General features: G+C 44.4%; 1 pseudogene; it reads right to left on the bottom strand.

Moving 5' to 3' along the window:
* Positions 1 to 33,832: 33,832 nt before the first annotated feature.
* Positions 33,833 to 130,819, bottom strand: LOC147690281 (claudin-7-like; annotated as a pseudogene).
* Between the last annotated feature and the right edge of the window lie 13,360 nt (positions 130,820 to 144,179).

Raw genomic sequence — 144,179 nt, 5'->3', positions numbered from 1 at the left:
CACGTTTTTCGCTGTCTTATTGAGCTGCAGGTGGATGGCTGCCAAATGGCGTGCCTGCTTCTGGTGGACAGCAAGCATCCAGCATTCTATGGCCAGCCCAGGATCTCGGACATGTTCCCCCCTGCCAGCGCGTGTTGCGATGTTGCGCTGCTGCCTCATCAGTCCGCTGGACTGAGATCGCACAGTGGCTGTGCGCCGTTCTGCCTCCTGGGTTGTGGTGGTGTGGTCTGTACCACTGCCATGGGTGTCACATGGGGTGGTTGCTGTGCTCCTGTGGCTGCAGGGGTGGCCCTGTCCACATGGGGAGGTGGTGGTACTGCTGCTGGTGGTTGTGATGGCCCGGGTCGTGATGCAGGATGGCCCTCTCCCTCGGTGTCCTCAGGGTTCTCCTCTATGTGGCGGGCCTCTCTGTCTGTGCTGGGTTGTTCTGACGCACCTGTGATGTAAATTGGTGCATGATTAATGATATGTATCTTGCACATGGGATGTTGCTACATGCATGCAGGCTTGCATTCCCTGACTGGCTTTAGGGATATCTTTCACTTGACAGGTCTGGCTGTGTGTGGCTATCTGGGAATTATTGTCACACTACAGGTCCCACAATGCAATAGGGCATTTCAGGTGTGCATGGCCTGCATTACTGGGGTTATCAAATGGCTAGCTCTGGAGTCATGGGCATTGTTAGGGGACGGGGTTACTGTTGCATGGCACTTACCTTGGGATTGTTGGGTGGGTCTGGAGGAGTCCAGCCGGGTGACCCCCACGCAGGCTGCAGGATTGAGGGTGTCCTCCACCAGGTCTTCGAGTGGAGTGTTGGGTGCAACTGTGGGGTCTCCTCCTCCGGTGGCATGTTGCTCCCCCAGCCTCTCAGCGATGCGTTCTTTGGCACGACCTCTGAGGTCGTACCACCTCTTTTTGAGCTCATCAATGGAGCGCTGGGTCACTCCAACTGAGTTCACCTTTGTGCGGATGTGCAGCCAAATGCGCCTCTTGTCGGCCTCAGGCACCCTCCGGGACTCCTTGCCAAACAGCCTGTCATGGTCGTTCAATACTCCCTCGATGAGGTACTCCAATTCCTGTTCAGAGAATTTTATTTTTCTCTTCCTGCCTGGTGCACTGCTCCCTGCTGCTTCCTGGGACATTTTAATTTGTTGTTTGTGTCCTGATGTGGTGCTGCAGGATGTGTGTTATGGAGCTCTGGGCTGTGCTTCTTCCACTCTCAGGCTCTGTGTTGTAAATGAGGGAGGGAACTGCCTACTTCCTGGTTGTGATGTCATCATTGTGCTCGAAATGCGACTTCCCGTTTTTGCGATCTCACAATTAGCGAGATCGCAATTTGCGATTTCGGTAATTGCGAGTTCACAATTTTAACATGGAAAATGGGTAATTCTGCGATTTGTATGCGATTTCGCGAAAATCGCTATCGGCAATTGCGGCCGATTGTGATTCGCTTTTTTAGTCGCTTTTCTTGATGCATCCCATTCTGCGAATTCTAAACTGTGATTCAGTATTTTTCGCAATTTAGAATTCGCAGAATATGGGCTTGATGCATCTGGGGGATAGTCTGGTACGAAAGAAATGCCACCCTGGAAGCCCTTCTTCTTTTTTGCACTCCCTGATAAAGTATTTAAAATGTGGAATTGTTTTGCATGGCAAGGACATTGGACCGTTCTTTAGTTTTCCATTCACAGTAAGTATTGTCAAATGTGTGCAGCAGCACACTTAAAGACCTTCATGTTAAACAATTTCAAAGCAATGCAGTTTCCTGTCATACTGTGCAGTAGCATACCAAAAGCATGTAAATTCTCAGCAGTTCCCCACTTTTTAATTTATCTATGCTTGATTACATAGGGCCTGGTTAATATAGGCGGCCCATCGTCCATCGGTGTAGCGGAGGGCTTTCTTCCGTCACCTTGACAGGACTTCAGAGGAGCCTGCGTTACAGGAGCTGAAGGTACTGAAACTGATTAGAAACTGCCATGTTTTAGGCGGGCGTTCACTATCCGTTTTGTTTCCAACAACACACGTTTGTTTTTGGAAAACAAACTATAAATGATCCTAATACCCTTCGAATTTCCTCACACGGAGTCGTGGTAAATTTTGAATGTTTTCTGTTTGTGACTCTAATTTCATACATTTAAAAAAGATGTTGGGTGTCAAAAGTTATTTATTCATAAACAAAAAGGTAATACACAGGAGTCACTATGCTACTTACCAATATGTGCAAATGTTTTATTTATTTACTTATTTGAGTTTTATATAGCGGTGGCTAGACCCGGAGGTATCAGAGCGATTTACATACGGTTTCACAAAAATTACAAAATTACATTAGTTAAGAGTTACATCCGTTACTAGAAAAAACATTGCAGGAGCGAAGAAGAGGGGGTAAATGAAGCTTAGGAGGTTGAGGGGGTGGGGTAAAGGGGTAGAAGGGAGATAGGATGGAGAGACGAAGGAGCGTCTGTCCAAGGACCGGCTGGGTTGGCAGACGGCCGAGGGTGAAGTCCACAGCCCATCTCCTCTATAGCTATCAGGTAGCTCCACCGGGCATCAGCCAGATAGCAGGTTCTCAACGGAAGAACTATAAAAGAGCATGGAGGGCGTGATAGATGGAACGTAGTGGAGAAAAAAGCGAGGAGTAAAGGGGTAAGGAGGAGAGTACGACGGAGAGACAAAGTAAGGTCTGCCCAAAGTCTGGCTGGGTAGGTGCCAGCGGCGGGGGTAGTCCATAGCCCATCTCCTCCATAACTATCAGGTAGTTCCACCGGGCTTCATTCAAAAAGCTAGGTCTTCACGGTCGGAGGTAAGTTCAAAGATTCTGTATCCTGATGGGTAGGCCGGATGGATTTGTGGTCTGGTCAATGTCTGGTTTATTCTCAAGATTAGTGGCACGAGATAGCAGGGACCACTGTGGCAGCCATCTTGGGCTCAGGCAAGGGTTAACATCGGCTGGTCTGCATTTTAATCTTTCACTGGTGGGGAGTGTTTGTTGTGCCATGGGGCAGCCATTTTGGGGTCAGGCGCGTCGATTTCCAGTGTTGCCCTCTGTCTCTAATTGTTAATGGCTATCTCCTCTGTGCTGCGTTACAGGCCTGGGATGTTGTGAGGACTTCCTGGTTTGCCCTATTTTTGGGGCCCACCGAAATTGTGGGCCGATCAAGCAAACATTCATATTTGCATCAGTTACGCGTTGCCTCCTCAGTGCTCTGCTGTGCCTCATGCGGTTTTCTTAGCAATGACAGCTTGCAATAGACTCTGCTGGTTCCCGGTGACTCGCCTCTGGCTCACCAGATTAATACCTATGAAACAGAATGCAGAGATTGAGGGGAGATGGGTGAAGACTGAAGCCATTTTAGTAAGTTTCAGCATCTGATAAAATATGAACATACGGGATTTGAAACATTTGGAATTATTGAGGCAGAAGTTAAACCGTGCCCATGCCATAATTGTAATACTTTCAAAACATTCGAAAAGGGACCATATCTTGAATGGTCACAGACTCCCATTCTCAAGGATTACTGCCAATTATATTAAAGTTGGCAATGAGGCAGTCCTGTCCTTTAAAACACTCCTAGGCACATGGAACCCTTTGTCTCTTTAATGATGGAGCTGAGTAGGATCCCTTATGGTGACTGTTACTCCAGTTATTCTATACCTGCTGCCTTTCTCCTATTGACATTCTCCAAAGCTGGGGGTAATATTGTCACACACATTTAAAGCACTGAAATGTATGCATTGGGACAATCTCTCAAAAACAGCAAAAAAACGAGTGGAAAACTAGATCAAACAAGACAAACAGACTAGATGGTTTATTTAGAGTTTGACGAATGCAGGACATCAGTCAAAAATAGCATATGTCCAACTGTCACATTTAGAGTATATATTTGGGTTTATGTTCAAAATATGGTGGGCAAGACATCCGCCAATTTGTGGTAGATGTCACACGTGAACCAGACTCTAATTAACCCCGTTAGATTGTGAAAAAGATAGGAAATGTTAACTACGCAATTTTAGCTGTTTTGCAAAAGCTCAGTGATTGCATGGCATCTGGTGAGAATTACATGTTAGGAGTTAATAACAACGCCTACCAGTTCAAGAAGGATTTAAATAGGTGCTGATCTATTGAGAGTCCAGCTCAATAAAATAAAAGATGTCGATACCAGGGCTACTGGAAGGATTATTTCAATCAGATCAGCCTAGTGATGGTTTAAAATCTTTCCAACGATAGCTGAAATAATTACTTATTTGAAATCATAATGCAAGTAATTCTCAAAATGCAAATAGATATGAGTTAGCATAGGGTCCAATCTCTATTCTAGCTAAATATCCAATACCAGATACTGTCTATCATAAGGCAAAGTAATGAAAAATTATTCTTGGTACAGAGTTAAGGAGCAAACTTTCATAGGGACTGCTCCATTTTGAAGGCAAGGAAAGTCTGTAAAATCTCTAATAACATGAACAATAATGACCAATATGGAGTCTGCATTCAAAGAGAGCAGGGAAAAGCCTTCAAAAATCTCTTAAGTATTGCATTAAAAAGTAGAACGATGTGGAGACTACTCTCTAAGTCAAAGAAAAAACTCTGGCAGACATCCCAAAAACAAAACTTTAAAATAATATTTCAAGCACAAGAATTGTACTGCAGGCATGGTGTGAAACAAATGATACATTCCAATATCCAATAGCAAAACAGAAAACATGTCACGTGGAAAATTACTTTTTCTCAAATACTAATGAATAATTATGTCACGCAAGAGGAAAAAAAGGCACATTTATAATTTCATACACAACCTCTGTTAGCAGGAGGAAGTGGCCTTGTAAAGATACATTAGAGTTCTGCTTTTCTTCCAGGAGTATCAGGAAAAGAAAGAGAATACATTTCAAAGATACAACAAAAACAAGACCATAAAACGACTAGAATTATGGGTATTTTACAAAATGCTGAAGGACACATTTTCACCTCAAGCTGCAGGAAGAGAAATGAGAAACCATGTTAGTTTTTAAATGTAAAACAAACGCAAGTGTATTTGAGGTAAAATCATGTTAACATTAAAAGTTTTGTTATGGCAAATATAGGTCAACTACGTTATTTATGGGCATATTCATGTTCACTAATCACACTCTATTTGTTAATTCTCAATTCACTTTCACACTTCCCACCAATACAATGTTCAATACTTTCAGGGGGGGATATATGAGCCATAACGAGAAGTGTGCAAAAGGGCAATTTATTAAGTTTAACTGGAACGACCCCTGGGAACCCCTGCACCTGCAGCAACCGCCTGCCTCCTGTCCCTGTGGTTCCACAGTCTAGAACCCAGTGTAGATGACTGCAAGGATGCTGGTGAGGTTGCTATGTTGTCAAGATGCAACATATACAAATTATTCATTGATGTAGTTAGTGCCAAGGGTCTGGGGCCTAGATGTAGGTAATTTTATTTTACCACTTCTTAAATACTGAATTTTACCGATTCGGTATTTAAGAAGTGGTAAAATAGAGGGGGGTGTAGGTATTACAGAATCGGTAAATACCGAATCGTTGAGATTCAGTATTTACCGATTCTGTAAATACCGATTCGGTAATGCCCATTGATTCCTATGGGCATTGAAGCCCATAGGAATCAATGGGCATTACCGAATCGGTATTTACCGATTCGGTAAATACCGATTCCAGCAAGGGTGCAGGGGGTGTCACTTTGACACCCTGTAGCACCCCAAATACAGGCATGTGTGCCATATGGCACACAGACATGCCCTAAGGGCATGTCTGTCTGTCACATGGCATAGGTGTGCATGAACACATGTGCATGCACACCTGGATTCGGTATTTTACCACCCAATTGGATTGGGTGGTAAAATACCGATTCTGAAAGGCCTTTGGGACTCAGAAGAGTCCCACCTACATCTAGAAGTTACCGAATCGGTAAAAACACCAATTCGGTATTTTACCGAATCGGTAAATTTACCGATTCGGTAAATTTACAGATTCGGTAAAATTGGCCCCCTACATCCCAAAAACCAATTTACCGGTCGGTAACGGCCGAAATTGGCTGTTACCGGCCGGTAAATGGCCACCTACATCTGGCCCCTAGTGCCCTATGGGTCCAGACTGGAATGGGCAGATAGATATTAAAATCAGTCTCCCAATGCAACCAGTTCACTCAGTCCCCTAGTTTCCTGCGAGATGTGTGACTAGGGTTGTAACTGCTAATCAGGACTCACCTCAGCTCTCATGATAGAGGTCACTCGTAACACGATCATCCATATCCCACACCAGCTATCTCTTCCTGGTGTACACACACCCAGGTGCAGAGTAGAGGAAAAATAACATGCAGGACAAAATATTTAATAGTTAATAACTAATATATTGACAATCATTCAAGCAAATTATTCATGCATTACATCCCTTGCATAGCATCTACTCCTTAGCCTAATATTACGTGATCACGAGGTAATATTAAGCTGCATTACCAGGATTTGTGGGTCCGATTCTCAAATCAAGTCCTAAATCAATACCTTTGGATCCACCACCTTACAAGGGTGATTAAAGTAGATTTACGACTTTGCACACTTCACAAAACTTTCTAAAGCAGCATCAGTCATAGTGTTCTAAGTGTAATTCTTGGAAAGTCTTATGACCTCTTTTTTTTTGTTTTTTGCGCTGGGATTTCTCAGATGTAGAATTGCCTAGTTCTTGATGGGTGTACTATGTAATAATTTCCAAAGGGTCAGAGAGGAGTTTGTGATTGGTCAAAACTCATATGTTTGTGGATTTTCAAAAAATCATAACAAACTAGGCCTGGAAACACTCATTCCCAACCACTGTCAACCTCTAATCTGGGTTTGACTTCTACCACATAATATTGTGCGATCATGGGTTAACATTATATGGAAGTAACAGCCTGATTCATGAAAGACCCGTTTTGCAAGTCTCTAATAGCGATTCATAAGGAATCGCTATTACAGGCTCGCAAAATGGGATTCATGTAGGAATATCCCAAAAAAATGCAATTCCTAATTATTCCTTATTTGCGATTAGCAAATTGCTAATCACAAATAAGGAATAACTCCCCATTCATTCCTATGGGCCAAAAGGCCCATAGGAATGAATGGGGAGTATTCCTTATTTGCGATTAGCAATTAGCTAATCGCAAATACTATAGCGATTTAAAGGGTGCCAGGGGTGTCCAGAGGACACCCTGTAGCACCCCTTAAATGCTAATTTAAACAGGTGTTGCGCACACACATGTCCAAAGGACATGTGTGTGTGCAACATGCAACTCAGAAAAATGCTTTTAAAAGCATTTTTCTGAGTTTTCGCTATTTACCACGAGGTTTGACCTTGCGGTAAATAGCGGGCCGAAATTGCGAACTCGCAAATTTTAAATGGATGATGAATTGCATTTAAGGAATCTCAAATAGAGATTCCTTAAATGTAAATCATCGCAAAATAGCGAAATCGCTATTACCGATTTTTGCATTTGGGATGATGAATCCCAAATGCAAAAATAGCGCTCGCAAAGGGCCAGATTCTCAGAATCTGGCCCTTTGCGAGCCGATTTCGGCTTGATGAATCAGGCTGTAAAAGTATTCATGTTGCCATGTCACCTTCTGTAACTTTCTTGTATTCGTGAATCCAGCTATTTATGCTCATAAATCAGATTTACAAACATTAAATGCTTTGTGAATCAGGCCCATATGTAGAGTATTATTTTTAAAGAAACAAACTGGTACAAATGTTTACATTAGTGTAACAAAGTAGCAGAAATTCACTCCGACCGAAAGCGGCACCACACACATGGCATTTCTACAGGAGATGCACCTGACATCAGTGGAGTTCCACAAGCTACTGTTGCAATGGAGGGGCCAGGTTTACATACGACAACGTCGGATTATGCGATAGGGTTGCTGGTATGGATAGCACTCAGTGTCCCAGTTGTGGTGGTCACACATAAGGCAGATACTGAGGGATGCTATGCGGTTGTGGAGGGATACTTAGATGGCATGCCCCTCACATCACTAGATATATATATGCCCCAGAAGCTGGCCACTCTCCATTTTTTACTGACTTATCTAGTTGACCCGCACACCGCTGTTATATGGGGCGGAGACTTCAATTGCGTAGGAGACATTGTCAAGAATAATATTGGGATGTGTAAATCGCGAACAATTACTCCTAAGGGTGTCAAGGAGCTAGGGGCCGTCAGGAAATATTTTTCATTTTTTTTCCTCATACAGCAATATTTTGGAATTGGAGGTGTCGGGGGTCATCTTTCCCTTTTGAACTATCCTTCTGGGAATTTCGAGGTTTCTCTTGAGTGGACCCAACATGTGCATGGCGAGTTTCTGGGTTTCTTCTACACCTTAACCCCCTTATGTCTGCTTCCATTGTAGTCGGATCTGGGTTGAGATAGTCACTTTGTCTACTAACTCAAGTTTCCACTTGAGATCTTATTGCATTGCTTAATCAATGGACCAAGCCATATTTGTTGAAGTGTAATTTTCCCAGATATCCCAATATGCGTTTCTTTTACTCCTTTGTCTACTCGAGTCATGTTTGTGTCCTCTTTTTATAGAGGCTACCCACTCGTTGTGCGTTGGAGGTACGCCTTTTACCCACTTTATGCCTATCTCCCTCCATGCTGTTAAATATCAGCATAAACAATATTCTCACTTGATCCTTTCTCAATTTTGGGGTTTCACCCTTATCGTAACTCACCCAGAAGATAACCAGATCTTTACTCATCTCTATCTGTCGGCCCAGTATCTTAGAAAGAGTCTCATCCTTTTCTTTCCAGAAGACCTCCAGTTGAGGGTACTGCAGGAACATGTGAAGGTCGTCTGCAGCCTTTTCTCCACATTTGGGGCAACTTTTCTCCCCTGGGCCTTTGATCTTTGACAGCTCTTTGGCGTCCAATAAGCTCTGTGGATAGTGAATAAGTGGTTTCTTCTTAATGGTGCAGATCTCAAAATTTTCCAACATGTAGCTACAGATGCTTGCCAATTATGCTGGATCTCTTCTTCAGTCAGTACTCCTCGCCAGGTCTCATCTGGAGTTTTGTCATCTTCCTCCCCTTCTTGAATTAGGGCCCAGTACCATTGTGCTATCACTTTTTTGTAGGTTTTATTTCCCTGCATCATTTCTTCAATTTTTCCCGGTCCTTATTGACTATCCTTTAGATTTTTCACACAGCTGGCTAGTTGGTAGTACTTAAATAGTGAGATTGAGCCTTCTGTTCTTTCGCTCAGCTCTTCCCACTCTATGACGGCATTCCAGATTTTTAGTTCCCCCCATTTTGTGATATTACTTTCCCTCAGGGGGTTTGCTAGTTTGTCTTTTAAACACTCAACGGTTCCAGAGGAATCCCAAATCGGTGCGTATGTGCTATAGTATGGAATTTTGAAAAACAAATCTCGTTTTACACCAAAGCATGGCTGCTGCCTTCAGCGTTTTCATTTTTATTTTCTTGAAGTATTTTGGGTGTCCGAACTTATACATATAGTGACTCCCTTCCTTGCTAACTTGCACCTGGAGGTGTTCTGGTAGTAGTTAAACATCTCCTAGCATTGACCTGATGTATTTAAACTGAAAGGCTCTACAGTATTGCAATATATCCGGGCTAGCAATACCCTCTTTTGCTTTGTTTTTCCTTATCTTTCTCCAGGCTATCCTGACTTCCTTCATGTCCCGGCTGTCGGCAAGATTATGTGAGCTATTGCCCAGAGTCACATGCTGCTGCGCTAACCTGCCGCCAGCGCTGGGGATCGAACTGTAAGCCTCATGCTTCAGAGTTAGCCACCCTGGCGGCTACGCCACACCTCTTCCCATCACTATCGGGGGCTGGGTGTCCCCAGGTAACCCAGCACCTGCGGAACTGGTTAGCCAGTCACAGACTGCCTGATGTATGGCTCCTCCAACTCCCAGAGGATAGCAGGTTCTCATTTTATATGCCGGTCCAACAATATCACACCAGACTAGATGTCTTTCTATTCGGGATGGCGCTCACCTACTCGATCCATCATACAGAGTATTTGGGGTGCACATTATCCAACCATTGTCCACTATTACTGACACTGCAATGGGGAAGGGCCTGCCTCTGAATCCATATGTGGAGACTCCAGACAGAGGAGCTCCAAGACGTCCCCTTTCGTGGCACGCTGGCAAAGCACATTGCTCAATATTTTCTTGCAAATGTGGATTACACCACCCTCAAGGTGGTGGAGTGGGGCGCACATAACTTGGTAATGAAGGGTCTGCGCATTATCATGATGTGAGAGGCCTGGCAGACACTGCAGAGGGAACTCATGGCACGGGATGCTGAGTTAAGGCAGCTGGAGAACGCACTGCCAATGCAAACTGAGGGAGTGGACCGACTTGGTCAGCTCTGGAAAGAACACTGGGATCTTGAGAGGTGAATGAGGAAACTTGACTACAAACAATACCTTGCCCCCCTTCCTCGGGAAGGGAACAGGACCCGCTGTCTTCTGGTATGGCTGGTCCACAAGGACCAGACACTTTCAATGATAGGTGCACTGAAGCTAGATGGGGTGGACATCATTAATACACAGGCAGCCATCAATGATGCTTTCTTGGATTATTATGGAGCACTATATGCTGATGGAGAGAGGCTGTTCCGGGAGAGGCTGGGTAAGTTTCCACGGGGTTGCCCACCCCTGCTTGAACCGGTTTCAGAGAGTCAAGTTTTATGCCCCTCTCTAGGTGGAGGAGATCTGCCTAGCGATAACTCTGATAGCTCGTAATAAGCCCCTGGGCGCGGATGGCCTTCCTATTGAATACTATGCTTCTTTCAGTGCTTCACTCTACTCGAGGCTACTTGAGGCGTACAATGAGGCGTGGGCGAGAGGTCAACAACCAGATTCACTCTGCAGGGCCCTGATAGCAGTGCTCCCTAAGCCGGTCATGGCCCATTGGATGTCCAATCATTTTTGGCCCCCTTTCGCTACTGAACCTAGACTGTACAATTTTGAGAAAGTTCCTAGTAAATAGGTTGTTACCAGTGGTGGGTACTATTGTATGCCCGGATTAAAAGAGTTAATGCCCGGCCGCAACACCTTTCCTAACATCCAGTGCCTCCTCAGGTTGATGGAAGACCCCTTGTCAAATGCTGGGCCCCTGGTGGAAGTCTCACTTGACATTGAAATTGCCTTTGATGCCCTGAGTTGGGAGTTTCTCTTTGATACCTTGAAGGGGATGTGCTTAGGCCTGTGTTTTCTTTGATATCGTCATGCCCTATATGGAAATACAGTGGCTCAAGTCAAACCAGGACATCTGATCCTGGAGAGTTTTGGTATCCAACAGGGCACTCAGCAGCGTTGTCCCCTGTCTTCTTTGATTTTCATCCAAGCCATGAAGCCACTGGCCTGTAAATTGCAGCTCCGGGCTCACCAGTGGGGAATCGCAACACACAATGCCTAACATGTTGTCGTCCTATATATCGACTATGCCCTTGTCTATTTGCACAACATCCGGCCCCACTCCTGGGCTTAATGGCTTTGCTGTATTATTTTGGAGCAATATTGGGCCTTAGAATCATTGGCCCAAATCCTGCATATTCCCCCTACCAGGGATTCCAGGACAGAAGAACCCCCCTTGCGACTCATGTGGCTATTCAACACTTTCAAATATCTGGGGATGCAGATTTACCACACTGACAGTAATCTCATTGAGGGAAACGTGGAAATAGCGCTGAACTTGCTCTGGGGCTCCCCAAAGTTCTGGATATCCCTATCGCTTTTACCTGTGAGCAGGTTAGCTATCTATAGGATGCTCATACTCCCACGAATTATGTACCTTTTCACAGCTCCACTGTACACCACTACACTGTACGCCAATCCACTCTATACTATTCCACTGTAAGCAACTGCACTGTACGGCACTCCACTCTATGCTATTCCACTCTATGCCACTCCATTGTATGCCACTCCTGTGTAAGTCACTGTAATATAAGGTATTCCACTCGATGCCACTTCACTGCACACCACTGAACTCTTCTCCACTCCACTCTACTCTACTCTACTCTACTCAATTCCACTCTATGCAGCTCCAATCTACGCCATTCAACTCTATCCCACTCCATTCTAACCCACTGCACTGTATGCTAGACCTCTCTACGCAACTCGACTGTACGTTATTCCACTGTACTTAACTACACTCTTGCCACTGCTCTCTATACTATTCCATTCAGTGCTACTCCATTCTACTACATTCTACGCCACTCCAATCTACACTACTCTATTAAACACTATTCCATTGTATTTCACTACAAAGTACCTCACTCTACTGTATGCCACTCCAGTCTACGCTTCTCCACTATACGCTTTTACACTTTACCACTCTACACTCTATGACACTCCTCTCTACACCAACCTAATGTATGCTATTCTACTGTACTTCACTCTATTCTGCGTCCACAACACTCCACTGCACTCTATTCCACTCTATACCACTCCACTGTACCGCACTCCACTGTACAACATTCCACTACATGCCACTCCATTCTACACCACTCCACTGTATGTTATCCAACTTTATGCCACTCCACTGTACCACATTTCACTCTACTCCCCTCTACGATACTATACTCTACAACAGTAGACTTTACAACACTCTCCTCCACTCTACTGTACCATTCTCTTAATGAGACTCCACTCAACCACAGTAAACCCCATGAATTCAAAAGAAATGTTAAGAAAAAAGCACAGATTAAACCTTTGATATAATTGGGAAAACGTAGTTTATACTTTTTATACAAACCAAACTTACAATACACAAACATTAGAAATTCTTGTTGTAGTTATACCTTAAATTTGTGGAATGTTCTGCAATCAGCGCACCACAGAGCTTGCAGAGTGCAGAAAACTCCACGGAGCGTAGTGCAAAAGGGTTTTTCCCTCACTCGCGCTGGCCAAAGATAAGTTGGTGAGCTGATGCTCAGGTAGAATTTCTACTCGAGCAGCAGGTTGATCAGCGCAAACGGCAGTTCGCACTGCACTCCCCCACTTGCCGAACTCCGCTGAGTTTTTTTTCCCTCGCTCGCGCTGGCCAATGATAAGTTGGTGAGTGAGAGCTGACGCTAAGGTAGAATTTCTACTTGAGCAACAGGTTGATCAGTGTGAACGGCAGTTCGCACTGCACTCCCCTACTTGCCGAACTCTGCAGAGTTTTTTTGTCACTTTGCGAAATTCCGCTTACTCTGCCCAGGCCTATTGAAAACTAGCACTTAGCATGCACTTGCAGTGACTTTAATCTTTAAAAAGCAGCTTTGTTATTGTTGTGTTTCTCATTAGCAACTCGGTATGTAAACAATATTTACAGAAAAGAGATTGCTAGCAGAGTCTGAAGTCAACAGCCTCTAGCATAAGGAAAGGTAAACAACATGTTTTAATGTAATATTAAAAAACGCTTCATTTGGCAAAATGTGTAAAACGTGTAAAATGTATTTGGCATTCAAAATAGAGTGTAGCAAAGAAGGAAGGCAGTCGATATATGAGCAGCATCTTCTATTTTTTTAAATCTAAGACTATACATGTGTCAAAATCTGTTCCAGCTACCACCTAAAATGTGGGAAACGTACTTTTAAAAGGTTTGCGAAGAGCAACATCGTTTACAACCTTTGAGTATCCAATTCAAAAGTTAAACAGAAGGTCTATATTGGGTCAGCGTGCATGTATACAGACACACAACCTGAGAAAACATGGGGCCAGATGTATAAAACTATTTTGCATTCACAAACAGTGCAAAGCACAAAATTCTTCCCTTTGCAAATGCTTAAAGGCCTTTCATTATGTATGGAAAGCTGTGTATTTGCAATTTAGGTAACCACAATTTTTTGCAATTACTGAAACTGTGAATGCAAATAGGGATTCGCAATTTGCAAATCCTTAATGCACATGTAAGAAGCCTTTCCTAAATGCGAACTGTGCATTTAAGAAACACTAATTACCATAAACTTCAAGTTGATGGTAACCATGTGCAAATTTTGAAGAATGCACAAAAATGAATTTTTCAAAGTGCCATGTTGCACACACATGCACCTAGGCCATGTGTATGCTATACAAGAGCACAATTTAAAATTTGGGGTTGCTTCGGGGGCCTTAGGCCCCCAGGCACCCTTGGCTTTGCCCTTTCTAATTTGCGATTACCAATTAAAAAAATCGCAAATTAGCTAATAAAAGACCAAGCGCTCCTATGGGCCTTTTGGCCCACAGGAATGAATGGAGTCATATTTACTAATAGCGATTTGCTTTTTACCGAATCGCTATTAGGTAATATAAAAGAATTGCAAAATCTTTGGCGATTGCTACATACATAGCATTTTGCAATTCCCAAATAAACAGCCTGATTCATGAAAACCGGAATCTGCGATTTTCAAATTGCGATTAACTGCGAATCGCAATTTATAAATCGCAGATCGGTATTCATGAATTTTTGCGAGAAAAAAATGCGATTCACACGCGGCCGCAAAAAGTGTTTGCGATTATCGAAAATCGCAGAATAATCGCTATTTTCGGCAACATCCGTGTAGGATTTGCGATATCGCAAATAGCGAAATCGCTAATTGCGAGATCGCAAAATCGCGAGATCGGGAAAACGGGAAGTCGCATTTCGAGCACAGTGATGACATCACAACCAGGAAGCAGCCAGTTCCCACCCCCATTCACCACAGTGAGGCAGACCTCGAGGCAGCAACTGAGTCAGCTCCAGCAAGGACACCTGCAAACTTGGAATACCACACAGCAATGGCAGAGGAGGCAGTACCTGGGCCCAGCAACACCGGGCGCAAGAGAAAACTAAAGTTCTCCGAACAGGAGTTGGAGCACCTCATCGAAGGGGTGGTGGAGAACCACTCTAAACTGTTTGGGAGAGAGTCAAGGAGGGTGCCTGAGCAGGAGAAGCGGAGAATCTCGGTCGGGATAGCGGCCACAGTGAACTCTGTGGGCGTGGCAGACAGGTCACTTGAAGAACTAACGAAGAGGTGGTACGACCTCCGAGGTCGTGCCAAGGAGAAGGTTGCGGAGAGGCTGGGAGAGTCCCTGGCCACTGGAGGGGGAGGACCTACAGTCCCTCCAAACACCCCCATGGAGAACCGCGTCGAGGACACGTTGGAGCCCGAGGCGTGCATTGGAGTCACCAGATTGGACTCATCCCGCCCCACCCAAGAGAGCCAAGGTAAGTGGCATGCGACTGCGACCCTGTCCCCTATGAATGGCCATGACCCTATAGCCTCCCATAATGTTCCAAAGTCGGTGCACATTAGGTAATGCCCTAAAGCATTGTGGGACATGTAGTGTGGCCACAATGTACAAGTACCCCAATGCAGCCAGACAGGTTCCAAAGTACGCAATGCCACAGCCAGTCAGGGAATGTCATCCAGCATGCATGTAGCAACTGCACGTGTGACAGATACATGCAACTAATGAACGTCCACTTCCCCTCACAGGTGGCGCAGACAGCAGCAACAGTGACAGGCTGCTCATCGATGAGCAACCACTGGATGACGAGGAGGTGCCGTTACCAACACAGCCTGCACCAACAGGCGCAGCACCTACCCCTGCAGCCAGGCCCACAACATCTGTGCCTCCACCATCTGGCGCAGCATCAACCCCTGCAGCCAGGCCCACAACATCTGTGCCTCCACCGTCTGGCGCAGCATCTACCCCTGCCGCCAGGCGCACAACATCTGTGCCTCCACCGTCTGGCGCAGCATCTACCCCTGCAGCCAGGCCCACAACATCGGTGCCTCCACCGTCTGGCGCACCATCTACGCCTAGCTCAACTCCACCAGCAGCTGGAGCATCCACAACTCGTCCAGTGACAGCGTTGACACAGCGGCCACCCACTGTGGCCAGCCAGCAGAGAAGGCTTGGCAGGGCTCGCCTGCAGAACAATGCACCCAGCGCCAGGAGGGGGATGGAAGTGCGCTTGCTGAGCATGAGTATAGAGCGTAGAATGCTACGCATTCACCAGCTGCAGGCACGCTGGCAAGGGGCCATACAGATGCAGCTGTATAATATTGGCCGCAATGTGGCAGGTGTGGGGGAGAGGATGGACCGCATGATGGCAGCCATGGAGGCCAACACAGCTGCTCTGATATCCCAGCGCAACACCCCCCGCTGCCGCCACCGGCAGCTACTGATGCGGCTGTCCGCTTACACTCGATCGAACTATGTGATCGGGAATGCCACGTTGCAGCTATCGCGACGGTCCCTGGTGCAGCAGCAGCAGCTAATTCAATGCTGCGAGGATGTGGCCATAGTATTAGAGCACCTCACCACTGCCGTTATGGCACTTCATCCCGCTCTACCTGGCAATGTCGGGGGGGACGATGCCAGCGAGGGCACCTCAAGTGTGAGCAGCCAGTCTGCCTCACAGGTAGGGGTGTTGAGACGTAGCACCAGGCCCACTGCAGGGTCACGTGCGGTGGCAGAGGAGGAGCCGGAGAGGCGCTTGGGTGCTTTGCGCCGGAGGCGCACCTGACTAACATGTACTTTTACAGGCACAGGCTGACACTATAAGCCTGCCCTGTGTTTTGGACGCAGCAGTATGGGGCAATACTGATTGCATAGGAAGGATGGCAACTTGCACTATTATTGTGAATCAAACAATAATATTTATTATAGCATCACACATTGGCGTTCTGTCATTATTTCAATTTGCATGCAATTGTGATTTGTTGGGTGAGGGGAGAGGGTGCACTAGAAACTGTTCATTGTGATGTGATTGCGGCGTCTGTGGCCTTCAGCTGGGTTCTCCCCGCGTGCATGGCACACATGTGCAGGTGGCCGGTCGTCCCCTTCCGATTCACTGCCAGAGATGTCTACAGGTATCTGGTGCTTGGTAGCGATGTTGTGTAGTATTGCACACACAGCCACAATGCGGCAGCACATATCAGGACTGTAGTACATGGCCCCACCTGTCTTGTGAAGTATGCGGAATCTGCTCTTCAGTAGCCCAAAAGTCCTCTCAATGCAATTCCTTGTGCGTATGTGTGATACGTTGTAACGCTGTTGCTGTGGTGTAGCAGGGTTGAGGTATGGGGTGAGGAGGTATTCACGCAGGGCGTAGCCACTGTCACCTGAATGAGAGGAGCAGAGGGTGAGTGCCTGTGCAGCGCAGCTACTTCATCGCAGTGTGACATTGTGGGCAAAGTGTACTTACCAAGTAGGTGTCCTTCCCCGAAGTCTCCCCTGGCCAGTCGTGTGTGGAGGCCGCTGTGCCGGAATATGAATGAGTCATGTGTACTCCCCGGGTACTGTGCCACTATGTCCGTGATGTATGTCTTAGCATTGCAGACCATCTGGATGTTGAGGGAGTGGTAGGACTTGCGATTGCGGTACATGTACTCCGTTGCAGCTGGTGGGCAGATGTGGATGTGGGTACAGTCAATGCATCCTATCACGTGTGGAGAATGGGCGACATTGTAGAATTGAAGCTTGGTCTCATCCAAATTCTGTTGGCTTGTTGGAAATTTGATGTGGTGGTGTAGCTGGGTCAGCATTGCGTCAAGGAAACTCCCTAGGCAGCGGGACATGGTGGGCTGGGATATCCCCCCAGCAGCCGCAACTATCCCCTGGAAGCTCCCGGAGGCCAGGAGGTGCAGGCTACACAATACCTGGACATGTGTTGGCACGGCATTAGTCCGCCTTGTTGGGTGCTGCATCAGGGGTCAAGGTCCTGAATTAGCTTGATGATCATTGCCCCATTCAGGCGGTACTTTGCGTATATTTGCTCTCTGGTTTGGCCCAGCAGGGTGACCCGCTGGCGGAATATCCTGGCCTGGATTCTGCGTCTACTCCGTGCTGCTCGCTGTAGCCTTCGCCGCCTGACCACCATGTACATTCCTGGCATTGTGACACTCCTTCTGCTGATGCAGCTTCTCCTTAAGTGTGTTTGGTCAGGCCAGCACCAGTTGCTGATTGGCCAACGGTTTTTCAAATGTTTTTTTACTATGGGTTTGATGGTTACCACCTGCTTTGGGTTGTCCTTAAATTGCGCCTCGCAAACTGTGATTTTGGGGTTTTTCGCTAATTGCGATTTATCATGAATCCCGATTGCGAGGATATTGCGATTTCGCTATTTTTTTCGCAGAATCCGTGATTTCTCGCTATTTCCGATTCGCAAATGGTCTACTGCCGGGATTCTTTTAGCGATTTTGCAATTCTGTGTTAGCGAATTTGCTATTTTCGTGCTGAATACCGATTAGGGAAATTGCGCCCGAGATAGCATTTTCGCAGCTATTGTGAGCGCAATTTAGCTTCATGAATCAGGCTGAAAGATTCAGTAAAAATCGCTATTTGAGAATCGCAAAATGCTCTTTTGATACATCTGGTTTCTTAATCTTTGGAGTTTGCCATACCCAGAAGTCTGAAGGAATTCACGCCCAGATTTACTAAAATATCCATGCAACGCAGAGCAACAACTAAAGTTACTGCGCTCCGTTATGTGAAGAGGAGTGAGCAGAACAGCGCCAAATCCACTAGGAAGTAGTATTGTTCTGCTCTCTCCTTGCACCGGTGCACTTTGGCTGTTATGCCCCAACGCAAACACCCTGTCTTGTGGTAAGGATAGTTCTTTTACAGAAAGGGGTCTCTTCTAGTACAATATGTTTACATTAAGAAGTTTAACACTTTGTGTGCTGTGAAATGCACCACACAAACAGGGAAACATAAGGAAAAAATAAAACATTTTTCTTCGCTACTCCTGTCTTAAGGAGTCGCAGGATTTTGGAGCAAATCCCTGTCTACAATTCTTTGCAGAAAGGAATTTGTGTCAAAACACATGGGTGGGAACATGAGAACACGCATGCACTGCCCCGAGTATCCAACACGTGTCCAACGCACATTGCAATCCAACGCACATCGTAATTTGTGTTGGATTGTAAATACCACCACTACACTGTGCATCTGGATAGGTATTAAAAAAGTAATACAAACCCGAAGCAAAGTGTTTGAAAATCTGGGCCTCAATGTTTGAGGACGTAAGATTCCCTTTGACAATCCATCACTCAATAGACCAATTATACGAAATGAATGCATATTGTGGAGCTGTTATTTGGACAAAAGTATAGAGATGAGATGAACTGGAATTACTTTAAACTGTACGAGGGTACTACAATGATGCTGTCACTATTATTTTATTTTGATAACTTTATGGTGCTAGCCCATACCATTCTAGAGGCAACAAGATGGGTCATGCCACAGCTGGGCTTGCAGGGTGTAACTGCACGCACGTTAATCGCCTTCAAGAAATCTTTAGTTGACAGAGTAATGCTTAAATCCTTCTGTTGACACAATACAAAAAGGAAGTTTTGGGTTGCTTTGAAATCTAAACGAATGTAATTTCAGCAGCTAGAAAGATAAAACAAGAAAGACTGAGTTTTATATAACTGAAAGTTATTTAGCTTTAGCTGTCAAATAACTTGAAGATAGCCTCCTATAATTAAAGGTGAAGTGATTATTTAGTGGGTCTATGGTTTACAGCACTTCATCAGGTGGCTCATATAAAAGAATTCCATACATGTATGCGCACATCAGATCTGATTTGTTTTACAAAGCAATCGTTCAAAATGCAGTTTGTGAATAAGCTCTGTGGTCTTTTGATATTATGTGGAATAAAAAGTGGGGCAATCACAATGACGTAACTGGAAAATGAGTGCAATTACAGCTGTAATTCCTAAATGTCCCTTACCTCTGCTCCCTAAGAAACAGAATAAGATTCCAATTAAAAGTGGTGCTCAAATCACTGGTGCAAAGTTAATACTAATTACCATTTGTACACTGTGCAGTAATTAAGGGGGTGCATACATTTCACTTGTTTCTAAAAGGGAAACGCTGGCATTGGGAACTGGGCAAAAATGTCACACTTCTGAAGTGCAAAAGTCGCCATTCTATTTCAAGACCTAAGTTATATAGACTTTAGTGTGCATTCCCTACTTTAAAAATTGACAATAGTATGAGGTAATAGTAATGAGGCAGTAAATGTCAAAAAAGGTCTCAGGGACGCTGTGCTGACGGTGCCAACTCCAGTCGGCTTGCTACAGTTGTCGTCAAGGGCTCTGATTCCCCGGCTGCCACCAGGCCGCGCCAGGACGCACCCACGGACCCTTCACCTGCCAATCCTGCAGGTTCTCCTGCACCCGGACCCGCACCGCACCCGCCAAGCCGAGCACCAACAACAACCACCTGAAGTGCATCCTGCTCAACATCCGCTCCGTCCACAGAAACGCTGTGCAACTATGGAACCTGCTCGACACCACATCGCCGGACGTCGCCTTCCTCACAGAAACCTGGATGAATACCTCCTCGGCGCCCGACATCGCCATAGCCATCCCGGATGGATACAAGATCACCCGAAGGGACCGCGTCAACCAGACAGGAGGAGGCATCGACATCGTCCACAAGAACACCATCCGCATCACGACCAGCTCCGACGACACCCTCACAGCCGCCGAACACCTTCACTTCCAGATACACACCGACCCCAAGACCACACTCAGAGGCACCCTCATCTACAGACCCCCAGGACCCTGCACACAATTCAGCGAAGACATCGCAGACTTCATCAGCCCACACGCCCTTCCCTCCGCTGACTACATTCTCCTAGGGGACCTCAACTTCTACCTGGAGAACAACAACGACAACAACACCACCACCCTGCTGGACAACTTTGCCAACCTCGGACTCAAGCAACTGGTGAACACCCCCACCCACTACGCCGGACACACGCTCGACCCAATCTTCTCCTCCAGCAAGCACATCTCCTTCAGCCACTCCACCGGACTCCACTGGACAGACCACAGCTGCGTCCACTTCAGCTTCAGAAAGACCACGACTCACCACCACCCGCAACAGGTTCCCCGCAGGAACTGGAACAAGATCACCACCGACCAGCTCACCACATCACTGAACCAGAACCCTACCGCCAGATCAACGGACCCCAACCAAGCAGCCAACAACCTCACACAGTGGATCACCAACTGCGCTGACGACCTCGCAACCCTGAAAAAACATCCCAGCAGGCCCGGAAGCAAGAAAGCCTCCTGATTAAATGACGACCTCAAGAACTCCAAGAAGAACTGCCGAACCCTCGAGAAAGCCTGGCGAAATAACCCAACCCCAGACAACATGACCGCCCTCAAGCACGCCACCCGCAAACACAACCAGCTAATCCACCCCACCAAGAAGTCAGCATTCAAGGATCGACTAGACAACAACGCACACAATAGCAAGGAACTCTTCAGCCTCGTCAAAGAGCTCTTCAACCCCAGCGCCGTAAACAACGACATCACACCCTCACAAGACCTCTGCGACTCACTCGCCTCATTCTTCCACAGCAAGATCGCAGACATACACAACAGCTTCGGCGAACAGACCACACACTCAACCACAGAACCAACGCCCCCCACCACCACCCTCCGCGCCTGGACCCCAGTCAGCACCGAAGACACCATCTGCACGATGAACACCATCCACTCCGGATGGCCAACTGACCCATGCCCCCACCACGTCTACAACAAGGCCGACTCCGGCATCGCACCCCAACTCCGGGACATCATCAGCTGCTCCTTCAACACCGCCACCTTCCCGGAAAGCTGGAAGCATGCCGAACTCAGCGCCCTCTTGAAGAAACCTTCGGCAGACCCCACCGACCTCAAAAACTACTGCCCCATCTCACTCCTCCCGTTCCCCGCCAAAGTCATCGAGAAAACAGTCAACAGTCAGCTTGCCACCTTCCTCGAGACGAACGGATCCCTCGACCACTCACAGTCCGGCTTCCGAGCCAACCACAGCACCGAGACCGCCCTCATCGCAGCCACTGACGACATCCGAACCCTGCTCGACAACGGGGAAACAGCGGCCCTCATCCTCCTGGACCTCTCCGAAACATTCGATACTGTCTGCCACCGCATCCTAGTACAACGCCTCAGCAACGTCGGTGTCCAAGAGAAGGCACTGGAGTGGATCATCTCGTTCCTCGCCGGAAGAACCCAGAGAGTCTGCCTTCCCCCGTTCAGATCCGAGGCCACCGAAGTCATCTGCGGCGTACCACAAGGATCGCCCTCTTCAACGTCTACATGAGCCCCCTCGCAGCCATCGCACGCCAACACAACCTCAACATCATCTCCTACGCTGACGACACCCAGCTGATCCTCTCCCTCACCAACGACCCAGCTACCGCCAGAACCAACCTACACAAAGGGATGAAAGACGTAGCCGAGTGGATGAAGAACAGCCGCCTGAAACTGAACTCAGACAAGACGGAAGTCCTCATCCTTGGATCCTCACCCTCTGCCTGGGACGACTCCTGGTGGCCCCTGGCCCTAGGCAGTGCACCCAAACCAACGGACCACGCACACAACCTGGGCTTCATCCTGGACTCCTCCCTCTCGATGACCAGACAAGTCAACGCCGTCTCATCATCGTGTTTCAACATCCTACCCATGCTCCGAAAGATCTTCCGATGGATCCCCACCGAAACCGGAAGACGGTCACCCAAGCACTCGTCACCAGCCGACTGGACTACGGAAACACCCTCTACACGGGAACCACAGCCAAACTGCAGAAAAGACTCCAACGCATCCAGAACGCCTACGCACGACTCATCCTGGACATCCCCCGACAGAGCCACATCTCCGGACACCTGAGAGACCTGCACTGGTTCCCAGTCTGCAAGAGAATCACGTTCCGTCTCCTCACTCACGCACACAAGGCCCTCCACGACCTAGGCCCCAGATACATCAACAACCGCCTGACCTTCTACATTCCCACCCGCCAACTGAGATCGACCAACCACGCCCTCGCCGCGGTTCCACGCATTCGAAGAGCCACCATGGGAGGACGATCCTTCTCCTACCTGGCAGCCAAGACTTGGAACTCCCTCCCCATCCACCTCCGTCGTACCCAAGACCACCTCTCCTTCAGGAAGCAACTCAAGACCTGGCTGTTCGAGCAGTAGCGGACCCCTCTCCCCCAAGCGCCTTGAGACCCTCTGGGTGAGCAGCACGCTATACAAATTTCTTGATTGATTGATTGATTGAAAAGGGGGCCAAAACTGCAAGTAGGACAAGCAACTCGAAAAAGATAAGAGTGGGTCGTCCAAGAGTAAAGAGGGTCTGAGTGAAGGGGCTGCCACAGTGACTGCATTGAGGAAGGAAATTGGTGTTCGTCAGTCTCTGTGGATTAGGGTGGGGCAGTTTGATGCCAGCGGCCAAGGGGCTGATATGGTGGCTGTTGCCTAATCTCCTGGGAGCATTCCAGCTGACCCATTTGCAGTGCTGACTCCTTTGGGGACTAAAACTGACCCATAGGACCTGGAGGGTGACTGACAACTCCTGAAGAAGATTATAGTGGACAAGATAAGAAAAATGGTCTTTCTGCCATTAAAGAGGAATAGTCTTGCTGTTATTTTGCAGGTGTAATCTGAGAACCCTTAGAAATGCAACTAAATTCCAATACAGATGTGCATACAATAAATTTCATTCAGAAGCATTATGAGTTGTTCCAGTGAAGTGTTTGATATTCCAATACCACTAAGAACAACAAAACAGGACAAAAGAAAACAAGCACCTTGGAGGAATTAAACTGAGGAGATAAAACAATAAATTTCAAAGCTGCAGCGCACCTGGCTCAAAACAAATAGTAATCAAGACAAACTTCACCCACACAAACTTAACAGAATATGCAAGCCGACAATCAAAAAAGCTAAACAAAAGGTACAATTCAGACAGAGTTCAAAATGCTAAATGTGCAAATAAAGAATTTTCTACAATTCTCACTGAGTTTCATGAAACTAAATGCACAGAAGGATGTCATCCCATGACACAGGAACTTACTAACAAATTGGCAAATCACTACACAACCAAAGCAGCCACATTAGACTCCTATTTAAAACAAAGGAAAACCACCAGCATCAACTCATTTCCAACAACAATCCCGTCCAAGGTACAGTCTCTGCATTCCTTCAAATAACTATCACAAAGTGAATTATGGATGTGGTCAAAGCAAGCAGGCCAACTGACTGTCCTTCTGACCCATGCCGACAACAAACCTCCAAGAGCATTCTTTTAACTACCTCTGCTGCCACAACAGTAAGAACAATACTCAGTAATTCTTTAACTACAGAAATCTTCCATCAGACTTAAAAAAAGGCATACATATGCCCATTAGATGGAAAAAGAAAACAATCCTGGACCTGTATGACCCGACAAATACAGACTGCTTACAAATGGACCTTATCTAGGCAAACTGATAGAAAGAGCAGCATTCACCCAGATATCACAATTCATTAAAGATAGCACCATACTTCACGACTTCCAAACAGGATTCCATCCAGCAAACAGTAGACCGAAATGGGGTTGCTGCCGTACTTCTCTTGGACCTTGCAGCTGCCTTTGACACAGTTGACCATGACACTCTAATACAAAGACTCTAAGAAGCTGGCATATAGGGGACTGCTCTCGACTGAATTACATCCTACCTTCAAAACAGAACAAATGTCCTTCATACTCCCCCTTTCTCATGTAAAACATATTTCACAAAAGCAAGGGTCCTTCAAGGCTCTATTGTCTCACCAATGCTTTTCAACATCTACATTACATCTCATTACCGGCAATGATCAATGAATTTCAGCTCACATGCTATAACTGTGCAGATAACACACAAATATTTCTCAAACTAGAGAGCGCCAAAGACATTGGAAATTTAGAAATCTTCAGTTTCCTCAGCGCCGTTGGATGACATGGAGCCACCTCAAATTGAATGTTTCCAAAACTGAAATTCTCATGTGTGGCGATTCGAAACATTATGACGCACTCAGCGCCTGGCCTTACGATCTGGGATCCCTCCTAAAGTATATATTGAAGTAAGAAACCTTGGAATTACCATGGAATTCAAATTATCAATGCATGCCCAAGTGGACAAGTTAGCAAGATCAAGCTTTATTACTATGAAAACTCTGCAATTAATCTTCCCCACCTAGGATTGCCACACAAGGTCCAACTTACTACCCCTCTTGTTCTGTCTAAATTTGATAACACTAATAGCCTATACCATGGGCCATATTTTTCAACTATGAACAAATGACAATGAATTCAGAACTCTGCTTCCAGTTTACTCCTACATGTAAAGTCACAAGCACATTTCTCCCCTGCCGTGAGGGTCCTACATTGATTACCAGTTGCCAGAAGATCAACCTTCAAAATGCTTTGTATCACCCACAAAGCAATGTATTGGAACAGGACCAACTTGCATCAGGAATAAATTCACCAAATACATACAACTTAGGAACCTCAACTCTAGATTGGCACCTCGCCTCAAAACCTCCTTATGCAAGGAAAAAAACATGGGTGGTACATCATGCTCTGTTCAAGCAGCCAAACTATGGAAATCATTTCCCCCAAACATAAGAGCCACAGACATCTATCTTATCTTCAGAAGACTTCTCAAGAGTTGGCTCCTCCCTACATGACCACAACAATCAAACACAATGTACAACAGATACCTATGCATGTGAACAAGTATAATTTGATTATATGTATGTATTTCGATATGCACATTATTTTGCCCAAATATATATATATATATATATATATATTACTTATGGTACTTATGGATAAATATATATTCTTTAGATCTGCTTAACAAATGTGTATGGTTATATATATATATGTGTGTATACATGTATATATTTACATATATCGCCACACACTTCCAAGCTATTGCGCTCGGAAAAAACGGCAAGCACTCCGATGTCGTGATCTTTCAGATGAATTTATTTCCAAACCCCCAACACCCCCGACAGACGCGTTTCGCTCACAGGCTTCGTCAGTGTCATTAGTGTACAAACAATTTTGCCATTTTAAACTATCCGCCCTTCTAGTTCATCGACATAGATGATGGTACATAATTCATTTTGTGGCGGCCATCTTGTAGTATGTTCATACAAGGCATTTCATACTGTTCTAAAATGGCGACAGATAAAGTGCTCAGTGCAAGAATTTAAAAAACGTTTGACAGTAACCAAAATTATCATGACTAGCACATATTTACAAATTTATCGTATTCGATACCCAGTATTTACATTTCAATCATTTACAGTTGTTTTTTGTGTTATAAAGGGGTGTATCCCCAAATTCATATTGCATGCATATGTGTAGATCTGCTCTGTACAAATGGTATATTATTGAACCCAATAAGTACTATATACATATCTACAATATTTACATACACAGAGCTAGGCCAGTTGTTTCTCAGCACTTTACTTTTTGTTTAGCCCTGTATGGGCTGGTGATCTACAACCGTTTGGTGTCACAATCTACCGGTATCTATAATACTATTGTTATCATATTCACATGGCATTGCAGGGAGTGAAAGACATATTTACAAGGCTACAGTTTATTTCTATTCTAATCTAATCAGGGAGTTTTATCATGGTTAACTAACAGATTCTTATTATCAGTGCTACAGAACCGGAGACTTCAAAGGTGTACCCACATATCTGCATCATTATTTAGACCCCACGGTTTCATGGTCTTGAGGTCCATGATGTATCTAGATTCCAAGACACGGAGGGCTTTTTCCCTATTACCCCCTCGTTCTGATTTGGGAATCTGATCTATGCAGTAATAAATGAGTAAATCTCTATTACTTTGATGTTGTTCAGCAAAATGACGGGCTATTGGATAGGTCTTGTCATTATTCCCGATAGCCCTCATATGTTCTAGGATTCTCATTTTGGTTGGTTTAATGGTACTTCCTATGTATCGTTTTTTACACGGGCAGACCAAACAGTAAACTGTATATTCTGAATTACAATTGAGATGTTTAGTGATCATTCTGTTAGGTCTGTCCTCACCCGTTCTTCCTGGATACTCCTTGATTTTTTTACTGTATTTACATGCCTTACAGCGTAGGCAAGGAAAAAAGCCAACAATCTTGTTGGTAGTCGGGTTTACTTTTTCAGGGGAGTAATGACTGTGGACTAGATGGTCCGAGAGTGACTGGCATCTCCTGTATGTTACCATAGGTCTATCAGGTAAATATCTCTTCAGGACATTATCAGTGTGTAATATATGCCAGTTTTTCTTAAAGGTCTGGACCAGTTCCCCAGATTTACTGTTGAATGTGGTTATCATTCTGACCTGATCATTATCTTTCCTCGACTCCTTTACCACCAGGAGATCCCTCCTGTCAATGTTATCTGCTTTAGCGTTTGCTTTTTCTAAGATGTTACGGGAATATCCCCTCGCTTGAAACCTATTACTGGCTTCTTCCTGGGCCATTTTAAAATCATTTGCCCCTGAGCAGTTTCTTTTGAGTCGTAGGTATTCACCATAAGGTACGTTCCTGACCAGACTCCTAGGATGATGACTGGCCGCATGTAGTACGGCATTCCCTGCCTTCGGCTTCCTATAGAGTCTGGTGTGGAGATGATCATTTTCCACAAATACCTCTAGGTAACATACACTTTTTTCACTGATTGTACAGGTGAATTGTAGATTCAGGTCATTATTGTTCTAAGTTGAGACATATTCCTCAGCCGAGGCCCTGTCTCCCGCCAAACAATAAACAGATCATCAATGTATCTGGTCCACATCAATATCCTTTCACTCCACTTTTCATTGTTGCCTCCCCATGCCTCGTGCTTCTCCCACCAGCCCACGAATAGATTCGCGTAGCTGGAGGAGAAGCACGAGCCCATTGAAGTGCCCCTGATCTGTTTATACAGTTGGCCTGCAAACAGGAAATAGTTGTTAAACAAACAGAATCTCATCATACACAATAGCATATCGCTGTGTGCTCGGTATTTCGCTTGTTTTCTCTCCAAAAACCACTTTGTAGCACACAGTCCTTTCTCATGGTCTATGCATGTGTACAAATTAACAACATCAAGTGTTATCAACAGCATATCTTTTTCACAGGAGACATTGTCCATGATGCGCAGGAAGTCTTGCGTGGCTCTTACATAAGAGGGCAAGTCCTTAACTAAAAAGTGTCTATGAAGCGTGAAGTGTTCTCTAAAAGGCTGCCAATTGCCGAGACAATCGGCCTCCCTGGTGGTCTCCTGGCATTTTTATGGATTTTAGGCAGATGGTAGAATGTTGGCAGCATGGGGGAATCACAGTGTAAGAAAGCAAATTCTTCCGGGCTAATCATGCCCTCATCCTTCCATTGATTTAAGAGTTTTTCATAGGCAATGGTGCTTTTTACATATTCCTCTCTTTTTACTGTGACATAGCATTCCTTGTCCCTTAATTGTCTATGTGCTCCTGTTCGTAATGTTCCTTACTGAAAATGACGATGTTCCCGCCCTTATCTATACATGAATTGTCTGTTGGGACCAACATGGTTCGAGTCCCGGTTCAGCTCAGTAACGAACGTTGAAATGAGCCAGCAGAGGCATGCTTGTGGCCCACTGGAGGGCAAGAATTAGCGCCTTAATTTTGCATTTGTTACCAGAACCTACTGAAAGGGAAAAAGTATGCTGCAGAAAGAAACTACAAGTTCCAGCATGCAAGGCGGTTTTAGAACACTCACCTGAGAGACATTACTGACAAATAAAGCCCACTGGAGGGCAGGAAATAATAAAGCAAGCTGGTTTGGAGTGAAGGCCACAGGGAAAGCTGTTCAACTGCAGAGCAGGCCTATGATTAAGGAGCTTGGGGGCTCCGAAACAGGTCAGGCACGAACGAATGCGAGCATGTAAGCGCTGGCTCTCTCCAAATAAAATTGTCCTGTGGACACGTTGCTGTGGAGTGCGTCCTTGGGTGTTGGGCAACTCCAGAAAGGATTTGTATGCGGCACGTTCAAGCCGCGGAGGATTGCACTGCTTTTTAACTTCATGAATTGTCTGTTGGGACCAACATGGTTCGAGTCCCGGTTCAGCTCAGTAACGAATGTTGAAATGAGCCAGCAGAGGCATGCTTGTGGCCCACTGGAGGGCAAGAATTAGCGCCCTAATTTTGCATTTGTTAACAGAACCTACTGGAAGGGAAAAATTATGCTGCAGAAAGAAACTACAAGTTCCAGCATGCAAGGCGGTTTTAGAACACTCACCTGAGAGACATTACTGATGAATAAAGCCCACTGGAGGGCAGGAAATAATAAAGCAAGCTGGTTTGGAGTGTTGGCCACAGGGAAAGCTGTTCAACTGCAGAGCAGGCCTATGATTAAGGAGCTTGGGGGCTCCGAAACAGGTCAGGCACAAACGAATGCGAGCATGTAAGCGCTGGCTTGCTCCAAATAAAATTGTCCTGTGGACACGTTGCTGTGGAGTGCGTCATTGGGTGTTGGGCAACTTCAGAAAGGATTTGTACGCGGCACATCCAAGCTTTTTAACTTCATGAATTGTCTGTTGGGACTGACATGGTTCGAGTCCCGGTTCAGCTCAGTAACGAATGTTAAAATGAGCCAGCGGAGACATGATTGTGGCCCACTGGAGGGCAAGAATTAGCGCCTTAATTTTGCATTTGTTAACAGAACCTACTGAAAGGGAAAAAGTATGCTGCGGAAAGAAACTACAAGTTCCAGCATGCAAGGCGGTTTTTAGAACACTCACCTGAGAGACATTACTGATGAATAAAGCCCACTGGAGGGCAGGAAATAATAAAGCAAGCTGGTTTGGAGTGGAGGCCACAAGGAAAGCTGTTCAACTGCAGAGCAGGCCTATGATTAAGGAGCTTGGGGGCTCCGAAACCGGTCAGGCAGGAACGCATGCGAGCATGTAAGCGCTGGCTCCCTTCAAATAAAATTGTCCTGTGCACATACTGCTGTGGAGTGCTCCCTTGGGCGTTGGGCAACTTCAGAAAGGATTTGTATGCGGCACGTCCAAGCCGCGAAGGATTGGACCGCTTTTTAACTTCATGAATTGTCTGTTGGGACCGACATGGTTCGAGTCCCGGTTCAGCTCAGTAACGAATGTTGAAATGAGTCAGCGGAGACATGCTTGTGGCCCACTGGAGGGCAAGAATTAGCAGCTTTAATTTTGCATTTGTTAACAGAACCTACTGAAAGGGAAAAAGTATGCTGCGGAAAGAAATTACAACTTCCAGCATGCAAGGCGGTGTTAGAACATTCACCTGAGAGACATTACTGACGATAAAAGCCCACTGGAGGGCAGGAAATAATAAAGCATGCTTGTTTGGAGTGAAAGCCACAGGGAAAGCTGTTCAACTGCAGAGATGCCTATGATTAAGGAGCTTGGGGTCTCCGAAACCGGTCAGGCACGAACGAATGTGAGCATGTAAGCGCTGGCTCCCTCCAAATAAAATTATCCTGTGGACACGTTGCTGTGGAGTGCATCCTTGGGCGTTGGGCAACTTCAGAAAGGATTTGTACGCGGCACGTCCAAGCCGCGGAGGATTGCACCGCTTTTTAACTTCATGAATTGTCTGTTGGGACCGACATGATTCGAGTCCCGGTTCAGCTCAGTAACGAATGTTGAAATGAGTCAGCGGAGACATGCTTGTGGCCCACTGGAGGGCAAGAATTAGCAGCTTTAATTTTGCATTTGTTAACAGAACCTACTGAAAGGGAAAAAGTATGCTGCAGAAAGAAACTACAAGTTCCAGCACGCAGGGCAGTTTTAGAACACTCACCTAAGAGACATTATTGACGATAAAAGCCCACTGGAGGGTAGGAAATAATAAAGCATGCAGGTTTGGAGTGAAGGCCACAGGGAAAGCTGTTCAACTGCAGAGCAGGCCTATGATTGAGGAGCTTGGGGGCTCCGAAACCGGTCAGGCACAAACAAATGTGAGCATATAAGCGCTGGCTCCCTCCAAATAAAATTGTCCTGTGGACACGTTGCTGTGGAGTGCGTCCTTGGGCATTGGGCAACTTCAGAAAGGATATATATACATATATATTTTATGTATATATACATATATGTGTCATTTTATGCTTAACATGTATACAGATTTCTGCATAGTTTTCATATAACTGGGGTTTGGAGTGTCATGTGTAAGTGATGTTATTTTACCTGTTTTCATTTGATCTGGAGTTCGCAAGGTACAAAATGAGAATCAAAATTGTCTGCTCATTGCCCCGTTTTGAATAGCATCTTCCTTAAGGAGAATCACCACCAGAGACTCTTCCCTGTTTAGTGTAGCTGCCAGCTCACCAATGTAACAGGTAGGCCTTCTAATTACTTTGCTTTCTTGTACACTCATGAATTTCACTCGTCTATGTGCAGGTCAGGTGTCATGCCGGAGAGTGAAAGCAGCCACATCTGTACATGTGCACTATGGATAAAGAGCAAGCACCGTACATGGCTGCAGGGGAACACAAGGTGCACAAGTGTCAGTCTCACTTGTGGTAATCTCATTCAAGTTGAGCAAGTAGCAGGTCAATATGTTCACCCCAGACCAAAATGGCCACCGCCCAGCAAGATTAATTGGTTTTACTGTTAACCTCAGCAATTGCCCCTAACTAAGATGGCCACCACTGATCAAGGAGCCACAAGAGAGGGGTAACCCACCTTTCTGATTCCGTGCTACCATTGTTATTGTGAAAGCACTAGGATGTGTGGACCAAGAGATGGAGACCCTGCGACCTCTGGATCGATTGCACTTCTGTGCAAACCTTAGTGCAATTTGGATTGCATACTTCCCCGTGCAGGATGGATTATGGTACGTTTAATAAGAGGCAGGTAAAGTACATGGGACCATCAATAAAATACACCTGAGTTAGATAGGTAACAACTTTGGCATCTTGTGATAAGATAAATCTCGCTAAGTAGGGCATTTGGCCTATAGTTATGATGCAGCTATCATTTTGTAACATTCAAGTCACAGTATTGAGTCCTAAGCATGGCTGACTTAGCCTTTCAGCCTTCTGTGGTAGACAAAGGGAATAGTCGTAGGTATTGTGATCGAATGTGTAAACGTGAGACAGCATGTCTGTGTCCACTAGGGTAGCCATCTCACTGAATGTGATCACGGACACTGTTTCCAGACGTGGGTATTCCCCTAAAAATCATTGCTCAAAGATCACATATCTCTAATTTCTTTAAATGTATTCGCATTAAATATGTTCGTTAGCCTGGGACGCATATCTGAATAGATCAATTCTTTCCTTATTTTGAACAGTTTTGTTATATATTTTCTTGTGTGTCTGTTACATGTGAATTTGGAGACAACTGAATATTAAACAAGGTTAGGTGTAGGAAATTGGGTATTGGTTGTGAAAGATGTGAGTCTTGCGATAGGAATAAGCCTACAGTTGCCTGTCCACTGGGGGACTAAATACGCCATTGCAGCACTTCACTCTTTCAGGGTAGTAAAGAAGATCAGACTAAAGCCTACTCAGGGTAGCAGAAGTGGGTTAGCAATTCCAGTTCGCTGGCACACAACACCAACACTTATAATAAATACATTATTGTCCAGTCTGTGACTTTCTTTAAAAAGGGAAAAGTATTTTATTGCACACACACACTACTAAATACTATGCATTAAATTACAAATATATACAGCAGAGACATGGAAATTTCTTTGGTGACACCTTCATATTACATTACATCCTTCATGGGTCCTGAACCCCATAACCACACTATCTTTCCACCCATGCCAGATGCAACAACACAATATAAGGGGATGTCTATTTTATATATGGCAGGCCTGCTGGCATAGTCAAGGGGTCATCAGATAAATATATATAAGGATGCCCACTGCTTTTGTCAGGGTGTCACTACCTACATCTTGACCATAGTATCGCCATTAAAATCAATGGGGATAATAACCATATTCAATGGCATTCATTTAAGGCACTACAATGTTCATAAATATTTTTTATATTTATTTTTAATAAATTATTTTTATTGATTTTAACAAAGTAACATCCACAGCTATTGACAATACAAATTAGCAAGAAAATCGAATGGCTTAGGTAGTGGCAGAAGGAAACTCATAATCAATTATTATTCCCATGGCTACTAGGCTGGACGGCTCACTGCTTCACTCCGCAGAGCCGCAAAACCGAACATAGGCAAATTACAACAAAATTATCAAAAGGAGAATCGGGAGTTGCGCCGCAAATCCAGTCCCGTTATATTCTTCATACCTCTGGAAGAAACAATATGAATTTGGACTCAAAGAGCACAATAAATGATAAAAGGAAAGAGAAACCAAGAAAAACAAATTCACACCTGAATAAGGGAATAAAAGCTGATCTCTATATATAAAGCTCAGTACAACCACAATTGCCGGTCTGGTGTGATAGAAAGTGACGTAGATATAAGCATAGGGACATGATGGGATGTGTGCTGTCATGTCATGCACCTCGGGGGTAAACATAGGAGTAAATGGACGGGGAGGAAGGGGGAAGTGGACGCGCTGGGGCTGGAGAGGAGTCAGTAAGGCAAGTGGGGGGTAAGCAGCCTTGCATCCCCATTAATGCGGGGGAAATTCAGGGGGTAGGAACGCCCGCAGCAGCTCTAGCTCATAAATATTTTTGTTAATAAAGCATTTCATTGCAAAGCAATCATGAACTTGTAAATCAGAGTCTTTTTTCACTATCTACAGGCCATACTATGCAATCGAAGGATCATCCACATGGGGTCCGACTCCCCACACTTGAGTGCCCAAGAGCAAAAATTATAGTTTAAGAAATGCCTGAAAATAAGTTAAACCTCTCCTGGGGTCATGTTTTCAAGGTCCCCTGACACTTAGGGCACGTTTGATGGGGAAATGAGGTGGAACACATTGGCAGATCGTTGAAGGTACCCCTGCCCCTCCTTGGGGCACCACAGAGCAATATAAATAAGCAAATCAGCCCATGTTGGGCATTATGGAGCTCCACGGCCAGATTTCTTGCCTTAAAACTGTGGCTTTGACTCTTTGTTTTCAGTTAGGTTCAATTTCAGGTACTTGCGGCCCTTGGACCCATACCTCCTTAGGCAAGAGCAAGTGAGCAGACCACCGTCACGGACCACCAGTAACAATCCTGTCCAGCTATAAAGATTGCAGCTCCAAACTCATGCTGTGTGTTGACCAGGGTGAATGGGTTGTAGTGTCATATTCCATATAGGTACCCTATATAGCCGCAGGTAACATTGCAATCTTTTACCTATATTCTTCTGTACATTACATACATAACGGTTCTTAGGGACTGACCTTTTATCTAGATACGACACTGCTTTCAGAACGCGGGTTTTTCCCTAGTTCGAAACTCATATATTATGCTTGAGGCTTCTTGGAAGCACAGCAGGACTAACATCTCCTGTGTAATATCTCTGTATAAAGTTCACGACCTAAGTCATCCTTTAGGCCGACACAGTAACACAGTAAGGTAGGACCCCTGGGTAGACCTATGAGTATATATACATCATGTCCTGCTTAGAAAGACAGAGAAGACCAACACTTCCCGGCTAACACACTGACCAGAGACGCTGAGGTTCCTGCAAGCAGGCACTCCAACTCGTAGTGATATAACATCCCTAGCGGGGTGTCCAACTCGATACCAGGACGGGGCCCCATATTCTCTCATTCTCAGGTAATGGGATTGACTAGATCCTAGAAGGATTCTTGGCATAAGACCTACACAGATTCTAGGTACATTTAGGTACATCTAGGTAGGGAGGCATCGTAGGAGTACACACTTTTTATCATGTGTTATATATGTTTGTATGTAATCATGATTATTGCAAGATGGTAGAACTGTACCATCTCTTTACTTTCGTAGTACTTCTGATTATATATCTCTGCTACTGTCTAATGGTTGTTGTAGCTCATCTATTCTACACTGGAATAACAACTGTTTAATAAATTATTGAAAATGACCAGCCTGTTTATTCTGTGTATCTCTGAGACAAACTAAGTGAGCACGAGTGATTGAGCGAAAGGTATATTGTTTCCACGATTCTGAGGGATCAGGGTTGTCATGTTCTGAGGTTGCCAAGAACTATTCTCTCCCCGATAAGAGGAGATTCTAGTGGTACTATGAGCTAGCTGATACAGATAGGTTAATACCCGGTGGGGGTGCACGGAATCAGTCTGCCACCAGTCCCACAGTTTATATTATCCAAACGCGTAGAACCAATATGGGTATATAGGAACTACACAGCAGTGGAAGTCCTGCAAAATTTTGTTGCTGTACCATGAACACTTAACCAGTGTAGCCAGACCTCCCAGCAGGAAGGTGATGCCCCCGGTCATGGCAATGTATGCTTTCTTCACCTTGTCGTCACCACCACGCATTGTTCATTTCAAGTCCTACGGTGGAGATGCCCAAAGTGGACACCACAATGGAAAACACAGTCAGAGCTTGCATTGCCTGTAGAGAAGTGGGCAGGTTGAGTATGGCGCTGTACACCTTGCATTGCATCTGGCGCGTGCTCTGGATAATACAGCTCATCCACAGCCCCTGGTACACGGCTATGGCCATGATGATGCTTTCCCCAGCGTAGCTGCTCATCTGACACTGGGGCAGGATAGTGGCCACTATCAGCCCAATCCAGCCCAGCAGCGCCAGCACAAAGCGCAACATCTGCAACTGTCAGGGTTCGCCGCTCCATCGCGCCTACCGCACTAGGAAACTACATTTCCCATGAGTAGGCGGGGTCCCGCAGGAAGTTTATCTCGGGACCAGACGCGCTTCCGGTTGCGCGTTATTCTGGATTTTGGTTCTGCACCCGGCGTGAGAGCGGACGCTCTGCATGCCTGCCTTTCGTGTCTCCTGTTGGCTATCCCTTCCCCCCCTGAGGCTCAGTGGGGAGCGCTTCAGTGTTCGGCCCTCGGCGGTGGACAGACTTCAAGCATCAACAGGTATTGCCGTTCCTATTTCTTCGGCCGCCCATGCGGTCAACTGCTTGCTTCCTGATCAAAGTGCTCAGGGAAGTTCTGTGTCTGTGGCGCACAGACCATCTCATTGCTGGTATCTTCTTGGCTAATTTGTGTGTGGCGGAACACAGTGGCGGTCGAAACCACGTGTTACCGTACACCCTGGGATTGTTAGTGTACTAGGATAGCGGGGCGCTGTAGTGAGGACAACTACGCGTCTCCGTTGTTAACTGTGTATTTACAAGGAACTTAAGAACTGGGCATGTAGTGAGGAAACTACAGGATACCCCAGTTCTCATTGCATGGTCCTCCGTGGGGTGTATTGTTGGCAGAATCCAGTGGTGGTCGCAACTACGTTTTTCTGTTTGACATTTATCATGTATTCTCTATTGGGTCATTGTTTGGAGAGCGGAGTGTTGTAGTTTTTGCTTCCTACACACTACCGTTTCCCTCTTCCTTTTTGTTGGAACTAACATCTTGGCTTTGAAGATTGGGACACCCCTTGTACATTGAGTCCTCTGACATGTTTGTGGTATGTTGTGAGTAGTGGATTTGGTGTCTCAGTACAGCGTGTGTGTGTCTGGTACGACAGGATTGTTTTCATTAATTATATGTTTGTGTTCCTTAGGCCTTCCTCACAGATTGTGGCAGAAGGGCTATAGTATTTCCTATCCAAGGTCGTGTTTTCTTTATGCTCAGGTACTGGCCTATTTCCTTGGTTATCTAGTGAGATTATATGAGAGTAGTATTGCATGTTAAAAAAGCACTTAACTGATGCCTGTCTTGTCTTTTGTTACAGGCGTCCTTTCCCTGCTGACCCTACCTTTACCCATCCCACATTTTTTTATTTTAGTTTGTTATTTTTCTCCCTCGCCTAATGACTCGAACACCCTGTGTTTACACTTCAGGGTGTTGGTGACATTTGGAGGTGGAACCATATTTGCAGCGACTGGATCCCGTGGAGTATACCTGACAGCAACCCTAAGTTCACCATGGTTCTTCCTGGCTCCAGGCCTCCTCTGCTGCTGGTGCGCTCCTCTGCCTCTCCAGCCTCTTTTCCTCTGCCCCGATCCACTGCACTCTTCTGCTCTGAGCCTCTGTTCGACCTCCCTTTCTCTTTTTTTGGGGGTCTGGATTCACTTCCTGAATTCCTATATCATGGGCATGTTTTCCTCCTTGGGGCAAGGCCTAGCGTCTAGGAGTGTTTTCTGCAGGTCCCTTGGCCTCCAAAAGGGTGCATCTGGCAGGGAGCTGTATTTTCTGGCTCCCTGTGCCAGTCATCTCCTCTACCTCCTTCCTAGTGCTCCCCTACTGCTGGTAGAGACGCCATGTATAGGCCTACTGTGTTGATTCCAGAGATATGGCCCTCTTCCTTTGTTCTAGTGGGTCTGTGCTGTAACAGTCCAGGTGCAGTGTGACAAGCTAATTATGAGATGCAGATTTCCTCAATGCCGCTTTCCTCTCCCAGGATTAGAGTCAATCACTGATATTTGGTCCTTTTGTGTGAAAGGTTATTGTTCCCTCTGCTGGGGGGTGAGAGTAATTAACTACGCACAGTGTGGAGGGAAGATAAGCCTTGAGCCAGAGAATATGATAAATCATGAATTCCCATAAGATGTGGATGTAATGTGTTGGTAACTGCAAATCCAAACTATGCATATATGTTTTACCCCAGTTTGACACCTTGCTGGAGGCCCAAGTGGTGAGAAACTGAACTTTAGGGCAGATTTCACCTACACTTATAAGTCTGTGAAAACTTAAATATATTTGTATGAATATATTTAAATGTCTGTTTGTTCTTTTGTAATGTGTTATATCAAGACAGCATAAGCAATTGTTCTCGCTGAGGAACTCACTGGAGTTTCCAAGTCTAACTTTCTAAAAGTGGCATTTTTAGAATAGTATGCTTTACCATTGACAAGGTTGTTAAATTACAATTAATTTGAGTGTAAAAAGCATTTCACTAGCTGCTCCCAATCTAATTTCATCACTTATAAAAATGAAATAAGGTAACCAAGTGTTTGCCAATGGGAGAGATAGGTGTTACAAGGGTGAAAAATTACTTTACTTCACATATCCTACTTTTTATATACATGCACCATGCACGTCAGGCCCTTTAGGGGTGACTTATAAGTTTTAAAAAGTCAGGTTTAGGCCTGGCAGAGGGTTTAGTTTGCTTGGTCGAAATGGCAGTTTAAGACTGCACACATGCTTCAGTGGCAGGTTTCAGGTATGTTTTAAAAGGCTAGTTTGGTGGGTGGAACAATGAGTGCTGTATCCTACAAGCAGCATTTATTTGACAAGCCCTGGTTACATGTAGCACCATTTACAACTTACAAGTAAATTAAATGTACCAATCAGATATATGCCAATTATACCAGGTTTTAGGTAGAGAGCACAAGCACTTTACTACTTGCAGGGCCACTGGAATTTTGTGATTGTACGGCTGATACGATTTTCACATAATTATAGATTTGACACCTAATTCACCATCTGCTGCATAATTTGAATATTTCAACCCCAAAAAATGTTGCTTCTACCTCAAATAGTTCATAACGTACTAAAAATGTGACAACATGTGTTGTGGCGCAGTGGAATGCCCTTTGCAAAGCTGAACTGGTCACCTTTCGGTTGCTTATTGCTATATTTGAATCTTAAACCGGCACTAATGAGGAACAGCCAATAATGAGTGTTACCAAGTTGGAAAATGACAAAATGATGAAGTAATACTATTGCAAAATTTACAGCATTGTGCCTCATAATTTCCCTGCAATATAATTTGGCCCTCTCCTGCTGCAAAATTCCAGTGGCCCTGACCACTGGTTAGATGGGAAAAGGGTTCACAATGTCCTAATGCCAACAAAAATGGGTTCAGCAACAGAAGGCTAAAAATATAGGGAAAACCCAGCAAAAAGGGCCTGGTCCAGTAATGTGGATTTCCTATCCACCTTTTATCTGTTTCCCTTCTCTTTCACTGCAAGAATTCAAGATTCAGAGGCTGTAAGCCAAGAGACGTTTCACAATGGTGCATACTGAATTTCACTGGATTTGGGTAGAATCTGGAACCTGTCTATCATCGCTCTTCATTTGATATTCACTTGTTTGATATACACTATATTTACACTAATATTTTTTCTTTCAAAAGAAAAGCCTGAAGCAGAATGTTGTAATTTTGTATGCTTATCAAATAACCAACAAATGTTTCTTTATTCAATTGTCAGTGTCAACTCGCTGATGCCATGAAGCAATGAGCAGAAAGAACCTCGCATTTTGTTCTATGGATTTAAAAACAGGACACTGGTGATCCTCTTGAAAAATGTCTTGTTCAGAGAACCAAGCCGAAAGCATTAAATAATATAGCCTGGTCTCGGAGGCAGCTCCTTCCCTGATGAGGAAAGCAAAATCAACAGCAACACTCCTCCCCCTTCTAGTAACTTCACAACCAGTTCCTTACCCGCTAAACCTTCCTTAATCGTCCCTCCCTCTGAAGTTAACATTTCCACTAACTTAACTATCTCTCCCTCACCACCTTCGTCCACTATCCCCACTATTCATCAGTCTACTATCCCAGTTCTCTTAGGAACAAGCAGACTCCCCCTTCCTCTGACCTCCCCTAGACCACCCCAACAACTTAGACCTATCCCCCCTTGTTCCCCCTCCCAATCACCTGACCCCACTCCCCTATGTTGCATGCTGAATAACTGCCGATCCGCCTCCTGCCACGCTACTGAGATTGCGGAAACCATTCTCAGTGAAAACATTGACATTGCATTCCTAACTGAAACCTGGCTCACCTCCCACTCCACTCCCATCCTCGACTTGCTTATTCGTCCTGGTTACTCTATCATTAAGAAAGATAGAATCGAACAAACAGGAGGAGGACTCGCCATAATTTTTAAAGTTGAACTTAACATCTCGCTTGTCCATCTACAAGACCCTTCATCCTTTGAATACCTCTGCGCTGATCTCATTATGCCTGACTCCCCCACCACCTGGTTGCACACTATCTACCCCCCCTGGAAATAACATCCCCTTTACGGAAGAGATGACTGACCTTATTATCCAATCATCGCTCTAACACTCTAAAAATCTCTTCCTTGGTGACTACAACATCCATTGGAACAAAAGTGATGACCCTGCTGTCATCCTATTTAATGATACCATGGACATCACCAATATGACCCAACCCTGCCATTCTCCTACCCATAATAAAGGTGCCCCCCTCAATGCTATTATGACTAGCAACAATCTGGCATCCCTCTCTAATAAACTTCCGGTAGACTGGTCTGACCACTACCTTATCCTTTTTACCATGAATAGATCCATTACTCGCCCTGCCCCCATCAGCATTTTACCTAAGAAGCCAACATGCAACCTTCACCTTATTCCTCCTGGCGAATTTGAATCCACAAATAGGGCCCGCTTACTTCTCCCCCCTCTCTCTGACAGCACCACCGACCTAACTAACCATTATAACAATTCTATTCTTGAAGCCCTCGACCAAATTGCTCCAATAAAACTCAAACAACAAAAAAGCAACCCTCCTAAGTCTTGGTTCAATTCCGAACTTAATAATGAAAGACGGACCCTTAGACATTCTGGAAGGGTTTGGTGGAATCATCCAACTGTTGACAATCTGGCTCTCCTTAGAACTGCTAAAGCCCAGTACAAAAAACATATCTTCAACGAAAAAGCCTCCTTTCTCAAGTCACAACTTGATCAGGCTAGAAACCGCCCTAGAGAACTCTTTAACATTGTTAAAAAACAAACCTCCACTGGCCTTCCTAAAATATTAGCCTCTATTGACAGATACGAAGAAATTGCCAGCTTCTTTACGAACAAAGTCAACAAGATCGAACTATCCTTCTCTTCCCTCCCACTCTCACTCCAACCTCCCCCCATCCGACACACCCTCCCCAACACTCCTAACTCACCTTTGTCCACTTTTTCCACACCTCTTGATCCTTCTCAACCCCTCCCTGCTATCCCCCAACTAGACCCCTTTCCGAAAATAAGCCCCCCTGCTAAAAACAATGCCTCATGGAGTGATTTTAGTCCAGTATCAGAATCTACGATCACTAATATCATTGCCAAACTCAAACTTTCCTCCCACTCCAAAGATCCTCTTCCTGCCCATTTGGTTCATGAACTCAAATTTAACATTGCCCCTATATGGACCAATATCATCAACTTCTCTCTTTCCACTGGCTGTGTCCCCACCTCCCTTCAGCTTGGTCAAATCTCACCCATTCTTAAAATGACCTTACAACCTTCGCCCTATCTCTAACCTTCCATTCATCTCTAAAGCCCTTGAAAAATGTGTCCTATTGCAATTAGAGAAACATATTGTCTCCTTCAATCTCCTTGATGTTTTCCAATCCGGCTTTAGAAAGGGATGCAGTACAGGAACTGCTATGCTAAATATCACTGATGACATTCATCGCTCCCTGGACAAAGGGGAATCCTCATTACTAATCCTCATCGACCTCTCAGCTGCATTTGATACTGTCCACCACCCCACCCTTCTCAACACTCTCAAAGATCGGTTTGGCTTGGAAGGCAATGTATTCAAATGGTTCTCCTCATTCCTTCAAAATAGATCACAGCAAATCAAGCTCAGCCACTTCCTCTCTAAACCTCAACCTGTCTCACTTGGCGTCCCTCAAGGATCCATCCTCTCCCCAACTCTATTCAATCTGTTCATGGAACCACTCACCCTCATCCTCAAACAAGCTAATATCAGTTACCACCTCTATGCCGATGACACCCAATTATACTACAAGATCAAATCCCACAAAGACATTCTTCCCCTCAATGATACCTTGACTAGAGTTCAAACCTGGTTCCATCGGATCCATCTCAAACTGATCCTGAAAAAAACTGAAATCATCCTTTTCTCCCCCAAAAACAATTCCCTTCCCATTCAACTCTGGATCAATGACATCAAAGCTCTAAACTGCTCACTCTCCACCTCTAATTCCGTTAAATCCCTAGGCCTCAGTATCGACCAGAATCTAAATCTCACCCTCACAATAAAAATGCAGCCAAAAGTGCTCTTTTCACCCTTCTCCACCTCAAGAAAATTAAACCATTTATTCCAGCAGACGATTTCAAACTTGTCCAATCGCTTGTCCTTTCCATGATTGACTATGGTAACGCCACTTTGGTTGGCACCCCTAAAGTCCATCTTGCACCGATTAGATCTGTCCTCAACCTAGCTGCAAGACTTATCTCTGACTGTGAAAAATTTGACCATATCTCCCCTGTCCTCACAAATCTCAATTGGCTCCCAATAGAAGGAAGATCCACCTACAGGATTGCCTGCATCACTCACAAAGCTCTTCACCAAAACACCCCTTCTTACCTTGCAACCAAACTACACAAAGCAGGATGCTCCAGGTCCCTGAGGAGCACAAGCTCCCTTGTCCTGAGCCCTCCCAGACTCAAATGTCAAAAGCCCCAATCCAGTGCATTCTCTGGTAACACTCCTACAATTTGGAACTCTCTCCCCAAGGATCTTCGCTGCAACCCCTCTTACCCTCTCTTCAAAAAAGAACTCAAAGTACTTCTTCTCAACAAATATTGGGGTATCTAATGTTACTGACTCTGAACATGTTCCCTCTTTGCTCTTCTCATTTCCACTCCTCTCCCCGCCCCCTCTCAATCCCTTCATATTCTCACTCCCCCTCTCTACACCCCCTTCTCTCTCCTATCTTTCAATATTCATTTCCCCTTAATTTTATCTCTCTGTTTCTTTGCCCCCTTAGCTCTGCTGAATGCAATATCATTTTGTAAATTTTTTTTTTCTATTTTTTGCATAATGCTAATTTTATCTCATTATGTTCACCTTCCTTGTAAAGCACTCTGATACTCTTGGGTCTAGAAGCGCTATATAAAACCTTTGAAATAAATACATAAATAAATAATTATAGGTAGGCCTTTTTAGTTCAGTACATAGAATTGAAAATGTTGTGCCTTGCTGTTGAAGAGTTCTTAAAGAGTACTTAAAGATACTGACACAGCTTCAGGACAACACAGTTGTATTAACCAGATCAGCAGGAGTAGTTCATGCAGCTTGCACATATGCATGGTCCTAGACAGAGCTGTATGTTGGTGGTGCCAAGAACCAGCAACGTGGTCGACACCTCTTTGGACACATTGGGCCCCATCCGGCCTGGCGGGGGCGATCCGGCCGCCATCTTTGCTGCAAAGTCCTCCGCTTTTCCGCCCGGTCGACTTTTAGACACCACCAGCCATATTAAGATGTGGGCGGGAACATGCCTTTCAGTGGCGGCATTACCGCCATGGAAAGGCATGTGGGAATCTCTTGCAGGGACTCTGGGAGGTGAACATGGGGGGTACCTATGGTACCCCCTGCATTTTAATGTACAACGCGGAGGCACTGCGCGGTGCCTGTCACATTGTGCATTGAAAAGCACAACAAGCATTTTTGGCATTCCGGCGGGCGGTGCTCTCAGCATCGCCCACCGCAATGTCAGAAAGCTGGGATGCGCCCGGAAAGACGGGATGCGCCCGCCAGTGTGGTGGGCGCATCCTAATGGGATGTGCGGGACCGCCGCACCCTTAGCGGGCAGTTCTATTTCCCACTGGTATGGCGGGCGGACAAAGTCCGCCCACCATACTAATGAGCCCCCTAGCCATCCTAGTCATGAAGGAGATAATATATGTTTCAACTCACCAGGTAATTTGTTTCTGCTCAAAGGCTGTTTATGCAAGCTCTTTCAAGATCTGAACTATCAACTTCACCCCTAGACCAGGAACCCAAGAGAAACAAACTTCTGGTGCCATTCGTCATTAGCTCTAGTACTTATGCATTTCCGTACAGATTCGTTACTCTGGTGTCCAGGGGAGGGCTAACCCCCACATTGGTGAACCTGGTGAGCTTGTCCTACTGCTCTGCAGTGAAGAAAGAAAATAATTGCTATAGAAAATGTAACTGTCACCTGCCCCGAAGCACACCATTGACACCAAAAAGAAATTCACAACATTTGTCAAAATCAGTCTCTACTGGAATGGGAGTACCAAGTAAGAAGTTTGCGTATCAAACATGCTTGTTACCTACCACAACTGACTGAAACACTTTCAGGGTAAACACAAGAACCAACCTAGAGAAAACACTGCTTCATACTAAGGGCCTTGCATCCTGCTTTGGCTTCTGGCCATCTCTGCTCCTACCCAGAGCATTCCCATATTCTTCACACATATTCACCACAGGCACCCAATGTACATATCTGAAGATGTTAAGATGTGTTCTAACATCTCCTGTGACCAGCTTCTGCCTAAAAGGCATGTGCCTCATCCCTACAGAGAGACAGAAACCAAACCTGTGCACCACCTTGGCTATGTTCACGTCCACGTTAGTGAATGCATTTTTTATTTAACACCATTGTTTATTATGAGCCCTACAAGGTACATGTATTCTAGAATACTAGACACCTGTTTGAGGTATTATTGCTCATTCTTGGCTAACTGCAGTTTCTAGTCTATTCTCGTTATAATTGATTTTGCCTCTATTATGTATAGAGCACTGGCTCCCAGTCCATATACTTTATTCAACCTAACAAATTACCTGATGCAATATATGTGAAATAAACATATGTTTTAGATGCCAATGCCACCAAAATGGCTGCATTTTACTAGTTCCAGCACAGCATGACCAGAAGAGTCAAAGATAAATTACCTCCAGAAGAGCCCAATTTGTGTAGTTGTTCTGAATTGACACTAACCTCCTACTTGAGTAGGGACATCGTCATCTATGAGATCTTTGTTAGCCACCTATAAGTGATTTGATTGATCACTGTGGGGCCAGCCCTATCACCGCCCTATCTTTCAGGTCACTTTGAATACGTTGCCCTGCCATTATTTTCATATGAAACACATTTGATCAATTTTGGAGCTTTCCCTTCAGTCCCTTGATGTCATTCATGTTCTTCTCTGTAATCACACTTTCTATTTAGTCTTGGCTTATTACATTGTGTCATCAATGATATATTTAAATTAGACAACGTGCGTCATGGAATTTATAATCGTTTCTGTAACCTAAAAACAAATAAGCCATCAAATATTAAAAGAAAATGACATACCCCTTCCCCTTCTCCTACCCCCTGGCCAGCCACTTATCAGGTAATCTTTGGTTCCAAATTCAAGTACTGTGCTCACATGTGTGTGTATCATTTATTACACCTATGTTCCACGTATAACTTACTGCTTCTGATACCCATCCCAAGACCCTATAAATAAAACAGAAACAGGGGCCTTAGCCTAGGGCCCACATTAGATCCCTGTTCCCTTCTGGCATGTAAATTTGGGCCAGCTGCAGTATGCTTGAAGAGTCATCTCTATCTTAAGTTAGGGAGAGAGTCAATGGTTCCATTGACATAGTTTCCCATACCGTCCGATAGCACATGTTCAGAGGTGCTGTCAGTGCATTTTCCATCTCCTAATTATGGCCATTTTTCCGACTGTCCAGTCCCTTCCTGTCGTAGTCTCTAGCTTGTCCAGACATAGGTCCAATATTGTAATACTCACAGTGCCTCGTATTGGAAACCCAACTATTTGATTTATGGCAGATAGCACCGTCTTCCAATTGGACATGGCCTTCAAATAGGCCCTGGGCCACCCCTTGCTTCAAAGCTATTTCAACATCTGTCTCTGGTTCCCAGGAACACCCTATTAAATTTGCCTGGCAATATGTACCAGCCAGTAATTAATTTCGTGGACGACTCTTCTTTGTGTATTGATTTGTTATGCTTTACACCATATTTCCACAGGATCTCTTTTGATTAAATAAAGGTCATCTCCTCAATGTGTTCTTTATAGCTAACCGTGTACCACCATCTAAATGAGTTAGCAGACACTGTCAGCAATTAGTACAAGATCAAAACCAGCCCCCAGGAATCCGCAAAAGACCATACAGCCAATTTAATTTGGGTTTTGTCTCTGCACACTGCTATGCTTTTAGTGGGTGGCACTACTCAGTGTCTGATTCTGGTAGTACCTGAACCTTTTCCACTGAGTTAGGTCAAATATTTCTTATGGTTTTCAAAGGATTTAATCTGGCCTTTTCCAAACATAACCCTTAACCTTATACAGTCCCTTCTCTCAATCTCTTGAATGGCTTTCTATCGCATGGAAGTGTGGATTCTGGTTATTGTGTGTGTGCACGCAGGATGAAGGATATGTAGTCAGCCACTTAGCCTGGACTATTGAATTGAATTCCATACATCAGAAGGGTGCAATGATGTGCTTGCAGTATTACAGAGTTGGCCTGTTGCCCATTAACCTCCAGGTAATATGCCACAAGCCATATAAGCTATTGCGGAATCTGTGTGCAGCCAATGCTTAGAAGATAGTCTTCATTTCCATTCTCCAACTTTTCACAGCCATGCTGCTCTATGGTAGTCTAGAATCACTGACATAATAGCGACAACCACAATATCGACATGCAAAAATATCAGCACAAAATTATCGATAACACTATTATTGACTAACAACACTTATTTAAGAAATAACACAAATATCGAATCCATATCATCGTCAACAAAAAATATCGTAATCAACATTTTCGAACACACAAATATGGTTAAATAAAATATCAACATTTCTTTAAAAACCTACAATATGTCCTAAATATCGAATACTAAAATGTAGACAGCAAATGTATCGACTTTTTACAAATATCAACTTTGAAAAAATAACTAAAAACAAGATATCTTGACCCCAAAATGTAATTTTACAATATGAATACTCATTACACACTTTATACATGTAATATATTCTTATTATAACATATGAACATATAAAAGCATAGAATAATAGTAAGCCACACTAATATATATTAAATAAAATATTAGGAAACATAACACATACAACATTTAACATTATAACCAATGTAAAACATACATAAGCAAAAAAATCTGAAAAATAAATAATTAGCACTAACAACTTCTTAATTAGCGTTTCCCATATAAGGAAAACAACTGCCAAAAACACAAAAAAGAAATAACAACAACGAATGAAAACCTCACACTAATAAAATACACCAATCAAATAAACATATCAATAAAAAAAACACTATGTAAACAACGAAAAGTTACATTTAATATACACTACAACTCAACAGAAAAAAGAAGAGGAAGCCGGATTACTTCCAGAACGCAGTTTTACATTACAGAAAGAAGCTTTGCAACTGCACTAAGTAAGTAAAACTGCCGTTAGAATCAAACACTACTTATAGTCTTCACCAAAAAATATATCAAAACATATTTCACTAATATATCTGTCTTAAACTTATATCTCTACAGACACCTTCTAAAAAGGACCAAAAACTACTTCTGCTGCATCAACAATAAAGTTACTAAAAAAGTAAGTATATTATAACGTTATATTGAGCAAATCCCTAAAATCCCAAACCAAAAACACACTTATTCTCAATGTCCCCATCACCTACAACACAATAGAACAAAAATGTTACATTTATATTTCTTCTTTCCAACAGAAACATCTTCAAGAAAACGAAATAGAACTTTGAAAAATATTCAACACCATCTTTACTGACATCAACAGCAACATTGTATGTAAATGCAAAGAAATGTATATGAATTTACTTAAAAACGATACTGTTTTATTTCAATTAATTTTTATAAATGTTTTCCTTAGAACTAAAAAGACCACCATGACTGAAGGCGTACAATTTATTACGTCGCAAAAAGGGAAAATGTTATTGTGTTATATGGGTATGGATACATGCAAGAAAAACACACTGGTTTAAAAGTATTTTGGAAATGTAGCAAATATTATACGAATAAATGCTATGGAAGAGCTATTGCACAGAAAACTACTGTTGTATCTGTAAACGAACATAACCACCCCCCAAATTTAACTGATTTTGAAATAAGAGATGCACTTGAAACAATAAAAGAAGCTAGCACTAGTACAGACAGACCTACCACAGAAATACTAAGGGGCCCATTAGGATGGCGGGCGGATTGCCCCTGCCAGGCTGGCGGTAGCCACCACCGGCCTGGCGGGCGTAATCCGCCCGCCATCCTAACCAGAATGACCCCCTGCCATATTAGCATGGCTGGAAGTCCACCGCTTTAGTATGGGCTGCAGCAGATGATGCCACAGAAAGGCAGGCTGTCTTTACTTCTGGGGCACACCGCGGGCCCCCGGAGTGAATGCGAGGTGGAGGTGCACATGGGGGGTACCTGTGGTACCCCCCAGCATTTGCATACACAAAGCGGCAGGCACCACGCGGTGTCTGCCGCTTTGTGTATGCAAATGCATACATGCATTTTTAGCATTGTGGTGGGCGGTGCTGAGAGCACATCCCGCCACAATGTTAAAAATGCAGGATGCACCCGCCACTGTGGCGGGCGCATCCTAATAACCCCCATAGGATCCCCGCTCTTATGGCGGGCTTTCCCAAGTACCGTGAGGATGGCGGGCGGGCAAAGTCCGCCCGCCATTCTAATGGCCCCCTATAAGAGCGAGCGGTTACTAAAAGTACCCCAACATGCATCTAGCCAATTACCCTCTATTGATTCTTTAAAAAGGACATTAGCTAGACAAAAGAAAGCCACTACAATTACTACACCTGCCCTAAAACCTTTCAAGAGGTAGAGATTCCCCCTGAACTAAGTATAACACACAATAATGAACTATTTATACTATTTTATAATCAATGCAAAGGTAAAAGAATTATTATGTTTGCTACTGCAAACAATGTACTTAAATTACAACAATGTAACACCTGGATGATGGATGGGACCTTCATAATTTGCCCCAAACTATTTTATCAGTTGTACACAATTCATTTTTTTTTCGAAATACTAATATTCCATGTATCTGTACCCTACTCCCCAATAAACAAACTACCTACCTTGAAATTCTAAACCAAATAAAAGATAAAAACAATAAATATTTTTCCCAGATATTAATTATTGATTTTGAGCAAGCCATGATTAATACTATACTAAAATACTACCCACATACAGCAATCCAGGGTTTCTATTACCATTTTAATCAATGTCAATGAAGACATCTGCAAAAGTCAACCCATTAGGGGCCGATTCAGATCTCGCTCGGAAGGGCTCCCAGCGGCATCCACCAAGAGCGAGTCCAAATTGAACAGGAGATTTCTGTGCGACTCGTACAGCTGTATGAGCGAGCAAGTACGATGCGATAATCGTCTCGCTACCCGACCGACTTCTACCCATCAGCGATGCCTCCTGAGCGACTCAAAGATGTCTGACGCGTACGGCGCAATGTGTTCGATTTCTGGCCGGCCGAGTACAATGCGCGTTGTGAGCAGCCAGTGCGAGTCAGAGCCTCCGTCTCAAAGAAGCTCTGGGAAGCGTACTTCAGGGGTCCGCGCCGGACCCCCCTTACCCCGGGGCCCTACGACTTGGACAGCGTGGGACCCAGGGGTCCCCCTCACCCATGCATGTATGTTGCGGGGGCATCGAAGCAAACACACTACAGAGGGCGCACTTTTCCAAGACTTACGTTTTTCAATGGGGCTCAAAGCGACCCGAGTTCATCAGCGCTGCAGCGCATCGTACTCTGTCGCTCGGAGCCCCAGAGCAGGAGTCGGTCACAAAGCTCTACGGGACAGAGTCGGAATCGGCCCCTAAGTGTGGAATATGCAACTAACAGTAGTTTTGCATACCAAGTAAAAAACTAATTGCACTGGCCTTTGTCTCAGTAACTGAGGTAGCAGAACACCATAACCTGCTAATAGAAAGCCCCTAATATAAAAGACATGAAGAAAAACCAAGCCCACTTTTAGATTACTCTGAAGATACCTGGGTGGGAAGACTCCACAGATCAGGCCACAGAAGACTACCCAAATTCCACATTCCATGGTGGAATGTGTACCGAAGCACACTAAACATACAAGCCAAAACCAACAATGCTGTTGAAGGATGGCATAATGTCTTCCAAGCAACAACAGGAAGAGAGATACCTACCTTACATCAACTACTCCAAACCCTCCAAAAAGAACAAAGTTATCAGGAACTTATAATGGAGCAATCTGTGACCCAAATAGGCTTTAAGCTCACCAAGCAAACCATAAAAATGTATGAATCAATACAAAGTCAGGTAACACTATACCCAACCACAAGAGGCCTAGAATACCTATCACTAACAGCAAAAACAATACTTTAAATTATTAATCCAAAATAATTTAAAACAGCTTTCTTACAAATCCCAAACTGTAACTGTACATATATTTTTTCTTAACTTTGTAAAATATAATTCATTTGTCATATATATTTAATTTTATAATAAAAATATATGTTACAAAAATGTTATAAACTAAAATGTCCCCCAAAAAAGGTTGTTACAAATAATAAATAGCTGTCTTCTAAATATAACAATGTTAAAAACATGTATGTTCAAAAATATAATATAAGTGAATAAACATATATCCCAATTATTTTATTTTTCAAGAAGAAAAATGTGTAGTTATTTTGTCTATTTCCTGACTTGTATAATATTGCCTTAATAAAATATGTTTTTCCCCTAAGTATTTTATTATTAAAAAATAAAGATCCTTTACAAATTGACAAGTTTTATTATTTTTCTATTAAGTTATTATTATTAAATATTTTCCTTAAAATTATATTTTAATGCAATGTATAATTTTGTTAACTTATAAATATATATCATCTCAATATATAATTAATATACACTGAGTGAATTTGCAGTTTATTAAAGACATATATTTTACTATTCCCACTAAAGTTAGTATTAAGTCAGGTAAGGTGCAGGACACTAAATTTATATAAATTACTATTTCCACCCCAGTCAGGGAAGGTGCTGGACACTAAACGTATATATTTTACTATTCCTACTCCAATTAATATATACTCAAGGAAGGTGGTGGACATTAAAGATATATAATTTACTATTCCCACTCCACTTAGAATTAATTCAGGGAAGGTGCTGGACATTAAAGATATATAATTTGCTATTCCCACTCCAATTAGTATTAATTCAGGGAGGTTGCTGGACACTAAACCTATGTAATGTACTATTCCCACTCCAGTAATTATTAAGTCAGGGAAGGTGCTGGACACTAAAGATGTATAATTTACTATTCCCACTCCAATGAATATATATAGTCAGGGAAGGTGCCGGACATTAAAGATATATAATTTACTATTCCCACTCAAGTTAGTAATAATTCAGGGAATGTGCTGGACAATAAACCTATATCATTTACTATTTCTAGTCCAATTATTATATACTCAGGGAAGGTAATAGACGGTAAAACTATATAATTTACTATTCCCACTCCAGTAAGTATTATGTCAGGGAAGGTGCTGGACATTTAAGATATATAATTTACTATTCCCACTCCAGTTAGTATTAATTCAGGGAAAGTGCTGGACAGTAAACCTATATAATTTACTATTCCCACTCCAGTTAATATTAACTCAAGGAAGGTGCTGGACATTAAACGTTATATTATATGAATTAAAAAATAATAATATTTTCTATATAATATTCGACTCAAATTCATAGACTAAATATAAAGCATTAATCCACATTTAATATATTTTTTCCACCCATAGTTATACAATTTTTATTACTTAACCATTTAAAAATATTATCATTTTAAAATAAAAATACAACTAATGTATAAAAAGTACACTTATTAATAATTAATTTTAAATCAAAAGTATTTTTATTTTGGATGATTTAAAAAAAAAGACAATATATTTCAAAACACTCTTCATCTCTCATCCCTATAAACCCAAATTTGCAATTATAAATTTAAATCTTTGGTAAAAAATATTTTAATTACAATTTAATTTTTTAATTTGATATAAAAATTGTTTTTTGCACCAAAATCATCCACTATCATCCCAACATCCCATTGCAAATAACTATATATTTTATTTTGTATTATTTGAATTAACAATAAATATTTTAAAACATTTTTTAAGAAACTCCCCATCACTAACAACTAAAAACAAAAAATTCTTAATCCAAAATATTGTCTTTTTTTTTCAAAAATTCATTTTAAAATTTCAAATTTTAATTTCAAAATTTTTAAAAGACACTCTTATCCCCTACAATCACTTCACGCTCAAAAAACAACATTTAATAATTAGAAATTTCACATTTTAAAATAGAAATTGTACAATGATTTGAAAACACTCCCCACCACAATGACAGGAATGCAGGATGCGCCCGCCACTGTGGTGGGCGCATCCTAATTGCTCCCACGGGACCCCCGCGCTTATGGTGGGCAGTCCCTTTTCCCGATAGGTCCTGATGACCCCCTTACTGTTCTGGTGTTGCTCGTAGTAGTGTTAAACCCAACAATAATCGAACTTACGTGTCTGGAGACTCTGACATGCCTCTATATTGTTCCCCATAACATTGTTGAAATTGCTCAGCTTTGTCCGTGTCTCCAAATCGAATTTCTCCCTTTCATTCCATATATCTACAATATTGGGACAGTTTATTTTGTCTTATGGGACTTTGGTCAATAGGCCATATTTGTGTTGCCTGTTTCATACACCTTTCACTTCTGGGTCAATAGGGCCATTTCAGATGTATTAACCAATAATGTATTCAGTTATCATATTCCACATTCACTCATTCCTTGTCCCCATTTTTTATGCTGTGCCTCAGTGCTTTTTAAATTTTGCGAATATTTAATTTGAGTAAGTTTCCTTTTTCCCTTGAAGGCCAGCATTAATGCTTTCAATTTATCTCTGAACACATCTTTTAGCCCATCCGGCAATACTGCCCTGGGTATTTGTAGAAAGTATAGGGAAAATAAATTGGGATGCAAAAATATTGTGTCAAGATATCAGGATGTCATAAATATCATTGACAGGAATATCGAAGATAAAAATATAGTTTTAAATTGATGCAGAAAAGTGTATGTAATATTGTTTGTAAGTGTTTATTAGTATGTAATTTATGTAGTGAGTTTGATTCTATATGGGTTTTTATTTGTTTTTTTAGAAAGGTGATTGATTAGTTATGAAATTGTTGGAATTTGTAATTTTTTGTATTAATGTTTATAGATAATGGTTTTATAATTTCTTTTAGTAGTGGTATATTGGTTTTTTAGACTTTACAGATTAAAAAAATGTATATATTGGTTTTACATGTTTTATCATTTTTTATATTTTTCATATTTTTCATCCATTTTTTCAAAATGTTAAAATGATTTGCCATTTATTTCTATGGGTAGATAGTCTTTGTTTTAGTTTCATTTAGCAGAGATTTTGTTTACAGAAAGCCTTCTCTTTTGTAATCTCTTTGTGTCGCTTTTAGTCTATATTCCTGGAACTTGCTTGCGGTAAGGTACTTATGTTCGTCGGAACAGGTAAGGTCATTTTTAAGGATTTTCTAAGGGTAGGAGGAGATTAAATGGAGGTCTAGAAGGTAGTTATAGGGTTGTTTGTGGGTTTGTTATATATTTAGATGTATTAATAGTAATGGTTTTTCATTAGTTTGTAGTTTTCGCGCACTGTTTTAGTAATATATTGTTATGTTACGTTAGCCCCTTCGATGCTCATGATGGAACGGTTCCGTCATGAGCATCGGTTGAGCTGTGCTCATGACGGAACCGTTCCGTCATGACCACACCCATTTCCATTAGGGGTCAGCACCCGGCGGTAAATCGTACCGCGCCGATGTGGTTAAAGGTATTATGTTACATGTATTTTAATGATTAAGTGTGTTGTATATATATTTATGGGAATGTACTTTGTTTTATGGGTAGGTTATTTTATTTATTTTATGGGTTTTTGTAGGCGAACATGTCCTCTGGGCATTGGGAGTTTCCTTGTTTTTTTTTAAAGGAAATCAATTTTTTATTACAACAAACCAAAGGGTTTTACTTTGATTTCTTTTTTTGCGGGTTTCCCAAAGGGTTTCTTGTTTGTAAACACTTTTTTATGACTCCTAGATACTTTGGATTACTTCAATGGATCTTTATTGGATTTGTTTAGTTTTTGCATTTTTTTGTGCTTTTTGAGTAATATTTTTCCTGGTTTTGGTGGATTATTATTTTTGACCAGTGGATACAGAGGAACATCTGCAGTTACTCAACAGTAAGGGCATCGTTTAAATCCCAGACAGTCGGACCACTGCCTGCCATCATGGTGGTCCAGGGACTGCCCGACAGGCAGGTGGCGGTCTGACTGCCCGATTATGATCAGACCGCTGTGGTGGCAGTGAGAAAGTGCTTTTTTAGGTCTCGCCTGTCGATGCGCATGCGCATCGAGCAAGGCGAGAGTATTGCGAGTTATCCACTCTTTATCCACACTGCAAGGAATCGTGGCGATTCCTTGCAGTGCCCGTGACTTTTAAGGTCAATGCGCATGCGCATTAAGCTTATGCGCATGCGCATTGACCTTAAAAGTCACGGGCGCGTGCACGTCCGTCTTTGTTTACCCCTCCGCCCCCTCCCGCCGTGTCGCATTTCTCCTCCCCCTCCCCTCTCTTCCTTTCGTCTTCCTGCCGTGTCGCACCTCTCCCCTCTCCGCCCCCTCCCCTGCCCGCCCCCTCCCGCCGTGTCGCATTTCTCCTCCCCCTCCCCTCTCTTCCTTGCGTCTTCCGGGCCGTGTCGCACCTTGCCTGCACGTTTTCGGCAAGCCTCAAGAGAAAGTGAGTCTACCATAGTTCTCTTTTGTCATCTAAGGGATTAGTTTAGAAACGTGTCTTGCTTTCTTTGTAACCGGCTAACTAGACCTGTGACTCTTTTATATATAAGATCTCACTGCACATAAGGAGAAAATCTCTTTTCTTTAAAATAAGGTTGGTGCAAACCCTTCTGCTGGCAATTATCGCACCTCTCCCCTCTCCGCCCCCTCCCCTGCCCGCCCCCTCCCGCCGTGTCGCATTTCTCCTCCCCCTCCCCTCTCTTCCTTGCGTCTTCCGGGCCGTGTCGCACCTCGCCTGCACGTTTTCGGCAAGGAACTTTGTCAGCGCTTGTCTCTTTTTGCCCACTGAAATAACCGTGTTTTATGTTCATCAGGCTACGTATGTGAGCGGAAAGAGCTGCTGGCAAATGGCTGCTGCAACATCAATGTGCCAAGTTCGCAGTTGCACAGCTGCAAGAGCTGCCTGCCAAATGGTTGTTGCAGTGTATATGAGTACTGTGTCTCCTGCTGTCTTCAACCCAATAAGGTTTGTGGGCTCCCGGCTTTTGATTGTTTTTCCCCTTTTCAAGGAGTTAGCTTGAATTAACTTGTGAGCACCTCTGCTCTTTGCCAGCAGGTTAGGTTGGAACAACATCTGAACCGGACATTTGTCATTCAGGTAGGTTAGGACTGGTTATGGCAGACTCTTCAGTAGGTTAAGTTAAAAATGTGTGTTCTTCCGACCAGCCTCAAGAGAAAGTGAGTCTACCATAGTTCTCTTTTGTCATCTAAGGGATTAGTTTAGAAACGTGTCTTGCTTTCTTTGTAACCGGCTAACTAGACCTGTGACTCTTTTATATATAAGATCTCACTGCACATAAGGAGAAAATCTCTTTTCTTTAAAATAAGGTTGGTGCAAACCCTTCTGCTGGCAATTATTAGTGTTCAGTTCTCTTCTCTTAATTGTTTTGTTTAAACAAAGTCTGATACAACACAGAGTAACTATTTCTCAATACCGACTAACGAATACTGAAAATTAATTTACGCCCGGGGAAAGTGGTGGCAGACCTCTCCGACGTTCAATGCTAGAAGTGTTTGCAGTTCTAGCTTTGAATCGGGGTTATTCATCTAGCTTTGAATCGGGTTTAGCACAAGGGTTGTGCTTGCCAATGGCACTCTGTTCTGTGTTGGGATTACAAATGTGCAGCAGTTCACCAGTTGTTTCCCACGTCGAGTCTCTTTTCTGCCAGTGATCCATGCAGACTACACAGCCACACCATCAGTCCGATCCAGAACAGAAGGGTGCTCTGGGCTGACCTTGCCTTTACTCACAAGTCTTTAGTCTTCTGTCTTAGCGTGCAAGAGTAGATGGTGAATGTTTGGCCATGCCCTTGTAATCTTCCACTTAGTGTTCCATTTTTGTAATTCTAGAGGTGGAGGTAATCTGTGTGTGCGACAGTAAATCACTGCTAATAATCTTGGTAATATTCCCATACAGCAGTTGCGTATGTAAATCTGTTGTACACCTTTTAGACTTAGTGCCTCAGTGCCATTGGATGAGTTATCTCCTTTTATTAAAATCGAACACAGCTAGATATCAATGTTGTGCAGAAACTTTGCCTCACTCACCCTCACTCACCCTCACTCACCCTCACTCACCCTCACTCACCCTCACTCACCCTCACTCACCCTCACTCACCCTCACTCACCCTCACTCAGTGCAATAGTTCTCAGACCATTTCAGTTAGAGCTTTTAGAAATGTTTATGGCTTTTTTTATTTGTAATACTTTAGCATTGGCTACAGGAAACAAAAATGCTAAACATTTACAAAAAAAACCCATAAACAATTCTAAAAGCACTAACTCTAATGGTGCGAGACCTATTGCATTTCCAATGCTTGTTCTACTATGGCTTCTGCTGCAGCCCAGAAAACGGGCCACAGCACAAGTTGCAGCACAAGTCGCAATAGAAAAAAGCACTTTGTGCACATCCATGCACCGTGTGCCAGGCACCCTCTGGTGCCTGGCACACAGTGTATGGATGTGTGGGGGCATTGCATGGGCCTCCAGGGACACTTAGCTGTGGCCCAAGGGAGAAGGGCCATGAATGGGGCCCTCAAAGTCACATTCTGGCTGCCTTTTCATGGCAGTTATACCGCCATGAAAGGGCAGTTGGAAAGGGACATCCTAATCCCTACAATGGTGCCTTGGCAGGCACCGCTTCCATTGTAGGGATCGGATACTGACTGCCGTCCTGACGGGATCATGGATCCTGTCGGAGGCGGCTGTCTTTTACCCCGACCTCTGCGGCGGTCAGACTGATGGCCTGGATGTTGGGCAGACCGCCACCGATGGCCTGTCGGTTATTTATTTTGTTTCTTTTGGGTGGGAAATGTTACATTTTATTGTTTGTGTAAATTCTGTCTAATAGCTATTCGGAATTGTGTGGTTTATGTCCTTTTCAATTTTTTAGTTGGTGACGTTTACATTTTTTGTTAAATAAGGTATATATTGTTTTTATATCTCAGTCTTCATTACCATTGGACCTTCATCAAATTTTTAGACTAAATTCTCCATTGTTTATTTGGTAGAAGGGCATATGTAAAATGGATATTTGTGTCTTAATATTCACCGTGTATGATGTTAATCTGAGTGAATGGTTTGGGACACATTTTGAAGGTACCATACATCATCCAGGTTTGGCAATGGCTTAGAAGTTAGTTGTTGTAGAGAATATTAGGATTAGTTTCTCAATGTTTGGGTTATCATGAAAAAGGAAAATTCTTTATTATGTGTCATTGTTAAATGCTCAGGTATTTCTATGTATTGGTACCTTCTAGGGTAAGGAGGAGTATCGCTGGTGGCTTTTTTAGTTAGTGCACTGAAACATTTTGAAGTGGGTACAGGAGCTAGTTGGCCAGTGATGTGCTGGGGGACATTAGGCAGTATATCTGTAAGGATTTCGGTTGGGGGTTCCTGGGAGCTAGTGCTTGTCTTTCTTATATCTTGGAAGACCTCCCATAGATGGGGGTGGTTGTGCTCTCTTACATGAATTACACAATAATTGTATGTAGTAGCCCTCCCATAACATGCATTAGAATAATATTTAGTACATTTCCAGTTTATATTTTCTTCTGAGGCACTTTCTTGGCTGTATATTTAGCCCATGTGATTTAGTAACTGCTTTCCTTTCTGCAAAGTTATTCTTTCATTGTATCTGGAAGTATTTTAATAGTATAAATAAAGGCAATATTTTAAAGTTTGCACATTTGTTAGTTACATGTAAAATTCTGCAACTACTTCTATGTTGTATATTTACATGTATGTTCTGTTTTGCAGTTTTTCTATTGGGGGTGTTCTACTGTGGAGCAGGTTTTTTTTTTCTGATGGATGAAAAAACATTGGTTTCATTTTAAATGTTAATTTGTTGGTAGTTTGTAGAAGTTGAGCTTGTTAGGTTTACTTTTACTCACTATTTGGGTGAGTTTATATTTTTTAATTAATTTATGTATACTTACTTTCTTATATATTTGTTGCTGCTTTCTGATAGTAGTGTTTTTTTTTGGAGTCTTTGTAAAGAGATAGAAGTTGGAGAGTCTTTTATTATTTATTTGCTATTTTAAAATTTGACATTTATTAGCATGTACATTTAGGTTAAATATAAGTTTTACTTACTTGGGGGGTCATTAGGATGGCGGAAGGACCTGCGTCGGTCCGCCACCCCCGAGGAAGAGGGACCGTCCGCATGGGCAGCGGCGGTCCCTCCATGCAAATTAGGATGTGGCGGTCACATCCTGTTCCTTTAACCTTGCAGCGGGTGCTGCCGCAAGGTTAAAAATGCATGTTTAACATTTACATGCACCAAGCAGCAGGCACGGTGCGGTGCCTGCCGCTTTGTGCATGTAAATGCTGGTGGGTACCATAGTGCCCCCCATGTGCACCTCCCACCCCCTGACACCTTGGGGACCCGCAACGGGCCCCCAAACACCAAAGACCACATGCTTTTCCACGGCGGAAAACCCGCCGTGGAAAATCATGTTTCCGCATAATTCCTAATATGGCTGGCGGTGTCTGATAGACAGCGCCACCATATTAGAGCTTTTTCGCTGCGGGACCGTGGTGGAAAAGCGGCAGACGGTCTTCACGTCTTCACGTCCGCAGATGACGCCCCTGCCATTCTAATCTGGCGGGGGGTTTTTGCAATCACCACAGCGGTGAATCCGCATCCTCCGGGCCGGCGGTGGCTTCCGCCGGCCCGGAGGATGCGGATTCACCGCAATCCTAATCGGCCCCTAAGTTAGGTAATAGTTGAAATGTATAGATTTCTTCTTTAGTGGTCAGGTCAGAGAATCCAGCATGGTTTCCTGGTTTTGCAATGTTTATTGTTTTGGAAGTATATATTTGTTTAAATTAGTGTGCCTTTTATGTTGTTGATTTAATTGTTTGTCTGATTTTATTGGTTAAAGTTGTTCATACTTTGATTTTATTGGATGGCTAGTTTCGTTATGTCCTTCTATGGTAAATGCTAATTTATGTTTTATTTATAATGTACAATATATAGTTTGATAGTTTTCAATATAAATGTATTTATATGTATATTTATTAAATTATATTTATATGGGAGTTTCATATAGCACTAATCAGACCCGGAGGTATCAGAGCGCTTTACATGAGCACCATTTACGTTACATACAGACACACATTCATTTTGTTAGGCATTAAATCGTTTGCCCAGAATCACAGAATGCTGAGCGTCCCTGCCGAGACTCGAACACAGTTCCCTAACTCTGAGGTCGACCGCCCTAGCCGTTTGGCCACATTTTCTCCCCATTGATGTTGTTGTCTCAGTGTTTGTATTTAATGCTAATATTTTTTTCCAATTGTACTGTTATGAATGAAGGCACGAATAAAGGAATTAAAAGATTTATTGCGCGATTACTGGAAAGGGGCGACCACTCGGTCCCCCCGAACGAATGGTTGGGTGCCCCGATCCTCCCGGGAAACCATTTTGGGCGGGGGGCGTGTCTCGGCTGGTATGCCCGAAGCGGCGAAGCCGGGGCGCGCCTTTTCCCGCCCAAGAGGGGTCGTCCTAGACACCTACACCGATGGCCACGCCCAGTAGGCGTACCGGCGAAGGGTACACGCCCTCCCTGAAGAGGAATAAAGAGAGCGGGAATCCGAAGAAGCGTCCTCTTGTTCCTGTGCTTGGAAGCTGCACCCACTCGTTGCACGTGAGCCCTCGACGGAACAAGGAGCAATTTTGACCCACCCACCAGCCCCTTATGGCAATGTTAGTTTTGCAATAAAGTTTTGCTCTGATAACATCTTCTTTCCCTCCGTATAGAAGAAAATGGATGTCTAGTTTAAGGATGTGACTTCTGTCTGTAGGTACTGTTTTTCTTTAGGAGTAAACAATTGATACAAGTAGACAGGATGATATTTTCTCCCTTAGTAGGTAAACAAATGTCGTATTTATTTTTTGGTCGGGCGGTAAGGTCATGATCGGTGAGCAGTAATTTCAAGGTCCCTAGAGGGGGGCGCCACCCACTATGGATGGGAGCGCCCGGGGGGAGGCGGCCATTGGCCCCTCCCACTGGGAGGCGGCACCCACTAAGGATGGGTCGCCCAAGGGGAGACGGCCATAGGCCCCTTCCAGGGGAGGAGGCGGCTATATGCCCCTCCTACGAATTTCCCGGGGCCCGGATATCCGCGACGGCGGATGTGATAGAGAGTGTGGGGTGGGGGGGGAGTCCACGCTGTCCTTCCTACAGATACCTCACACGGGTGCTCGGACGACCTTTAAGATGGCGTCGAGCGGAAATGGGGGCCCCCAACAAGACAAGGGAAATTAGAGTTGGCACGGAGGGTACAGTCCTCTGCGCGGCCGCCACTCACACCGTGAGGGCGAGAGTTTTGGTAGTAGGGATCTGACACCGGTTGCGACCTTGCCGTTGGCCCTTAATGCTAGGATGTACAATTTTAATGTAGAATGTATGCATTTGCAGGATGTTAGACTCGGCTAGGAAACCTTTGTATTAGAGATTTGTTAAGGTTAGCCAATGAACATGTCTTCATCGAAATGTAATAAATGAAAATTGTACATGATATGAAACTTTTATTTAATGTTTTAATTTTTGTTTCATATTTTAATAAATACGTCCGGGAGGGTGACTCCCTCCCGCCTTCCAAAAGTTCAGAACTGCGTCCGTCTTCCCATCCTTGGGGATTGTGTTGGGAGGGGGTGACAGGCATCCCGGCCATATTACAATTATTATAATTTTTACAACTAATGCAATCACAATTAAAAAGAAATGAGTAAAAATGAACATGCTGCAGCAATTTCATACAATTTGTTCATTTAATATATCGAGTTGGTGGCAAGAAACATCCATATGGGATAGTACCTTGACACCTTCTAGCTGGTACATTTGTTTAAACAAAGGTTGTTAGCCAGAATGTGCAAGTACATGGGATACGATTCGGGCTCTCCCTCTTGGGGCTCTGCAAAATGTTGCATGATGCCAAAGGTTACTTTGCTGATAAAACGTACCTTCTAAAACATCTTAAGGGCTTTCCTAAAACCTTTCATATCAAATGAACATTATAAAAACACCAGAGTCAACAATTTTAAGTGGAAGGCACAAACAGCTTAGATCCGATTAGGGATGTGCCGGTGTGCTGGATAAGGTACAGATGAAGCCTATACCAAACTACATCCTAGAGGCATTCCTAAAACATTTTCTATCATGTGGGCATTGAGGAATCACCAGGGTCAACAGTTTTGAATAAAAAAAAAGAGAAGCAGAGAATTAGTTAAAAATGTGCAGGTGTGCTGGATAGTGTTCCGATTCAGCATGCAGCCGAGCATGATGGTGGGGAGTTTCGTCCCGGGCATTTAATTTGTAGTTTGCCACTGGAATCGTCCATGCAATAAGTCACTGAGATACAAAAAAATCAGCATTTGACCCTGAGAGGGAGTATATCAGTGACCGATTTTAAAAGTGCATAAATCAATTGGTTAAAGTGCTAAGTCTATGTGCAATAAGGCAATATGTGCTAAAAGGTAAGAAAGAAATGGAAGTTGTCAGTGGTAATGACAAAGTGCTAGCACATCCACAAACAAATCATGGTAAATGAATAGAACAAAAAATCAACACGTGTGCTTCAATGGATAAACACTATGCCATTCCAGTAGGGTAAATAAATATAGAGTAGAAGAACTACAGTATATTATTGACATGCATAAAATCCAGAACACTAAACAAATTTTATGTTTTTTTGTCTGACAATGTAGCAGATCTAGCTTTTAATTTTGCACAAGCAACTCAAATTATGTTGACATGCAGGTCAGTCGGGCTGATTGCGGTCATTGTATACTGACCTGAGTGTCTACAGAATTTGAGATGTGTGTGCAAAATTAAAAGCTGGATCTGCTACATTGTCAGACCCAAAAACATAAAATTAGTGTAGTGCTCTGGATTTTATGTATGTGCTAGAAGGTCTTCACAATAAATTGAGTTTTTTGTTAAAAACTAAGGTCAGCATTGTACCTTGGAGCAATGTGCAAATTAGCAGGGTAAAGGGTAAGGTCTCCCTCATGCAGTTGTATTATTATGATTTTTGTTATATAATTTATTGGGGTGAATGGTAAATATTTTGCAAATGTAATATATTTATATTTCATGTAAACATGTGTAATAAATGTGTAAGGTTTATATCTAATAATTGATTATGTAAAAAGTGTTTGTTTTATATTTATGAATGATAATTTCATTATTTTGGTGAAATTATTTTAGTCGACATTTATTTATTTACTTGAGTTTTATATAGTGCTGGCTAGACCTAGAGGTATCAGAGCGCTTTACATGAGGAGAGTTACATAGGTTCTGCTCCTAATCGGGCCGGCGCTGCAATTCTCGACGGGCTCCCGTAACGGGGTTCTTTGGTGGAGATCTTCTAAAAAAGCCATGGGGTGCGTGTGGGTAAGAGGGTAAGGACAGTGTAGTGTACAGGTAGTGAGTTTCAAAATAAGTCTGGAGCAGTCCTCTTCAGAAATGTTTTTAATGGTTCAGGTAGTTCCAGCTTAGTTAAAAGTTGTGTGGAAGCCCCATGTGGATGCAATGTTCCTAGAGGGTTATCACAGTGTAGAGTCCAATGATGGAGCATGACATCCCTTGGGGTGTGTGAGGGCATCACGAAGAAAGACCTGCACTTTCCCTTGTCCCCTTGTTAGGAACTGCACACCCCTCTGTAGCATGGCCATTTAAGGGAGACAAGCTGGTAGAGAAATGCACTCCCTGTAAAAGGGTCTAATGGCATTGCTTCTTCCCACTTGGCAGCACCACATTGACAAAGCATCAAATCGCCAGGTTGGAAGGAGGAGCTTCATGTTGCTCGTACAGTCGCCATTTTAAGGACAGGCAACACACTTTAGAGTAAAAAAATTCGGCAAATATCTCATCTGGTGTGCGTCTGGTTGGATTAAAGTTAGATCATTGGGTTGTTCCAGCGTTGAACTTTGATGGCGCCGCCTTCGACCGCAGTGAGGCAACCATGTCAAGACAGCAGAATCAACAAGCAGCCCCAAACCCCATCCACTACCGGAACTCCAGCAGTGCCAGGGGTTGCCAAATGTAGAACTAGGAGGGGGGAGAGGCACCCCAGTCCTCAACGGAAGGAGCACAGGGAGCAATTCAATGACCCCAAAGAAACCAGGCCGTCAATGCAGGTAGAGGGAGGGGCAATCCCTGAAGGTTGGCTTGGAAGGAATACAAATCGCAGCGCTCCAAGGTGAATCGCAAGCTGCTCCACTCCCAGCCATCCGAGGTGTTATTGGGACAGATCAGCCCTGGAAGTACTTACAGAATTTCCCTGCTGCTTCAATCCACTGCCAATGTGCTCCGCCGGCACTTTCCAGAGAGCTGGTCCGGCGGTTGGAGGAGGCAACCCGCCCAGGACCGTGCAGGTGCCACTCACACAGCCGAGCATGCATCCAGGGCTCTCACTCGGTGAAAGTCACCGGGGAGACCACCCTGTTAAGATCAGCACAATGAGGGCGGCAGGTAGGACACCTCTTAGATTGTTATTTGTTTTCCTTGCATGGCCGGCATACCAAGGTCAGGCACTGAACAACTATAGGACATCAGCAAGTTGTGAGTGCCCCCCGCTTCAGAATGCTCCATACAATTGCTTCACACTGCAGTCACAGCAAGCGAACTCACTCTTTTCTTGCATAAAACAGCAAACTCGAAGCCGGCAGGATAGTTCTCACAGCACATACAGTGCCGCCATTTTAGGGTCAGGCCGTATTAAATAAAGGATCCCCACAAACCTCAGACCACACATGTGATGCTATAACTACCTCATCCGAGGGTGTAGGTATTCGAGCTCCCATGGAATCGGTATACGGCAGAGGCAATCCGTGTCTTAGATGGGAAATTACTGACCTCGGAACATTGTTCTGTCGGCTCCCAGACACGGCACAGTTTTCGGTGGTGATAGCTCCCGCATCTGCAGGTTAAATGTAGCAATGGGGGCATCCACAGGAGCAGGGCTCAAGCAGAAGCCACAGCTTGGTTCTGCGGTGTGCCTTGGATTACGTAGACCCTGGAAATGGGGGATACTGTGTCCGTAAATGACGGAGCAACCGGCTCAGGCAGCCATCGATGAGAGGCTCCACCCCCTAACCCCCATTGTATGCATTGATATTTTTGACATGATATATGTTTATTTAAAGTTGGTGATATTTTTGTTTCGAGTACTTCGCCCTAATTACGAATACTTCACTGACCACAAGGGCAACCCTAGAGCAAGAACCAGGGGTTACAATAGCTGTTTTCCAAACAATGGCTCTTGAGCTATGTTCACACGCTACACAACTAAATAAGCATTGAATTAAATCAGAAGGAAAAAGGATGGGGAAAAAAGACTAGGTATAAACATAATATCACAAATACCCATGTACATAAGTGAATAAATAAATGTAATTAAAGACAAAGGGTGCTCAAACAATTACACTCATACTATACACTAAAAAACATTTGACATGTGGAAATGAGCTAATTTCTGCCTGCCGTTTGCTGGGGGATGGGACACCGCACACAAGGGTTTTTCAATAAATGAATTACCTAAACGCTCGGATGTTGCAAAGATTTATATATCCTGGCTGTACATTGCTCAACCGGCATCTTTTGTTGACCTTTTTACTGATGAGTTTACATTATGGGGCCGATTCCGATCTCGGTCGGAATTGCACCAAATCGGATTCGGGATTAGCGGACCCGATTTGGAGGCTGAATTACTGTCCGGTTCGTACATGGGTCCGGTCGTCGAAATACGATGCGAACAATCGCAAAATCTCTGTCCAAATTGTTTCCGGGTCCGAACCGCTCCGTGCGACTCGGCCGTAAGCCAACTGTGGCGTGCAATGGAGACGTTTCACGACCGAGCTAGTGCGATGCTCGATTCGGACAGCCTGATCGAGTCGGAGCTTCTGGGTCGCAAAGCTCCCGGAGATGGACTTTGGGGTCAGCATCGGACCCCCTGTTACCCGCAGCCTTACGACTCGGACACAGGGGGAGACCCATGGGTCTCCCCAACATAGGCATGTACAGTGCGGATGGCACCAGTGCGTACCCACTGTAGGGGGTGCACTTGTCCACAGCATACACATTCAGTCAATGGGAGCCCATGTAGGGGCCGTACGACCGGCTCCCATTGACTTCTATGGGAGTCCGACCGAACCGAGTCCGATAGCATACGGCTGCATCGTACTCGGTCGGACTGCAGGAGTCCGGATCGCTCGGAAAACACCCCACATCGCTCAGTCGGAGTGATTTCCGACCCAGAACGGAATCGGCCCCTCAGTGTGTAACTCTCACACTAACAGGACTCCCCTTCAACAAAACCTCTTTAAACAAAAAAAAAATTGGGGTCGGATAAAAGGAGGAGTATTTTGCACAGTACGAATTTAAGAAACTTTATTAAGTGGTCGCTTCTCGCTCTTGAAGTTCATTGCACTGATGATGACCCTTAAAACAACTTTGGGTTGAAACGCCATCGACGCATCTAACATGGCCTAAATTCAAGAGGACATTATTGTTTGATTGTTTACTGTGTCAATTGTTGTATGTTTATTCTCTTCTGCCACTGATTTTTGATTTTCCACATGTCAAATTTTTTTGTGTATATTATGAGTGTAATTGTTTGAGCGCCCTTTGTCTTTCATTAAATGTATTTATTCACTTATGTACATGGGTATTTTTGTTATTATGTTTATATCAAGTCTTTTTTCCCCTTCCTTTTTCCTTCTGATTTAATTCAATGTTTATTTAGTTGTGTAGCGTGTGAACATAGCTCAAGAGCCATTGTTTGGAAAACAGCTAATTACGAGTACGGCGGTCCCGTAGTGGCGGTCTGATGAGTGCCGCACTGCGGTACCCCCCATAATATTATGGTTGTGGCGGTCTAAGCACCACAAGATTGCTGGCACCACCAGGATCCAGGATGCCGCTGGGCTGCGGTCTTTAAATGGAAGGAATATGCTGGCCACAGCCGTTACCGCAGGGCGTATTCTGAGTTGCCATTTCACCACCTTTTCAGTGCAGTGAACCCGCAATAAAAAAGGGTGGCAGAATTGCAACAAAGGGGGCCCTTAAAGGAGTCCCTTCCAGATTTGGGCCAGGGAGTGCATGTGGGGGGCACATGTAGTGCAACCTTGATTTACACTCCATTCCTGCACAGCGTGGCAGGTATGCCACACCAAGCAGGAACGTGCAGTCAGCACTCTGAGATCAACTGGTTGCCTCTTAGGCTCTTTTATGAGCCTGAAAAAATGCTGCTCTCAGACTGCCGCAGAACCACCCACCAGACCAGGACAAAACTTCTGATCTGGCGTGCAGTCTCACCACGGGTTTCGCAGTCACACAGTGAATAGCACGTTGCACCTTCTGCTATGAGACCACCAAACTTATAATTAGTCCCTTTGGGGGGCGATTACGATGGCGGACGAACAAAGTCTGCCCGCCATCGCAGCTGTAAAAGGGACCGCCCGCCATAGGTGCGGCGGTCCCGCTACAGGGATTAGGATGCGCCCACCAGTGTACATACTAATATTGAGATGTAAAGTTGCCTAAATTTACCCTCATTATTAGAGCTTCCAGAGGTAGGATAATTTTCACCTTATGCCTTTCCAATAAGTAGTAAACTCTAGATCTCTTTGCCTGGGCATTTAAACCACTGACATTAGGCGACAAGACCTGGAGCAACTAAAACCCTCACTGTTGCCTTCCTCAACTAGTGCTCGTATGGTTCCCTCCTGCTGATTTCCCCTTAGTGCCCCTATTCCACCATAGTGATCTCTCCATTGACCGCCTCCTGCTTCTCCAACTCCCAAAAAATACCAACATTAAATTCAGAATGGTTCCTAGGAATGCTCGAGTTCACAGTTACCTTTGGCCTATATTGGCTGTTTTTCTAGGGTATACTGTTCCAAAATCTAACTTTCAGGTATCCAAAAAGAGACCCAGAATGTTTCTGGTCACCAGGAGCATTTGCTCATAAAAGCAAGTGCCCTTACCCACCCAAAGGTGGCATGCTTCATCATCTGGCCTTCATCACCGGGCCTATCCGGGATCATGTACACAAGGTAGGTTAATGGACTGGCGAGTCTGCCTCAGCAAAAACGCTGAAGCCATAACAACCACGATCACAAAGGGTCCTATTCCTTGCTATAGGAGGGTCATAAATACTAAAGAACATAAACATACCATTTCATGCTACATCTAAAATTAATGTAGGCTATCACTCACTGCAGGGTAACCTTACTCTACCCAAGTAAAGATTAGGTACACATATTTTTTGCTCCTGAAGAAATGTCATTCAGTCTTTTTTAATGATATAGGTATGAAGCATGTCGACCTTGTACTCATAACTAGCAAAATTAATTTGATCACGTTGTTGCCATCTAGGAAAAGCTAGGATCATGACATCGCTAGGCTTCCCTCACTTTTTAATTGTGTCATAGATATGGTCACCCCAATTAAATTCCCATTTAGAAATACCTATTGACAATTTTAGTTCACACTTCACTCCAGTCTTCCCATCATTATGCTGAGGTACACGATACACACCCAATATCACTTTGTCAAATTGAGAAGACTTCTAGCAAAGAGCCCCCTAGAGGGGTCTGTTGGGCATTGCAATGCCAGCCAATGAAGCACACCCAATGATGAAGCATGTCACCTTTGGGTGGGTGATGATACTTCCTTCTATGAGTAAATGCTCCTGGTGACCAGAAACGCTCCTGGTCTCTAAATGGATACCTGGATCATAGATTTTGGAACAGTATTCCCAATTGATATTATTGTCTGAATTAGGAGATTGCATGCTGGCGCACCCAATTCTCCTTGATCTTCCACCCTTTAGAGAGTCCTGTTTTTGTATGCCTTAGGATTTGCTCAGCCTCCTTTGTTTTTGCATAAAAAGAGTTTTCTTCATTTTGTGTTTGCTTTTTTTGTTGCTGATAACACCTCTCCAGCCTCTTCAATAGTACTCCTCATTGCTCCGTTGGGTTATCTGTTGTGCGGTTCTTGACTCATGTCTTCCTCTACCACCTCCCGCCTATTTTCGGCACACATTTTGCTTCTATACTGCTTCCTTGCTTTGGCTTGGATGGGCAAAGACCTCTTGTGGTGGGCTGCCCTGCAACACTCCCATGCCATCATGTAGGTCCATAATAAGATGTATTTCTCCCTCTTATATGAAAAATTATATCGCAGGGAAAAGTCCATTGAAATCTGATCTGTCATTCCTCGACTTCGTGAATAGTTCTGAAGACTTTCCTTTTCACAAGGGTGGTCTGCGACAAGTCGTGGAGTAGAATGATCTTGTCCCCATTTCTTATTATAAGTGCCTGCCTTCTCACCTCATTCAGCAGTAGTTTGTTTTGAAGGAACAAAGTAATTTTTGCCAGGATGTCCCTCGGTCTAACTCTCAAGCCTGCCTTACACAAGGCACCCTTTTCAATGCCAATTTCTTCATGCTGCTTCAGAGACAGAATGTGATGAAAAGAGATCTGGTATAACCTAATAAGTTGTCCTACTCTCTCTCCTCCATCATGTTATGCAACCTTATGTCGCACTGTCATACATAATTTTCGAGATTCTCACACTTTTCAGCAACCCTACAGGTTTTAGCTTTGACAGTCTACAAATCATCTGTCCTGCTGACCTCTTTATCATCCATGTCAGCCATTTTAGTTTCCAACTCTTCCACTCGCTGGCCCAGCTAGTCCATTCAGCTTTCATCAATGTCAGGGCATCAGAATGGTCCCAGTGAATATTCTCTAAATCCTATTTGAGGTTTTCCCTCCATACTATCCACAAGTTCCTCAGGAGCGCCTTTCACATCATCCTCATCAATGATGTCCTAAATGAAGTTCAAGACTGGCTGACAAAGAATCACCTGAAACTCAACCCCGACAAGACAGAAACACTCCTCATCTCAAACAAAGAAGATAACCCTCAAATCACCGAGTGGCTAAAGTCGATCGATGCTCTCAAAGGTAACCTCACGCTAGCCGACTCTGTTAAATCCCTGGGCTTCACCCTAGACCCCAAACTAACCCTGACAAACCACATCAAGAACTCAGCAAAAAGCGCATTCTTCAACCTCAGACTTTTGAACAAAATTAAACCTTACATTCCCAACAAGGACCTCAAACTAGCCACGCAATCTCTAGTTTTATCTAGACTGGACTATGGGAACTCAATCCTAACAGGCATCCCCAAATCGCACCTGGCACCTCTAAAAACAACACTACACGCGGCAGCAAGAATGATCACAGGCTGCAAAAAATATGACCACATCTCCCCGGCACTCAAAGAACTCGAATGGCTCCCTGCGGAAATGCGAAGTACCTTCAGAACGGCCTGCCTAACCCACAAGGCCCTCCACACCGGCAAACCGGAATACCTGGCTAACAAGCTCAAACAAGCAGGCCAAGCCAGAAATCTGAGAAGCTCTAACTCCCTGCTGCTCATCCTACCAAAAACCAGAAGAAAGAGATCTGCGGACTGCTCTTTCTCAGGAAATGCCCCCAAAATATGGAACGCCATCCCCCCGCACATCAGAACTCTACCGTCCTATGCAGAATTCAAGAGCCAACTTAAATCCTTGTGCCTTATCCGCTCCCTTGGTTGTGGATAACTTGGAGCTACAAACACCCCAGAATCCTTGCGGTACTGTTGAATCCAGCACCAAGAAGCCCTGCTGTCCGAACTTTTCTTCTTCCCAAATTGTCTCTCGCCGATTGCTTTTATTGGGTTTGTCTCATGCTGTTCTCTTTTTCTTGTCCTCTACTGTGAAGCGCTCTGATACCTTCGGGTCTTGTTAGCGCTATAGAAAACTTCTAAATAAATAAATAAAAAAATCCTTCATCCGAGTATCTGTGCCACCAGTTGCCCTAAAGTTGTTGTACTTTGGTGACCCTGGAATCACTTTTTCCTGTGGGTGCTCGAAAATATCTGCCTATCACGTTCTGTCCCTTTTGGTTAACCTGTGAAGGCACTGGTCCCTGCCATTGCTGCCCCGAGTCCTGGTCCTTTCGCTCTTGTCCCCTAAAAGTGAGACTTCCATTGCTGAAGCTCAGACCTAGTAAACTTAGTTGTAAATAGCGCAGCTGTGGGGAGTGGTACATACTTGTGACAAAAGGAAGTATAAATGCATTGATCAGACGTTACAAGCCCTGATCTGTGGCTGCCAGCGTGTGCCAATTTATAGTAGTGACTGACTAGCAGGGATTCAGTCCAAGTCAGGGGCGGCTCCTCCACTAAGTTGGAGGAGTGTCACCCCTCTGCCTTTCAGCACTGTAACAAAGGAAAAATAAAATGATAATAACGCACGGTTATTATCATTTTATTTTTCCGTGCTGAAGCAGGTTTGCTGGCTGGGGTTGGGCTGAGCAGCACAAGGGGGAATAGTGGTGGCATTCTCTAAGTGAATATGATTGTTTGGCTGGCCGTCTTAGGGCAGCCAAATAATCATGCGCACTTTGCATGTTCTCCACTCAGGCTGGATTAAAGCCTGAGTAGAGAACTTGCCTGTGCTCCTATTCCCTGTCTGAGCGCTGAATCACGGCACTCAGACCAATCACAAAGCCATATTGCAGCATTGTGATTGGCTTTGAGGAGGCTGAGTGCTACCTGCTCGCACAGAAGCCAGGAAGACGACGGAGAGGCTGGCCGGCAGGCAGGTAAGTGTTCTTTTTTTTATTTGTCTTTTAAACGTCCCCCCCACTCCACTGCTACTTCATGGGAGCAGCTGCTACTAGTCCTAGTTCACCATCAATGTAAATTTCTGCCCAGTGATCACAAGGCCTCTTTCCACACTCTCTATACTTCCCAACTGTCTCCTGTTTTCACTATGTTGACCCGTTCCCTCTAACTCCGACTACAGGAAGGCAGCCACCCAAAGTATGTATATGGGTGCAGCGCTGCTGCTTTCCCCCTCCTCTGGCAACTGGCCTTCGGATCACTGACATAATATAGAATGCCAAAATATCGACCTACCAAAATATCGAGGTAAAAATATAGAATGCCAAAATATCGACCTCCTATCTCCAAACAGGTAAGTACAAAAATATTGAATCAAAAATATCGATGTAAAAAATATAGTTAGTCAAAATGTCGAATTTTTTTAACTGCTTTAAATTAATTAAAAATTAATGAAATAATAAATATAATAATCTTAAACATACTTAAAATACATAACCTTAAAATTAATAAATAATTAATGTAAGTTAAAAAAAACATACAAATTGATGTGTTAATATATATATATATATATATATATATATATATATATATATATATATATTACCTACTGGCGGTCGCCAGTAGGTATATATAGTTAGGATTTTTTCTCTATGGGATTTTTGAAAATTCTATGTCTAATAACTTTGGCGTTTGTGGACGGAATTGGCTGAAATTTTCAGGAAAATGGAACATTTTGTTTCTGAGCAGCCCCTGACAATTTAGGGGGGGTTTCATCAAGGGGGGCCGAGAAAAAAGGGGGGTCCCAAAACGCGTTTTTCCCATGTTAATTTCCATAGGGCGGTTGGCCTCACTTTTAGCTCGAACGGCTGAATGGATTTGCACGAAACTTGGCAAAATTGTAGAATTGTTAGCCCGATGTGCCTTTGCTAGGTCTCAATATATGTGCTCCAGTGGATTTTGAGTAATTTAGGTTAAAAAAAAGATATATATCTGGGCGGAGCCTAACCACACATCTGATCTGATTGGCTGTCAGCACTTCATCCAAGAAGTGTTGGCAGCCATCTTGGGACCAATTTACATGATAGCACCTCATTAAAAAGCATTGTAGTTAATAGAGGGTTTTAGGACTTTAGTTACATTATAAATCATTTGTTGATGGTACCATACTCGTTTTAGGAATTGTGGTGGGTTCTAAGGTGATTTTACCATGTGAAAAAACCTTCTGCTGTGATATCATGAATATTGTTTGAAAGAAAACTAATATCTCATGATTTTCCCACAGTGGTTTGGAAGGGGATCTATAAGCTAAACTGAAAGCATATTTTCTGTAAATTCTCATTATCTTTCTCAGTCATGTGAAAATGAAGTCTGACATTCTCAGTAAAACATGTACATCCAACAAGGACAGAGACTGTCAGTTGATTCCTTTGTGTTCTACTGCAGCCTCCTAGAGTGTTCTAAAGAACAACTAGAGCGCTAACAGTCCTACTTATTACAAAGGTATGGCACACCTGAAGCCATCTTGATTGGAATAAAGTGGTAACTCTTAAAACATTTAATTTGAAAAGAAACAACATGAGGGGGTATATTTTGCCATAGAAAGTATGATTAGTGCTGCAGAATGAAAAATTAGGGCACATTTTGAGTGACTTCTCAAATCCTTTTCTATTTCATTAAAACATTCTGACATGCAGTCTCCCGAAATGGCCACCAGAGACAAAAGAGCCCAAATGTAGCCCAAATATCACCCAGATGTAGCCCAAGTATAGCCCAATGACAGAATGTCTCAGAGTGTTCTAAAGAGCAACTAGAGCGCTAACAGTCCTACTTATTACAAAGGTATGGCACACCTGAAGCCATCTTGATTGGAATAAAGTGGTAACTCTTAAAACATTTAATTTAAAAAGAAACAACATGAGGGGGTATATTTTGCCATAGAAAGTATGATTAGTGCTGCAGAATGAAAAATTAGGGCACATTTTGAGTGACTTCTCAAATCCTTTTCTATTTCATTAAAACATTCTGACATGCAGTCTCCCAAAATGGCCACCAGAGACAAAAGAGCCCAAATGTAGCCCAAATATCACCCAGATGTAGCCCAAGTATAGCCCAATGACAGAATGTCCCAGAGTGTTCTAAAGAACAACTAGAGCGCTAACAGTCCTACTTATTACAAAGGTATAGCACACCTGGAGCCATCGTGATGGGAATAAAGTGGTAACTCTTAAAACATTTAATTTAAAAAGAAACAAAATGAGGGGGTATATTATGCAATAGAAGGTATTATTAGTGCTGCAGAAAGAAAAATTAGGGCACATTTTGAGTGACTTTTCAAATCCTCTTCTATTTCATTAAAAAATTCTGACATGCAGTCTCCCAAAATGGCCACCAGAGACAAAAGAGCCCAAATGTAGCCCAAATATCACCCAGATGTAGCCCAAGTATAGCCCAATGACAGAATGTCCCAGAGTGTTCTAAAGAACAACTAGAGCGCTAACAGTCCTACTTATTACAAAGGTATGGCACACCTGAAGCCATCTTGATTGGAATAAAGTGGTAACTCTTAAAACATTTAATTTAAAAAGGAACAAAATGAGGGGGTATATTTTGCCATATGAATTATGATTAGTGCTGCAGAAAGAAAAATTAGGGCACATTTTGAGTGACTTCTCAAACCCTCTTCAATTTCATTAAAAAATTCTGACATACAGTCTCCCAAGATGGCCACCAGAGACAAAAGAGCCTAAATGTAGCCCAAATATCACCCAGATGTACCCCAAGTATAGCCCAATGACAGAATGTCCCAGAGTGTTCTAAAGAACAACTAGAGCGCTAACAGTCTTACTTATGACAAAAGTATGGCACACCAGAAGCCATCTTGATTGGAATGAAGTGGTAAGTCTGAAAACACTCAATTTAAAAAGGAACAACATGAGGGGGTTAATTTTGCCATAGAAAGTATGATTAGTGCTTCAGAAAGAAAAATTAGGGATCATTTTGAGTGACTTCTCAAATCCTCTTCTATTTCATTAAAAAAATTCTGACATGCAGACTGAAACATGCACTTTGAATACCAGCAGCAAACGTCCCTGGTGAGCAGTAGCTTTACTACAGTGATCTAATGTGCAACTAGAGTGCTAACATTCAGAATTTATGGCAAATGTGTGACACATCTGAATGCCTTCTTGATGGAACCAAAGTAAACAAGCATTGAAAATGCAATAGATCTCGCCCTCGTTTAAGTTAAAGCCATTCTGTTTGTAATGAGGTGGCTTTTTAGCTTTGCTTTTATTAGTGTTTTTTCAACTTTCATGTAAATAACATGCATCTGTATGCATATAAGTATATGTATGCATGCATTTATGTTTGTATTTATATAGATATACAGATGATATATGTTTATATATGTATGTATATATATATATATTCACTGAAAAAACCATAGGCTATAGACCATATATAGTTAGGAATTAGCATTTACAAAACCTTGAAAATTCACTGAAAAAACCATAGGTTATAGACCATATATAGTTAGGAATTAGCATTTACAAAACCTTGAAAATTCACTGAAAAAACCATAGGTTATAGACCATATATAGTTAGGAATTCGCATTTACAAAACCTTATTTTACTCACACAAAACCATTGAAATTCCATATATAGTTAGTTGCACTACCTATATATCGCGCACCCGCAATCCACTGCTGATGATGTCACATATTACATCGTTCATGACATGGTCAGTGACATCACTGATGACATCACTGATGACATCTCAAATGACATCACTGATGACATCACTGATGACAACATCCAGTGACTGTATGTTTCTGTAAAGTTAAAATATGTCTTACATATTGAAGAATGAGTGGATGTATAAGTGTCTGGATGAAGGATTTAGTAGGTGCATGACTGACTGTATGAGTGAGTGATTAAATGTGTCTCACTGAGTGCATGGGTTAGTGACTAAACTGTCTTAATTTGTGCATCATTATGTCTGTTGTTCTGTAAACTGTTGCATGTGTTGATAAGTAGCTATATGAGTAACTATATGGGTTATTGATTGGTTGCCCAAGTATTTGTATGGGAGACTGAGTGTGTGTGTGGGTGGCTGGGAGGTGTATGACTCTGTGCATTGATGTGTGAGCAGTTGATTCACTAGATGTATGGTTTCAAAAGTGCATGTGGAAACAGCTGTATGGACGGTTGACTGTGTGCATGAGTGTATTGGTGAGTGAATGGATATCTCAGTGCTACATGTCAAAGTAAGTACATATGTAAAACACAGTACATGTGAGAGTTGACATATATAAATAACTGTGCATAAGAGCCAGTGAATGTGTGAGTGGCTGTATGGATCATTGTGAACTTGTATCAGGGATTGTATAAGAGAGTAAATATGTGTTAGTATATGTTTGAATAAGTAAAGTTTGTATAACTGTATAGTTGAGGAGATGGAGGTGTGATTGATTCTTTGCATGACTGACTAGGTGTGTGAGTAACTCCATGGATGAGTGACAGTCTGTGAGTGTCTGTTTACACTGATTGTATCTAAGGTTATATTAGAGTCTGAAGAGGTTCATCGTATTATCACATGAATGATATCATCAGTGATGTGATCAGTAATGTCAAATGAGATGTCATCAGTGATGTCATCAGTGATGTCATTTGAGATGTCATCAGTGATGTCATTTGAGATGTCATCAGTGATGTCACTGACCATGTCATGAATGATGTAATATGTGACATCATCAGCAGTGGATTGCGGGTGCGCGATATATAGTTAGTGCAACTAACTATATATGGAATTTCAATGGTTTTGTGTGAGTAAAATAAGGTTTTGTAAATGCGAATTCCTAACTATATATGGTCTATAACCTATGGTTTTTTCAGTGAATATATATATATATATATATAAAAACGTAAAAATTAATAAAAAAATTACAATATTTTTATCGTAGGATAGCGGAAAGGGTCAAATTTATTATTACCACTCCAGTGAGTGCAACAGTAGGGAAAGCGTTGGATAGCGTAGGGGTAAAAATTACTATTCCCACTCCAGGGACTGCAACAGTAGGGAAAGCGTTGGATAGCGTAGGGGTAAAAAATACTATTCCAACTCCAGAGAGTGCAACAGTATGGAAAGCGCTGGATAGCGTAGGGGTAAAAATTACTATTCCCACTCCAGAGAGTGCAACAAAAGGGAAAGCGTTGAATAGTGTAGTGGTAAAAATTACTATTCCAACTCCAGAGAGTGCAACAGTAGGGAAAGCGCTGGATAGCGTAGGGGTAACAATTACTATTCCCACTCCACAGAGTGCAACAGTAGGGAAAGCGTTGGATAGCGTAGGGATAAAAATTACTATTCTCACTCCAGAGAGTGCAACAGTAGGGAAAGCGTTGGATAGAGTAGAGGTAAAAATTACTATTCCCACTCCAGAGAGTGCAACAGTAGGGAAAGTGCTAGATAGCGTAGGGGTAAAAATTACTATTCCAACTCCAGAGAGTGCAACAGTAGGGAAAGTGTTGGATAGCGTAGGGGTAAAAATTACTATTCCAACTCCAGAGAGTGCAACAGTAGGGAAAGTGCTGGATAGCGTAGGGGTACAAATTACTATCCCCACTCCAGAGAGTGCAACAGTAGGGAAAGCGTTGGATAGCGTAGAGGTAAAAATTACTATTCCCACTCCAGAGAGTGCAACAGTAGGGAAAGCGTTGGATAGAGTAGGGGTAAAAATTACTATTCCAACTCCAGAGAGTGCAACAGTAGGGAAAGCGCTGGATAGCGTAGGGGTAAAAATTACTATTCCCACTCCACAGAGTGCAACAGTAGGGAAAGCGTTGGATAGCGTAGGGGTAAAAATTACTATTCCCACTCCAGAGAGTGCAACAGTAGGGAAAGCATTGGATATCGTAGGGGTAGAAATTACTATTCCCACTCCAGAGAGTGCAACAGTTGGGAAAGCGTTGGATAGCGTAGGGGTAAAAATTACTATTCCCACTCCAGAGGGTGCAACAGTACGGAAAGCGTTGGATAGCGTAGGGATAAAAATTACTATTCCCACTCCAATCAATCAATCATAGCATTTGTATAGCGCACTACTCACCCGGCAGGGTCTCAAGGCGCTTGGGGGAAGGGGTCCGCTATTGCTCGAACAGCCAGGTATTGAGTTGTCTCCTGAAGGCGAGATGGTCCTGGGTCAGTCGAAGATGGATGGGGAGGGAGTTCCATGTCTTGGCCGCCAGGTAGGAGAAGGATCTGCCTCCGGCGGTGGCTCTTCGGATGCGTGGTACGGCGGCGAGGGCGAGGCTTGTAGAATGTAGCTGGCGGGTGGGCGTGTAGAAGGTCAAGCGGTCGTTGAGGTACTTGGGGCCCAGGTCGTGGAGAGACTTGTGTGCGTGGGTGAGGAGCCTGATCGTGATCCTCTTGCTGACGGGGAGCCAGTGTAGGTCCTTCAGGTGGCCGGAGATGTGGCTGCGTCGGGGATGTCCAGGATGAGTCGGGCGGAGACGTTCTGGATGCGCTGGAGTCTTTTCTGTAGCTTGGCTGTGGTCCCGGCGTAGAGGGTGTTTCCGTAGTCCATTCGGCTGGTGACGAGTGCCTGGGTGACCGTCTTCCTGGTTTCGGTCGGGATCCATCGGAAGATCTTGTGGAGCATGCATAGGGTGTTGAAGCATGATGAGGAGACGGCGTTGACTTGTCTGGTCATCGAGAGGGAGGAGTCCAGGATGACACCCAGGTTGCGTGCGTGGTCTGTTGGCTTGGGAGTGGCTCCCAGGGCGGGGGGCCACCAGGAGTCATCCCAGGCGGAGGGTGATGGTCCCAGGACGAGGACTTCCGTCTTGTCTGAGTTCAGTTTCAGGCGGCTGTTCTTCATCCACTCGGCGACGTCTTTCATCCCTTCATGTAGGCTCGTTCTGGTGGTGGCGGGGTCTCTGGTGAGGGAGAGGATCAGCTGGGTGTCGTCAGCGTAGGAGATGATGTTGAGGTTGTGCTGGCGTGCGATGGCTGCAAGAGGTCTCATGTAGACGTTGAAGAGGGTGGGGCTGAGTAATGATCCTTGTGGTACGCCGCAGATGACTTCGGTGGCCTCCGATCGAAACGGGGGGAGGCGGACTCTCTGTGTTCTTCCGGTGAGGAACGAGATGGTCCATTCCAGTGCCTTCTCTTGGATGCCGATGTTGCTGAGGCGTTGAACTAGGGTGCGATGGCAGACAGTGTTGAATGCTGCAGAGAGGTCCAGGAGGATGAGGGCCGCTGTTTCCCCGTTGTTGAGCAAGGTTCTGATGCCGTCGGTGGCTGCGATGAGGGTGGTTTCGGTGCTGTGGTTGGCTTGGAAACCGGACTGCGAGGGGTCGAGGGATCCGTTCGTCTCGAGGAAGGCTGCAACCTGTCTGTTGACGGTCTTCTCAATGACCTTGGCAGGAAAAGGGAGGAGCGAGATAGGGCGGAAGTTTTTGAGGTCGGTGGGGTCCGCTGTAGGTTTCTTCAGTAGGGCGTTGAGCTCGGCATGCTTCCAGCTCTCCGGGAAGGTGGCGGTGTGGAAGGAGGTGTTGATGATGTCCCGGAGTTGGGGTGCGATGATGGAGTCGGCCTTGTTGAATATGTGGTGGGGGCAGGGGTCAGTCAGAGACCTGGAGTGGATGGTGTTCATCGTGCGAGCTGTGTCTTCGGTGGTCACCGTGGTCCAGGTGCGGAGGGTGGCGGTGGGGGGCATTGGTTCAACGGTTGGGTGCGTGGATGGTGCGCTGAAGCTGTTGTGGATGCCGGCGATCTTGCGGTAGAAGAACGAGGCGAGAGAGTCCCAGAGATCTTGTGAAGGAGTGATGTCGTTGTTGCCGGTGCTGGGCTTGGAGAACTCCTTGATGATGCTGAAGAGTTCCTTGCTGTTGTGGGCGTTGTTGTCCAGTTGTTCCTTCAGTGATTTCTTCTTGGTAGTGTGGATAAGCTGGTCGTGCTTGCGGGCGGCGTGTTTGAGGGCGGTCATGTTGTCTGTGGTCTGGTCGAGGAGCCAGGCTTTCTCGAGTGTGCGGCAGTTTTTCTTGGAGTCCTTGAGTTCGTCGGTGAACCAGGAGGCTTTCTTGCTTCTGGGTCTGCTGGGAGGGTTCTTTAGTGGCGCGAGGTCATCGGCGCCGGTGGTCAGCCACTTCGTGAAGTTGCGTGCTGCTTCAGTGGGGTCCGTTGTGCGGGTGGGTTGTGGTTGAGGGAGGTGATGAGCCGCTCGGTGGTGATCTTGCTCCAGCTCCTGTGAGGAACCTGTTGCGGGTGGTGGTGGGTTGTGGTTCCTCTGAAGCTGAAGTGGACGCAGCTGTGGTCGGTCCAGTGAAGTCCGGTGGAGTGGCTGAAGGTGATGTGCTTGCTGGATGAGAAGACGGGATCAAGCGTGTGGCCGGCGTAGTGGGTGGGGGTGTTGACTAGTTGCTTGAGTCCGAAATTGGCGAGGTTGTTCAGCAGGGCGGAGGTGTTGCAGTCTTTGTTGTTCTCCAGGTGGAAGTTGAGGTCCCCTAGGAGGATGTAGTCAGCGGAGCGGAGGGCGTGTGGGCTGATGAAGTCCGTGATGTCTTCGCTGAATTGTGTACGTGGTCCCGGGGGTCTGTAGATGAGGGTGCCTCTGAGGGTCGTCTTTGGGTCGGTGTGTATCTGGAAGTGGAGGTGCTCGGCGGCGGCGAAGGTGTCGTTGGCGTCGGTCGTGATGCGGATGGTGTTCTTGTGTACTCCAGAGAGTGCAACAGTAGGGAACTCGTTGGATAGTGTAGGGGTAAAAATTACTATTCCCACTCCATTGAGTGCAACAGTAGGGAAAGCATTGGATAGCAGGAGGGAAAAAATTACTATTCCCACTCCAGTCAGTGCAACAGTAGGGAAAGTAAATACTTCATATATAAATAGAAATAAAATAAATAATAATACCAATTACAAATTAATTCAAATACTTAACACTTTTATATAATATATTAATTAATCAATTAAAAATGCAAATAAAAATTAATTGATACAAATATTTACCTACTCATACAAATTATTTACCAATTAACAATAAATTAATTAACAATTAGAAAATAATGAAAAATGTGATAAAATTAAAAAATAATTTAAAAATAGAATTACTTACAATTATATTACTCCCAACCCTATTACCCTATAAAAGAAAACTAAATTAATAAAATTAACATAATTATCAATTAATAAATTAATTAAAATTAATTACCCATTATATTTTAATTATTACCAATTAATAATTAATTAACAATTATTTCACAATAAATACAAATAAATAAATTAAAATATTTCATTATTTATAATTAAATTACTTCCCACCCTATTCCCCTATAAACCCACAACCTGCTACTGAAATAAATTACTAAAATTAACATATTTATCAACTAATCTATTAATTTTAATTAATTACCAATTAATAATTAATTAATTAATAATTAATTCAAAATAAATGCCAATAAATAAATTAACATATTTAATTAATTATAATTAAATTACTTCCCACCCTATTCCCCTATAAACCCATAACCCGCTACAGAAAATACATTACAAAAATTACCATAATTATCAATTAATCAATTATTAAGAATAATTACCAATTATATTTTAATTAATTACCAATTCATAATTAATTAACAATTAATTCAAAATAAATACTGATCAATAAATTAACATATTTAATTAATTATAATTAAATTACTTCCCACCTTATTCCCCTATAAACCCACAACCCGCTACAGAATTATATTACGCAAAAATAAAATACCTTAAAAAAATAATAATTAATATAAATAATAAAATAAATATACACTTTTCAAACATATACTAACATAAAAAACACTTTAAAAATTGATATCAACTTACTTTCCTCAAATTCGATATTTTTGTAGTCTTTATTCTGCCCATTCTATATTTTTGTAGTCTATATTCTGTCCATTCTATATTTTTGTAGTCTATATTATGTCCATTCTATATTTTTGTAGTCTATATTCTGTCCATTCGATATTATGTCCATTCTATATTTTTGAATTCGATATTAATGCTATCCTATTCGATATTTTTGTAGTCTATATTCTGTCAAGTCGATATTGTGTCCATTCTATATTTTTTAATCGATATTAATGCAAATCGATAATAAAAACTCGATATTTTGACTGTATACAGGTTCAAATGGCTTCAGACCCCGCCCCTTCGTGTAAATGTTGTACACTTGTAAAGCGCACAGCTGCCCACACCGCAGGCGTCCCGGCGCTGTATACCGCTGGGGAACCCATCCTGGCTTTCCCTGTGAGATGGTCCCTTCTGGGCACCCCCAAGGTGAGACCAGGCATCCCCGGCGTTGAAGGGGCCGTTGTGAAGATTAATGCAAGCTATTGCCCAGAGTTTCAGAGTGGAACCCAAGGTTAGAGTAGGCGCTGAGGTGAGAATTATCAGGCCCGCGGACATTTTGACACAAGACCCTGCCGCGTTTCGAATCGAACCCTGGTCCCGGGCCGATCTCAGAGTTCGGGTCTGCCGCCTCTAGCCGCCTCTAACCATTGAGCCACACTTCTCCACTCATGTGCGTCAGCCCGGGCTGAGACAGCTTCCCGGACACACAAACTGCCGCACGCGAGTACTCCAAAGGCCTTTAGAAGACCATTTACTTGTTAAAGAGGCTTTGTTGTTTTTTCACCCATTCTTAGAGCTCCTGCATCTTTAGTGTAGCCCCCCGGAATTTTACTCTAGTTGCACCTCTGCTCTCCACCGCTCACCTTCTTCCCTCACTTGTCATAGGGGGTGTTGTATCTCACTGCTGGCCTTCCATTGGCTGCAACGATCAACGCTGCCCAGCTTTTCTACTCTCTGCTACAGTCTGCTGCCACATCGAGTCAGTTGCCATCCATGTTCAGCTTTTTGGAAGGGTACCAAGGTAAAATCTCAAAGGCCTTTGCCAGAGTCTGAATAAGACACAGCTGACATCTTTCCCGGCCTGGTTCCACCCCACGCCAGCTCTTTAATGTTTAGTTTTATTTTCAGCCTCTTGCTCTCTGTGTTTGGTCACCTTTTTCATTTTTATATGTATCTTAATGCTCGCAAGTCCTCCCTGAAATGGAGAATGTCCTGGGCGCCATGCCCAGACCCTTTAATGTTTGCAAGCTGGCAGTTTGTGACTAAATAGACATGTTTGATGAAAGAGAACTGCAATAAGACTGAGATGTGGTGGAGGACGGCAGCAAAGACTTTGGTTCCTCCACAACCTGGTCGACCAAAATGGTAATATGTTCCACTCAATCCAATTTGTCGCAGCGCCTACGTTCAAAATGGATGCTAACCTGTCCTAGGCTGCCCAGGTGTTTTATTTCCATCCCTATCGTCAGCATACTGTTAAAATTGTTCCTCCCCTCAAAACAGTTGGCACTTGTCAGCTGTTACTGGGATTACAGGATGTAGGAGAGACCACAGGGACACCCTCTACTCAGCTCATCATGCCATCCTATGGCGCAACTCCAACACATTCAGAAACAGCAGCAGTTTACCTAATGGAGGCGAAGGAGACGATCAATATGTTCCAGTATTTTCCAGTCAAGTAAAAGAAATCCACTGGCTTCCAAATCAGCCCTTCAGAGTTATGTAAAAAATGTAAGGCCTATGCCTCTTCAAGTACCTCATGTGCATCACATCCTAATGAAGCGAGGTTTGGAAGTTTCTAGCAATGGTTCACCATCCTCCTTATAGAAAAATAAATTAAAACGCTGCTGTTCTAATAAGAAGAAGAAGAAAAAGAAGAAGAAGAATATAACTATAAAAAATATTAAGAATAAATATTTTATTGCGCTACCATAGCTTTGCGATTTTTAAACACCATAATTACCAAATTAGCAGTTGCTTTCCTTTCTCAATTTAATGGATCACAGTGTATCGACTTCACAAGAATGAAAGGCTGAGCTGGGATTGGTAAGACAAACACATGATGTAAGACACACTAAGATATCAGCATTAAGCATTCCATTCTCTCAGCCTTCTTGAGAGCTTCTTCTCTCTCTTGTGCTCATTGTTGCTCTGCTGCGTTGGTGCTATGAAATGTATATGTGTAAGTGTGACCTTCAAATAAATACTGAAACAGGTCAAGGTCAAAATGTTTATTGCATAAGTAATTAAAATCATTACAATTTCCACATGTCAATATTATAATACAAAAGTAATTGCTACTAAAAAGAAGATTAAACTCTTCCATTGTTAAATGATATAACACAATTTTAAAACAAGATTCCTCAGGTAAACTCCCACCGGCATTAAGAGGTCAGAATGTTTGGTTCATGTTAGTGCAGGGTTTACCGGTCTTAGGGATCAGGGCAGAGTTATTACACCGCTTATTTCATCATGTCCTTGTTCCACAAAACTCAAGCATTTATTCACTTCTGCCAGGAATTTTGTTCCCCGGCATGCTAAAATGATTGAACTCCCTCCTAGCCAGCAAGTTACAGCTTGCCTACAGGTACGAATTTTTAACTTGTTACAGATCTGTTTCAATAATCTTCGACGTTGTACCAAGAGAGCCGGACAAACGCACAAAAAATGGGCTAATGTTTCCGTTTTGTAGCCACAAAGTCTACAGCTCTCAGTCTGGTGTTTCCCTTTCCAAGAAGGTGCTAAGTCTTTCGAACTGTGCATACCCATCCTGTAGGCCATAAAGGCTCTTTTTGTGTGCACATTAAAATGAGAGGTTAAATATGCGAGCGGTCGTCCAGCTTTGAAGGAGTTGATTATGGTCCAACCATGTCGCCGCTTGAGCAGTAACACTTTGTCCTCTTGAAAAGATTTCGACCTTGCTGCCTTATTGGCTAGTCTACTTATTGTTGCTTTGTCCGTCACAGATTCCCAAATTCCTTCCAGCCCCAGCTCTTTCACGCAGGTTTTCAGGTATTTTCCCCAAGGACAAGGGGTTCCAGTTGCTCCTTGATTTTTTATGGCTTCCCAGTTTAACCAATCCATCGAATCCGGATCTGCAGATCTTAATTTGTGACACAGTTTTATGAAGCCGCTCATGCTCCTATATTTCTGGTTTTGCAGACCGAATTCCAGCCTTACTTGCGGTGCTGAAGCACTATTAGGGAGGTTAAAAACTGCTTTGTAAATTTTTGTTTGGAGCTCGTTTAGCAGGTCTGCTTCCTTGCCACACCAGGTGACGAGACCGTAAGATAATGATGGTAATATTTGCGCTGACATGACCTTCAGGAGGTGACTGTGATTCGGGCAATTAATTTTTACTTTTAGCAATCGGTAAGCAAAGATTAGTTTTTGTGCTTTTGCTCGAATTGCGGTTTTGTGCTCTGTTAGTTTTGCTCCCTGGGATATTGTTACTCCAAGGTATTTATACGAGCCTTGTTCGTTCACCTTTGACCCGTTAAATGACCATGTATGTATGTATGTATAGGCATTTATATAGCGCACTACTTACCCGTAGGGTCCCAAGGCGCTTCGACCGCTGCGAAACCCTTCCTGGCTTCCCTGAGAGATGGTCCCTTAATGGGTATCTCCAGGGTGAGACCAGGCATCCCCGGCGGTCTGGTGGGGCCGTTAGTGAAGATGAGGCAAGCTAATGCCCAGAGTTGCCGAGTGTGATCGCTGATCAGAGTGGGCACCGAGGCGAGAGAATTATCGAGTCCGCTGACCCTGGTCCAGAAACCTGCCGCGCCGGGAATCGAACCCTGGTCCCGGGCCGTCCTCTGCTAAACGTACTACTTTTGTTTTTTCTTTGTTTAAGTCCAATCCTTCTTGTCTTAGGTACTCTGCTAAGATCTTTAAAGCTCTTTGTAGACCCACTGGAGTTTTGCTCAGCAGGACAATGTCATCTGCATATTGCAGACAGGGAATTCGCCGGTTTGCCAATGAGGGTGCATGCACCTCATCTGTGTCCAACACTGTTGCGAGATCAGAAAGGAATAGATTAAAAAGGGTGGGCGCTAGAACACAACCTTGTTTTAGGCCCTGGAATGTTGGTATATTCCTCGTTGTATACGCTCCGTCTCCCAATTTAACCTTTGCCCATGTATCTTCGTGCAAAGCTTGATTGCCTGTATTAATTTTAAAGGCAACCCCCAAAGCTGCAATTTTTCCCATAGGCGCTCTCGATTTACTCTGTCGAATGCAGATTTGATGTCGACAAAACAGGCGTATAATTGTGCGCCCTTTACTGCTATTCTGTCCAGTAAAACTGACAGGCAAGTTAAGTTGGTGATTGTCCCCATGTCCCTCCTAAATCCCGTCTGGAACCTGGGGATTCTCTGAGATTCTTCTATCCAATCTTGCAGCTTGAGGAGGATACAAGAGGCATAGAGCTTGGCTTCCACATCCATCAATGATATTAGTCGGTAATTTGTTGGGTTACCATGGTCGCCTTGTTTAAAGATTGGGTGAATCACGTTCCCCTTCCATGATGCAGGAACCTGTGTGTCACGATAGATTTGGTTAAACAATGGTGTCAGCATTTCTGCCCAAAATTCCGGATCATGTTTAAAAATGGCATTGGCAGTCCATACGGACCTGGTGCTCCTTCAGCCTTTAGCCTAATAATGATTTTACACAGTTCCGCTCTAGTTGTCAATTCTGGGACTGTCAATTCCTCTTTCGCGCAATCCTTTATCACCGGTCCTTCCGTGCCTGGGTTGTAGATTTCCAACTGGCCATTCTCTGCTGCGTTTGTTACCTGCGTATTATTTGGAAGACCAACTGTTCTTGTGCAGTAAAGGGATTGCACATGTTGAGACCAAGTGTCGGCTCCTACTCCCGCTTCTTGAAAGAGTTTTTGTCCTTTATTTAGGTCATTGATGATGCCCCAAAATTCACGACTGTTGGGATGTTTTCCGGCACTTAACAGTCTATTCCATAACTTCTCCTCATGGGCAGATTTTGCAATGTATAAAGCCTTCCTGTAGGAACTTCTGGCTTCTGTCAGAACCCCTTTGTTTGTTGGTAACCCCAGCTTTTTATTCCACGCAAGGTGACGGACAACATTTGCTACCCTCCTTTTCTTTGTTCTCAGTTCGTTGGTAAACCAGGGCTCCTTTTTAGCGGTGGACTTACTCCGTACACCTGAAGTTGCAGGAAATTTGTGAAGAAGGTCCAGGACCAGTAGCTCCCAATTTTTTACAAGGTCCTCCTTTTTTTGCATCCCTAACTCGGATTTACGAGCCGTTGCGGCACAATGAATTCTTTCCAACATTTCTCCTCTCCAATTTTAGTTTCTTTAAGTTGAATTTAGTGGCTTGGTGAAGCAGACTTGCTAATTTCGGTGCCGAGTTTGGCGCAGTGTTTAGAGAGGGTATTTGGGGGAAATGGTCGCTTTCTGATCGTTGGACGATTTTGAAGGTCTCAATGACTGGGATTAATTCGTCACTTACTATTGTATAGTCTATTGTTGAGTGGACCCTACCACTCAGGAACGTGACGCCAGCCGGCCTGTCCCCCGTCATGTTGCTGTTTAGAACTGTCAGACCCAGAGCTTTTGGGTCAAAGGCTAACCCAATGCCTCCTTTGGGCGGTCGCTTGACTTCTTTTGCCCTCAATTTTCCATTGAGATCACAGTTAAAGTCCCCAGAGATTAAAAGAGGACATCCTTTATAGGTTTTTTGCATCGTTTTAATCAGCGACGTCAGGCACATTTGTTTACCTTGTTGTAGTTTACGGTCAGGATGGATATGAACATTAAAGATTATAATTTGCCATTTTTTGTGCCCGGCTGACGTAGATTCCGTGATTCTGATCACTTGTACCCAATTTAGTCCTACATCCAATGCTTCTGAAGACCAATCAAATTTTTGAGTGATATAAGTTGATAAACCACCCCGAGGGTGTCCAAACTTTGAGTGTCTTTCTGTAGGGATGTAGTGGGTCTTAAAGCCTGGTATTACACTTGGAGCTAGTTTCCATGTCTCCTGAATCAGGATTATGTCTTGGTTGGAAAAAAAGATTTGGGTATCATGGTCCAGCTCCATTTCGTGGAAACCATGTACATTCCATGTGCATACCGAGACTTTTGTTGAAGTGGTTTTGGCACTCTGCACTTCCACCCTCCTACGTGGAGACCGGGAAGAATTTTTCTCCGTATTAGGGACTCTTTTTACACAGGAACCTTAGGACCCAGGACCAATCTGTTGTGTCCCGACCGGGCTGCCTATTTGGGTGTTTGTGGTCTGTCAGATTTACCTCTTCAGCTACGCTTGAAACAGATAAAAGCCCAGGGCCTCATATATGAAGGTGTGTGTCATTTTTGCACCAAAGTTGTGTCACTTTTAGTGACTCAGCTGCTGCGTAAATAATGCCCCATTTTGCGCAATATTTAAGAAGTGATGCATCACTTCATAAACCCCTGCGCTACATTATACCTGCATCAGGCATAAAGTATGCTGGGTGGGCGTTTCCCTGCAAGAAAAGGTCGTAGGAGTGGCGCAGTGAAATCTAGGATGCCAATACATCAAAACCTTACGCCTGCCTCCTGGTAGCCGTAAAGGTGACGCAGGCCCTTGCCCCATGTGAAAGGAACACTGCTGGAGTTGCGTCACGCTTCTGACACAACTCCAGCAATGCATCAATTTTGCGCTGACAGATACGTGAGTAATACTGACGTATCTGTTATTCCTTGTTACATGATGCGTCATACAGTAAATATGACGCATCAATGGTGTCTCAGGAGGGCGTACTGAGAAGTGTTGCATTGCTGCTTTCCCGCAACAATGCAACACTTCTCATGAATGAGGCCCCTAGTTTGCAATCCTTGTGGACCTGAGGGTACCGCAGTCAAGATGGCGCCATTGGAATATAGAGAACAAAGGAGCAGGTTCCTGTTCAGGTCTTCGCAGAGCAAAGAAAATGGAACCAGGTTTCATAAAGTCCACTGAACATCACCTTTAGCTTTGAACTTTTTATGTTGATATGACTTGTACTGGCCTATGCAAAATGTATAGCTATTTTCAGATCATAAAAAAGTAACGTAAACATATATTCAACAGAAACATTATTAATAGTAGGATTTAAAATAAAGAAATTGTTATTTTTTAGCTTTAGAACCTGATTGACATCTCCTGTGCTTGGCATAGTTACTTTTTGAAAATGCGGTATCTTGTTGAGAAGTTTATCTAAAGTGCCATCCCATGTACGAACCTGCTTTCATCTAAAATCCACATACCAGTCTTGTCTAGGGAAATACCTCTTGCCAGTTCCTTCAAAGAAAATCCCCCGAGTTATTTTTCCTCCTCTGTCTAGTGTCTGTCTGCGTTTATACGGCACCGTAACATAAACAAACACTTGTCATTTATTTGTACTTCAGTTTCTTGCAAATCGATTGTACCATGAAGTAACTTCTTGGATTATGTTTCTTCAGATCTCAGTGTCACGAATACTTATTTTGCTTCGAGCCTTAAATAGATGTGAACTGAGATGCGTGACGTACGCCCACCAGCCCCAGCATGAAGCAGCGGGGGCCCACTTTCCAATCTTATGCAACCCTCTCCTCAACACTGTCACTCTGAGGCGGCCATTTGTTTACATAGTTAACTGTGTGGGAGGAAGGTGCTGCGCAAAAAAGGTGTTTTGCAAAACTCAAGTAGAATGTATTTATTTGTCTTCCATTTTGGTGTGGAGAGAGCCCCTGGTACAGTAGAACAAGAAGAGAGGGTTAGTTACCTCAGCCAATGATGCGGCACTAGATGAGTTGGATGCTTTGAAAGATCTGGCCCAAGAGGAATCTGCCATGTTAGGATAAGGCCAGTGCATGTGGAATGCATAGCTTAGCTGAGTTCCCGTAACTATGTCACTTCTTTTCGTCACAGAAATTGATACTTTCATTGGTAGAGGCCCTTGACAATGGGCGACCATAGTAGCATAGGGAACACCTTTTGAGCTTCAGGCAGGGCATATTTTTTTAAAGAATATGTGATTGTGCCAAACATTTGCTCAGAAGCCTGCAGCCAGCGCCATTGACTGTCAGTGTGCTATATACCAAGGCTGCATAGTCTTGATTCCACCTTATGCCTCTTTAATCCACCACCACACTCCGTCCCTTTATATCACTCTTGCAGTTGTTTGCTTTCTCCCTTTATGATGGGTTGTTCTTCTTCCTCTTCCTTCTTCCTTCTTCTTTTCCGTTTATGTGTTTTTCTCTCTCTATGTCAAAGTCTGATGAAGAAAGATAAGTGCTGCTCTTCAAAAAACTGTGGCTGTGTGCCCCGCCGGCAGCCACCGGCTCAAATGAAGCACTGGAGTCTGGTTGCAGCAACACCCAGGAGGCATTGTTGGGGTAAGATGGGAACGGTACGCAATTTGATGTACTGTAAGCAACAAACAATGGTACTCTTAGGTTTTTAGAAAAAACCTTGAGCACACTGCGGGTCTCCTCATACATGAGGCTGGAGATGCGCTTGACTCCACCACTGCGCGCAAGGCAGCAAACGGCAGGCTCGATGATGCCCTACATGTTGTCCCGTAGCACCTTCTTGTGCCTCCTGCCGCCCCCTTTGCAGAGACCTTACCTCCTTTCCAGCATTCAGACGTGGCCTTCTCTCGCTCACAACAGAACTCTTTGGTTTCACTTCACAAGATTCAACAAGATAAAATCAGATTTAAAAGTGAGTTTTTTAATCCCACTTTCAGTATTGGTAAGAATGTGTGCTTTGGAGGAACCATTTGGAATAATCATTTAGAGATCGTAAAATACAAAGTTACAGGTTTTGACACTTAAAAAGTATTTATTAATTCCCTAATAAACCAATTTACAACAGAAATTATTTAGTTAAAACCTGCTAGGATTCAAAATATGCCTTGGAGGTTATATGTCAATATCTGCAGAGGGTGCATAACTCAGTATGCCATTTTATCGGATTCTAACTTGTGATCTAAATAAGGATCTCTGCAACAAAAGCATAAACCCGCTGAGCTATGTTTATAGATTTGATTATGCATAGTATTTTGGACTGGAAGGATATACATATGTATCTGAGTTCAGCTATATAGATACACAGAAGTCTTCTTCTCTAACTGCTTCTCTCGTTTTAAGATCCACATAGGCCTGTGCCATTTTAAGCAGTCTACTGCTTTTTGCTTTGCATACATGATCTGGGACACTGTTTGCTGTAGTATATCACGTGATGTGTGTGTACACGTCATACCGTCGCACGCTTCCTGTTATGCTTGCACCAAGCCGGGCGCAGCACCGGACAAGGAACCACAACCGGCCCTGGCAAAGTGCTCGGCCGGCCCCCCACTCACCACTTGGGGGGGTTGGAGGTGCCGCTGAGCTCTTTGCCGGGGCCAGTTTTCGGCCGATTTTGGTACAGGGCCGATTCTGCCGCTAACCCTGTAACAAAACCGGCCCCCAGGGGCCCAAAACCTGCCCCCACCCGACCGGCGCACCCGTGGATTGCCCGGGGCCTGCTATGGCCAGTCCGGCCCTGGACTCAACCACTTCACAATGGTGTGCCTAGGGGGTCAACGCTCAGCACCTCCGTGAAGTCAGAGTATAGACAAACAACAAGACATTCATGCTGGGATGACCTGGCATGAAACGCTACATACAACTGAAGTATTCCTGCCTTCATGAATGGATACATCAATGAAAAAGAAGATAGCTTTTTCATCCCTTGCGATTAGGCAGCCAAACTTCCTATGAAAAACTGGGAACAACATGCTCCATCTCCCAAGACAATGACGCAGATCAATTCCATAATTGATTTGGGAGCTTCAGTTAATGTGATGTGTAGATGTCATTTTAACAAGCTGCAACCAAAGATATCCATGCAGCCCATGAAAGTGAAGACCTTTTCCTACAGAGGAACAAACCCATTCTTCTTAATGGTGCTTTAGACTGTTCTGTATCTAGGGCCGGCTCTATGGCAGTTCGATTGGTGCCACCATCAATTAAAATGTTAAGATAACTCCAGTGATTAATCGACTTCCTGGAAAGAGACGGAGGTTTGTCTAGTGGAAGTTTTGACTCATTCTAAGGTAGTGCAGAGGGTTAAAATGCCTGCCACTAAGAACGTATACATGCAGATCACAAAGTGCATACAATGTAAATAGGTCAGTGGGTTACTGCTTCTGTAAAAGAGCTCTTTTTGTTACTTGTATTTTATGTCAAAATCCTAATATAGCACATTGAGCTATTAACTGTAATCAAAGAGCTGCCTGCAAACTGCAAGGTTTATGTTAGAGGTATATGTTTTTACACACTCTTTCATTATCCTAATCTTCCCAAAAGGGACCTTTGGGTATAAAACAATTCTTATTATTAAAGAGAACTCCTAACAATGGTGTAACATTTTAAATTCCGAATTTGTGCTTTTCCAGAATATGGACTCTTAAACTATATTGCCTACCAGTATCGATGACATGTCTTTCCCTACACTAAGCCTTGTAGTCCTGTCTGATGTAACATTTCCACTACTCTGATTTACACACATTTGATTGTCTCTGTGCAAGGTGTGTGTGATGTAAAGTGCTCTGACACTTACACTGGTAAGACCGGTGCTAAAACAGAAAACAAATCTTAGAGACAGTGGTTATGGAGACTTGAGGGGCACTGTTAATGGGTACCAGTGAGGGAATCTGTGGCAGAGGTGGCCATTGGGGGGGGCACCAACAAACATTGTTGCACATGCCACCACCAGTGTTAAATCCGTCCCTGTCCATGACAGAGGTGGTGGGGGGGAGCCAACAAACATTGTCGCACAGCGCACCACCAGTGTTAAAGCTGGCCCTGCATGTATCCCACAAAAGTACCAAGTGTGCAGTACCATTCTTAGTTGCATCGAATGGAGAAGAAAAGTTGCTCTGCTTCTTCATGGCAGGAGAACTGTGCCTCATCCAGTTCATAGTAGCAATCCACACATGGCGCATAGATCCAGTACTAGCCAAATTCCAGTACCTGTTCCTAGGGCTTGAGAGGCTGTGAGACCCACCAGCATCACTCCACATCAACATTATGGTTGGACCCATAGTCCTCAGACACAGCAGGGTCTCCCTCTATCATCAGTGAACGGAGAAAGTAGATCTCCAGAAGCTTGAAGACCTCAGGGTCATAGAGAAGGGGTCCCAGCCTACTCCTTGGGTTTCCCCGATAATCATCATAGGCAAACCTTAACAACCAGTCTGCATAAGAATCTGTGTCAAGATGCGGCTCCTTAAAGAAATCAAATGAAATCAGAAGAGAACAGCACATTATGCTGACAACTTACGACCTTATTAACAACCTTAACAGAGCTCGTGATTCTCAAAGCTCAGCCTCAACTCAGGGTACCAACAGCTAGAGCTCAACAAGAAAAGTAGGTACATCAAAAGCATCTCCTCCCATGTTTTCCTTCAGAAATATCGCTACCTAACTTCAGCATCTTGTCAGAGGGCACAGTATTTGAAAATGCTATCAAAGAGGTGTTCTCTCAGCTGAAAGACTTGTTAAATGTCAGCAATGACATCCTCATCCATGCCCCTACCATCAAAACCTGTCAGCAGCTTCCCAAAGGATCACAGAGAAGGTCAAAATGGCAGTTCCTTCAACAGGGAAGAGCATTTTATGTCTACATCTTTTCAGGAGACCGGATAAAGGTGGATCCCACCAAAGTCATAGATATCAAAGACACTGAAACTCCCAAATCACCACCAGAAGTTAGGAGTTTTCTAGGACTTGCTATGTACTGTGGGAGATTCATTCCCAACCTAGCCATCCTCACCAGCCCTGTCAGAGAACTGCACAATGCATGACAACATTGATGTGGGGAAAAGATAAAGAAAATGAATTCCACAAAATCTAGTCAGCCCTCCTGCAAGACACAACCATAGTGACCCCACAAAAAAGTCAGAGCTTGTCTCCGATGCCAGTCCTATCAGGCATTGAGTAGTGCTACTGCAACACACAGATCTTGACGGGTGGAGTCCATTGCATTCACCAGCCACGGACTCACTGACAATGAGAAAAAGTATGGAGACAAGGAAAAGGAAGCCCTGTATATTAAATGGGGTTGCACGCATTTTCATCTCTACCTTCAGTCTTGACCAACCTCAAACCTTTACTTCTGCTGTTTGCTGGCACAGCACCCACCACCCTCCAAGGATAGAAGAATGGGTTTTGCAGCTTCATCGATACCAGTTCACCCATGGCTACAAGTTCGGATGCACAAACTATATCTACCAGCTCCCCAAAAAACTAGACAGCAGGGAGTACGACAGTGCCATGGGAGCAGACAAATACATGGCATGGGTAGCATTGATGAACTGTCCATGTTCTGTAAGCTTTGGAGAAATAGAAGAAACAACCAAGACAGACAATTGCCTCAGGTAAGTGTGCACAGCTTCCAACTCCAACAGGTGGAAGGACTTTGTAGGAGGTGTGCACAGCTGTTATGCCACCAGCAGCCTCAAACTGAATGTGTCACAGACAGAGATGTCCTTCTCAGGAGACATTGTATAGTTATCCCTGGAACTCTCCAACAGCAGATTTTACTACTTGTCCATGTCGGGCACCAAGGGTTGAACAAGACCAAAGCAAAACTTGTATCAAAGTGTGGTTGCCAGCAATGGATGAAAGAGATCACCAGGTGCCTGTGTTGTGAAACCAAAATCCTGCCTGAGAGGCTGGCCCAGTCATCACAGAGAGACCAACTGAAGGGCTATGGCAGGACTCTGTCATGGACTTCGGCTCCCTCACCAAATTAGGCACAACATGCTAGCGGTATCAAGCGCTTATTCCAGTTTGCCGTTGTCGACATACTCAAAACCACCAAAAGACGAAAAATAAGCTAGATCAGATCTTTGCACTGTTTTGGCTTCAAAAGGCACTACAAACTGATAATGGTCCTACTTTTCAAAGCAACCAGTTCCATGGATATGTGGCAAACCTCAATATCACTCAATTACATTGCTGTGGCCACAAGCCAACGGGGCTGTTGAGAGACTGTTGAAAACTCTCAACAAAGCCATCAGGATTTGTGTGGAACAGCAGGAGGACATTGAGAATATTCTCACAACCTTTACAGGAGCCTACAGGTGAACACCAAACAGCCCCGCCTGCTTGTCACCCTGAAACGATATGTTGGGGTGGACAGTGCTGGATGATATCCTTCATAACCCTTCATGGACCTCAGAACTTTTTGACAAACCAGACAATCAAGAAAGATGGTGCCAGAACAATAAGCGAGACAGCAACTGCTGGAGGGGAAAAAAAGTCAGACATAATGGTCGAAGACTGGGTGCTGCTGCCAACAGGCATGGTGGACGCAAGTTTTCTCTTCCATTTGAAAGAATGCCACTCCTTGTCACCTGCCGGCAAGGCACTATGATCGCCTCTGGTGAAAACAGTGTGCAGATCACTAGAAATGCATCTGTTTTCAGGTAGTGGCAAGGTGAACATCGCCGAGCAGACAAAAGTGCAAGCTTGGAAGGCAGAGAAGAAGGATGGCCAGAACTGTTGTGAACACCCCTAAAAAGGCGGTAAGTGAGGAACAAAGACAGACTATGACAGAGGTAAGAACAAGCCCTGTCTCAACTATGATAACTGAAGGTCCATCATGCACGTACCCCAAACCCTGCGGTTTCTCATACTACCTCAGATCACCATTTCAAGCCACCACGACGGTTGCAGGACTATGTCTGTCAGTGGCTGTGGGAAATAGACCTGTGTCCATTTTGGGACAATACTCAGAACTTGTTGTTGTTAATTGTTTACTGTTTGATGCAAAAGAAAACTTTGGGAGGAATGTAGGGTACCACTCCCGATTCAGGCAGAGTCTACTGATTTCAAGGCTATTCTCCCGCATCCTGATTCCTGCATGCAGAAACCTGATCGGTAGTTTCCGATTTGGATTGCCGAATCATGATCTGCTGGAAACAAGGCAGCTTGAGCTCTGAAATATGAATCCTGAGCCAGAAGGCTTTGCCTTTAATTCTTAGAAGGGGAATTAGAGGGTGTGACAGGCATCTCGACAATTACTTTTTTGGCAGTTCTACATAGCGCATACAAAAAAATAGAAGTATAGAAATCTGTTTTTTAGCACCTTGTTATTAAACTGCCAAAAATAAAAGGCTGATTGTCTCTTACTATGCATGACAATAGACCGATTCAGACAAACTGCCTCTGCTTCAATCTAAGTCAATGGGGAAAATACATTCTCCTGACAATTTTTTCTAAATATCCCATCGAGTGTGGGGTTTTAGGATTATTCATTAAAAAGAACACCTCATCTGTGCACAGATGACACTGGCCCGATTTCTCCTCCATCCTCATGTCCAGCCTGTTATTGGTGCGGTTGATCTAAAACAGGGCTCGATTGTACACCACCCTACAATGGAGGCTATGTCCTAAATTCGTTTATGATATGTACACTGAGCCAGAGCAAGTTCAATCACATTCTGCAAATGTATCCACAGTTCATCACGATCCTGCTTCATATGAGTTGGAAAGCGTTGATATTCGGGACCAATATCACTTTTAATAAGTGTTAACAAAGTGACATTTAAATGACGCTGGCTACAGATTATGGCACTATTTTGAGCTTTTGCTGAAATTTCAAAAGTTAAAAAGTGAGGTGGATTCTTTGGATAAGGTGACATAAGTTTGTGTACGTTCATTTCCATTGGGAAAAAACTGAAAATTTGGGTGGGGCAAGTCACAGAAAGAAACAATAGCAAATGTCGCACCGTCCTAGTGTACTAAATGTAGTGTAGTTATAAAAACGCAGGCATATATTTGGGAGAAGGCAATTGCCCTCGCCACATACAAGCTCAGTGGTGAACATGGTTTGCAGGTGGCGGAGTAAGTCCGGGCACACATGGGTGGGTTGCAAGGGGGGATGGGGGAACAGTAAATTAAAAAAAAAACATATCTAAGTTTCAAAATAAATCATATTTTTGGGTGACCCTTTGCCAGACCCCTTTGTGTGTGGGTAGGTGACGTAAAGAGCTCCCATATTGTCAGCGCATTCTGTCCATACTAAGCCAATACCCAAGGGTCACAGATGAGGCATATGTAGATATGAGAGTGGGAACGCAAGTACTAGGACAGGGAAGGGAACCTCAAAGTAATATATATTACTAGCAAGTATGAGAGCCATTACCACCTCAACCCCTTCCTTCGTCCCACTTCCTGCTCTACGAGGGTGTACCCAAGTCTTTGTCACAAACAGGGCCGGCTCCTCCGCTAATGCAGAGGAGCATCACCCCACTGAGCAGGTCAAAAAGGAAATAATTAAATGATAGCTCATTGTTATTATCATTTTATTTTTCCGTCCTTGCTCAGCTGGGTAGGGGCGGGCAGCTCTTCTCAAAGAGCAGGGCAGGAGTAGTTTGCCCACTCCAAGTGCGCTTGAGGCTTTGGCTGGCTGCCACACGCACGTTGCATGTTCTCCACCGAATTACATCCTGGGTGAAGAACATGCCCAGGCTCCCATTCCCTGGCTGAGCACTGAACCACAGCGCTCAGACCAATCAAAACGCTGCATTGCAGTGTTGTGATTGGTTATGGGGAGCCTGGGGCTTCCTGCTTTCTGCTTCCTGCCCTTGAGTCCTGAAAGCGGGCGAAGAGGGCCGAGAGGCGGCGGCACACAGGTAACTGTTTTTTTTTTAATTCCCTCCCCAACCCACCCACCGCGACCCCACCCCCCACTGGCCCCCACTGCTGTTAAATACCATCCACCACTGGTCACAAACCATTCCCAGGTAGGAGTCACACTAGTACACATAAATAATGCAGTACCAATCTATCACCAAACCAGACGCTGCAACAGAAACCATGAAATCATGGTATAGTACACTAGTATCGAAAAGCAGTGAAGACTCCCTACCTGGAGAAGGCCCAGTAGAACTGTTAACTTCCTAAAACTTTTCATCATGTGCGAAGAGTTGTGTCAAGCTTAGCCTTAAGCACTTCTACTGACTGCCTTCCCATTACCACACCGAAAATAAAACAAAGCTTCTTTAGCCCCCACCAGTGTCATGGGGATGCTTCACACTTCATAATGCTCATAGGCTCTGCACAGCTTCTGAACAGGATCTGAAAATCCACCTTATGCAGGGGTTTTCAGCACACTTGTGTTTCACTGTGTATTATTAGCTCTTCACCAGGAGTCCATGTGAAGGGCTCTTATATAATATGATTTAAGGTTACACTAAGTTAGTTGAAAAATCTGTTGCAGTGGAAAGCAAAAGTGGTTGTAGCAGCCCAGGGGGCTGCTGCTCTGCAACTTTCTTAAAGAAACGGCCCAGCAAAGTCCGACCACAAGGCCACCATCCGTTTGTGGAGTGGCCCTGGATTTGTCTCCAAAGAAGGAAGGGCTCCCACATGGTGGAGGACAGCGTGTGCGAATGTAGGGTAGGCAGAAGAAAAAAACAGGATCTGCAGGTGAAATTAAATGAAATGAAAAGACCATTTATATAGAGCGGTAGCTACCCTCAGGCGTCCTAGACAGGCTGCAGACATCATGCTTATTCCACGGCAGTTATGAGCTATTCGGGTTTGTTAAAAAGCCAGGTTTTTAGAAGTATGCGGAAAACGAGCAGTTTGGGCTCTGATCTGAGTTGGAGAGGGAGGGAGTTCCAAAGCTTGGCCGAGTTGTGGGAGAATGAACTGCCTCCACACCTGGCTCTCTTGAACCTAGGCATTGCGGCCAGGAATGAAGAGCCCGATCTGCGCTGTCTGGTTGGGTGATAGGCGATTATCAGAGGTTGGTTGATGGCGGCACCTGTCCCCCAGAAGGATCGGTGTGCGATGCACATTGCTTTGAATTGAATTCTTTCCCTGATTGGGACTGGGGCTTCCTGCTTTCTGCTTCCTGCCCTTGAGTCCTGGAAGCGAGTGAAGAGGACCGAGAGGTAGCGCATGTGCCCTTTATGGGCCGATGGCGGGACTTACTGTGAGGATATCGAAATAAAAACATAACCTAATACGAAAATTGGATATGGGTACCCGACCATGAAGGTGAACCCTCTTCTCATAAAGTACTTCCTGAGACGAGGAAGGTGATGAAAAGGACATGTGAATTATACCCGCTTCATGTCTTGATATATGTTGTTTGATAGTGTATAAAAAGAGGGAGAAAGTCAGGTGTTGCACTTACGAATTCTGAGGAGAACCTACTACTAAAACTCGGGCGAAAAAAAATCATGTATTGGATTTGCTTTTATCTCCGCAGATAAAGCAGACATTGTAAACGCATCTACAACACTTGCTGTGAATAACTCCTTTCTTACCATTGTATGATGTTTATACATATCCTTGAACAAAAGTGTAAATTTAACGAAACTAACTTGATTCACCTGAAATCTATCATTCATACCAGATCATTGAAAATCGTGCCACAAGGTCATTGATGTTCAGAGGGAAACGTAACACGTACCTGTTCCCACAGTCTTCTACCTTTCCCTTTCTAAATTCTATATATATCCGCAAAGAGCCGGGGAATCATTTTAGTATTTGCGCTTTAAAATAATGGACTTCAACTTCCGGACCTCCAGCCAGCTCTGCAACTGACCACTAGATGGCAGCATACATCACATTTTAGAGGTAGCGGTGGAACTACAGAATCCCAAGCAACGCATGCAGTTTTTTTTTACTGATCCAACAAAAACCATTGGCAGAAGATAGCAACTGTGATGACACAGGTTACTCCTTCCTTCACAGGGGTTATCGACGTGGAAAGGAGTCTGGTCGACGTGAAATGAAGCTTCCACGAAAGGTGAAATCCCCATGACTTCCAAGATAAAAAGTGTTATTTCACGTATAAGAAAGTAGTACCCACTCTTCCAAGTAGTAAAGGTGGTAAGTTCAATTCTGCAGAAAAGCAACCGTGTTTTCTCCCTGAAATGTTTTAGAGCCCATGTAGACCCCTCCCCTTTTAATGGTAAAAGAAAGATCATGTTTTTCCCCTCAACCCGTATGTCTGTCTGCGGAGGACAGGAGCCTTGCCAGGGCTAGCCAAGAGTTCTATATCTTCTGAAGTCATTTTTTGGGGGTTTTTTTACTAAGAGGTCTAGTGCTTAGGTACGTACTCACTTAATCAATGCGCCCAGGAAACGCCACCTGCTCACAAATATAGATCTGTGTCTTGCAAGTTCAGTGGATCAGGGACAAAACTAGCCTTTGCTTTCCACCAGATTCCTTAAAATCCCGCCCTGCCACCCCGCTGTTCTCTTGCTTGGCCTTGTGGGAATTATCCAACTATTTCTTTTTTTACCCAGGTAATAAAGGTGAAACCTTTTATGAAGGTCCTTAGTATAAGAAGACACCGGGAATGAGCACACAACGGTAGCTAGCGCCCAAATCTTTTAGGAAAAGACGAAGAGAAACAAAATATAAACGAACCCGAAATAGAATAAGTGATAGATAATACCGGTTAGAAAGACCTGTTTGTTTCTTACACTACATTAACTCTTTCACAGCCATTGCTTTTGAGCGCCACAGTGCCCCACCTTTTATAAAATGTTGCAGCGAGGTTTGCTAACACATGAGTACCTCGACTCACAACTTTGTCCCTTCCCGGTTCCAGTGTCATAAGAGGGGAATGTTGTCGAGTATCCTGTGAGCCGTAAGTGTATTGAGAATCTAGGAGGGAAAAGTACTTCAAATATTTCTTCCACCCATGAGTAGATGTTTTTTTTAAATTATTTTGTATTTTTTTAATTATGCTTTGGTACATAATACAGGTGTAGCCTGCTCAGATAAACAAACCAAAATTGAGAAGTAAAAACAAAACAGAAACTCGGGCACATCGTCCCAGTCCAGCCAAAAGATTAGATTATACAAAATATATTGTACCTTCCCAGCCACCCGATCCCACCCCCTAGTGTATCCTAGTTATATTTCAACACAGTGGCTCAGCCTGCACACTTAGACAACATATAGGCTATATATGGGGCTCAAAAGTCTCTTGGTCTGGCAGCCTGAGGAAGCTCTTTATGGTACGTTTCCAATTGAGCTTTACACTATACTAGATCTTGCAACCAATCCGAATAGGTTGGTGTGCTTCTCCCACCCCAGCATAGTGGCCCCCTGCGTTTAGCTTTTAGCAATGCTTCTGCTATTAATTTTCGGGACGGTGGAAGAAGCTCTTTGATGAGGCCTTGTAGGCAAATTGAGGGGCTACACTCTATGTCCATCTAAACCATTTCGGATAGAGTCTGTGTTACCCAAACCCCAGTATCGGAACACCGGACTACACGCCCATGCCAGATGCAGGAAGTCCACCTCGGCTGCCCCGCACCCCACACATGAGGCCGCAGTGCATAACCCAACATTTGTGAAGCTGTAGGGGGGAGTATTAGGCTTCCTGCAAATGCTTAGGGACTTATTCACAAGGACTCACCTCCGATTTATATCCTCCTTAACGCATCAAAAGTGGAGATAAAACTAACACCCCATTCACAAGCTGGTGCAAACAGCAGACATAGTCAGAATTCCAGCGATAACAGCCACAAAATCTAGCACCACGGTGGACACCACCAACTACCCCTAATAAGATGCAGAGTAGGCGTTCCTGTGCAGAAACACATGAAAAAACAACAACACCACTTTCACCACGAACTAACAGATCCGCGAAGCGAACCACAAAGAGGTGATAAGCGGCGGTATCCGCAGGTATTTAACACCTGCCTCAAGCAGTTGTAAAGGTAGACGACTACCTGCAGTAGGTAACGGAGCCCCGCACACAGCCATACCCGAAGAACAAACAATGCCGTGGAGCTACTCATCATGCAGCTTGGAGCCCCTATAGGGTCACAACACCCACCACCCCCAGGACCACCAACCCCCCTGGACCCGGACCCACCCCACCCCCGGACCACCATAGAGGCAGCGCAGAGTAAGATAGCGGACCTACAAACCTACCATAAAAAGCACCACTCTCACAGACCTAACGCCAGAGGAAGTCATTGCCCACTACAGGCTCAAAAGTGCAACCATCATCCGCATCATGACCCACCCTGTCCACAGGTTGACAGTGCCAACACAGCGGAGAACCAACATCCATCCGCAGACAAAGCTGCTGGCTGTGCTGCACCTGTTGGCCTCTGGTACCTTGCAACCAACAACTGCCAGAGTCCGAGGGGTCTCACAGCCAGCCCTATCAAAGTTCATCACACCTGTCCTGGATGCCTTCCTCAGCTTCATACACCAGTACATTCACTTCCCCAACACTGCGCAGAAACAGCCGGACACAAAGCAAGGCTTCGACACCATAGCTGGATTCCCGGCCGTGTTTGGGATAATCGACTGCACACATGTTCCACTTGTGCCCCATGCGGATACTGCACACCACTACTGCAACAGAAAGCACACGCATTCCATCAATGTGCAGGCAATAGTGGACTACCGGGGACTCTTCACCAATGTTGTCGCCAACTACCCAGGCAGTGTGCATGATTCCTTCATCTTCCGACAGTCCGTCATCAATCAGCGCTTCCAGAATAGCACAAATGGAACAGAACTGCTCGTTGGTAAGTACCAAATCAACACACCACACATCTCAAAGCCTCCAAAGCACAATGCACAACGGTGGGATGCATATGTGACCAAACCACATCCAACATGTCAAACTACACGACCACCTACCAGACACTGCCGCACCACTCCATGGTCATCCTGGGCTACACCCGCCCCCAATAAAGACATTTCATGGCACCACAGCCACACACCAGCTGAAGGTGTGGAGATGCGGAATGCAGCCATGACACATTTGAGGCACTACTCTGCCCACATGACCCTTCACCAGTCTACCGCAGGTCCAAATCCCGTGGCGGTGGGCCCGTGTTGCCCGGCGTGCATCCGGGGCCACTAGCCCTGTGCGACTCATGTCATCCCCCCTTGTAGTTCTGACATTGCATTCCTGAGTGCCTGATGACTGTTGGTGTAGTTGCCAGCATCAGCTACTCCCTGCGGGCTGGCTTACACTCACCCCACACACAGCCAGCACAGGCATCACTGGATTGGTGGACATGACATCACATCTTGCTGAACCAAGTATTGACTCTTTTCTCCCTGGACTGTCACAGGTGATCAAGGATATGCACTCTGCCCTTGGATGATGACACCCCTCGGAGATCCGGCCACACCCGCCCTGAGGCAGTACAATGCAGCCCACATACGCACCAGGGGCATAGTTGAACGCACATTTGGCATGTGGAAGTTATGTTTCAGGTGCCTTGACGGCACAGGTGGGAAGCTCCTGTACACCTCGGACATTGTGTGCAAGCTGATCATTGCATGTTGTGTGTTGCACAACACCTGTGTTCGCACTAGGGCCCCATGGATCCCAGTTCCAGAGGTACTGGCCGATGATGGTGGTGATGGGGCAGGTGGCCCACATCCTACTGCAGCAGCGGCAGGAATGGCAAATAGGAATACCATCATTGACACTTACTTCTCATGAGCACGTCACATTGTGACTGTCCATGGCAATCATGCGACAGTAGAAGATGTCCAACTGCACTGCATGTTTGGTGAAAACATATTTGCAGGTTACCGGTTGTACTTGTACATTGTCATGTTACATTTCCCTGCGGTTTCAGATGTGATTTGCCAGGTTATGCACATTTGCAGAACCAGCTGTGTCCTGTGTTCAATTGTGGAGGGGTTGCTGTTTGTACCAGGATGTTGTCAATGTCGAGGTGCACTTCTGCTTATGTGCGTATGCTGCACAGTGTGTGTGTCACTCCTACAGCTCTGATTTGTCTGCCGCTGGTCTCTTTCATGCGGTGTGCCTGTCGATTCTCTCCTTCCACGGCGCTTGGATGTTGTGTTCTACATGTTGTCCTCTGCAGTTGGCCCGGGTGCATCCGTGGTACTCTGCTGTTGATGAATTTTGTTCTGCGGCATTTCCCGTATGCTGTTCTTGTGCTTTTCCCCGCACTGTGCATGAGTATTGCTGCCCTTGTGCTGGTTGTCACTGTTATGTTATCGCGCTTTTGCCCATCGTAGGTTTTTTCATTTTGTGGGTTTATCTTTTTATCTCCGTCGAGGTGGTTGTGTTGCGGGCATTGGCCGCGGTTTCGGCAGACTATCGCATGCTACTGCCACTTTGTGAATTCCACGTTGTCACAGAGTTGTTTTCCCGTGAAAGGCTGCGATGTTTAAAGTTGCTTTATGCTACTCTTGCGGTAGTTATCACATGTTCTTGTGAATATACCCCTTAAAGTGTATTATCTTGAGTTTGCAGATTGGGGTAAGCCTGCACACAAAGCAAAGTAGAATTCCCAATCCGACCGCCCTATCGGGTCACCCAGAGCTACATCCCATCTCTCCCTGGCCTTGTCTATGGACCCACCCCTCTCACTCTGTGAGGAGCCATATAGTTTATTAATAACTTTTTTACGATCAGCACATGCAAGCAGGGATTGCAGTGAGGTCGATAGAGGTGGCTCTTGGAGAAAGCTTGGGAATAGCGCTTTCAAGGCTGCCCTCCTCAGTCTGTAGTATACAAAACACTGCAGATAAGTGCAGGGCCATCCTCCCCCGAATTCCGTGAGTATGAGAATAGAACCAGCAGGAAGAGCATCTCCCATGGTTTTAACCCCGGCATCCTGCAAAACAGTCATCGCCCCTACCTTCGTCATGACTGATAAGGATGGGTGGTGTGTTAGTGGAAGTAACGGTGCGTTCAATGGGATTTTGGAAGCTCGCGTTGCAAGTGCTTGCCACGCTGTAGTTGTGCTGTATCCAGAGCTGAGGGATCTACTATTGTTGGATGTCCGCACATGAGGTACCATTGCACTGGGGGGGATTGGGTGTGCCTCCTCATATTCAACAGCAGTGTGTGCCATGTATAGTTGGGGGTGAAACGAGTAGTGAGCAAAATGAGCCTGAGCACACAGGTAATATGAATAGAAGTCTGGAGCAGCGAACCCACCTTGGTGATAGGGACGTGTGAGGATCTACTAAACGATTCTAGGCTGTTTGCCACTGCACGCAAGTGTTGTTAAGCAGGATTGTAATGTTTTAAAAAAGGCTTGTGTTAATGGGATTGGGATGTTAGTAAAAAGGTATAAAAACTTGGGCAACACAACCATCTTTATGACTGCCAGCCTATCCACTAATATTAAGTGCAGACGGATCCATCGATCCGTGCGCTCACGCAGTTTCATTATAGCTGTGCCATAATTTTGATGTATTACCACTTCTGGGTCATGGTGCACCCATACCCCAAGGTATTTAAGGGTTTCTGTACTCTATTCCAGTGGGTATTCTAGTGCGCGTGGAGTTGTGGCTGGGGGCAATGAGAAGACTGTCGATTTTCCCCAATTTATGGTCATGAATAGATGATTGTCAAGAGGATGCCTTCAGATATCCCTGATCGCAAAGTGGCTCTCACGGGGAGTGTGAAACTGCAAATATCCTCTAAGTGCAGAATGACACAGGAGAAGAGAGAATGTTCTAAATAAAAAAATGAGACTGGGCTGAGACTGGAGTGTGGTGCGTGGCGTGAAACTCTACTTTAGCCCAAGTTCTTACCAGATCTGCAGAGTGGGTTTGGGTTGTGGAACATGAAACTTATTGCTGAAACCACCACTGGATGCAAATACTGAGCTGGAATCAGATGTTAATACATAGCATGAAATTGCCTTTTTGTTTCAGTGCAACAAATACCCTTTTTAAGCACAGCACATACCTACATGCTGAACATATCCTTTTTCAACAAATAAACAGCCTTTCACATTTCCCTTTCCACATTCCATATAGTTTAGGCAGCTGGATTTCTTCACTTTTGTGGCGTTAGCAAGTCCCTCGTTACCAAGCTAGAGTACCAGATTTCCTCTGTATCACAGATAGTTGAGTCAGTCTATTTTACCTTCACCCATTGTTCTTGAGGAACCATTCCCAATGTGATGGGGAGGCCAAATTCTGATAATGAGGAAGAGGGAAATGGGGCTGTCGAGTCCCCTGTGCCATAGCCCCAAAGCACAACACGCAGAGGCTGGTAAAGGTGCACAACCTTCTTTAATTCTCTCCATCAGCACGATGCGCACAGGGACCTATTTCCTCCTCGTGGGTGTATGTGTAATGCCCAGTGTCGTCTGGTGCCCAGGCCACTCCCCATCTGTTCTGTGCGAGGTCTTAGTGTCTGCATGCACATGTTGTTGGGACATCTCCCACCTTTGTTGACAAACAAAACACTTCCTCCTCGCCTGCCTTGGTTGGCAAAATGACCATGTGTTATGCTCACCCCATGCAAATTGTATGTTGTAAGAGAGGCAGGAAACGGTTGGCAAAAGAAAAAGAAAAATATGAGAGAAAAGAGAAAGAAAAGAAAGGAAAGAGAGAGAGAGAGAGAATTACATCATAGTTCTTCAATCTGCCTTTTCGATTTCCGTCTCACTTACTTTCAGCGGGAACTCTCCTTTTCCTGGCCCTGTTCTTCTCCTTCAGCTAGCCCAGAGAGGTCCTCTGCTGCTGTGAGGGCTCGGTCGGCCCACTCTTTAATGTCATCGCTTGGAGCTTTCTGTTTGCTACTTGACAGTGCCTCTTGATGTAAAGGAAAACACAGTTTTGTTTTCAGGGGTGCATTATAATCGCACCTGTAGTCTGCACCCGCATATAATCCTTTGTTGTATTAACATGAAGTATTAGGAGACAGGGATACGTCTTGAAGTTCCTGCATTTCCCACCGGAGATGGCTTGGGAGCCAAGACCAGAAATGTTGCAGTTCAGGAGAATCACTGTCCAGTGGAAATTTAACTATGGGATCATGGATGGAGTGGATGACGTTACTTGTTACAACGCCATGGGGAATTGTCACCTGTAAATTGTATTGCCAGTAGGGATAGTCACCACTCTTCCCTCTATGTCTGAGGAGAGCAAACCCCTTAGAACGAGCTCTGTAGCTTCATGCTACCTTAATCATTGATGTGGGGAAACGTCTTAGGAAAACTGCACATGCTGACACCTTTTAACTCACCACCCCTTGGAATGGTAAGTAGGAGTGTCACACTAGTGGTAGTGTAGGGATAGACTAATGATTTATTCTCACCATCTGATTATTCTGTTTATGCTACATCATTTGCATTGGGTGCGCAGATGTGGCTTTATTCTAATTCCAATGTATTTGTTCACCCTCATCTTGAGGTGCCTCTATGTACAATTATTTTTGGCTTTGTAATAAACCCACTAACTTCATGCAGTTGTTTGTAGTTACTATGTATCCCAAGAGGCTCTTTTTAACTGACTAAAATTTTGTCCCATCTACGCTTACATGCTGTGAAAAAGAACCATCAGATTGTAAGTCTAGAACGGATCTAGAACAGATGGACCCGGCTCCAACACTCGCCTCCATCATCATCTGATGTTCTGCATTCTTTGAAGTGAGAGTTGTTTCTAGTGATAGAGTAGGACCCTGACGCTGCCATGATCGTGGGCCCTTTGATGTCTGTTATCTTCAGTGGCTGGCTCGAGGAGAGACTGCCTGTCTTCCTTGTTTGCCATTGGCACATGAGGACTAAATCTCCTTGCTTTAGTTCAGATGCTGTGTCATGACACCGTATATCAGCTTGTTGTTTCATTTTTCTCTTAGTCTTGTGTGGCAATGTCACTGTGTTCAGGTGGTGCTGTGGCTTCAAGCTGAGGCAGACGGGTCCTACTTGTTCTCCCCAGTACCAGTTCTGCCGGGCATCGTCCCGTGGAACTGTGTGGGGTGTTGTGGTAGTCCTGAAGTATTTGGCATAGTGCTTGTCCTACTGAGATCTTCACCCGTTTTTCTCATTGGACAGCCTTTTTATGTTGCACATGAACCTTTTCACCACGCCATTTGCTTGCAGCCACTGAGGAGTATTTTCCTGTGGTGTACTCCCAGATAGGCCATTTAACTTGCAGAATTCTTCTCCTGAGAACAGTGGTCCATTGTTTGTCTTGAGTGTCAGTGGGGAACCCCAGGCTGCAAATATGTAATCTAAAATTGGTAGGGTGGCAGTAGCAGACATTGATCACACTTGGCGTACTATGGGTAAGCTGGAGTATTCATCGATGATGACTAGCAGGTAGCCAGCAGTGTTCAACTGCCCTTTGAAGTCTGTGGCCGGTGTCGTCCACAGGGGAGGTCAGACAGGTGTAGTTGCTCTGATTTTGGTGGTCTTCCTGTTATCTGACAGAGGTGACAGCTTATGATCATATGTTAACAAAGAGAGAGTAAGGGTATAATAGTTCACTCTCTTACCCCTAATAGATATTTGCTAAACAACAGAAGAGTGAAGGTACCAACAAAAAAACTTCAAAATAGAAGAGTTTTTCTTTTGAGGTTGAAGTGAGAGGGAAGGGAGGGTAGAAAAAACAACACATAGGACTGGTTATATAAGAACCCTCACTCACCAACCTAGTGGTGACATGCTTCATCACTGGGTTCCCACTGGAAAGACATAGTGTCTTTCCAGTGTGCTACAAAGCCTGTTTACAGCGGAGCTGGTTTTTGTGTGTGCTGAGGGTGCAAAAAGGAAAGCCAAATCGTGCTAGGTGAGTGTAAAAAAGGTTAAAAAGTGCGTAGTTGTGACTGTCAACTATTTTATTAATAGTCCAACCAGCACTAGGTTAAAAACAATTTAAAGTGGAAACATAGGAAAAGACTCGACAATTAGAGATGCCTAGTCCACACTGAGGAATAAATTCAGGTCGACATGTTTCTGCTTATATGAGCCTGAGTCGCTCAGCTTTCTTCAGGACCAAATTATGTAATCCTCTGGTGGTGTACACGCACTAAGGTGCACCCTGCCGTGAGGAATTTAGTGTGAAAAAGAAAAAAAGGATGGGATTTCCGAGATACTTATGGCTAAGAGCCGTTGGGGCCCATACAGCTATTCGCTGGGGTCAAATACGTAAGGAGGACGATTCTCACTCCACATGGGCAAACACGGTGGAGGGTATGCTTCACGCCGCATCTATTCATGCAAACAACTCCCCGCCGACAACCTATTCTGTCGACACGCGGCCCGGATGAACCTGTATATCATCCCGATGTTCTTGTAATTGTTCTTTGACTTGCTTATTCTAAAGAGTCCGGACCTTAAACTGGCCGAAGATGGGCCCTAAATGCTATCTCAGTGTGTGTCCTGATTTTAAAATTGCCTTCAGGCTCTATCACTGTTCATGTGCCGTGTGCCTGACTTCAAAATGGCTGCTGGCACTTCCTTAAAGCCAATTGGTTCCCGCACCTGAAATCAAAATGGCCGCAGAGGTCACGCAAGATCTCATCTGTAGCCGAGATCAAATGCGGGAGGCTCTGGGTGCTGTGCTGGCCTCGTTGGGATAGACAAACGGCAGTGAAAGCCACTGAGGTGCGGTGTTTGTGGGCACATTGAGAGGGGCACCAAAGGAGACTGATGACAGTGGCACTTACTGCTTGTTCATTGTCATTTTTCTTTCGTCATGGTGCGCAACTGGTGTGGGCTACTGACGTTGCTATGAGCACCACAGAGAGTACCTGGCCTTGTTCTGCTGTAGATGGACCAGGGTGGGCTCCTGACGCCATTCTGTCTGCTGCAGGGACACTTCATGGTATACTAGTGCCACGGTCCAGTTCACCACCTTCTGTCACCAGATGCCCTGTCCCCTGTGCCCTAGTCGCAAAGGACAAAATACAGAGGCTGGTAAGGGTGCACAGCCTTCTTTATTCTCCTCATTCAGCACGGTGCACGCAGGCACCTTCTTTCTCCTAATGGGTGTAGGTGTAGTGCCCTGTGTCCCCGCTCCCTGACCGGAAGTGGTGTCCGGTGTCCAGTCCCCTCCCCATCTGTTCTGTGCAGGGTCCTGGTGCCCGTCTGCACATTTTTTTCCAGCAGGGACCACAGAAAAGAACAGATGCAAGAATCATCTTTTCCACCTCCATTGGAGCCAGACAAAAAAGAGGAGGCTAATCAGCTCTTCATGATCCTAAAAAGCAACATCAGAATTCTTGAGATTTGGTACCATGAAGTGCAGCATCCTGTCAGGACGAAGTGATTTTCCTCATTCAGAAGAAGTTTTTTCCTTGAAGCCCTTTGTGTTTATTTAAATGTGTGGGCACAGTAAAGCAGATGCAAAAAAAGGTCCATGCAGAAGCCTTGCATTTATAGACTGCTGTGTGTGCAATGTTCAAACTCCCAGTTACACACACACTTCAGACATGAATATGAGGAAAAGGCTACCCACGGTAGGAAATATCTCATGTTATCGTAGACATATCGATAAAGAATTCCTAAAGATAAAGGTTACTGAAGTCTTGTATTAAATTGTCTTATTTGCTCTCCCAGCCATTCCTTATATTGTGGTTTCTAGTGTACCATAAGCCTTTGAGTCTAATTTAAACCCTGGTGTTAGTGGAAAAATCTGGGCAAAAATCATTGTTCTTATTTTAGCACAAACCCTGATTTAGAGCTGAGCGGATATAGAGCACCCTACGCTCCTGCTTTCTTTTACCAACAGTTTCTAGCTGATAGCAAATGACAGCACAAAAGGAAGACAACAACGTGCAAAACAGCTATCAAAATTCTTTGTATGTATTAATCCCCCTTTTTTTACAGAAAGTTGTGAACTAGCAGAAATGCTCTGACTTTTTTTGCATGCCTGACTTTTTTCACCTGATTTTAACACCAGGGTCTGATTTTACCTAGTTGTCCATACCTAATTTTCAACATTAGAAATCACCATAGGGTTAAATGATATTTTGCAGTCACCAAAACATTTTGATACATTTGATCACCTTTTGGTAGTTAGCACAGACGTCTCTTTAAGGTAATCAATAACCAGTGTTTTTCTTTTCAAATTCAAATTGTTTGGCCCATGGCTGCCTTCTAGTAGGGTCGCGTTTGCAGATCTTCTTCAGTTGCCCTGTTTTCTAGTCAAGGCTGCATGCCCCCTTCAAGTCGGACACTAAATTGTGGTATTTACTCTCCTTGCTGAGCCAAAAGCGGTGGCTTGAAGGCTCCATTTGTTTCCTAAAAACCTATATTTTTGAATTGATGGTTGTAACTTAGTGCAAGATATTTTGTCATCTATCAAATTGCTTGATATATGATTATTGTTCAAAATCATTTGCCCACCCCGTTGGATGTAAAATTTCAATAACATCTATTGTAAAAAAAAAAAATCATTTGCTAGTTCTCCCCAAAAGTCTTATCTCTAGCGCAAACAAACCTTTCTGCCACTCGCAACAAGCCATTTCCTGAGCTAGCTCTCCCACCAAGTTCAGCCCGTAAATCACGTCCTGGTGAGATAGCCAGTTCTTTAGCACCTGAACTCAATTTGCAAAGAGCTTAAGGTAGACAAGCGGTTTGCATTTCAGTACCTACGGATTTTACCTAGAACAGCAACCAGCCCTTGCTGAACAGAGAGAATCTCTGCAGTTTAATCTACCGTCCAACCCCTTGTTCAATATGCCATCCAATTTGCTCCCGCAAGGTTTCTCTCCCACACCAAAAACTGACATTAGGCCTGTCCCCTTGACCTCCTTGAAGCTCCAATCATTAACAGTCACCAGCACATCTTCCGGCAAGCAACTAGTCATGAAGACCGGCAATGCCTCTGAAAGTTCCTGCACATTGACCTTTACCCCAAAATATAAATTGTGGGGCAATACGACATCATCAACAGAGGCTCAATGCTTCGGATGCCATAAAAAATTCCTTTACAGCTTGTACCTGGGCCAGCCTACTGTTGCCCGAGCAGGTGTGGGTGGAATAATCAGTTTTTGCTCAGTGGGTTATCGAGAACTCACGTCATGAGGCTAAAGCTTACCCTCAATATTTAACTCTTTCCACCCTACCATGGTGCACTCTTTACAACCCATTCAAGAAGCTGGGGCAAGCAAGAAACATCCACTCACCTAAACAAGCAAACGCAGCCCACATCAGTCCGTAGAGAGGCACCAAGCCACTCAGTATCCACAACAGCTTGCCCTGACACCCAATTAAACAGCAACAATGAGGTCAAACACCTACAAAGCAAAACACAACATGCACCTTTTGAATGGACATGGCTTCCGATTGCTCTGCAATCAAATACCAACTGGCACAGGAATCCTTGACAAAATGATCATCCAAGGTACTATCTAGAGATTGTTTCGCAGTCTGCTCATGGAACATCAAGGGTCTCCAAACCAAAACTGAAGATGCAAATGTTTTAGGCTTTTTTAAGCCCTTTTATCTGGCAATATTCCAGGAAATCTGGGCCTTCAAGGCTTTAGATTTAACAGCAATTCTTGGCTTTAGTAAACTGGCAGTCAAAAAACATGTTAGGCCAACCTACCGGGGGTCTCGCCATCTACGTATCAGTTGAAATCAATGTTAATTGTAAAGAGATTTTCATTGACCACCCAAATTTGCAAGCCATAAAGCTCTCAGGATGCTCCCTCATTAGCACACAACCTTTGCCGATCCTTAATGTCTATATCCACCCAGCGCCTGCCAAGAAAAAAAGGAAACAATCAACTTTATACTGGCCTTCATCTCTGCTAAAACATCTCTAAAACATACTCCGCTTATTCTGAAGACTGGTGATTTCAACATTAATCTGCTGCCACCAGTAACAGACGACCAAATCCTGGAAACTCACAATCAGATATGGGATGTTCCCTCATTTCAGGCTTGTACACTGAGCAAGGATAGAAAGTGCTGATCTTTCGCCACTGAGGTGAAGCACCTTGGGTTGAGATCTCTAAATGGCCGCATTCTTCCTGCTATTCCGGTGCAGCCTTCATTCCATTTGGCAACAACTAACTCCATCATCCACTACACCTTGTGCTCCTTGTCCCGTTTCATAAGGTCAGCCTCTCCAAAATGGGATCCCGTCTGGAAAGCAACCACCAACCCCAGAGGATTTTGTTAAATCTACACTGCCCAATTTACAGTCGGACCCGGTTGCTCAATGGCACAGGCTCCACAATCAACTAAAAGAGGTGGCACTGGACAATAGGATCCATTGTGCAGGTTGAGGCCAATGCAAGGAGCAAATGGGAGCTTGCTCACAAAACGACCTTTGACATATTGGAACAATGGGCCTAGCTTCCAGCACTTCTTCTGGCCAAAAACCGCCTCCCCAATGGGAAGCCAAAGGCTCCAGCAGTGATGTATCGCAGGATGCCCTCTGTCCACCTCATCACAGCTAAAAAGAAGTTAACCTACACCTCGCAGCTGCTGTGAAACAGGGTAAACCCAACTTTACGAAGGGCGTTCCTACCTAAATTGACTCTTATGTAAAAAAGCCACGTGGGAGTCAGCTAAATCAGAGTCAGTCAGTATTGGCAAAAACAATTTGTAAAGCAAAAAGGTGATGGACAGAATGTTGAACATTGTCAAACATTCACCCCCAGTCACAGATCTGGGTTTAATCCATCGTTATTTTGCTCACCATGCCACCCCAGTTCAGACATAGCCATAGGCAAATCAGTCTTGACCCTGTGCTTCATGGGAACACTCTAGACCGAACTGCAAGGCCATGTCTTCCCTGGACAGGAATCAAGCATCCTAGGACCGGTTTCGGGCTTTCCGCCCTCATCAGCCAGGATAGCTTGACTCCAGTGGCGTAGTGAGCACGGGACCCAAGTCTGGGCATACCCTTCCCACTTAGGATGAAAATGCAACGCAAAAAGATGATGGACGGAATGTTGAACATTGTCAAACTTTCACCCCCAGTCACAGATCTGGGTTTTATTCATCGTTATTTTGCTCACCACGCCACCCCAGTTCAGACATTGCCATATGCAAATCAGTCTTGACCCTGTGCATCATGGGAATAGTCCAGACCGAACTGCCAGGCCATGTCTTCCCTGGATAGGAATCAAGCATCCTAGGACCGGTTTTGGGCTTTCAGCCCTCATCAGCCAGGATAGCTTGACTCCAGTGGCGTAGTGAGCACGGGACCCAAGTCTGGGCATACCCTTTCCACTTAGGATGAAAATGCAACGCAAAAAGATGATGGACGGAATGTTGAACATTGTCAAACATTCACCCCCAGTCACAGATCTGGGTTTCATCCAACATTATTTTGCTCACCACGCCACCCCTGTTCAGACATAGCCATATGCAAACTAGCCATGACCCTGTGCCTCATGGGAACAGTCCAGACCGATCTGCCAGGCCGTGTCTTCCCTGGACAGGAATCAAGCATCCTAGCACCGTTTTTGGGCATTCAGCCCTCATCAGCCAGGATAGCTTGACTCCAGTGGCGTAGTGAGCACGGGACCCACGTCTGGGCATACCCTTAACACTTAGGGTGGAAATGCAACACAAAAAGATGATGGACGGAATGTTGAACATTGTCAAACATTCACCCCCAGTCACAGATCTGGGTTTAAACCATCGTTATTTTGCTCACCACGCCACCCCAGTTCAGACATAGCCATATGCAAATCAGTCATGACCCTGTGCCTCATGGGAACAGTCCAGACCGATCTAACAGGCCGTGTCTTCCCTGGACAGGAATCAAGCATCCTAGCACCGTTTTTGGGCTTTCAGCCCTCATCAGACAGGATAGCTTGACTCCAGTGGTGTAGTGAGCACAGGACCCACGTCTGGGCATACCCTTCCCACTTAGGGTGGGAATGCAACACAAAAAGATGATGGAGGAAATGTTGAACATTGTCAAACATTCACCCCCAGTCACAGATCTGGGTTTAAACCATTGTTATTTTGCTCACCACGCCACCCCACTTCAGACATAGCCATATGCAAATCAGTTTTGACCCTGTGCCTCATGGGAGCAGTCCAGACCGAACCGCCAGGCCATGTGTTCACTGGACAGGATTCAAGCATCCTAAGACTGGTTTTGGGCTTTCAGCACACATCAGCACGATAGCTTGACTCCAGTTTCATAGTGAGCACGTGACCCACGTTTGGGCATACCCTTCCCACTTAGGGTGAAAATGCAACACAAAAAGATGATGGACGGAATGTTGAACATTGTCAAACATTCACCCCCAGTCACAGATCTGGGTTTCATCCAGTGTTATTGTGTTCACCACACCACCCTAGTTCAGACATAGCCATATGCAAATCAGTCTTGACCCTGTGCCTCATGGGAACAGTCCAGACCGAACTGACTGGTCATGTCTTCCCTGGACAGGAATCAAGCATCCTAGGACCGGTTGTGGGCTTTCAGCCCTCATCAGCCAGGATAGCTTGACTCCAGTGGCGTAGTGAGCACGGGACCCACGTCTGGGCATACCCTTCCCACTTCGGGTGAAAATGCAACACAAAAAGATGATGGGTGAAATGTTGAACATTGTCAAACATTCACCCCCAGTCACAGATCTGGGTTTAATCTATCGTTAAACAATTTGTAGCCACCCGAAGGAAAGATGCTAGGGCATTTCGGAGGCTGGTAAATCTTGAACCAGACACTCGGCCGCCGCCCTGGCCTCGAACATCTTAGAAGCCAGCTGTTCGTCATGTATACAGAAATGCATGGGGGCTCCAAGACAAGTCAGGGGTCACATGAAATAAAACTACCAACTTCGGCGGCTGATCTCCACTGCGATCCACTTCTCTCAGAAGACAGGAAACAAAGACTCATCTCCAAGCATCATGATTGTGCACTGGGTCCCAACAGTCTCCCGCATGCCATCTTTAAAGAGAATCCCCAGTATTGGGCTAAACAATTGTGCTCCTTGTATAACCACGTCCTTCTTAACCAGGACATCCCTGACAGTTGGAGAGGGTAAATTATAGCCCTAATCTCTTAAACTCTGAAAAAAAACAATACCTTCAAATTACCGTCTGATTGCTCTTCCAGGCAGGGAGGCAAAATATTTTGGAAAAGCTTCTGCTGGATAATCTAATAGCTTGGCCTGAGGTAGACTCACTGATTCTGTTGAATTAAACTGGGCTCCTCAAAAACACAGGCACAGTAATCAATATCCTAATACTCATGCTGCTAATAGACCAAGTCAGATGTTGTTCTGAAAATTATATCTGTGCTTTGAGGATTTCCGTTACGCTTTTGATGCAGACCAGCATAGCATCTTGTGGTCCAAACTACTAAATTGGGGAATTTCCCCATCCTTCCTCAGTGCCATTCAACTACTCTATCCTAAAAGGAATTAGGGTGAGGTTGCGTTCAGGTGCATCAGTTTAGAAAGAAATCTTCACATGCAATGGTCTCAAACAAGGATGTATCTTAGCGCCATTCTTGTTCAATCTGTATCTGACGGAGCTGTCCTCTGCACTTAACAACGTCAACTCATCCTCCCAAACTGTCTGGTTTTAGAGCTTCTCACATGCTGTATGCCAATGACATTGTCTTGATCTTTCACACAAAGGCCTGCAATGACTTATCAACGTAACAGTCACATATGCAGCAAAGCACGGGCTCCAAGTCAACTTCAGTAAAACTAAGACCATGTTAGTCAACGCAAGAAGAACCTTGCAGCCCATGTTTTATTTGGACTGCTCAGCTCTGGAACACGTGACAGAATACAAGTACTTAGATGTAATCTTCGATTCAAGCCATTTGTTTCCAGCACGTCCAGGGAGAGGAGGTAGGTTTGGGCCTCCTGTTGGGTGGGGGGGACATTTCTTGGTGCCTTGCGATATCGGGCGGTAGGAAACAGTGTTTCCTCTCCCCTGATGTCCCAATGCAGGGCATTCCTGGAGCATGATCGCGCACCAGGAATGCCCCCACTAGACACCAGGGATTTTTTGGGGTGAAAAGGAAGCGACCTCTTGGGCAATGGTCGCTTCCATGGGGGCACATAATAAATCATTCTTTTCTGCTCCCCATGGGGGCAGATCAGCCTTTTTTTGGCTGATTCTGGACCCGGGGGGGTGGGGGGGGCAGAAAAGCCCACTAGAGCCAGGGATTAGTTATTTTACAAAATCGGAAGCGACCCCTTGGGCAGGGGTCGCTTCCTTGGCCCCTAAATTTTTTTTATAAGTATATTCTGCCCCCTCTGGTGGCAGATCGTTTTTTTTATTTGGCCTTTCTGCCGCTGGGGGGGGGGGGGGGGGGGGGAAACCCCACTAGACACCTTGGGACATATAGCCTGATTTTCTGGATGTTTCTGGGGCAGAAAAGCCCACTAGAGCCAGGGAATTGTTTCTTTTTTTAAATTGGAAGAACCCGTCGCTACCAGGGGCCATATTTTTTTTAAAGTATATTCTGACCCCCGGGGGCAGATCGGTTTGTTTAGTTGGCCTTTCTGCCCCCGGGGGGGGGGGGGGGGGGGGGGGGTGGCAGAAAACCCCACTAGACACCAGTGAATGTTTCACATTTTAAATGGAAGCGACCCCTTGGGCAAGGGTCGCTTCCTTATGGGCCTAATGAGTTTGTAAGACTTTCCTGCCCCCCCCCCCCCCCCTTGGGGACAGATCACCTATATTTTTGGTGTTTCTGGCCCGGGGGGCAGAAAAGCTCACTAGTGCCAGGGATTTAAAAATAAATACATTGGTTGCTTCCAGGGGACATATATTTGTTTATGTGTATTCAGCCAGTTTATTTGGCCTTTCAGCCGCCATTTGTGTAGTGACATAGCCTGTTATAATGTGTATTGTTTTTATTTCTTGTGAATTGTAATGTTTCATTTCCCCCTTTTTTGTTCTAGTTCAAGGCTTTTGCTCTTTAGACTGTTGCAGGTTGCGGTTTTGTTACTGGTGGTTCTGCTGTTTGAGTAGTTGCATGTGTTTGGTACGAGACTTAGGGGCATATTATCAATAAACGGTGTTAAAATTATCGCCGCTTTAGCTACAGGAAAATGCCGCTAAAGCGGCGATAATGGGCTTGATAATATGCCCTTGTGAATTCCCATAGAACCCCATGTTCTGGTGTGAACACGGGCTTCTATGAGAATTCTCAAGGCCATATTCTGTTTTTTGAGTGTCTAAAATGCTTTGCATTTGTGCTTGATGTGTATTTTTTTCCTGTAAATTAATTGTTTTTAATTCTTCTTTCAAGTGGGATATCGTTAACTTTTTGCTGTGTCTTTGCATAGTAGGTGCTGATGAGTGTAGCTGTCCCTTGTAAGTGAATTGTATAGTTTTTAAGTATATAGATCTTTGTGATCTTTGTGATCTTTGTGATAAAGGCACACATTTTTTTACTTACTTTGCACAGTTTTGGTTGTTGACTTGTTTGTGCAGTCTCCTTTCTTAGTAAGGATAATGGCTAGCCGCCGGATTACAGCTCAGCAGGTTGCTGGAATGCTTTTTGATTCTTCCTCTGACCATGGTCCAGAGACTGACTCTGATTTTGAGGCAGAGGTGGGAGGGGAAGATTCAGGCAGTGAGTTTTCTCTCCACAAGGCATCATCCGATGTTGAAGATACTCTCAGTGCAGATGAAGCTACTCTTGGTTCGGATGAAGTGCCTGTGTTAGAGGAGGACATTGAAGTGCCAATAGTGCGGCAAGAGGCATCTGGGCTGCAGCCTGGGGCTGCAAGACTTCCCATTGGTATAGTGAGACAAGAGGCATCTGGGCTGCAGCCTGGGGCTGCAAGACTTCCCGTTGGTATAGTGAGACAAGAGGCATCTGGGTTGCAGCCTGGGGCTGCAAGACTTCCCGTTGGTATAGTGAGACAAGAGGCAGCTGGGCGGCAACCTGGGGCTGCAAGGCTTCCCATTGAAAGTGCTGACCTCTGGGTTGCCCCAGGCATGGAGCATTTAACCGGCATTGCCAGACTTTACTTGTGTTCCAGGGTATAGGGTGAACACTGAAAACTTTTTGCCGATAGATTTTTTTCAATTGTTTATGGATGATGTGTTTTTGGCAGAGATTGTTGAGCAGACTAATTTGTATGCCAAACAGTTTTTGAGGGACAACAGTGCCAGCCTTAAACCCTACTCTAGAGCTACCCGGTTGTCTCCCACAAATCTGGAAGAGATGAAGAAGTTCTTGGGTTTAACTTTTTTGATGGGCTTGCTAAGGAAGCCATCAATGGCTTTATATTGGTCTACTAGTCCCTTGATGGCAGCTGCTACATTTCCGGCAGTCATGAGTCGTGATAGGTATTTGCTTCTGCTTCGGATGATGCATTTTGTCGATAATGGTATAGCTTTGCCACAAGATCACCCTGATTGTGACCGTCTTTTTAAGATTTAGCCTCTCATTGATCACTTTGGTGATCGATTTTCTGAGTTCTATGCTCCAGGGAAAGAAATTGCAGTGGGTGAGTCTTTGGTGTTGTTCAAGGGCCGCTTGGTTTTTAGGCAATACATTCCTAGTAAGAGGGCATGCTATGGAATTAAGCTGTATATGCTGTGTGGCAGTCGGACTGGATATGTCTCTAATTTCAGGGTGTACACCGGTAAGGAATCCAGGATTAACCCCCCTCGTTGTCCGTCCACTTTTGGAGTGACTGAGAAAATTGTGTGGGAACTTGGTAGAGGATTATTTAACAAAGGCCACCATTTATATGTAGATAACTTGGTGAACAGCCATGACAACGCGGGGATTACCCCGCACTGCCATTACAACGCAGGAATTACAACGAAAGTTGTTACACCGACTTTCGCTGGAGGGCGCTCTTGGATAGGGAACAGTTTAATTTTCTATCCAACTCCTTCCCTACTGTCAACGTGGGCTGGAGTTGGAATAGAAAATTAAACTATTCCACTATCCAGCGCCCTCCAGCAAAAGTCGTTGTAACGACTTTCGTTGTAATTCCTGCGTTGTAATGGCACGCGTTGTAATACCACGCATTGTCATGTCGTACAACCAGATAACTTCTACACCGGTGTGCGGTTGTTCAGGGAATTGGCCAAAGTGGACACTGTTGCTTGTGGCAGAATCTGCTGTAACCATAAAGGTTTCCTAAAAGAACTTGTTTGTCAAAAGCTTGTGTGGGGACAGTGCAGTGCATTGAGTTGCGAGGAGCTTCTAGCTGTGAAGTTTTCAGACAGGCGAGATGTCTACATGTTGACTACCATCCATGATGAAAGCACTGAACCGGTGACTGTTTGGGGTGAGGTTGCTGAAGCGCGCAAACCTGTGTGCATTTTAGACTATAATAGGCACATCGTTGGTGTTGACAGAGTAGATCAGACATTGGAACCTTATGCTGCTCTTCGTAAGGCTTTCACTTGGTACAAGAAGTTGGCTATCCATATTTTCCACTTGGCAACCTTTAATGCTTTTGTTGTGTTCCAGGGATCTTGTCCTGAGTCAAAGATGACTTTTGTTAAGTTTCAGGAGTCTGTAATAGGCAGCCATGTTTTAGTGGAACAGGCAAGTGTTCCTAGAGTTGGAGTGGTGGAGGATGTTGCTAGATTGAAAGATTGCCACTTTCCTGATTACATTCCTCCCACATCCTCAAAAAACTTTCCCAGTAGGAGATGTAGAGTCTGTTGGCCAAGAGGTATGCAGAAGGAGGTTCGTATGTACTGCCCCGAGTGTCCTTCTAACCCTGGGCTGTGTGTGCCTGCTTGTTTAAGAATGTACCACACGCAAAATAATTTTTGGGAGCATCCATGAGTGGTAAAGTGAACTGCCTGGCCTCTATTGTTTAATAATTTTTGTTCAGGTTCAAGGCTGGTATTTGTGTAGTGTATTTAGTTTTAGTTGTTGTGTTAGTAGATTTGTATCAATTCGCAATTTGTTTGTGTTTTCTTATTTATATAAAAAAATTCCTAAATGTGATGGCGGTTTGCGTGGAGTGGCGATTGTCTGGCAGTGTGCGTGGTCTGGCGCTTCGCTGGCGGTGTGTTTGGATTGGTGCTTGGTTGGCGGTGTGCCTGGACTGGTGCCTGACTGGCGGTGTGCCTGGACTGGTGCTTGGCTGGTGGTGTGTTTGTACTGACTCTTTGCTGGCAGTGTGTTTGTACTGATGCTTGGCTGGCAGTGTTTTTGTACTGGCGCTTGGCTGGCAGTATGCGTGGATTGGCGCTTTGCTGGCGGTGTGTGTGGACTGGTGTTTGACTGGCGGTGTGCGTGGACTGGCGTTTGACTGGCAGTGTGCGTGGACTGGTGCATGGCTGTCGGTGTGCGTGGACTGGCGCTTGGGTGGCAGTGTGTGTGGACTGGCATTTGACTGGCGGTGTGCGTGGACTGGCGTTTGGCTGGCGTTGTGCGTGGACTGGTGCTCGGCTGGCAGTGTGTGAGTAGTGACTTGATGCTGGTCACTACACACACAGCTAGCTGAGCGCCACTTCATGCAATCCATCAGTTTGTGTAGTTGCTGTGTCAGGAATGTGGGCGTGTGAAAGTGATGGGCCATTGAATGGCGCTGTCTGCTGGTGGAAGTGTAGTAATGTGATGGGCCCGCTGCTGGCAGTGTGAATGTTTTGTATGTGTCACATGTATGAAAGGTGTATGAATGGCCTGGAAAGAGATTGGTGCCTTGTCGTGGCTTTACAGCTCAGGAGCTGTGAGTCAATGGTTCAGTTTCTCGTCCTTTCAATTATTAACAGTGCATTTCATTTTTGTGAAATCACTTGCTAATACAATTGTATATACTGAACCATCACTCAACCTCGTGCCAAATCCAACCATATGTGTGTGTGTTTGAGGAATAGATGGTTGTGCAGTAATATTTGTATTTTTTGTATTTCTGAAGAAGGGTGTCCCTTGTCCCTTTTTGTGAAATTTGTGATGTGTTGCTTTCGTGCCTGGTCGTGTGAATGGTCTTCTGTGTATCAAGTATGAAAGGTGTGTGAATGGCCTGTAAAGCGGTTGGTGCCATGCAGTGGCTTTACAGCTCACGAGCTGCGAGTCACTGGTTCATTTTTTTTGTCCAATTAATTAACAGTGCATTTCATTTTTGTAAAATCTCTTTTTAATAAAATTTTATATACTGAACCATTACTCGCCCTCGTGCCAAATCCAACCAGTATGTGTGTGTGTTTGAGGAATAGATGGCTGTGCAGGAATCTTTATCTTTTTAGTCTCTCTGCCAAGGTGTACATTCCACCTAAGAATAACATACCAACTGTAGATATTGTTGAAAACCCATGGGAGTACATGGTGATGTCTCTCTGGTGAATTCTAACAAGTTATTTTATCCACAATGTCCTGCAAACCTCACAATGTCGGTCACATTTTCCTTGCAATATTGTGCCAACATTCTCACGCTGCAGAACTAAACAACATTTTGTCAAAACAATATGGTTTTGCTAGTGAGGTCACCTGGGTTTTTGGCCCCGTGCTCGGCGGCCATCTAAGGAAACCTACCAAACCCACACATTTCTGAGAACTAGACTCCCGGGGGCTGCCAGGGAGGTATGGCTTGTGTGGATTCCCCAGCGTTTCCTTACCCAGCATCCCTTGCAAAGCTCGATTTCTGCTGAAAAAATCACTCTTTTGTGTGGGAAAGTGTGGCATCATCGGGCTCACACAAATTTCCTACCACCCAGCGTTCCCCTAGGTCTCCCTATAAAAATGGTGCCTCACTTGTGTGGGAGGCCCAAGTACATGCAACAGCCAAGGGCCCAAAACGTAGTGAGGCGACATCAAATTTGCCTATCTCCAAACCACCTGGTTTTGCAAGGGGGTCACCTGTGTTTTTGGCCCCGTCGTCAGCAGCCATCTAGGGAAGCCTACCAAACCCACACATTTCTGAAAACTAGACACCTGGGGGCTTCAAGGGAGGTATGGATCCTCTAGTGTTTCCCTACCCAGAATCCTTTGCAAACCCCGATTTTAGTTGAAAAAATATTCTTTTTCACACATTTTTGTGTGGGAAAGTGTGGCATCACCGGGTTCACACAAATTTCCTACCACCCAGCATTTCCCTAGGTCTCCCTATAAAAATGGTGCCTCACATGTGTGGGAGGCCCAAGTACCTGCGACAGCCAAGGGCCCAAAACGTAGTGAGGCGACATCAAATTTGCCTATCTCCAAAGCACCTGGTTTTGCAAGAAGGTCCCCTGGGTTTTTGGCCCTGTACTAGGCGGCCTTCTAGGGAAACCTACCAACCCACACATTTCTGAAAACTAGACACCCTGGGGCTTTGAGGGAGGTATGGCTTGTGTGGATCCCCCAGTGTTTCCTTACCAAGAATCCCTTACAAACCTTGATTTTAGCTGAAAATATCATTTTTTTCACACATTTTTGTGTGGGAAAGTGTGGCATCACTGGGCTCACACAAATTTCCTACCACCCAGCGTTTCCCCAGGTCTCCCGATAAAAATGGTGCCTCACTTGTGTGGGAGGCCCAAGTACCCGCGAGAGCCAAGGGCCCAAAACATTTTTTGATAGGCAATGTTAATGTTGCCTCACTACGTTTTGGGCCCTTACCTGTCCCAGGTACTTGGGCCTCAAACACATGTTGGAAGAAAAGGACGTAAAATTTGCGTGGATACCTTATGTGGTCGAAAAGTTACAGGGGCCTAAGTACGCACTACCCCAAATAGCCAAAAAAAGGCTTAGCACAGGGGAGGAAAAGGCCTAGCAGCGAAGGGGTTAAGGTCCGGTACCAAATCCTATCTGGTTCAGCCGCGCGTACGTATGTTCCATAATGGTGGTCGCTCTTTTTCTTGGAACAATGGAGCAAATTGCCATCACACCTTCTATCCATAGTGGATCATAAATGCTTTCATAAAAACCTTAAAACCTGGCTCTTTCCTAAGTAAACGTTTTGGCAGGTTTGGTGTTGCTGTCTGTTGTTGCTGTTTTTTTGCTGCAAGCGCCTTGAGACCTTACGGTGATATGTGCGCTCTACAAGAATATCTGACATGACATGACATGACAAAACGGCCCTAGGATTTTATGTCTGGTGGTCCAGCTCTTTCCTTTTCCCACATACTACCTCAGCCAGCAATTTCTTTTACTTGTCTTACTTGTCTTTCACCCTACCCTACAATTGGCAGCTATGGTCTAACTGCACTTACTCTGGTATACGTTTATCCTCTGGTCCTAAAACATGTACCAAGAAATTTCGCCCTCTCTGAATCCTATTCTTTGACCCGCTGTCCAGTCCGCGACTCAGCTCCCTTCCGCCTGTTTTAACGTAAGTAGCATGCACTTTCTCTAAGTGCTCTAACCCACTCTCCTATTTTTACTGCTAAATGCACTTGGCACTTTTCTGAGCATTAATTCAGCAATTATGCTACTAAAATTGCTCTGGTTTTAAACGGGGATTAAAGTTTGCTGACTGACTTTAACCTTTGAATGGCCTTTTTATTGTATTTTTTTATTATAATAGGTTTTTTAACTGTATGTTTTAATTAACTGAACAATAAAGATGCATGTATTCATTTGCCAAATCGAAAACCCTCGGACTGTAACCAGCTAATTAGTGTTTTCCTTCACAAAAATCTCTTTATATTTGTCCCATTCCTGGTTGGTGGATGGTGACTGGGGATTTGATATATAGTAATATTTCGATATCTTTCTTCCAAGGTGGCACAATCATTCAATTCATTCTTTGCATTCGACCAATGTTCTCACCACGGGAGTGATAGGGGTAGACCTGAGAGAAGACCAAATGGGCACACCTGGGCCAGGATGGGTCAGGGACCTTGCCAATACATGATGGTGCTGTTCCCACCTTGTTTAGTCGGGTTCCTACATTAAAGCTTGGAAACAGTGTGCTGCAGGTTTGGCATCAGTTACTGTAGCTCTTCTCTAGGACCTACATATTTACTTAGAACCAGAACAACACACCCCCAGTTGCCACGTAGATGGTCAAGAAACATCACTCATTATAAAGTTTACTTGTTCTGGTGATGAGCCGGGGACTATTTAACCATAAGCGTTGAAACATTGACTGTTTTATAAATGGACATATGAAAAATGAAACCATATTTTAGTTCACATCCAAAAAGAAGGAATAATTCACTTATTTTCTTTTAGAAACATTATCACCTTACCACTCGTCTGTACTTGATTGTGCTCGCTTCATCAAAAACTTGTACACAGCACATCAAAAACACTTGAGATTTGCATCAGAACACATTGTTTTCTTTATCTGTATTACTAATACAATGCACATTATCACACTACAACCTCTTGCATACATAGTTTTTATTTTTCATATTAATAACTCTAGATGAGGCTGAAATCTTTGAAAGTATCTTCGAATAATTTTACACTTAAATGTCTATAGGATATGTGAAATAGATAACATGTTCTAGATGAACCATTGGTTTTACAATAATGGCATACCAGGGTTCACCTCTGGTTTAGCGCGCAGACCTGTTCTTTTTCAGCTTTTCAATAAATTCCAGACCATGCCATTGGCCTGCTAGCGTAAAGTTGGATACCATGACCATAACTGGATCGTCTTTTCGATGCATGAGCCGCTGCGGCTATCTGTCCCATTCTGCGCTCACCTAAACATTGTGATCAGGAATGGGATGTTGGTGTCATATCATACGGTAGAGGGAAAATGGGATGGAATTCAGGCAGGGCCACAAACACAGATGGCATGACCAGGCCACCCGTTTCCACACATTTTGCCTTGTGAATTGCAAATAAGATATTTGCACCCAGACTGCAGGTTGCAGCAGGGACAAAGAAGGAACATTCTACATGCCAGGAAAAATGGGTGTGCACAATGATATTTTTGTGCGTAAGACAAAGTTATGCGAACATAATCTTGCCGATGGGAAGCTGTTTCAGCCTATGCTGCCTAAACAGATCAGAAAGCCTGGAATAGTTTCAGTCCAATGATGATGATGATTATGCTATGAGAGGCTCCTTCTCTCCCTGTCTGAAGCTTTAAAGGACTCATGTACCTCCTTTGAATGCTGCGCATGCTGAGTGCCTCCAGCCCTCTCCTCTTGTGGCAGAGGATCATGATGGTCAGTCCTAAACCCGATGTACTCTGTGTAACCTCATCACTACTCGCCCTGTACCATCAGCATTACCATTTTCACTGTCATTCTCAGATGTAGATCGATGCCTGGAGACTCTGGGGCACATTTATAAAAAAATGTTGGAGCTGCACCAAATTTGGCAGCACCGCATTCTGACATTTTTAAAACGCAGGGATGCCACTTATTCACAAGAATACAGTGCACCCCTGTGTTTCCCCTAGCACTGGCACAAAAAAAGCTACCTAGCGCCAGCGCATTCACGCTGTCGCCATGTTGCATGGGTGCCTGTGATGATTGGACGATTGTTTATGTGCTGGAAGCGACACCTTCTTGCACATAAACAATCATTAATGGTGATTTGCTCTGTCTATTTGTGCAGCAGATTCCAGCACACATGGAAAGAGCAATAATAAAGGAGACATGTATAATTTCTCCTTTTAACGATATTCTAACATCTAGTTTTCCATGGCATTAGTTTTTGGCGCTGCCTCAGTCTTGTAAATCTGGGGCAGAATCTAAAAGCAATTGGTGTTGCAGTCAAATGCCCACAGCAACACTCATTGCAGTCCCCTTTGCAGGAGAGGACTGCGGCAGAAAGGGGCATATTTACAGGTGGTGTTAAGCCACACTAAGTGGCTTAGCGCCACCGTATAAATATGGAAACGGTGCTACGCCACCGGTGAGTCAAAAAAAGTGACGCTCTGGTGGCGATAGGGCCTTATAAATATTCCCCTCAATGAAATAATGCATCCACTGGAGGGATCTGTGTATGACTCAAGGACCACAGGTTTAAATCCTACCAAGTCCACTCAGCTCTTCATTAGTCTGAGGTCGATAAAATGAGTACCAATGAGTTGTGTAAAAATAAACATAATTTGCAAATAGTGAGAGGCGACTCAGGGGCTGAACGTCTCTTGTACAAATACATGTTATTCTATGTTATCTGCTTGGATAATTTCTTAAATGTTCATAATTTTTTGGATTCAAGGAATGAGCAGTTTATTTCTACATCTACGATGCCTCTATCAAGAGTAATCTATACTGAGCACAGTATGACCAGGCCTTCATATTAGCCCAGCTCCTGTCTGTCAAATTCACTAAACTAAAAAAAAAAAACACTTATACAAAAACAATCACAAAATGGGAAGAACCAAACCCTATAAAAAGCCTACAAATAAAGCAAAAAAACTAACTCTTGGGAATATGCAATAGGGTTAAAATGAAATGTAAAAACTAGTGTCATCCTAAACCTTCTAGAGAAGAACTTTTCCAAAATTTGCCAAATCATTGGTCACACTGCCTCATGTACTTGCAGCTAAATCCAAATAAGAAACAGAAAGTAATTGTGTTACGTACAGACACACAAATTGTGTTGCAATACCATTAAACTCACCCTCAATATAATGTTGTAGTGCAAGAGGCACTCTCATGTATTGAGACCACGTGATGACCTTTGACTACCATTATTTTATTTGACTTTTGGTGTTGTACTTTACCCTCGCCTGAATGTGTGACATCATTTTTCCTGCATGAGCACTTGTCCTTGAAGATTTCTTCCGTATAACCTTGTAGTTTTAGAGTGGGGGAGCTGTCATGGAGTAGAACAGCCTTGCCAGGAACAGAACGTGTGAGATGTGCATTTGAAAGCATGAGAGAGAGGCATGGAATGTACTTCTTGGACTCAGAGTGCAGTGTTGTATGCATTGGTGTTCAAATGTGCATTATGTTGTACATTGGGAAGAATTGTGAAGTTCTTACTATTGGCTTTGACATGCCCTCATGCCATCTTGAACTCTGACTCTGTCTAGTTTCAGCTTTGCGCACAAGCAGGCCCCCAGATTACTCAAATTATTTAGGCTATTCACATTCAAGGTTGTTTTGTTTTTGGAGATTGTTTTCTGTACTTCTGGAGATTTTCGTAAGCTTCATTTAGATAACGGTCTCAAACATATTACAGCGCAGAAGGAACATGAGGACTCTTTTGCCTTTGGAATGCTTGCATGGCGAGTGGCCAACTCCATTAAATTTCCTTAGCACAGATGAGGACCTCTCGGAAACTTCTAGAGTGCTTTGAGATTATATAACTGGGATTTGTTGACTTGGAAACCGGGATTTATGGAATCTGAATGGGCGGACGCATCTACTTCAGTGGCAGAACCCGGCTTGCTGAGGCTCTTAACCCTGGCTGTGAATCCCCCAGTCTGGAGTGGGCTAAGATGCAGTGTTTGCAGCCGGTGAGGTGTTTTATTTTCGATTATTGACATTGTGATGTGTGAGTGTGTTTGGGTGCACATTCAAGTCTCCAGTGGCTACAATCATCATTGTGATGTGTGAGTATGTTTGTTTGCATATTCAAGTCTCTAGTGGTTATAATCATCAAAGGTGCTTTCATTGTGATGTGTCTCTGTGTGCACATTCGAGCCTTCAGTGGCTGTAATCATCTGATGTATTTAGTGTATATATGTTTCTGAATACTTGCAGCGGACGTCCAGCATTATCTGCTTGTAATTCATTCCATGTATTTTATTCCATGCATGTAACAGTTGCATTTGCTTACATATAAGTGTCTTATTATTGCTTGCACATATATATACTTATACATGTATATCTCTATATACATTTGAATGTTGTTCATTTGACATCTGGGAAAGCCTTTCTGTTATAGAGTGTTGCACAAATAAAACCCCATGCCTTATTATGAGAACAGTCTTTTGATGTGTTTCATTTTATGAGAGTGAAATCCCTTTTGGAGGTGTTTTTACTGCTTCGCCGTTTTTGTGCCTCTGTGTGGGAGGGTGGTATTTTCTATTATTTGGGAGTGCGAAGCAATATAAACGTGAATGCCCAAACTAATACCAGTTCCTTAGTGCCAGGTTTCTGTGGCTGTTTGCTGGTGAATGTCACAAATTCTCATTTTTGGGGATTGGGAGTTATTTTTCACCATCAGACTATGACATAGAGCAAGGGAGAAAAATGCAGAAAAAAGGATATAAGGATGGAAAACAATAAGGAAAAAAACAGTGATAAAGGGGACATTATTGAAAAAGGACCTGCAAGAGTGAGAGACAGAGACAGAAAGTATGGCAGAAAATTATAGAAAGTGTGGAAGAAAGAGGCAAGAGGTTGAATTAAGGCAATACAACTTTAATATTCAGCAACCCCTACATTTAACAGCAGTGGTGGAGGCCCTCTGAAAGAAAATGCAGGACCCTGCACAAATGTTCTTTAACATATTAAGCGCTCAAATCGTTCAGATTTTTGGTTTGATGAGAGTTTCAAGCAGACCAGGGACAGAATGGGAACCAGAAGCAGCCACTGACAAACTTTGTGAGAATAGACTTATACTGTGCATAGCGAGTGAGCGCAACAAGCAAACCTGACCATAGCAAAGGATGTTTGGGGAATTCTCACCCAACATTTTTTTAAATGTATACACATATGGTCCATTTTAAAACACATTTTCATTATAGAACCTGTGGTGAAGAAGGTCCACTCAGGAAGGTTGTATTTCAGGATGCTTTATTCATAAAGACAACAGGTTGTAAGGAACAGGACATCATGTTGATAAGTGGTAGATCAGAGCCCCACCAGGAGCTGCCTGTCAGCTGCTCAGCCCATGACCAACTGTCGCTCTGCCTCCCTCAGTCCCAACATTCCGAGGCATCATCAGACCCCAACATTCTAATGAGTCAGAACACAGGCACTGGCAGAGCAGGGCTGGTAAAACACCTTACAGTATAATATGCAGGATACTACATATCCCCTTTCGTTCAAACAGAAGCATTAAACCACTACGTGAATAAAAACAGGCGAGAGAGAACCAAGGAAGAGATAACAAGGAAGAATAGCAGAGGAACAGAAACAACAACAAGGTAAGGTGTAAGCAAAGCAGCGTGAAGAGACAGGTGGAAGGAAATGAGAATTAGGAAGAGAAGAGTAAAGCGGAAACCGATAGAGATAACACAGACTCACGGACATAGAAAAGATGAGGGTAAAATGAGTAATCAGAAAATGGAAACAACAAGGGGCAGAAGAACTCACACGCACCAAGGACTACACCCCGAACACACCCACTGGCCAGGCAGGCAGGAAGGGAAGAAAGAACAAGGCACGATGGAAAACTGACACCAGCCTCCACACAGACACAGGAAAGAGGGAGTAACAGATTTCCTCCGAAACAGGGAAGGAAAGAGTAAAAAAAGAACAAAAGAAAGCTAGGAGGCAAAAGACGACAACAAGACGTGTAGATCCAGAAACCAGGGATGGCAATGAGAATGACACCACGAGGAAAGCTGGACGAATAGGAAAACAGAGAAGAGGCAAAGTAGATACAAACAGTATAACTACAACTTCCCTCCGTTTTCAATAAACAATATAAATGCGATGTAAGAGTAACATTGTGTTATTCAAAACAGCAAAATTACAAAATGTAAGAAGACAATATCAGTCATAAGGACTAAAACCCATGACCGTCCTCTACTCCTATGTAAGAGTGTGAGGAGCACTGTATATGGGACGGAAACCCATGTGACGCCCTATGTAGGGTGACCATCTAAATGTAAATGGGACTGTTACCCATAATACGGTTCTCAGTGTGAGGATACTCGTGTAAACGTAGAAGAGGATAAGACCCTAACTACAGTGCCCGTGTAAGGCTAAAATTTGTATGTTACCTATGTAGGCAAATGTATATGGGCAAATGGGGCTATAACCCATTCCCATCCCTTTATAGGGTAAAATTGTAACCTATGTAGGCAAATGTATATGGGCAAATGGGGCTATAACCCATTCCCATCCCTTTATAGGGTAAAAATAATGTGAACAGGCACATATGTGTGTGGGCAAAAAGGGGAACCACCCATTCCCACTCCTGTGTAGAGAAATATCTTGACATAAATAAAGATGCAAATAATGCACAGTTTTTTCCTCTTATTTTTTTTTGAGGATGCTAATGGGGCTAGAACCCATAGCTGTCATCTTTCAATATAAAATAATGTGCCATCGTTTTTCACTAAACATATTTTTAAACATTTTAGAAAATAGGTGTGTGTTTCACCTTCGTCCTGTGATACTAACTGGAAAGTCACAGGCATAATACAATTTAACCATGTGTTAAACATCTTTTTCGTTGCTCCTTGAATGTGCCAGAATAAGAACAGCACTCTTAGAAAAGTCCCCATATTAAATAGTTAATTGTGCAAAAATTAAACAGCTCACCAATGCTCCTAAAATGTCTCTGCAACTAAAATGAAGCATGAATACAACGATGAGTTCCACAGTGTTCTGCCGACGTCCACTGGATGTAAAGATGATGCCACATAAGAAGATAAATCATTGCTCGATCTTTAGCTTGAAGAGCGAAAGGAATTAGGCTCTTATTTCATTCCGGCAAAAGCTGACAATGTCTTTCCTAAAAAAAGATTAAAATGTGCTCCAGGACTTAAGGTGAAAGATTCTTCAAAGATGAAAATAGTGCACGCACTGCACGTAGCTCCGGATGGCTCCTGGCACGTTCCTGCGCTCAAGTCGTGCCTTAGTAGGAAGATGGATGACGTCACAGGGGCTTACTCGGAAATGAAGAGATCTGCGCAGCTCTTCTGAGAGAGGTGAGATGCGCGCGAAATTAAAACGAACGTTTTATGACGGTTAAACTGTCACAGAGCAGGCTGGAAAGAATGTCACTGAATAACAATAAACTGTAGAGAGATTCACCTCGGCATATTTATTCTCTGTGGCAATGTGAGGAAAAGTGAATAGTGCGCACTGGGGGCATATGTGTAAAAAAAACTCATTTATTTTTTTGAAGAGGCAGCTAAACCGATGAAGGGACATTTCATGGAGCTGTAGGCAGTCCATCACAGCAAATGTCAAGAACAGATAACCTCAAACGTTGACCCTAACAGTATTTTACAGAGATGCCTTTACAAGCACAAGGCCAACACGATGGATGAGGTGAAAAGTTAATCTTTTAAATGTAGATGTAGCCACCCAGCGCTTCTATGTGCACAGGATCACACCATGCAGGAATAAGGTGCAGAGAATCACACAGCATAATGAATTGAAAAGGCATATAGTTCAGTAGCCACATCTTACCACTTTTGGTAAACAAAATGAAACAAAGAGGTGTCTGTCATTTTTAGGAAAGCGCGTAGTAGTGTAGCAGACTGATATGGTAAAGCCAAAGTACATGAAGAGTAGAGATGATAAGCACAGCACGCCTGGGCTAGGGCTGGCCGGTGGTGAGGCCACTGGTGGGGCTAAAAGGCGTAATATTTTGTGCTTACTTGTTTCTTGTTGTCTTCTTTTTCTTTTCTTTGAAGTTTTTGTTTCTTCCTTGCAGGTGTCTTCATTGTACTGTGTAGAAAACACATTTTTCTTCTTCGTAGTTAATTCCTTCTTGTGGTTACCTCTTCTTCTGTAAATTGTGGTAGTTGCCACTGTAGTTTCTTTATTTTGCGCCATCTCCAGGTCTACTTTTAAATCAGGTACCTGAGATTTGCTTGTAGCTGTAGCTGTAGGTTCTTCGTCACCTCGTCGCCAAAATATGTGGTGAAGAAGGTCCACTCAGGAAGGTTGTATTTCAGGATGCTTTATTCATAAAGACAACAGGTTGTAAGGAACAGGACATCATGTTGATAAGTGGTAGATCAGAGCCCCACCAGGAGCTGCCTGTCAGCTGCTCAGCCCATGACCAACTGTCGCTCTGCCTCCCTCAGTCCCAACATTCCGAGGCATCATCAGACCCCAACATTCTAATGAGTCAGAACACAGGCACTGGCAGAGCAGGGCTGGTAAAACACCTTACAGTATAATATGCAGGATACTACAGAACCATATCGAATAGTTGAATGGATGGAGATTGGAGTGATGGCTGCATGAATAATTGGATGGGCGAGGCATTGGTGGATGAATTAATTCAAGAATGGGTAACAATGAATAAAGACTTTTAGCTACATGTACAACTGGTTTAAATGCACTGACAAAGTGTGGGATTCTGCGTTAAAAATCCTAAATACGAAGTGGCAGCCACTTCATTAGAATGGAGGAGTGCCATGCCTCCTGCCACCACCAGCAAATAAAATTATAATAAAGCAGGTTTTAAACCTGTTTTATTATCGTTTTATTTGAACCCCCAGGACTCTACCAAGTCTTGGGGGTGGGTCCAAGGGATGTTACTGCTGGTGGGAGAGTGGTGAGCACTCCCTTCACTGCGCATGAGGTGTTTGGCCAGCTGTCTCAGGCTGGCCAAACACCTCATGCGCAGTGAAGCTCTCTCCAACCCCAACTGCATTGCTGGGGCTGGAGAGAGCAGGCCCATGCTCCCAGTATGCCTGGGAGCACAAGTGGCCGGTGCTCAGGCGAACCCTGAAGCTGCTCTCCTGTGAGAGCAGCTTCAGGATTGGCCTTAGGGCCGGCTGGGAGCCTGTGCCCAGAGCCAGAAGCAGAAAGAGCTGATGCAGGAGACGGATGTTAAGGTAAGTTTATTGTTTTAATTATAATTTTTTTTAGTCCAATGTCGTGACCTGGGCACAGGGCACTAGGACCCTGGACCCGACTGGTGGGAGGTGGGCAAGGAACCGGACACCACTTCCACTCAAGGAGTGGGGGATGACAGATAGTCAGGAACTGGGTAGGAGGCAGGACGTGTGATCGTGGGCTGTAACAAAGAAAAATAAAAGTACCTGATTGAATCTGATGACTCCTGTCGTGCATCGACAATAAGGACACGACAACTGGCGACGAGGTCTTGGGAGCAGAATTGCACGTGTGTCCAGTGCCCCAAAAGTGAGGAGCTACGGAGCCAGGAGCTGACCCTGGTTCGATTGACTGAGCGGAGTCACAGCGCGGGAGCCCACCCCGGCCGCAACAGGACCAGCGCGGGGAAAAAGAGTTAATCACCTGGCCGCAACAGAAAGCCGGTAAGAAGCCCCCGACGTCTCAAACTGCAAGCGCGCACAAGAGAAACTTGAAAGAAATCTCACGCGAGATCTCGCGAGACGACAGCAGCCATCTTGAGGTCAGGCAAAGCGGCCAATCAGCATCGCGGAAGATCCAGCGGCCATCTTTAAGTCAGGGGTGATCTGAAAAGGTCCCTCGATCTCGCGAGACTTGGACGGCTATTTTGGAACCAGGAGCCTTCAGCCAATCTGGAGCGGGAAAGGCCTGGCGGCCATTTTAAAGTCAGGAAAAAGAGAGAATACAAGAAAAAAGGTACAATAGGGAGCAATAGGGGCTAAAGAAGAAGAAAAGTGAGCTGACAATAAACAAGGTGACAATAAGAGAGGAAAGAAAAACAGAATAACAGAACTTCAAGTGAGGAAAATAAAGAAACAGCAGAAATAAAGTTTAAAGAAGAAAGTGAAAACAAAGGAAATAGCGGAAATAGACAAAAGAAGAAGAACAAAGAAAAGAAAACACAGAAAAACAAAGAGAAGAAAAACTGAATAAAAGAAAGAGGTGCCACAGGCCCACAATGACAGAACAAGTGACTGACAAGCAGAGCGCTCAGTACCGCAGACCCCTTCCATTCAACCACAAGTAGGTATCAGGTGGGAGCGATGGGTTCGCAAATTCGAAAGATACATGCACACCACGGATGTAACAGACGCCAAGCAGTTGGGTCTGTTTTTAAACGTTGTAGGTGACGAAGTAGACGGCCTACTAGTGACATTCCTGGATGACCAAACAGCAACATATAAAGGGCTAATCAAGTGCCTCTCAGACAAATTTGATCCACAAAGAAACATTGACTTTGAGAGAAACACCTTCGCAGTTGCATTTCAGCACACAGACGAATCCCTTGATGACTTTGTGACATGACTGCGCAAACTGGTCACACACTGCGAATGTGACAAGTTCGACAACGAACAAGCGATTTGCCTGCGCATCATTGAGGGATGTTGGTCAATGGAATTTTGCACACGAATTCTGAAAGAACCGACCTTATTGGAGAAAATTCTAATGATGGCCAGGGCAGAAGCGAGGGCGACGGCGCAAACAAAGAAGATGGAACTGGGTAAGGAGTGGCGTATGGAACATGCAAACCCCATGCTCTGAAGCAGCCGCACGAACACTTGGAAGAAGGAGAATAATGAGCAACATTCAAGGAAACAACAAGAAAAAACATGCTACAGATGCGGACTTGGGTTCCCACACACTGGCGCGTTCCCGGCAATGGGTCAGACATGCAGGAAATACAACAGGAGCAATCACTTTGCAAGCGCGTGCCTGGGCACACAATTCTGAAGTGAGAGAGGAAGACCGGGAAGACCGCGAATGATGACAAAAAGATATGCCAGGCACATGGAAACGGCAAACCGCATCTAGTCAGCTGAATCTGAGAGAGAAGCAGTGCAAGAGAATGTAGAACGACTATACTTGATGTCCGATGTTGTGTCTGCAGAAGAAGACGCAGGGCGAGAAAGTATCCACCTAATAGAGAAGCATCAAGTAAAAAAGACTGAGACCATGACCGTAGACGTGGGACAACACAAAACACGCTTCGTGTTAGACAGCGGCGCCACATGCAACATCATGTTTTTATCCGAATATGAAAAAATGGAAAGGAAACCAGTGCTAGTGCCATCCAGAGTTGATGTATTCACGTGGGGATCAAGAAAACCAGTGATCAGCATGGGGAAATTCACGGAGACACTGATATACAAAGACCAAACAAGCAAGGAAGACATACATGTACTAAAGGGTGACATTCCAGCACCATGCCTACTGAGTAATGTCACAGCGTAGGTAATGGGCCTCCTCGCAATGACAAACCACATGTCATAGAAGAAGAACATCCTGCGAGATTATCTAGGAATCCTACATGGATTAGGGAAGCTAAAAGGACAGCAAATAACACTGCACATCAATGAAGCAGTAAAACCAGTGGCTCAACATCACAGGCGAGTGCGGATACACTTGCAGCCGCAAGTGGAGGAGGAAATACAAGCATTGCTAAGTCAGGACATCATAGAGCCGGCAGGGGGATCAACACCATGGGTGTTGCCAATAGTGGCAGTGCCAAAGAAGAACACATCGAAAATTTGCATCTGTGTCGACATGAGGATACCAAACACACCAATTGAATGAGAAAGACACCCTGGACCACACCTCAACTACATGATCAGCTGCCTAACTGGCACATACAGATTCTCGAAGCTGGACCTGTGCACAGGATATCATCAGCTAGAGCTTGACCCTCAGTCAAGATACAGTACAACATTCTCCACGCACATGGGTCTATTGCGCTACAAATGACTACGTTTTGGCATCTCATCAGCTGCAGAAATATTTCAAGAGACAATACGGCAAGTGATAAGGCCGGTAAAAAAACTGCCTCAACTACAGTGACGACATTCTGGTGTTTGGCCGAACAGATGACGAGCATGACAAAGCAGTGCGGGACGTATGCTCCCAGCTGGAACAAGCAGGTCTAACGCTGCATGAAGACAGGTGCGAAACAGGGAGAGATGAACTGGTGTTCTTCAGACACAGCTTTTCTAAAAAAGGGATGCGACCAGATTGCAGCAAAGTGGAAACGCTAGAAAAAGCAAAACCTTCGAGCGACGTTGCAGAAGTGAGGTTGTTCCTTGGGCTTGCCAGTGACTGCGTGAGATACATAAAAGACTTTGCCACGGTAAGCACACCGCTGAGAGAACTGACAAAACAAGGCCAGACATTCATGTGGACAGAAGACTGCAACAAAGCGTTTGAGGCCATCAGACATGCAGTGATAGTGGTGGACCATCTTGCGTACTTCGATCCTCTGCTATGCACAGAATTGAAGGTGGACGCCAGCCCGGTGGGGTTAGGAGCGATCTTGGCACAGCATAGACCAGGCAAAGAGTCCCCAAGAAATATAGTGGTATACGCAAGCAAGAACCTGTCCGACATTGAGAGGGCATACTCACAGCCGGAGAAAGAAAGCCTAGCAGTAGTATGGGCATGTGAGCACTATCACATGTTCATATATGGGAAACCATTCACCATTATAACAGATCATCAGGCCCTAGTAACGATCTATGGAAATCCTAACGCAAAAATACCGCCTAGAATAGAGAGATGGGGCATAGTGCTGATGGACTACAACTTCAAGATCATGCACAAACCAGGGAAAGAGCACAACCCGGCAGACTGCATGACGCGGCACCCTTTGCAATCCGATCCAATGGGCGGATCGGATTGCGGATTTCGGAGAGGGCGAATGCTTTGTGGATGACTGCAGGACGATTTATCACGATTGGCCGACTGGTTTCCAGTGCCCACATCCTCGTCCAAGTGGTTTACATAATTTTTATATCCAGAGGACATTAGAAATCAATACAGATTATCTTGATGGTTTATAAACATATTTCTATTATGTGGCAGAGCTGATATACAACCACACGAAGTCCGTACCACCCACATCTTAGACTTTCGAGACATAGAAAAATCGGTTTAGAAGACTTAGCCCAGGCCTTCATCAAGTTTTTATAAAGACATTGACATTGGGAAAGGCGCCACATAGAATTTCGACTTTGAGGATTGACTTGGAAGCATTGCTTTCCATTTAACAAGCCCTGAAGAAGTCCCCTTGGGACGAAACGCGTCGGCTGTACGGTGTTAGCAATTGAAAATAAAGATTTTTGAAAAAACAAGAAAAACATCACCTTTCCGCGACTCATTAATAATATTGTTACTTGAAGCATTTTGTGGTGCACCTTTGCGGTTGTTTATCTGTATTTGATTCCCTAGGGAATAGGCACAGTAACGGTGGGTGCCAGACAGTGTGCACACAAACCCCTATTGTAATTTGAGGGGAAGATATATTTGTTTGGGGAGAAAGGAGGTCAGGTGCTGTTAGTAGGAAGGGTCCATCGTTATGCTTCAGTTCTCATCGCTCCAGACCATGTTGGAACATGGCTGCAACGGTAAGCTACTGCTGAAAGTCCCCGCAGCGAGGTAAGAAGTATGCAACAGAAAACAGCTCCTGAATCACGGACTCCGTCTGCCCATTCCTGGAAAGATTACCATGGAAGCGTGAGCAGCAAGACAGAAATGCAGAAATTCTTCCTCCTTCCCTCTTTGAACTTTTATGAATGACTCAGCCATCACAGACAGAGATGAGTGCTAACGGCTGAGAAGAGTCAGGCAACGTAGCATTTCACCGCTGTTGCTGTTTCTGTGTATCAATGCGTGGCAAGTGGCAGTCACCCTAGTTCTACAGCGTGCCAGTATATTAGGGAAGGAGAGGTGGTGGAAAAAGGGGTGATCTCTTGAAATTCTGGTAGTTCCCTCCCTCAGCTTTAGTGCAGGTGTTGAGAAATGCAATACCTACCATTCCTCCCTACTCCGCCTTCCTCATGAGTGAGACTGAATGAGAACAGCAAGCTGAATGGACATTGATGGAGCTGGGGATTTTGGGTTGCTGAAGGCACATCGAGGAGTAAGGAATTGTGTCAAGCTACAGTGTAACACTGATGTAAAGTGTGAAAAAGGAGCTCTCCAAGACAGTGAATGTTGCTCGCTGGCAACTTGAACTTTTCTCTTACCCGGACGCAGGAGGCAAAGAGACTTGCCTTGTAAACAAAGTCAGCTGCTGCCTGACAGTATTGCAGTTTCAAGTTGAGAACGGTGTCTAGGATGGCGAGCTCAGAGAATTGCCCATTCAGCATCCAGAAGGGGAGCGAGATGACAGCTGAAAATGGTGATCAGAATGCAATATCGGAGCAGGCTGCAGAAGGCTCAATGGACTCTTCCATAGGGAATATTTCTGGCGCTCAGAATAACGAGATGCAACTGTTGAGGTGGATTCAAACCATTGTAAAATAAATGAATACCCCTTTGTTAGACCTGTCAGCCTTAGGGTGGTCTTCCCTATTTTTTTTCGCTTTTGCCTCATTTTTCTCACCTACTTTTCGTTGGCCTTAGGTCTCTGGGCACCTTCCCATTGCTTACCAATGCTAAGGTACAGGTGCTCTCTTCCCTTAAGATGGCTGCCACTGACCCCTGCTACTACAGAGTGGTCTTTTTGGGCGCACTCTAGTAGCCAGGAGCTGGCTGGAACCCTTAAACAATGTTGCAATGCCAACCTGCCAGCCTGCCCATAGCTAGAATGAGGGAAGCTCCTGGAACCTTCCAGAACAGGGGAGGTGACAGCAACTGCCACTGCCAACTGCCAACTGTCGCTATATAAGGAAAGGGAGGGAAACTTTCCAGAGAGAGTAGTTGGGGCATCACTGACCTGGGGGAACCTACGCAGGAGACTTAGGCGGTAGGGCCTACTCAGGAACCTATGCCACTGGGGGTGACAGGGTTTAGGCGCTGCCCACCAAGCTGTGTGAGGAACACTGAACTAGCCCACTGATCTGGCCCAGCGGGAGGGGAACCCAGGGACCACCTGAATTGATTTACTGAGGAAACTGGACAAGCCTTCAACTCACCACCCCCCCCCCTCTCCACAAGTAACTTCTACCAAGGGCGCAGGATCCAGCTAGCGCCAAGAAGACCTTCTTACTGCCCACAGGACTGGTGGGGAATCAACCAGGTATCAGCGCTGTATTCCCCTTGAGAAGCGCTGTGAACTGCTAACTGCCAAGCGCTGTATTCCCCTTGAGAAGCGCTGTGAACTGCTAACTGCTAACTGCCAAGCGCTATATTCCCCTTGATAAGCGCTGTGAACTGCTAACTGGCAAGCACTGCATTCCCCTTGAGAGGCGCTGTGAACTGCTGACTGGCAAGCGCTGTGCCCCTTTTGAGAAGCGCTACTGCGTGGAGACCCTGTGTGGGCCCTGAGAGTGCTGCCTGAGGGGTGATGGTAAATTGCCCTAAAGCACTACGAGGACCGAGCGCTTTGACCACTTAATGCTTCTCAGCTGGCCTCCCCCCCGGTCGCACTTCTGTCGAGCGCTCTTGCACTTCTGCTTTAGCCTTTGAGCCTTACTATCATCTTTGCAGCCTGGCGCCTTCTCCGCGACACCAGTGCTGCCTTCTGCACTCCCTCGGCGGCCCCTAGAGCCAATAGAAGGCCGCCGTAAAATCTGGTCAGGCCACAGTAGGCCTCGTTAGGCCTGAAGCCTGGATCTAGCGTCACGTGACAGGGGCGCCGGTGTAATTCCGCCCCCGCCGTGCCCTGATTGGGTCCCTGAAATTGTGAGCCGCTCTGCAATTGTCAGTCGTTGTGCACCCTGGCCTCCTGTTGGTCCCCGGTCCCTACAGGCTCTGAGGGAGGACCGGGAACGGAGCTTACACCTGCGCGGGGGGGCTCACAGAGACTACCAGAGCCCCTGCGCACCCCCGACTACACCGGAGGGCTTAAAAGGAGCCGGGGAGCCAACAACACCACCGGAGGGCGCGGTAGGAAGAGCGCGCCTCCGGGAGTCATCTTACCTTGTGCTGACCCTCCGCAAGGGCCCGAACAGGGGCTGAAGAAGTGAGGTAAACCCCTGGGGAGGCTCCAAGTCCACCCTCCCCGCGGGAGACTATAGTTGGACCCCGTTGGCCCCAAGAGATACTGAGGACTGGGCAGGAGCCCTAAGAAAAGTTAACCCCTTAGCAGGGGAAAGGTTGTTCTACTGTGGTGGCCTGATCGTTAAGGGAATTGTCATACTTAGCTCCTGAGAGTCATGTCCTGCCTATTATGACCAAGAGAAATGCTCATATCTAAGTGTTGAATTGCTTTATTCCAGCCTGATGAAATGCACTGTATTTGCTGATAAATGGCTTATTTTTGCAGCTAGGAAATGTTTACCCTCCATTAGTGACTGCTGCTGAGCAATGAGATGTTGTTTAAAACTCTGAGCAGGAAATTCTTTGCAGGTGCTAACTAGGAGTAAGGCTGTTACCAGGCCTACCGTTATTTAATATTTAATATTTATTTATTTACATATTTATTGCTGAGAAATGCAAAACCTGTGTTTTAAAGGAACGGCAATGAGTTAATACCGCTGTGATTTTTGACTGCTCTGATTCTCATTCAAGATAATTCAAGATAAAACTTATTTATTTGAATCAAGCATTCTGGTGTGGACTCAGTCCTTGCGTGCACTTTTCGTCTCAGTGGATGAGTGTGTTGTGTAGTCACTTTACACCTAAGTTTCGGGTGCCTGCCGGCTCGGTCCAAGCTATCCCCCGGGGATCTGGCGAACCCAGTTCCTACACCCTTGTTTGTGAATAGGGAGATCAACTATATCCAACTCCATGGCTTTACCTCAATCCATCGATATAATAGTCCCATTAGAGGTACATGCATCTTTATCCATAGCAAGCTTTGGTTCTTTTATCAGAGAGTTTTCTGTTCTGCATGTATCTTCATCCTCTGGCAGAGAGACTATAAATGGTATACATGATCAGCCACAGTCTAAGACCGTTACGAGGTTTCAGGCCCTAGTGCAGCAGGGTCAGTTACAGGATCAGCAACAGGAGTATGGAGGGAATGGGGCAACAAGGAACATGATGTTAAGAGCATGCTCAAAGTTATTTTGTCTGAGTTAAGGGTGTTCAAGGTTTGGCAGGTGCTTGAAATAGCAGTTTTGCACGAGAGTCTGTCTAGGATTGAATAAAACATGGTACAACTTCCAGCAAGACTGAAGGAGGTTGAATCTAGAATATCTGAACAAGAAGATAAGGGTGTTACTATGCAGAAAGAAGTAAGCCAATTTGAAAAGCAAAGGTGCCTTTAGGAATATAAGATTAAGGAGCTGGAAGACCACTCACGACATACCAATCTGTGCATTGAGGGTATACTGGTGGGGAAAGAGGGTCAGCCGGCACCCCAATGGGATGACTCTTTTATCAAGTCCTATGTACCGCCCGATTATTCAGGGGATCAAACCATTACAAGTGTCCACTGTGTTATGGCTCAACGGTCTCCCAGCGCAAAATATCCTCATACCGTTTTAATCAATTTCTCTGACAACCGAATCAAGGAGTGCATCTTGGCCCAGACAATCAAGAAGAAAAGTTTTCAACTCTGGAAATACCTTATTATTGCAGCTTCTCAGGCATATCTGTATCAGCGGCTCATCATCCAAGAGAGTTTGGCCAGATGTTAGATTAATTCAGGGCTCACAATGCCCTGCGATTCATAGTGCAACCGTCCAAACTAAAGGTACTAGTGAAAGGGAAAATGTATTTGTTCACCATCCTTAGAGAGGTTCCAGAATTCCTTTAGAAAATGTTGAACTAATAATGAGCTATGTCTGGTGCGGGCCTCTAAACTGATTTAAATTACTCTGTTGATGGAAAATATTGCTAGGTCGGAGTTGGTGTGTTTTTGCAGGGTCACAAGTGCAGTTAGGTGCAATACCATGGCACCATTGTTTGTTCAGAAGAATGGCAAGTTATGTTATGTTATAGTACGCTTATATAGCGCATGGCGACCCCAACAACGAGGCGTCCCAGCGCTTGCAGACAAGCCCCATTACACAACGATCGGAGTGGAGCGGCAGAGTGTCAGCTCACAGGGGAACCCTAAATAAAGGAAAACAACCAGGTCTTGATGTGTTTTCGAAAGTGTAGGTGGTTGGTAATAGAACGCACACTTAAAGGGATAGAGTTCCAGAGTTTTGGGGCCAGATACCTAAATGATTGGCCTCCAGCTCTGCACCTCCGGATCTTGATGGTACAGGCAAGAGAAAGGTCTGCATAGCGGAGACCACGCGACGGGACATAAAAGGAACAGATTCCTCGCAAGATTTGGGGGCCTAAACAATGCAGCATTCTATGAAGAACACACAGGGTTTTGAATTGAATAAGTTGTTTAACAGTCAACCAATGAAGCCTACGCGGAACCTGAGAAGTGTGGCAGCGTTTAGGCAAACCGAACAGAATACGGGCTGCAGCATTCTGAGCCCTTTGCAGTCTGTTAACGACTGTCAGGTTGGAACCAAGCATAAGAACGTTACAATAGTCTAGATGGGATAAGATCATAGCTTGGACAATTGTCTGTCGGATGGAGGGTTCGAAAAAGCCGAGAATAGGTTTTAAAGAGCGTAGGTGTCCATAACAAGTACCAGCTACTCTTTTCTCATGAGAATCCAGGGTAAGTGAGTTGTCTAAAATCACACCCAGATTTTTAACTTCCCTCTTAGGCGTGGGAGGAGGCCCAATGTAGGGGGCCACCACCGCTCATCCCACTTCTGGGTGTCAGTGCCAATGAGGAGGACTTCAGTTTTAGATGAATTCAACTGAAGGCAGTTCTCTGTTAGCCAGCTGGACATGGCCAGGATGTCTTCTTGAAATTTGGCTTGATCCCCCACGGTGTCGTTGGAAAAGGTGAAAATTAGTTACGTATCGTCCGCAAATTAATTTGATGTTACGTTCCCTGGCCAACATGGCCAAGGGGCGGACATACACATTAAACAACGTGGGGCTGAGGGCAGAGCCCTGTGGGACACCGCAGCCTAATGGAAAACTGCTGGATGAGTACGGGGGAGCATGAACCTGGAAGGAACGGTCAGATAGAAATGACACGAACCAATCCAGAGCTCCATCTCCGACACCTATCTCCCACAGTCTCCTTAACAGGATCCCATGGGAGACCGTGTCGAACGCCGCACTCAAATCCAGCAGCACCACAGCTGAGGTGCTCCCCATGTCCTGTGCCACCCTTAGATGTTCTGTAACGGCCAATAAGGCCGACTCCGTGCTATGTTTGGCACGGAATCCATTCTGAGACTCTTCCAAGATCCCATTAGTCTCCAAAAAAACAGTCAGGATGGAATTTACATGTGCCTCCGCCACTTTAGCCAAGTACGGAAGCAGGGAGATAGGTCGGAAACGTTCTGGCTTGGAAGAGTCCAGCGTGTTTTTTTTTAACAAGGGGACCACTTTGGCATGTTTCCAAGATTTAGGGATAGTAGCTGACTGCAGAGACTTATTAATCAATTCCTGCCCTTCCGTCATGATGGAATCCTGACATAATCTAAACATCTCTGGTTTGACTGGATCTTCTGGAGACCCAGACTTGATTTTTAAAGCCAGGAGTTCCATATCTGTCTGGGAAATGAGTGGAAAAGCTAGGAGGGAGTAGGGAAGGTCCGGTGGGTCAGAGATAGATCTATAAATCATAGAAGAGCCAGGGAGTATTTTAGGCAATTCCCCCCTCAGTGGAATGGGGTGCCTGGGCGGTTACCTTTTTTGGGGGGGATGGGTGTCAGGGGGGAGCACTTATAGTGAAAAGAAGCAGAATTGAAGTTGGTTACATCTTTTCAATGATGCTTATGCTTATCTCTTGCAAGGTTAATAGACCTGCAAATAGGTGTAAATACTGGGAGATGATACAATGGTTAGCGCTGCTCTCCCTTGAGGTGATATTTTTGCAGGAGATCCACCTCAAGAATAAACCCCCCGGCATTTTTATTCCAAAGCAATATTCCTATGTGTACTTTACTTCAACAGAATTAGCAATAAGGAGCGTTATGATTTTTTGGGGAGGGTGGTTGATTGGGTGATAAGGTAAGTAATTACAGACCCGCATGGCAAGTGGTTATCACCAATGGAAGCCCTCTCAGTTTGGTTAATTATTACGGCCCAGTTGCTCATGAGATGGATACATGTTTGCAGATACACAACGTTGGAATGGGGGTTGAGGGATTAATGATTCTGGGAGGTGACTTAAACTACATACAGGATTTAGCATTCAGCGCATTAAATAAAGCCAAAAACAGTAAAAGCCTCACACCATAAAAGTGATTGGCACTTTAAAACAATGAAAAGATCCACAGTATCCGGCTCATCCGTGTTCTCTACAGTACATATGTTTTTACACAGTTTTAAAACTTCTTCATGTCCGGATTTTTTTTTCAATTTCTCAGTAATTAAAAATGGTGGGCTGTTAGAAATGGGGTATGTAGTTGGCAATGGTTTGCACCATGTCGAAGTAGGGATTCTCACTCTAGAAAGGGTAAGTAGATTTCACACCTGAGATAACCCCAGCTCACCCCCTTGGTAGCTGGGCACAGAGCAGTCAGGCTTATCCTAGAGGCACTGTGTAAAGTATTTGTACACACACACACACACACATTAACACAGTAGCACAGTGACACTACTAAAGGACTCCACACCAGTTTAGAAAATAGTCAATATTTATTTGAGTAAAACAAGACCAAAACGACAAAAATACAACATACTCAAATCAAAATATGAATTTTAAAAGCTTAAAGTTCAATTCTTAAAAAGCAATGTTTGTGCTTTATCGGGACAAAGTACTGTAGATGCGTCAAAAATCAAAAATTATGTGAGGCGCAGGGGAGGTGAGGTGCCGAAAAAGCAGGCGATGCATCGATTCCTTACTGCTACGTCGGTTACTTACTGTCGCAGGGAAGGTGATGTGCTGTTTTTGGAAAAGCGGCCTCGGTTCCTTACTGCGGTGCAGTGTTGATGAAGAAAATGGCGCCCAGGGAGGATGTGTCAATGATGCGTCAAAAGTCAACTCACGCTGCATTGATTCCACAGTGTTGAAGCAGGCGCTGCATCGGAGTCAGGGCGATACGTCATGGACTACGGTGATGCTGTGCTTGAGACTCACACAGCGGCAGTTCTGCAGAGGTGCTGCGACGAAAAGCTGGGGCTTCCATTGTAAGCTGCAACCATTGCATTCAGCAGGAACCACGCTCCATTGTAGGCAGCGGCGATGCATCCAGTTTTGGTGGTGCTGCTCCTATTCCGAGTGACGCTTGGAGTTGATGCAATGATTTTCTTTTTGGAATCATCAGAACTCACTTCCAAGGGCCCAGGAACTGGATTTGGCACCAATGGACAGGACAGGACTCTCAGCAAGAGAGCCCATGTGCTGGTAGGTGAAGTGTATGGTGGCCCTGAGACTTCTTAACAGGAGGCAAGC

Source organism: Lissotriton vulgaris, chromosome 9 (genome assembly GCF_964263255.1).
Source record: "Lissotriton vulgaris chromosome 9, aLisVul1.2, whole genome shotgun sequence".
In the NCBI taxonomy this organism is placed as follows: domain Eukaryota; kingdom Metazoa; phylum Chordata; class Amphibia; order Caudata; family Salamandridae; genus Lissotriton; species Lissotriton vulgaris.
Note: the sequence above shows the minus strand (reverse complement) of the source record. Positions and strands in the feature narration are given on the sequence as shown.